Source organism: Mytilus galloprovincialis, chromosome 9 (genome assembly GCF_965363235.1).
Source record: "Mytilus galloprovincialis chromosome 9, xbMytGall1.hap1.1, whole genome shotgun sequence".
NCBI classification, from domain to species: Eukaryota; Metazoa; Mollusca; class Bivalvia; order Mytilida; family Mytilidae; genus Mytilus; species Mytilus galloprovincialis.
In genome coordinates, this window is record NC_134846.1 from 31,667,743 (window position 1) to 31,811,921 (window position 144,179).

At 32.1% G+C, this 144,179-nt stretch overlaps 2 protein-coding genes and 4 long non-coding RNA genes across 11 annotated transcripts; 1 reads left to right on the forward strand and 5 right to left on the reverse strand.

Annotated features, from left to right (window-relative positions):
• Positions 1-3,992: 3,992 nt before the first annotated feature.
• Positions 3,993-36,366, reverse strand: LOC143044811 (uncharacterized). Of its 6 annotated transcripts, none has more exons than XM_076216985.1 (7): positions 36,275-36,366; positions 33,464-33,569; positions 13,133-13,676; positions 11,655-11,726; positions 10,903-11,072; positions 7,235-7,452; positions 3,993-4,455 (listed from the first exon to the last, which is right to left on the reverse strand). In XM_076216985.1, exons 2-7 carry the CDS (start codon positions 33,554-33,556, stop codon positions 4,281-4,283), a joined length of 1,272 nt encoding a protein of 423 aa, XP_076073100.1. In that variant the 5' UTR covers positions 33,557-33,569; positions 36,275-36,366; the 3' UTR covers positions 3,993-4,280. The 6 variants fall into 6 exon arrangements, with proteins under 6 accessions (XP_076073100.1, XP_076073097.1, XP_076073099.1 ...); XM_076216982.1 differs by having other exon boundaries at positions 33,464-33,756; positions 36,275-36,360; XM_076216984.1 differs by lacking the exon at positions 36,275-36,366 and adding an exon at positions 35,011-35,131.
• Positions 36,367-52,936: 16,570 nt separating this feature from the next.
• LOC143044812 (N-alpha-acetyltransferase 60-like) lies at positions 52,937-64,325 on the reverse strand. Its single transcript, XM_076216988.1, has 6 exons — positions 64,179-64,325; positions 61,596-61,794; positions 59,116-59,245; positions 56,080-56,176; positions 55,339-55,573; positions 52,937-53,158 (listed from the first exon to the last, which is right to left on the reverse strand). Exons 2-6 carry the CDS (start codon positions 61,703-61,705, stop codon positions 53,026-53,028), a joined length of 705 nt encoding a protein of 234 aa, XP_076073103.1. The 5' UTR covers positions 61,706-61,794; positions 64,179-64,325; the 3' UTR covers positions 52,937-53,025.
• A 1,617-nt stretch (positions 64,326-65,942) lies between these two features.
• Positions 65,943-66,959, reverse strand: LOC143046749 (uncharacterized). Its single transcript, XR_012969258.1, has 2 exons — positions 66,791-66,959; positions 65,943-66,070 (listed from the first exon to the last, which is right to left on the reverse strand). It is a non-coding gene; the product is annotated as an uncharacterized LOC143046749 (long non-coding RNA).
• Positions 66,960-66,968: 9 nt separating this feature from the next.
• LOC143046750 (uncharacterized) lies at positions 66,969-68,770 on the reverse strand. The gene is made up of 3 exons (XR_012969259.1): positions 68,639-68,770; positions 67,804-67,859; positions 66,969-66,985 (listed from the first exon to the last, which is right to left on the reverse strand). It is a non-coding gene; the product is annotated as an uncharacterized LOC143046750 (long non-coding RNA).
• A 16,080-nt stretch (positions 68,771-84,850) lies between these two features.
• LOC143046751 (uncharacterized) lies at positions 84,851-87,347 on the reverse strand. The gene is made up of 4 exons (XR_012969260.1): positions 87,309-87,347; positions 86,565-86,620; positions 85,708-85,893; positions 84,851-84,974 (listed from the first exon to the last, which is right to left on the reverse strand). It is a non-coding gene; the product is annotated as an uncharacterized LOC143046751 (long non-coding RNA).
• Positions 87,348-112,561: 25,214 nt separating this feature from the next.
• Positions 112,562-116,756, forward strand: LOC143046752 (uncharacterized). The gene is made up of 4 exons (XR_012969261.1): positions 112,562-112,608; positions 113,368-113,424; positions 115,677-115,865; positions 116,621-116,756. It is a non-coding gene; the product is annotated as an uncharacterized LOC143046752 (long non-coding RNA).
• Positions 116,757-144,179: the final 27,423 nt, after the last annotated feature.

Sequence of the window (144,179 nt, forward strand, 5' to 3'; positions counted from 1 at the left end):
GTGCAATAGCAAAAAATTTTCAATTGGAGTTATCTTTCTTTGTCCAGAATAGTAGTTGAATCAACTTAAATCATTGTTTTATACAATATACAATGTATATTCACTTTTACTACCAACTGATAAATTAAAACAATCTTTACCATTCAGTGATAACAAGCACTTTATTTTACTATTTAATATTTTATGATGTATTTAAATGAGTAGTTATTGTTGCAAACTCCATAAGAAATTTGAATTGAGATCAGTTTTGGAAAAAGGGAAAGGGGGATGTGAAAAAAAATGGGGGCTGGGGGGTTAAATTTTTCTCATTTCAGATTTCATAAATAAAAAGAAAATTTCTTCAAACATTTTTTTGAGAGGATTAATATTCAACAGCATAGTGAATTGCTCAAAGGCAATAAAAATATTTTAAGTTCATTAGACCACATTCATTCTGTGTCAGAAACCTATGCTGTGTCAACTATTTAATCACAATCCAAATTTAGAGCTGAATCCAGCTTGAATGTTGTGTCAATACTTGCCCCAACCGTTCAGGGTTCAACCTCTGCGGTCGTATAAAGCTGCGCCCTGCGGAGCATCTGGTTTACAGTGCAATTAATCACTGGAACTATATAGTAATAAGTTTTCAGGCATAAATTGGTAATTTGAAATTTCCCCCCTCATGTTTTGAGACTGGTTCAAAAAGTTTTATATTGAAAATAAATAAGAAAAATGAAGATAAATTTCTTTCCATGTAAGAGGAATCCTTCTAGAAGGCAAACACCCTAACAAAATTATTCACAAATATTAATAATAAACAAGAATGTGTCCATAGTACACGGATGCCCCAATCGTACTATCATTTTTAGCTCACCTGGCCTAAAAGGCCAAGTGAGCTTTTCTCATCACTTGTCGCCCGTCGTCTGTCGTCGTTAACTTTTACAAAAATCTTCTCCTCTGAAACTACTGGGTCAAATCAAACCAAACTTGGCCACAATCATCATTGGGGTATTTAGTTTTAAAAATGTGTCCGGTGACCCGGTCAACCAACCAAGATGGCCTCCATGGCTAAAAATAGAACATAGGGGTAAAACGCAGTTTTTGGCTTATAACTCAAAAACCAAAGCATTTAGAGCAAATCTGACAGGGATAAAATTGTTTATCAGGTCAAGATCTATCTGCCCTGAAATTTTCAGATGAATCGGACAACTCGTTGTTGGGTTGCTGCCCCTAAATTGACAATTTTAAGGAAATTTTACTGTTTTTGGTTATTATCTTGAATATTATTATAGATAGAGATAAACTGTAAACAGCAATAATGTTCAGCAAAGTAAGATTTACAAAAAGGTCAACATGATCGAAATGGTCAGTTGACCCCTTTAGGAGTTATTGCCCTTTATAGTCAATTTTTAACCATTTTTCGTAAATCTTAGTTATCTTTTACAAAAATCTTCTTCTCTGAAACTACTGGGCCAAATTAATCCAAACTTGGTCAAAATCATCATTGGGGTATCTAGTTTAAAAAATGTGTGGCGTGACCCTGCCAACCAAAATGGCCGCCATGGCTAAAAATAGAACATAGGGGTAGAATATAGATTTTGGCTTATATCTCTGAAACCAAAGTATTTAGAGCAAATCTGACAGGGATAAATTGTTTATCAGGTCAAGATCTATCTGCCCTGAAATTTTCAGACAAAACAGACACCCTGTTGTTGGGTTGCTGCCCCAGAATTAGTAATTTTAAGGAAATTTTGCAGTTTTTGGTTATTATCTTGAATATTATAATAGATAGAGATAAACTGTAAACAGCAATAATGTTCAGCAAAGTAAGATCTACAAATAAGTCAGCATGACCAAAATTGTCAAGTTTCCCCTTAAGGAGTTATTGCCGTTTATAGTAATTTTTTAACAATTTTCATAAATTTTTGTAAATTTTTGTAAATTTGTAGAATATATTTTCCACTGTAATTACTGGGCCAAGTTCATTAATGATAGAGATAACCGTAGCAAGAAGAATGTCCAGTGAAGTAAGATAAACAAACACATCATGATCACCAAAACACAATTTTGTCATGAATTTATCTGTGTCCATTGTTACATATGCACATAGACCAAGGTGAGCGACACAGGCTCTTGAGAGCCTCTAGTTTATGTTTAGTGGACCGTAAAATTGGGGGTCAAAACTCTAATTTGGCATTCAAATAAGAAAGATCATATCATAGGGAACATGTGTTCTAAGTTTCAAGTTGATTGGACTTCAACCTCATCAAAAACTACCTCGACCAAAAACTTTAACCTGAAAATTGCACTATCATTTTCTATTTTCAGTGGACCGTGAAATTGGGGTCAAAACTGTAATTTGGCATTAAAATTAGAAAGTTCATATCAGAGGGAACATGTGTACTAAGTTTTAAGTTGATTTGACTTCAACTTCATCAAAAACTACCTTGATTAAAAACTTTAACCTGAACTGGGACGAACGGACGTACAGACCAGAAAACATAATGCCCCTCTACTGTCGTAGGTGGGGCATAAAAATATAGTATATGAACACCCTTTTTTACCTGATTTTGTTGCACTTCTGACACTTACCATATACAATAGTTGAAAGAAAGTATATGAAATATAGAAGAATAAGTTGAAGTTTCTATAAAATAAAGGATATTTTCTTCGATTTTAGTGTTGATTTTATGGGTCACCTGGTCCGAAGGGCCAAGTGAGCTTTTCTCATCACTTTGCATCCGTCGTCCGTCATCGTCGTCGTCATCTGTTAACTTTTACAAAAATCTTCTCCTCTAAAACTACTGGGTCAAATTTGACCAAACCTGGCCACAATCATCATTGGGGTATCTAGTTTAAAAAATGTGTGGCGTGACCTGGACAACCAACCTAGATGGCCGCCATGGCTAAAAATAGAACATAGGGGTAAAATGTAGATTTTGACTTGTATCTCTGAAACCAAAGCATTTAGAGCAAATCTGACAGGGGTAAAATTGTTTATCAGGTCAAGATCTATCTGCCCTGAAATTTTCAGATGAATCGGAGAACCTGTTATTGGATTGCTGCCACTAAATTGGTAATTTTAAGAAAATTTTGCAGTTTTTGGTTATTATCTTGAATATTATTATAGATAGAGATAAACTGTAAACATCATAATGTTCAGCAAAGTAAGATCTACAAAAAAGTCAACATGACCAAAATGGTCAGTTGACCCCTTAAGGAGTAATTGCCCTTAGTAGTCATTTTTTACCAATTTTTTCGTATTTTTTTTTAAATCTTTTACAAAAATCTTCTCGTATGAAACTACTTGGTCAAATTATACCAAACTTAACCATCATTATTAGGATATCTAGTTTAAAAAATGTGTCCGATGACCCGGCCAACCAACCAAGATGGCGCAATGGCTAAAAATAGAACATAGGGGTAAAATGTAGATGTTGGCTTATAACTCTGAATCCAAAGCATTTAGAGCAAATCTGACAAGGGATTAAAGTGTTTATCAAGTCAAGATCTATCTGCCCTGAAATTTTCAGATGAATTGGACAACTGGTTGTTGGGTTGCTAACCCCCAATTGGTAATTTTTAAAGAAATTTTGTGTTTTTTGGTTATTATCTTGAATACTATTATAAATAGAGATAAACTGTAAACAGCAATAATGTTCAGCAAAGTAAGATCCAATAATAAGTCATTGTGACCACAATGGTCAGTTGACCCCTAAAGGAGTTATTGCCCTTTATAGTAAATTTTTAACGTTTTTCATTAATTTGGTAAATTTTTGTAAATTTTTACATAACATTTTCCTCTGTATCTAAAGGGCCAAGTCTATATAGATAGACAAATTGTAAGAAGCAAGAATGTTCAGTAAAGTAAGATCTACAAACACATCACCATCGAAAAAGTATATATATACTTTGGAAAGGGGGAGTGTTGCCTTCATGCCTTTTATATTCAAATACTTTCTTTTATATTTTTTTAAAATTTATATTGTAAAACATGTATTGCTTGAGATCGCAAATTATAAATACACTGATATCAATGTTTTGTTTAGCTCTGTGTATATCTGTGAACACAAACATCTTATGTAAGGTTGTCTACTCTTCAACGTTGTTCTCTTTTCAATGTCGTTTCCGAACTCACAAGTTCGTTTGTGAACAAACCAAGAAGGATAATCATGAACTATCTTATTTCTTCCTTCATGTGTTGTTCATAGAAATTTCTGGATAAACTTCAGTCCCACATCATCATGAGTATCGTATAGGAGCACTTTATCTAACGTAGCATGTTTATAAAACATATTTCGTTATTTGAGCCCAAGTTTCTTTAAAACTCGAAGAACACGTGCCTCCATTTCCGGTCTAATGCTGTTCATTTTCGAATCTTTATATTTTGGAAAATTCAGACAGTCCTTCCAATATCCAACAGTAGGACACGTTCTATAATGGTGAACAACCATATCGTGACTTTTGAGATAGACTCTGAAATTACAAATATGAAAGCTCTTACATAACTGAAATATATTTTTTTTTTATATAAATAAGGCAGTTAGTCTTCTCGTAAATTGTTTTACATTGTCATTTCGGGGCTTTTTATAGCTGACTATGCGGAATGGGCTTTGCTCATTGTGGAAGGCCGTACGGTGACCTATAGTTGTTATTTTTTGTCATTTTGGTCTCTTGTGGAGAGTTGTCTCATTGGCAAACATATCACATCTTCTTATATATATATATCAAATTAACGAGAAGTTATTGTTTAGTCTTTTGTTTTCCAAGTTGTGTGTTTGTAATTCTGTACTTCATCTATTGGTCTTTTTTTTTCGCCATGGGGTTTTCATTTTTTTTTTCGAGTTTGAATGTCACTTCGGTATCATTCACTTTTGTTCGCTGTACATCTAAGAAACAATTCGGGTGAAAGACATATGTTGTCTCACTAATCATGTTTGCTATTTAAAAGACTTCTATCTATCTTGATAGTTATCAAGATTATAGGCAAAACTTTCAGAAATTCGTAAAAGTAGCAATTACTTCATAATCTTGAAAAATTAATGGTAAATACTTAGCTCGATCTCAACATTCTAAACATATCTTTCTGTCGAATTATCTCTATCTATAGTGGCTTTCAAGATAATAGACAAATATTGCATTTCCCCCTTATGTCTAATTTTATCCATATTGGTTGGCAGGTGGTATCTTCGGAGATACTTCTTTTTTTTTTGTAAAAGTAAACGAACGACGACGGACAGAAGTAGTGAGAATAGCTCACCGGGTCAGATTCGAAAAAATGCTATGGCGTTTGGTTAGAAAAGTAAATAGTTGCAGGGAAAGCATCAGACTTGTTGGATTCAACTACCTGATGTATATAAAAGTATTCCATTTTTACCTAAAAAAACATATCCCATCAATAAACCTACCATGCGTATCCCCATAATTAACCAACCTTGAGTATCCCTAGAATAAACCTACCATGTGTTTCCCCGAGAACAAACCTACTTTGTGCATCCCAAGAACAAACCTACCATATGTACCCCTAAAATAAAACTACAATGTGTATTCCCAGAATAAACTTTCCATGTGCATTCCCAGAACAAACCTACCATGCGTATCTAGAATACACCTACGTTGTATCCCTAGAATACACCTACGTTGTATCCCTAGAATCAAACTACCATGTGTATCCCGAGAACCAACATACTTTGTGTATCCCAAGAACAAGCCTACCATATGTACCCCAAAAATAAAACTACAAATTATGTGTATTCACAGAATGAACCTTCCATGTGCATCCCCAGAACTAACCTGTCATGTGTATCCCGAGAACAAACCTACTTTGTGTATCCCAAGAACAAACCTACTTTGTGTATCCTCATAAAAAAACCATCATGTGTATCCCAAGAATAAACATACAATTTGTATTTCCAGAATAAACCTACCACGTGTATCCCCAGAATGAACATTAATTCCTTGTGTATCCCCAGAACAAACTTACCATGTGTATCCCTAGAATAAACCTACCATGTGTAGAATGTTGAATTTGATGTATGCCTTTTTGTGCTACTTTGTTACATTTGTTGTTTATGTAGTGATATTAAGATGATAACACAATATTGACTGTTGTACCCCTATTTTTGACATTTTTACTCTTTGAGTATGTTTGTTTTGTTCATGCATCGTTGACAATGTAATGGAATTTGATGCGACTGTCATACAAGTGAGAGGTTTAGCTAGCTATAAAACCAGGTTCAATCCACCATTTTCTACATTAGAAAATGCCTGTACCAAGTCAGGAATATGACAGTTGTTATCCATTCGTTTGATGTGCTTGGACTTTTGATTTTGCCTTTTGATTTTTGATTTTCCTTTTTGAATTTTCCTCGGAGTTCAGTATTTTTGTGTTTTTACTTTTTATCCCATGAACAAGCATACTTTGTGTATCCAAAGAACAAACCTACCTGTATCCTTAAAAAAATTACTTAGTGTATCCCCTGAAGAACCTATAACTAGAATTTCCAGAATAAACTTTCCATGAAAATTCCCAGAACAAACCTACAATGTGTATCCCCATAATAAACCAACCATGTGTTTCCTTAGAACAAACCTACCAAATGTATCCCAAGAACAAACCTACTGTGTGTATCCCAAGAACAAACCTACTTTGTGTATCCTCATAAAAAACCATCATGTGTATCCCAAGAATAAACACAATGTGTATCCCCAGAATAAACATTCCTTGTGTATTCCCAGAATAAACTTCCCATGTGCATTCCCAGAACAATCCTACCATGTGTATCCCTAGAATAAAACTACAATGTGTTTCCCGAGAACAAACCTACTTTGTGTATCCCAAGAACAAACCTACCATGTGTATCCATAGAATAAAACTACCATGTGTATCTATAGAATAAAACTACCATGTGTATCCCGAGAACAAACCTACTTTGTGTATCCTCAGAAAAAAACATCATGTGTATCCCAAGAATAAACATACAATGTGTATTTCCAGAATAAACCTACCATGTGTATCCCCAGAATGAACATTAATTACTTGTATGTCCCCAGTGTTAACCTACCATGTGGTTTTGTCTATAATAAACCTACCATGTGTATCCCATGAACAAGCATACTTTGAGTATCCAAAGAACAAACCTAGTATCTTGTGATTCATAAAAAAAAACCTACTAAGTGTATCCCCTGAAGAAACCTATAAGAAACCGCACATAAACGTACATTTGTACCTTCCGTATCCCCAGAATAAACATACCTTCTATATCCCAGCTTTTCTTCCAGGTTATGAGTAGTTATATCATCTATTCTGCTGGGAATAACTATGTTTTTATAATTCAATAATCGAGGATCTAATCTCTTTACAAAGCGAGACATCTGTAGGAACCCATCTCCTGACACTCCCCAGTCTGTGATGAAGTAGGAGTGGTTCAAAGTAAATCCTGCAGCAGTCGGATATCTTGGCATTAAATTGTTCTGAAATATACATTTATTTCTTGCTACTTTTTTTTGTCTTAATTGGTTTCTTTGGCTATCTTAAACAGTTTACTATAGTCGCCGTCACGTAATTGGCGCAATGATTTTTGTCACTTATTTTTTTAAATATCAGCCGCGTTCACTCGAGATAATGTCTTTCAATTAGCGGAAGAAAAATCCTGTCCAAATATCCACTAATGTCATACCCTTTTATTGTATTTGCACTGTATAATCCTGACCTTTATTTACAGGTCCGCAACAAAAAGTAGGTATTCCAACGGGTAATTAATGTGCCCCCATACTGGTCATGGCCGGCGACTTGTATCGTTTTTGTTTTGTGGTTGCTTTTTTTAGTTCTGCTTATCTTTGAAAAATAGCTTTTTTTTCCTGCAATCAGCCAACTATTTAAAACTATAATGGATATATACACAGTGACACGGGAAAATAATTCAATTTTGAGAAGCAGTAAGGTGATTATTTCATTGTGCGTAACAGTTTATTTTTGGTCCTCTTAGCAGTGCGTGTTTAAAGTAAGTGGATTTCTTTAAAAAAAATCAGAGACAAATTTGGGGATTTTAACAACTTAACCTTTCTTTTGCCAGGTGTAAATTGCAGTTTTAAAACAGTATATTTTAATTGCTGGAAATATAAGATTGTATTTGTACTTGTTCGTCCTGTTTCCAAAGCTAGTACAAATAAATGTTTATATTTTCCGACAATACCCATTGTTTGTATATATGTTACAGTGAATTTGTATAATCAGGGATTATGTAGAATCCCTAAAATTTTCAGGGATTATGTATAATCACTGGTTAGTTAGTGATTATATATAATCACTACAATTTTCAGGGATTATGTATAAGCACTAGAAAAAACGTCAGGAATTATACAGAATAACTGAAATGATACTAAGATATATAACGGTGTCTTCCCATTTATCCAACTTTTAATTTTTTTAATTTTTGTTAATTATTGGGTTGTTTGTTTAGTAATAATAAGGTGTCATGTATGTTTTATATTATTTAAAATATATATATATTACATTAATGTAAACATTCATAAGATTGTCAATTCTATCCCGAATTTGTCAATTAAAACAGCAAAAGACGTAGAAATATCTGAATGTTTTGGTATTTGAGCAAGTGTAAAATCATTTGTTCCCCGGACTATTGCTATACCGACCAGAAACTTAACATTTTACGACACTAGAGAGACAAAAGTCAATAATTTTCTTCAGTTTTACCGTTAAGGAGAGTAAGACAATATTAAAACATGAGGGAGAATACAAAAACTATGACCTCTTTGTGTTTTAGAAATTGACATTAAACTTAACTTAAGCTAAGTTATTTAATATTATATAAATCAACTGTCGTTGCACGGGACTCGTACCGTTGCCCGGTCTGATTGCATTGATATCTGCATCGTTAGCGAGAGCCTTATCCCCACTGCTACCGGGGTTAACATTATCAATTGGCAAATCAAGCCATTTAAACTACTTTGAAAATGATTGAAATATATGAAATAAGTCATTAAAAATCTTGATAAAACTAAAGGGGGGTCTCAACACTTGCAGGCGTGTGTAGCTCACAGCTTAAGGATATGAGGAAAAGTAAATGTGTTTTATAAATCACAAGTCTACTACCAATAATTATGCACACTTTTTAGAATTTCGTAAAATTTTCGTTTGTGTACCTTTCCTCATGGACTGGCTCATATCAGACTAATACCCTTAATAATGTATAACGTTAGGCATAATATATTAATATGAAAGACACAAAAATATTTAAATGATAAACACAATATAATTAAATGATAAGCACAATATAATTAAATGATAAGAAAAATATATATTGAAAAATTGATGTTTTGTTTTTAATACTGACTTTATCAGCAATAATATCAAGCGAGCCCTTTTTGATATTTACTGTATCAGTATTAATAATATCAAGCGAGCCCACAAGGGCGGGTTGATGAAGTTAGTATTAAAATATTAACATGATTAAATGGCATAATGATTATTGTTTTTTTATCGTATTGTTTTAGCAATTGTTTTTAGGTTGAGATATGGATTAAACTGAAATTGTCATCAAAACTATTTTTACGTGTACAATCTTTTTGATAAATGTTAATTTTATGAACAATATTTTAAAAATAAACATTTTATTTACAAACTAGATGTGGATGGCATCGACTATTACACATTTGTCCTGTTTTTTTACATGTATATCTATTAAATTCATATTTGTTTTTACCACGATATCAACATTTAAAAAACCTTGTCATCCATATCCAATCATATTTTACGGCACGTCTCAGAGAAATAGAGTTTTCAGCACAAACATCTGAAGGTACCAATGAAGGGAAATCAGCAACCTCAAATTTACTGATTTCTTGTATTAAAGATCCGAGCAGGAGTCCATTGCTATATGGCAAGGATCTCCCTTTCCTGGAACCACTTGTGGAATTGGTTTGAGATATATGTTGTTTTTCCTCTGCAATTTGCATTAACTTTTGAGCATACGTTTTTCTCCAACCCAAGCAACACCTGTGCCTGTGCCGAGCTTATTTATTAGTAGCATAATGAGGTTCAACACTTGGACAAAATATAAAGGTTAAAACTCATCACTTAAGAATCAAATAGTAGATCAGGAAGGAAAACTGCATGTTTACTTAAACTTTCAAGGAATAAGAAAAAAATGATAATTTGTCTATGTTAATTTGTTTCATCATCTTTGGAGCTTAAATTTTAATAATTGATAATCACTGAAATCATATTAGGGAATTTGTAGAATACTAATTAAAATTATCAGTGATTATGTGAAATCACTGGTAATTTTCAGGGAATCTGTATAATCACTAATGATTTTAGTGATTCTACATAATCCCTGAAAAATCAGGGATTCTACATAATCACTGATTATACAAATTCACTATAACATATACAAGTTGTTAACACCGTCGCGACCACCGTATTTTTATAATCCCCATTTCTCGAATTTTGCGACTTTCGTCAAAGGCTGTATCCATAAACCGATTATAAATGTCGAGGAAGCCGAAGAATGATGTAAAGTGGACATTGATGCGACTGTCGTGTAAGCGAGAGGTTTAGCGCTATAAAACCAGGTTCAATCCACCATTTTCTACATTTGAAAATGCCTGTACCAAGTCAGGAATAATAATGACTGTTGTTATCCATTCGTTTGATGTGTTTTTGACATTTGATTTTGCCATGTGATTAGGGACTTTCCGATTGAATTTTCCTCGGAGTTAAGTATTTTTGTAATTTTACTTTTTTCTCGACCGACGGAATACCGGTATGTGATCTCCATGTTCCGCTTAATTTATTCTGCAACTTTTGTAGTGGCTAAGACAAATATGGAAAAGGTATGTTTAATGGAATAATCGATTTTTAAATTATGCAGCCATGCAGATGAAAATCTAAAATACAACCTTCAAGTAATCTTTGAACTGTTTAAACTGTGAATGCACAATGAATTCATCAAAATCCACGTTAGCCACGAAATCATAACCTTGTAATGTCTCTATGCAATGGTATAAAGCAACCTGCTGGTCGTGGAACCCTTGAGGTGACGGTCGCCGGAAAACTGTCCAAGGGATATCTAAAATAGCAATAAATTATAGTTTTGATACTTTTAAAGTAATAATAAACTCAAATTGGTTTACACATATTAAATTCACATACTTTCAGTTATAATTTGATATATTTTATTCTTCAAATGCAAATATGTTTCTTCTTATAAACTTTTTCGACATCATTTCTTTCAGTTAATAGACCAAGTAGTGTGTTAAAATTAATCAAATAGTGTACAATTATAATCATATTCATGTTTTCAGCTGTTTATTTTTCATGAATTTCTATTTCATAATAAAGGGTGTTTTTTTTTTAATTTTACACTATTTGGAAATCTCCAAGATGACGCAGATATTCCATATTGGTTAAATTAAGTCATGGTACCGCTGGGGCAGATCCATACATTTTCAAAAGGGGGTTCCTAGCCCAGGATAAAAAAGGGTCCAATTATATGTAACCATAGAAATGCATTGATCGTAAAAAAAGGGGGGTTCAAACCGCCGGAACTACACCCTTTTCTGGATCCGCCACTGGGTGGTTTCAATCAAACTGTATATTGGACCCACAAACACTGGTTTCTGAAATAAATTACTTAAAAGTTATAACCTACCTTTCATTTCGTCGTAGCTGTAATTTGTAAAACACTCCTTTCTGTCCTTTATCTTGCAATCCAAATTGTCAGCTGAAATATTTACCCCATTTATATCTCATATGTTAAAAGCAAGATATTTTTATTAATTATTTATACTAATATCTAGTATCCTTTCCTTTTCATTTCGAGAAGATGAAAGTAAATAGATTATATCTAAATAATATAAGAACAGAATATTTGCTGTCATTGTCAATTATACAATTATCCAACAGAGTCCAAATAACGTGAATTTGAGTATCTATATGTAACCTTCAACAATGAACAAAAATCACACGACAGCAACCAACGAAAGCCACGGATACAAGCGTCTGACTTTGGACATGCACATGTAGAAAGTGGCAGTGTTAAACATGTTTTGAGAACTCTACCCAACCTGTACATGTGACAGAGATAAAAAGAGATTACACAGTCTAACACAAGATCAAACTGAAACCATCAGTTAACTAGGACATCATATTGTCACGAAGCTAAGAAAAAGCAACGCAAACTAAAGACAAAAGACACGGAATACTGGTAGTTAGTACTATTGAAACCTAGAGATGACCAAAGCCAAAAAATCATGTTCTCCCAGATCCAACGTCTTCAAAATTTGAATGAAAGGAGAGTTTGTGTATAAATCCTTGAGATTATATTCATCTAACTTCAAAAGGGGGTATTTTTTTTCTAAAAAAAATATTCTGATCCACAATTTGAAGAAAAATATATTTTGGTCAAGCATATGACAAAAAATTATATGATGAAGTTATATTTTGACTTCGTAATACCCCCTTTTTCCCTTGAAGTTAAATGGTTGTTTCCTTATTTATTCAGAATATTTTTATAAGATTATCATTTTATATGAAGCGGAACATGATATAGAGTAGTCGGCCTTGACATTTCCTGTCAGTATACTAGATGAAGTACCGTTCCTCCTAACTCTTCCTTTATAAATTATCTCGCATGTATGCACTTTTGATAGTATCAAATGTTGTAATTTAATTGTCAAAATTTTTAAAATGCAAAACTTTCAAAGCCAAAAAGATGTATCATTGCTTATACAACTGCTCAATAGATATCTAACCATAAGTGGCTCACCTTAAACTGAACTTATCACAAACATGAATTTCTATACTATGCACACTATATGCAAAGTCAATAGTTCATGCCTAAGGGACGGATTAAATGGTCATTTCGACTTGGAAATGAGATACATGTATGTCAAGATTATGCAAATGATATACTAATTCATAAAAATACATGGACTTACCATTAGTGGCTCCCCTTAAAATAACTAAATCAGAAACTGTACAACTTCTGAAGTTTCGCTTCAGTCCGAGTCTAGTTTCCCCTCAGTCCTAGACTTGTTTAGCCTCCTCAATCCTAGACTTGGTTAGCCTCAGTCCTAGACTAAGTCGACCCAACGAAATAAATAACCAAAAGTAGGTTGTTATACTAACCTGTTGCTTCTCCTGGCAATGGAGCAGGAAATATACCCATTTCTAAAACACCTTTCTGCTGGTAATATTTCAACACTTTAAAAGCGTCCCTGTTTAGTGGTTGGACCAGTGTTATAAACTTGTCTACTCCCATCAAAAGATTGTATTCGAACCACTCAATAAGTTTGATAGGTTTTTCGGTGCCGTATGCCATCTTGGAACACACTGCTAGCTTATCTTGTTGTCTTGTTGGATACGTTACTTTGAGTACTTGTAAAGTCGAGTTATAAGGAGCACCATCTTTAACAATACTGATATGAGTAATATTTTTTTTTGTTATTTTACATATAAACTGACATGCATACATTTTTGGCCATCCGTTTGAGTACTGCCGCCAGCGCTTTGCTTTAACACGTGCATGTTGTTGGTCACTAGTAAACAATATGCAGTTGAAAATGTCATATCCTCTACACCATCCAGTAATTACTATCGAGTCATGTTTTGTCCAATTTCCATTTAGCTTTCCTATGGCTGAATAAGCATACATTCTTCCCGTGTGTATATACTGTGTGAAATAAATAATAATAGTATACAATATATATTTCCTATGTGATATATGTTATTGTATATACCGTCCATATATAATTATTATAAAAAAGAAGATGTGGTATGATTGCCAATGAGACAACTCTCCACAAGAGACCAAAATGACACAGAAATTAACAACTATAGGTCACCGTACGGCCTTCAACAATGAGCAAAGCCCATACCTCATAGTCAGCTATAAAAGGCCCCGAAATGACAATATAAAACAATTCAAACGAGAAAACTAACGGCCTTATTTATATGATAAAAAATTAACGAAAAACAAATATGTAACACATAAACAAACGACAACCACTGAATTACAGGCTCCTAGCTTGGGACAGGCATATTGCATACTTTCCGTGTTCGTTTAGAAGACAGTCATTTGGTTGTGAGTGGGGCTTGGAGATTTTGGAAATTACCCATTTAGGTGAAATTAATAATCTCGCATTATCACACATAAACATAAATATTCAGTATGTTCAAAACGTTTTTGACTCGCTTCACTTGCCACAATCAAAAATGTTTCCAATAGTTTCAGATAATTCAAAAGCGTTATGCCCGTGTCTGTAGTGTCTTTCGTATTTCAATGAGCGTATTAATCTATGAATTACTGGTAAGTTATTACAGCCAATTTCATTGAGTGTGTAGGTAAAGGTAATGACTGAACCGTGAAGTCATTTTTAGGTCAGGTATACTTCCCTCCTTTCGAAGTAGCCTAGTCCAACAGACAGATAGATTGAGTATCTGTCGGGCTAGTCTACTCTTAAAGTAGGATAGTTTACCTAACCTAAAAATGACTTCACGGTTCAGCTAACAAGCAAGCTAACAAAAGATATTACCTTTACCAACACACTGAATGCAATCGGCTGTAAGTCATGGATCTCGTTAACATAAATCGCTTCATTATTTCTTCTATAGATTAAAATGTTTGGTTTACGTTTGACTACCTTAAAATGTACAAATTCAAAACTGAAATTATATTTTTGTACGTCTTTTTACTAAATCTATTGGACGTTGGGTGTGTATTGATTGGATTGATATTTAAATCTTTGATACTATTATTATTCATGTACATGAGTTTTTATTAGTGGGAGATATTAGCAAGCAAAATCGAAGGAATTGTGCAAATGATGATACAAGCATGAAAATAAGCACGAAGCATCATTATTATATACTTTTTAAGAAAAAACTGCTGGCCATGAAAAAAAATCATTTTTTCAAGATGGCCACGGCCTTTTTAAAAAATGGCTGTTTTTTTAGTTCAAAAATACTTATTTTTCTACAAACATGTTCCTTGACCTTCTTTTAGTGTAAAATATTATATGGTTTGATAGCGACATTACTTGCATTTGACGTATTTAATAGAAATTAATATTTGACTCTTCATGGTCTGCGCATGCGCGAAAATGTAGCAAAAATCACACATAAACATTTGAACTATTTACTATTTACTTGGTGCTTTTGGATTTTTAATGATATTATGAATTGGTTTGAAAAAATTATTTAAGGTTATGAAACAAATGCATTTATCAATTTTGCGCATGCGCAAACGATTTATAGACATACAGAGTGATTTGCACCAACTACCACAGGGCACACTGATGTAAATCATTTCGTAAATATATCTTGGTCGTCATTTCATTCCTCTAAAAAATTATACTCTTAAAGTAACTGTAACTTCTATGATGCCACTGTTTGAAAACACGCCCACTCAGTTGAATTGAGCAATCATACGATGGGTAGGTGAAAAAGTGGTTAAACTTTCAAAATCCCGGCCAAACATCAATTATAGCTGCAGATCAACCACTTTTGGTATTGCGTAAGTAAGTTCAGTATGGATGGCCAGATTTGTACAGATAATATAAGTTTATCGTTTTGTTTTTGGAAAGTACTTTAAAATGGCTTTTTTGAAATTCATGGGGTTATATTGCCTGAAAGTGGATGGACTTGCTCTCACTGAAGCCGACATTGCAACACCTAGAACGTCATATTATTTTCAGATATATTCAAATGAACCTAGGTTTAGACATGCGAATCATAACTGAGTGTGTTTTGCTGAACAATTAATGTCTAAACGCAGAAAATATATCTCATGAATCTGTATCGTTCGATAATTTGATAGACTGGTGCAAGGAAAGAGAGTCATCTCGACCAACGTTTAATATCTGTTGTTCAATCATATATATTAAGAACTTTTGTTCTTTCGGCGGTACACCCATTTTATGAGTCAGATATCGTACAAACAGTCCAAATAAAGCATGATACCGTATTTTTTTGGTCCAGATCATGAAAATTATTTTCGACAGTTACGGATCCATCTCCAAGATATGACTTCCCTTCACGAGCATCACCAAGAAGGTGCCAATGGTTATTTTACTGTACGTAAGACTAACAAGTTTTTTTTCTAATATCACAATCGATCAGGCACAAACACAGAATAATGCAATTGAGAAGGGCGATGTCTGTGCCACCGAAGATTCCCTTGAAACAATGGATGGATGGATGTCAGTAGACTGGTAGATTAATTTGAACGAAATAGTGGTTTTAGTCATTCTTAAACAGATGGTCGAAGACGAAGACGATACGAAAACACAAAAGGAATTTTTCGAAAAGAGTCAAAGGCTTTCTAAAGTTATGACCGAGTTTGGAAATCCATCTTCTGATTTTACTTTTTTCTAGAACAGTCGTAAGATTTGTACACAATTGATGGTTGATTTTTTAAAGGAAATTATTGACTCCAAGGCAGGTGAGATATGTATGCGATCTCTTTTCTATACTTTTCATTTCCTGTAAATGTAGACAGTTTGACTTGGAAGATGTATTTATCCATGAAAACAAAATTGCTTCTCTGTTTTTGTCTACGGATGTTACTTTAAACAGTGTTATTAAATCGCAGCAAATGGGTATACTTGAAACATTGTGAAATTTGCCGCTAACTGATCCAAATTCTGACACGCGTTTGGGGGGGGGGGGGGGGCATCAATGGTCAATTCCAAGCCACCACGTGCTAAACTATTTGATGATTATGCAATCGATGTCATACTGCCTCACATAAAATCTTGCATCGAAAAGTATTGACGAGTAGACATTGTATTTGATGTTTACTAAATGAATAATTTAAAGGCTGGACCGAGAAAAAGGCAAGGTGCTGGTGCTAGACGGAAAGTTGTTGGTTCTGATAGAACGCCAAGAATTTGGAGTCGTTTTCTTTGTGAAGATCATGGCAACAAAACGGAATGATTCAAGTTTGTTTCCGACAGAATTGCTTCTTTGGAGACTTGTAAAAACGTTTATGTTACTCAAGGTGAAATATTCTTTGCAATTTCAATACGGATACTTCCCTGCTATACCTTTTAACCAAGAACAAGCAGATACACGTATGTGTGTCAATGATAAGCTTGCTGCTGAAAATGGCTGATAAAAGTAATTTTAAGTAGTACTGATACAGATGTAGTAGTATTAGGATTGCAGCTCTCGCAGTCTTAGGTATGGACAAAGTGTGGATAGGTTTTTGAGGGAATAAAGACTTTCAATGGCTTCATGTATATGACATATCAAATGTGCTTGGTCTACGTGCAGCTGCTTTTATTTCCTTTCATGCATTCTGTGAATGTGACACTGTGTAAGCATTTGGTGGGAAAGTGAATAGGTCAGCTTGGCAGACATTGGAATTATTTTCCGATGTAAAGGATGTTTTTGCTCGCTTTAGTTTTGTATGAAGACAGAGACATGGACATCATAGAAGCATTTGCTTGCATCATTTGTCAGGAAGCAGCGCCCTTACTATGCTATTCTCCCTACAAGAAATTCTCTTCCGGAGCACATCTAAAGAGAAGCATATCAAGGTGGGCTCAACCGGATTTGTGCATTCGACAGGTACACATACCAAGTCATGAACACTGGGTTTGGATGAAAGAAAAACAAACACTGACAGTTGGAAACCAAAATGCACTTCTTTGGCTGCATTTGCACCCTCGTAACAGAAACAATGGAAAAGCGGATGCAAAAAATCCAGCGTTGTTGATAACTGTAAACGATTCCGTTCTGGCCTACCTTGTACGTGTTTGTGTTGGCAACTATCAGATAATGATACGGAATGCAAACTGCCTTTTCTAACCAAACTAGGTATTTGAACTCAACAAATTAAGCGATATCTCTTTTAAATTAGAAGAAAATGAAAAAGATAATGAAATTTTAAACGTTTTTGTCGCCATTTTGGAACCGGAAGTTACTTTTTCGTCGTGTATGTATTGTGTCATCGTACTTTAGGAACAGTAATCTACGTTTTATCAAATTTGCATTGGATTATACCTACAACGCAGCTTTCAAGGGATTTCTAAATGGAGCCAATTTTAACGATTTTGCCACTATTTTGGAACCGGAAGTAACTTTTTCGTGTTTTATGTATTGTTTCATCGTACTTTAGGAACTGTTATTTTCGTTTTATCAAATCTTACTTTGGGTTATACCTAAAACACAGCTTTTAAAGGATTTATGAAATGTGGCAATTTTCAACGTAATTGCCGCCATTTTTGAACCGGAAGTCACTTTTTCGTCATTTATGTATTGTTTTATCGTACTTTAGGAACTTTTATTTACATTTTATCAAAATTGACTTTGGATTATACCTATAGCACATCTTTCAAAGGATGTACGAAATGTAGCGAATTGGATATGACGCCATTTTTAAAATGAGCGGTGGCCATCTTGAAAAAATGAAAATTTTTGATGGCCAGCAGCTGATTTTTTTTAATTATCGTTTAGTCAACCTCTATACCAAATTTCATGCTTGTATCACGATTTGCACAATTATCTCCATAATATCTCCCACTATATTAGTTGTTATTTGCTTTGAACAAGCTGTATATAATTGCAAGTATTCTTAGGTCTAATATACTAAGTGTATTTTTTGTTGTGGGGATGTGTAGTTTAATACTCTGCCACATCCGGTTTGTGTTTTTGTTACTGTTTTTCTGCTTTGTATCGATCTGATGAGCCTTTTTTAAGGGGCGGCTTGAGCGCCCGTAAACATGTTCAAACCCGCCACCACTAGTAACCCGAATTTAACTTGAACGGACAAAAACGTGTTAACGCTATTTAAATGAGATTGATCGTTATTTGATAAAGATTGACAAAAATTAAAAATTATATTTAATTCATATCAATTCATATCAATTCATTTTAACGCCAGTCAAATAGATTTCTCTGCGGTGAATCAATTGAAATCAAGTTGCTGGTTAGTTGCGTTAAACTAATAGGCCACGCCCCCGTTAAACTATTTCAAACATCCATTAATTCGTTTTGAACATGGATGAGACCCGAGCTTTTTACAGGTAAATCACCCAAGCAAAACGACCTCGATGTATCTATCGTTTTTTGTTTCAAACTTTAAATGCGTATAGTCTTATTAAAGTCACATGCTTCACAATTTAAAACGTTGAAACGAATGAATAATACACGTATCATGTTCATATGTAAGGAATTAAAATAAAAACATTAAAATATATATGCACACGCGGTTTAAAAATGCAAAACTTGTGAATCTGTTGAAAAAAAAATAGTTAAATATATAACATGATGGTTTTCTATATTGTACTCGTATTCAAATGTAGACACGGAAAACTATGTACACAAAAATTATTTATTGTGTACATAATTTAAATCGATGTATTTCATATTTTCGGCATTGACTGTAAAAAGTGCTTAAGTCCTTTATGAGTAAAATACAGAATTAAAAATAACTCTACCTTTTTTTTTAAATTTCTTTATTTTAGAAGTAAGCTTCTGGCCAAGTGTCACTGATTCTGTCGCAAATCATTTACTTCAATAACCAATCAATTGTATTCTGAAAGAAGTTGATTTGTTTTCTGTACGAATACATTAAAAATATTTCTCACTGAACGTTATGTTTGCAATCGATGTTCAAATACAAATCTACAGTATCTATATGAAAGAGACTTAATAATATATTTTTTTTATTATTATTCTACACATGCATATTTGAAGGATCGAAATAATCAGTTCTACAAATGGGTGTTATTTTTAAAGACTTGAAACTTTACAATTATCAAGTGAATCCATGAAATTTTTATCGACGCACAAAACTTTCATCGTGCATAGCTCATTTTCCGATTTAACGATCTTCTTACTTGTTCATTACATTCTAAAATTAAAATCCTTCACAAATTGCAAAAACTTGTATTCTCCGGCTAGACTGCGCAAAAGATAAATCTTGCTTTGTTTGTGTATACACAATGTTTTGAAGGCCGATATCCAGTTTGGCTAAAAAAGAATTAATTTGCACCACAAGTTAATTACGCGAATTCTTTTTTTGCATAACTTTATCATAAAAACTGCAACATTCATTAGCGCCAATAAAACAATCATTTAATTGCGCAAATATTATAGACTTCTTTTCAAATGTTTCTTCTTAGTGCACTGAGGAGGTCCTTTTAGGTATTTTCATGTAGGTACAAAAATCGCAAACTGAAAGGGCCTCCTTAGTGCACTTAGACTGACAAAAAAAGTGCACTATGGACCTGATGGAAAGATAGAATTGACACAAAAAAACATAGCATACGGAAGGAGAAGTACATAATTTTGAATTTTAGTAATTATAAAGTTATTCAACAGTTGAAGTAGGTATTCTAATGTTACATGTACGTGTAAATAGGTTAATAGTTTCGAGATAAATATGACACAATTAATAAAATTGAGAATGGAAATGGGGAATGTGTCAAGTTTCATTTATTGGCGCAATTCATATAATAAAAAAAAGAGATGAGCGCGATTCAAAACTTTACAATATGACAAGTTACACCTAACCGTTTTGACAAATCAGTAAATTCTTCGCCCGGGGATATACACCTGCCAGTAATCTACCTTCAGTAACTTTAAAATACCCAGCCGTGTCATTTCCGTATATTGTACATGTAGATAGCAAGTGTGATACATGTATATACACCAGAAATACCCATTCAAGTGATTTTTAATTTCAGAAGAACTCCATATCGGGTACATACACATAAAATTACAATAATATGAAAAAATGTATTAATAAGTTCAAATGTTGTTTTGGTAAATGCACCTAGGTATGTATTTGTAAACTTATGTTAATTCGTTATTTCATGTCTCTTTCTTTTTTTTTGCTTCAATTAATTTTTTGTATCTTATAGACTTATTCGTAAATCGAAAAAACTCACAAATCTGAATAGAATCATATGGCAATGAACATGTTGAATGATTTCTCTAACTCAAAACTAGTTATACATGTACATGTAGATGCCTCTGAAATTATATTTTTCTCGTTGGGTTGCTTGTTCATTAATTGACGTTTACGATATATTCTAATGTTCAGTATTTGTGAAAACCGCTCATTTATCAATTTTACAAGAAATATTATAATACTTGTAAGTCATGAACATTGAAGTTTAACTTTCTATCATTGTTTCGTATACGCACAAACATACAATAAAATGAAACACTTTAAATCGGTTTAAATTATGCAATGCATTTTGAAAATATAGTTTTGAAAAACCGGATATTTTTGATTCATACTTTTTCTATCCCTTTTCTTAAAAATTAGGACACGTGTCACTGGTTAATATAGAATACAATTAACGGTACCAATTTTCTTGCACTAGATGCGCATTTCGAAAATACATGTCTCTTCAGTGATGCTCGAGGCCAAAATATATGAAATCAAAAGCAAATTTAATATAAAAGACGAAGAGCTATAATCCAAAAGGTCCAAAAGTATAGCCAAATTCGTGAAAGGAATACTAGTGAACCATGAATAATCCCAAACAACAAATTTGTGATTATATTTGGTTTGTCACACTTGCTTATATTATCAATATTATGTATTGTTTTCGGCTGAGACGACTACATGTATAAAATTTATAGTAGCCTCAGTTTTCGGCAATATTGAAACAAATTGAATATCCTTTGAATTGCTTCTTAAGTTATTTTAATATATATACTGAGCCAAAAAAGTTTAGCAACAAAATTGTGAAATTTTGTTTTATTACAAAATCATAAAATTTAAACATATAATTTTAATAACACAAAAATGGAATTATGATATGTCAGAAGCAACATGAATGTTTATCACTCACATTAATTAGGATTTTCTTTGTATGGAGAGCGGGAGGGTCAAAATGCTTAAATGAGTATAGTGTTTCTCAAAATCAATTTCTCAGCCATGCCCTTAGTGCACCAATGAAGGATTGACAGGAACACCAGCAACTTCCCTTAGTCAATGCAGTACTTTTTTAGCCGAAAAAAACTTGTCACGTGTTGACGTAAAGCGAAGGAAGCGCTCCTCCCTTGACGATAGTTTTTTCTTGTCTACGAGATATCGACCTATCCTATGCAGTTGTAATTTGTCGATATCTGTTTGTTAGTCTCTGAACTGTTGCCTAGTGCACATTAAATCGAGCCATGATGTCAACAACCCTCATTCCGGCATCAACCGTTTCAAGACCTTTCTGACTGTCATTTTCGGGGTGGCCTGGTTGACGCCCCAAGCAAATTTTTCAACGGTGTTTGTGTTTTTCTTACCAATGGTGTGTTTCTGAACGTTAGTGAAAAAGAATTTTTTAATATCGTTTTAAAATTACAGGTACAGAAGGTAAAACATCATTGACACGTGCAAAGCTTAAATGGCGCGAAATCAATCAGCAGGAAAAAAGTACGACTGTTACAGGTAAAACTAAGGATTATATCAATGATGTTTAAATATTTTTTTCCAAAAACAACAAAATAAAAATTATAAAAAAAAGTGTTGCTAAACCTTTTTGGCTCAGTATATATACGGAAAAACAAGGTGGATATTTAATCATCGGCTCTTCGTGAAGTTTTCTTGTAGGTTAAAAGAAGGGGACAGTATACCTCTAAGTAATAAAACTTTAAGATTTGTATTCTTTAAATTGTATAACGTCTTAGTCTGGCTTTCTCTTCAATTTTTAGATTATATTCAGAATCACGTTTTTATGCCAGATCTTTTATCATTTGTTAAATCAAAGACATGTAGTAGATATATTTTTTTTTAGACCAAAAAAACTATCATACGGTATTCCACATGTACGGTGAATTAAATTATTGACAAGCATACCACATCTTCTTATATTCATTCGTTATTTGATGAAGATCTTCAACAAGCCTTAAAGGGATAATTCGCGATTTTTCACTTTAAATAAATGATTTTGAAAATGAACTTATTGATAACTATACACTTTTTAATTCTAAATAATTATGTTTATCCAGAGACATATAATTGTATTATATGTCTCTGGAACAAGCATGTGCATACAATAATGCATGTATGTATACGCATGAGGTTCTCGCTACATTAAAGACCCGTAATTTAGGCCTTCCTCTTTTGTCTGCTCTATAGTCGGGTTTTTGTCTCTTTTACACATTCCTCATTTTCATTCTCAATTTTTGTAATATACGACGGTATATTGTTCCTGTATCAAATACCATGTACATGTACATATATGAGGCTATGAAAGTAAGTTTACAGAAATAAAGATGATAGTGGAATAAGCACTTTAAATTACAGAATAAAGAGATGAAAATATAAAGAATAGATTAAATGTTTCATGATTGCTTAACGCCCAGTTACAAATATTACACTCTACCCCTCCATCTTTTTGTCCATCCTATTTAAAATGATTCTTATAGGAGGGTCTGAGTTGGGGGGGGGGGGGGGCTGTTTTTCTGTAAACATTTAATTTTCACCCCTTTTTTTTCTAATCTTCAAAAAATAAGTCTATTCTTTAAAAGTAATTTTTTACGCATTATTCTCTAATTTTTCCCCAGTTTTCTTTAATCTTTAAAAAAAAAAGTAAAAATCATTCTTTTAAATGAATGAGAACGGTGATTTCCAAACAACAGCAAGGCTTTCATTTGTTACTCAACAATGACGTGTTGGTGTGTATTGTTCTGCATGATTTAAGTGCTAGTTCTATGAAGTAACAAGTCCAAGTTTTCATCAGTTCTTTCCAGTGATTTTGACTACACATAAGAAGATGCCAATGAGACAACTCTTCGAAGAGACCAAATGACACAGAAATTAACAACTATAGGTCACTGTACGGCATGCAACAATGAGCTAAAGCCAACCGCATAGTCAGATATAAACAGGGGCGGATTCAGGCTTTTTGAAAGAGGGGCTGTAGTTTTGTAACGAGGGGAGCGAGGCGAAATTTTTTTTTTTGCCCCTTTTTAGGACTTAAAACATAAAATAAGTGAAATATGCACTTTTTAAACGGTTCCTGGCGTGGGGCATGCATATTTTGTAGTTGCTGGTAAGGTGTAAGGGTTGGACATTTTAGATGCTGCATCTCCCTATTAATTCACGAAGTCTAGTCTGATTAATCATTTAAAAAAAAGTCCAAGCAAAAGGGGAGGTGTACGCCCTCTACGCCCCCTCTGGATCCACCACTGAATTTAAAGCACGAGTAGAAGTATCGGAAACCAGTTCATATTGACTGAATCCTATAGTCTGTTACCACGAAACCAAAAAAGGTTTACCAAGTTTGTTTTCACTTTTATCATATTTTTACAATGATAACTTTGATAATTTTCTTTAAATTTTAAGAAGAGAAAATTCTGTTACCAGATAATGTTTAGCATTTTCTTTTATTAATCATTCAATAAAATTCAGGTATCTTTTAGCGTTTTCTTTTATTGATCATTCAATGTTCATTATATTTTTAGACCACACATTTCTCTAATCTTTATTTTTTATGCCCATTATTCTCTAATCTTCATTTTTCAAGGGCATTATTCTCTAATCATTGAACCCCATCCAAACCCTCTTTTTTTTATTATGTTGTACATGTACTGTTATACCACTGATCGAGACTAGGGTGAGGATAGGGAGCCCGCTAACAATTTTAACCTCGCCACATTATTTATGTATGCGCCTGTCCCAAGTCAGGAGCCTGCAATTCAGTAGTTGTCGTTTGTTTATGTTTTACATATTTATTTTTCATTCATTTTTTTTTTGTTATATAAATAAGGCGGTTCGTTTTCTTGTTTGAATTGTTTTACAATGTCATATCAGGGCCTTTTATAGCTGACCATGCGGTATGGGCATTACTCATTGTTGAAGGCCGTACGGTGATCTATATTTGTTAATGTCTCTGTCATTTTGGTCTCTTGTGGACTGTTGTCTAATTGGAAATCATACCACATCTTCTTTTTTATATTCCTGTCCTTTTAAAATGCCCATTATAGACATATAATAATACATTAGGCTTAACATTTCAATTTATAAATATCAAATAGCGAAAAATTTATATATTTATTCAATAACGACAATGTTGTTGCAATAGATGCCAAAAACATCAACAATATTTTATTGAAAAGAAACGGCATTTTATTTCACTTGTTCTTAAATAAAAAGATGTTTCATTTCATTTGTTATATACGGACACTGTAAATTTTGAATGTAAATGAGTAAAAATTTGTTTATATTTATATATTGTGTCTTATACGCGTCTCATTTATCTTTTTAAAGATTGATGCACACAATGCAAATGTTTAAATGTTTTGTTTAGTTCTGTGATTCTCATTTTATGTTTGTATGTGGTGAGACTTTAAAAAATAATAATAATGATAAAATATTGAATCTAAAAATATTCAGAAACTAGTAACTTTTCTTAAATTTATACTTGAGTCAGAAAATTAAAACCAGCAGTGTCAAACATGTTTAACACTCAGCGGGCATTCGATATCATTGACATACTATATAGCACTAATTGCAATATGTATACATGTACATATATTTTGGGCATCTTATCAGTAATCTCTCTATTGAAGATGTTGAAATATATGTATTATAATTATTCGCTTATTAGGCAAATTCATATTCTACAAAGATATTTTCAATCATTTTAGTTTTGATAAAGACCATTACAAATAACTTATTTTGTCTAGTTTCCTGTTTGAGGATATTTGATTGATAAAATTCAATAAACAATTTAAGGTTGTCGGGTAAATGTGGATTACGGATTAAGATGTTAGATGTCAAACTTGAATTAACAAACTAAGGTGAATTTAACCCGAATATGTAGTTTCTCTTCAACAGTGTTTTAATTCCAATTTCCTTATTTTCATTTAAACTAAATTAATTAGAATGAAAGAAAGATTCGAAACTAAAGATAGTCACAATTAAAAATATGTATTTTGAAAAAAAGACAAAAACCGCCAGATCATATCTGATTTAAATCCAGGGTCCGTATATGCATCTTCTGACTTCAGACTCAGACTTCTCTTGAACTGAATCTTAATGTGCGTATTGTTATGCGTTTACTTTTCTACTTGGCTAGAGGTATAGGGGGAGGTTGAGATCATAAACATGTTTGCGCCTGTTCCAAGTCAGGAGTCTCTGGCCTTTGTTAGTCTTGTATTATTTTAATTTTGGTTTCTTGTGTACAATTTGGAAATTAGTATGGCGTTCATTATCACTGGACTATATATATATATATATAGTATATATTTGTTAAGGGGCCAACTGAAGGACGCCTCCGGGTGCGGGAATTTCTCGCTACATTGAAGACCTGTTGGTGACCTTCTGCTCAGTGTAGGTTTTTTTCTTTGGTCGGGTTGTTGTCTCTTTGACACATTCCTCATTTTCCATTCTCAATTTTACAATGGTACGTAAATTAAGATTTTATTCGAAAAGACGGATTTTTCTACATGTTCTACATGTACCAAAAAAATGTACAACTATTGAATATTGTAAATGTTTAATGATGATACATGTCCAGATCTAGATCGAACTGCTTTGCTTCGTGGCGAAAGTACGAATATAGAAAAATCACAGATTTATATTACAACTAGAAAGTCCTCGAACAGTTGAAGAAATCATCAGAATTTGTTTATTGTAAGTTATTTTGTACATGTATAGCTATAATGCGAACCCGAAATTGTGAAATCGCAACTAAGCGTACTTTGGAAAAGCGACGGTTCTATGAAAACCTATTGTCAAGTTCAAGTTCTGTTTCGACATCATTGTAATATATGTCACTGAACGTTAAAATTCAATCCTTTATTTCGTCTTCGTCTTCGTCAAATAGTGCTGTTGGTTTCTTTTTATTATTATTACATACTAGTATACATGAATACACCACAAGTTATTCCTATGTAATCTCATTTAGATATTTAGTAGTTTAAACATATTTTATTGTTCTAAACAAATGGATTAGAAATTTAGTGCATGCAAAGTAAATTTTAAAGATGACAATGATTGCAGTATCTGTGTGAATCTACTTCTCAATCACGCTTCATAAAGATATTACAGAATATTCAAGATTTACAACTTTTCGTGAATATGATTGCCAATGGAATAAACCATGCAGCAGATTTCAAAATAACCATATTAATTTGTGTCTGAATTATAACAACTGAAACTGTAATTCTGCTGTAGTGCACCTTTAGAACTTGTATTTCAGATAATTTGACCACGTGACAAGAAATTATACAATAAACATTGGTCACGCACGATAGGTTCTGATGTAAGACACGTACCGTTACAATACCCAGTTTACACGCATCAGCGCACACAGGTTTCTCGAATGGGGCAGTTGATTGGAGGAAAGTTACCAAAAACCACGCCTACCTTTACCTATTATCCAATCAAACGCCTTTGACATAAACATAAATAATACATGAGTAATATTACAGAGATTTTGAAAAAAGTTGAGACTCTAAATTCTAACTTGAAATTATAAATTTATGCTCGTAATGCATTTTCGCAATTTACAATAAATGTTATACATACTTTCACCTATCTAGTGAGGAAAAAATAGAAATTAAAAAAAATTGCAATTTACAACTATTTCGAATTATAGTGCACAGCAAGGACGTATATTTGTTTTCCGTCCTTGTGCACAGTTTGTGATAAATGGGTGTCAAAATGTATTAAACAGAAACCCAAAGACCAGTTTCAAGAAGAATTCTTTGCTTTTATGCAGAATCGCATAAAACATAATGCTGTCATTTTCAAAAAGAATTATCAATTAGAAAACTCCTTTTTACATTTCTAAATTCATATATTACGCAGATATAGATGTGGTAGTTGCCGATTGAGTCCAGAAGGTTTCAGGATTTACACAGAGAAGACAGAATATGTCGTCTCTGTGACACAAACAACATTGATGATGAGTACCATTACATTATGAATTGTAGAACATATAAACTATAGAAAAAGAAGGAAATGTTTAAGGAACTACTGTTAGTCAAACCCTTATATCTTTAAAGTTGATCAACAGTTAAACTCATCAAATATTGTAATATTAGAAAAACTATGTAAAAGTTATAAATGTGAAAGTCAGTCCTCCAAGCTAATTTAATTGTATCGTTTACACATGCATGTACTAATTTTACCTTATAGTTATGTGTATGTATGTTCTTGACAACTAATAATTGAAGTTTTATGAGAAATAAAGTATTCGTATTCCTTTAAACATGTAAACCATAAATTGCAGTACACGAAGACAGCCTACGGGTAAAGTACAAGTGAATATATCACAAAAAGAGTATATCCTCATCCATACGCGTCCTTGTAAATGCCGAAAACTTTGGATTTTCTTTGAAAATTACCTGAGAGGTTATAAAAGATCTAGAAAAGACCAAAAATGAATTGAAATAAAAGATTTTTGTGTAGACGAGTTACAACATTGCATAAGCATGATTAGGAAATTTGAACAAAAAAAGTTCGTGCTCATCTTTGTAGTGGCGAAAAACACGCATATCGAGTTACGTAGACGAAAAAGAATAATTACATTCATAATAATTATGATGTAAATTCACGAAATTAAAAGGTTATAATTAGAAAACAATCAAAAACACGATTCGTCATTCCCCATGTATAATTATAGATTAAAACAAAATTATAATTTTAATTCTGAAATTCAAAAGGCATGTTTCTGATACGTGACAGTTCAGCGAACACTATTACATGAAATGCACGATGATATTGACCGAAAACAAAGGTGAAAAATTCAAATTGTAAAATCATTCGCTGAACGGTAGAATTTCTATCAATCATTCAACGATATAAAAAGACTTTTGAGTGTAAAAGTATGATAGAAATACTTTTAATTTATTGAAATGCCTGTTATATTGTTCCAGTCATTGGTTACTAGTGCATGATTGTCAGTCCATTTCGATATTTCATAGCACTTTTACAAATTCTGAAAAAAAAAAGAAAAGAAAAAACTAATATTCCCATGGGAAAAATATATCTTCCCATGAGAAGAAAATTGTCCCGCAAAGTGTTCAACTCCCACAAAAGGGAATCTAACCAACTAAGAAATGCATAATCATCTGTAGATTGATTTTTATATATGAAACGATGTGTATTGATTTTACTTGGTTCAATGTTCAGTGGCAAGTATTTTATACATGTATATGCGCAGATTCTTTCATCGTTGAAGACCCTCTAGCGACTATAAAGATGAACAGGAATACAAACGCTGACCATTGATAATTTGTATTTTTGTTAAGCTCTGACTTTGTGTTCGATTAGGTCCCGTGTATGTTTACCCCATATTCCTTTATTTTCTATAAAGGCGTCTGTTTTGACAGTAAGTTGACACGACTTAATCATGTTAATACTAGTTAAACCCTTAAATGTAAGACACCAGATGGAAATACTCAAAAAGGACAGCCAGTTTGGTTCTCTTTAATGTTAGAGTTCAAATCTTCATGAAGAAACGACTATATGTTTTCTGTATTCAGCATAGAATAATATCTTCTAAACTATATTTTTTCGCACAATGTCTGGATATTGGTGGACATGCATTATTGCGAAACCAGACATTTACAAATGAAAATTAACACTTAGACTATAGACATTTAGTAGGGAAGTAAATGAACAAAAGACAAGTAATTCAGAAACATAAAATTGAGAATGGAAATAGGGAATGCATGGATCACGCAAAATTAAGCAGGGCGACATCGGAGTAATGGGAATTTGCTTCTTGCAAGACATTCGCCGTGAAAACAATTTGATATGAAGACAAGCCTTTGTACTGTGACTTTGTTTTAAAATTTCAAACATGAGGCTGTTACGGCCCTGGTCAATGTTTTTAAGCAATACATAGTTTCCTTTCATTTTGTTGTTGGCTTTCTGAAATAAATGTTTACATATTATAGACTATCATGATCCTTTTTTTTCAATTTCAGTTAAACACTATGTCTGATTTGCTTTTTCAGAAACTTTAGCATGTTTAAATGTCTTTTTCTTTTTCTTCATCTTTTTGAAACCCTAGTTTTGTATTACCACTGACCAGTTCAGTAAAAAAACAGCTGCTTCATGTTTGTATAAATGTGTTTATAACCTTTCTAACATGCTATTATTTTCCGTTATTTTTTATTCCGTGTCTATAGATAGTCTTGATCGGAGAGTCAAGATTTATTTTGTCTGTTGGTTGCTTGGCTAGCGTAAGCTAATCGATTTACCTCACATTTTGAAGTTGGATGGAGATTGTTTTTAAATAAATGCCGTACCTTTGTACTTTGGTTTCCTGTCGGTTTTTTCTCAATTTTAAATTGGGAAGTTTTATCATTTGTTTTGCATGATTATTAATTTTGACTTGCAAATGAACAATTAATAAATCTAGTCCCATGTGTGCTAGCGAAATGTCTTTAGTGTAATCTCGGAGTGTAATTTTTATTTCAACTTTTACGTTTGCTTCAGCACAACCTAAAACACGAAAACTTTCATTTTCTTGTAAGAATGAGATTCGTTACTTCAAACAAAAATCGCTTTTATCTTTTTTTTTTTTTTTTTTTGCAGTAAAAGACCGGTTTCTTAAAAAAAACTTTCATACAATCGACTAAACGAAGTATAAGCTTCGGGAAGGTCAAGGATTATAACATATTTTTCGTAATTTTGCAAAAATCGAAAATTTACGGTAATTAATGGTCGAATTGAAGCTTAATACCTACCAAAAAATCTCAATGAGCGAAAAGACTTTCATTTTAGTCATCTCTGGTGTATTTATGATGGCTTGGTTTGAAGCGAGAACAGACGAACTATGCTTACTAGTGTTGCATAAAAAAACATGAGGATATGGTTTGTCCTTTATGAATCTATATTGCAAATTTGACTCATATAAGGATAATGTTTGTCTCATAGAAAAATCGGTAGTTTTAACCGATAATTTATTTTTCGATTTTTATCGGATATAGTAGTTATTTGGAAAAATACAAACCGTATAATTAATTATTAAAGTTTCGTATGCATCATAAATCAACCGGCTCCGGCAACTTTTGACTTGTTCTAATATCAATAGTAATGATTTTCAGCGGAGAAAAAGATAGATATTTTGGTCGTGGTTGAAAGAATCGTAAAAGTGTTATTTTTCTAAATTCTGTTTGTTTAATCGGACAAAGTAGAGTCTTAATTTGATTTTTTTTGCCGAACTGGACTCTATATTGTGTATTGAATTGAAAGTTTGCAAACGTTCCGACCAATGAAATTCATTTTAATATGTAACGCGAACTTCAACGAGAGCACCTAGATGAAATATTTTATCTATACTACAATCAGTTTTAACTTAGAAATTTCCGCTCAAATATATAGGAAATAAAATTATATGAAAACAACAATGCAGAATGTTTCTTTTCCATTTTTTTTTAACAATGTTTATGTTCATTTCAATTTGGTAAGTAGACTTATATTTAATGCCCAAAACGTAAATATATGTTTTCTTTTAAAACATTAAAAAACGTGAGAGTATGCCGATAAATAGCCAGTCTAGGTCGTTAAACTTAAATCAACTTACCCATCGTTATCGCAGACTAAAATTTATCTCATATATATATATTTTCATTTATTACAAGTACGTCAGGGTGCATGACAGCACAATAATCTTTTTACAGAATCGTAAGAACAATATTTTTGTTTAATATTTGCTTCTCTTCCACAATTAACGCCCGATTTGCCAGTGACCGGTATTACAATTTAACACAGTTTTAAAAGTTCAGTGGGCTGCTACTTCATTTATAATTTTGGGTATGACTTTCTGTTTATCATATTCAACATACGTCAACATTGTCTTCATCAATTTTATTATTCAATTCATCAAAACCTTGTTTTTCATTACAAGCTTTTCCGTATATCAATATACGGCAAGAGAATGAATATTTGTTGCTTACCGGAAATATAAGATACATCGATTTAAATTATGTACACAATAAATAATTGCTGTGTAGTTTCCATGTCTACATTTGATTTACGAGTACAATATAGTAAACATAAAAAGAGAAAAGAGAAACGGTAAATATACAGGAATACATAAAGTTTCGTAAATAGTTGCAAAGGACCACATGTTACTTACATGCCATGAGGTTTCATAGCATTCAGTAATTTTTGAAACGCACATATATATGTGCGATAAAGATCTAGTGCATTTGAGCAAATTAAATTTATGTTATCCATCTAACTATTTTATTTTCAACAGATTCCCTAGTTTGACATTTTTAAACCACGCGTGCATATATATTTTAATGTTTTTATTTAAATGCCTTATATATGAAAATGTCACGTGTATTATACGTTCGTTTAATTAAATTGTGGAGAATGTGACTTAATAAGACTACGCATTTAAAGTTTGAAACAAAAAACGATAGATACATCGAGGTCGTTTTGCTTGGGTGATTTACCTGTAAAAAGCTCGGGTCTCATCCATGTTTAAAACGAATTAATGGATGTTTGAAATAGTTTAACGGGGGCGTGGCCTATCAGTTTAACGCAACTAACCAGCAACTTGATTTCAATTGATTCACCGCAGAGAAATCTATTTGACTGGCGTTAAAATGAATTGATATGAATTGATATGAATTAAATATAATTTTTAATTTTTGTCAATCTTTATCAATAAACGATCAATCTCATTTAAATAGCGTTAACACGTTTTTGTCCGTTCAAGTTAAATTCAGGTTACTAGTGCACATTCTATAGGTGCCTGACCGGCAACCCAAGTCAGGAGCCTATTACAGTAGTTCATTGGTTGTTGTTGATTCATGTCGGTCATTGTTTTTTGTAAATTATATTGTTATCAATTAGCCCGTTAGTTTTCTCCATTGAATGGTTTCATATTTTTCAGTCCACTATACGATATAATTGCACTTACATCCACTTCACTTGAATGATGAAAATACTAATCTCATTGGCATGCCGCATTTCCTTATTTTTTGTATTTGTATTGTCACATGAATACCGACACGTAAAATGTATAAGATGATTTTATTGGATCTAAGTATTGTCAGTGGCTATTTTTGAGGGCATATTATATCTTCATTATTTTTGGTCTATGGTAGAGTCACATGATACTCTCTATTTATGCTCTCCTTGTGTATTTCGGTAAGTAACCAGATCAAACTAGTAGGTGCAGATTCAGACAGGTGCACACCCAACGCTCCTTTCCTAAAACAAGTGTAAATTTTAATGTATAGGTATAACATGACAGCCATTTTCGTTCAAAATATGACCCGTAAGTCGAGAGCCCCACTCCCCCGTGAATCACACCCTGAATCCGCACTCGGTTAGTAAGAACTAGGGATTAATTCTGAGGAGATATTTCTCTACTTCATTACACAGTCGTCAAATAGTTAATAGTTTTAACATTTCGTCATTCAAAGAATTCTTTTATGGCCAAATTTTATATTATGTAATACATGTATCTATCAGACTAAATACAGAAAATATTCATATTTAAAAGCGGATACAGCAATACTTACATAATCAAATATTATTGGTGAATAGTTACAAAATAATGGCAAGGTAACAAGTAGAGCCAATGTCAGTGTTATCGTCTTGATCCGATTTCTCATGTTCAAATCTCACCTGGAATAATATACAGTGAAACCTGACTAAACCGAACCCTTTCGGGACTTGAGATTTTGTTCGGTTTTGGCAGGTATTCGGTTTCATCAGGTTCACAATGCATAAAATGTGATATGATTGGTCTTCAGAACAAGTTTGGATTAGACAGGTTTCCGGTTTATTCAGGGTTCGGTTTAATCAGGTTTCACTGTAACATGAATAATGGAAGATGTAGTATGATTGCCAATGACACAACTCCCCATCAGAGACCAAATAACGAAGATGTAAACACCTATAATAGTTCATCGTAAGGCCTTCAACAATGAGCAAAACCCATACCGCATAAGTAGCTATAAAATGCTCTGAACGCACCAGGAGACCACCCCCTTGACCCGCCTCTCAGTGATGACTTGGAATATATAGTAAAGAGCTCTCGATTAATGAAATTTGTAGGATTCGATGTGCTCTAAAGGGGTGTAAGCTACGAGATGTAAAAAAAATCGCTTTTAGCAGCCAGTTTAATTCAATTTTGCCAAAATGATGCAAGGAACATCGCCGTTTCCAGCTATTACAAGGAAAACCATATCAAAAATCGTCAGCGGAAAGTGAAACACGGGTAACCATTTTTGATTGACTGAATCGATACACACAAACTCATTCTTAAATAGGTAAAAACGAGTATTCACTTATTTTTTTAACTTATAATACAAAATCAAACAGACCTAGAAAAATCCAATTGCACGTGTTTGCTATATTAATATCTATAATTATGTTTATATCAGGTTATATAACCGTCGGCAGTCATCGGAGGTCACCTCAAGGGTTTATTAATTGCGTCTAGACTATTAAAAACACACGAAATGCTACTACATATTACCGACTCCATGCATCGTATACTGTTTATTCAATTAGAATGTTTAGAACTTGAATAAACGTTTGAGTATATGTTATATATCAAACATGGGAATTTGAGTCAAAACGGTGAACACGAATTTGCAAGCGATTGTCCCTTTTATTGTGAAGAATGAATGTATATCATATTCTTATCAGTCAGTAAAATTCCAAGAGACCTTAGCTTCGTATAAAAGTGTTTATCATCTGTACCCACATGCACTTGTCTCAGATTTTTGAACGATTATTGGGAACCCTACGCCCCTGCATATATAATATATATGTCTGTTAACAGATGCATATTCCTGTACATATTTTGCATTTCTCTAATAGAGTATTTCATCATTCTAACAAAATGTATGTCAATGTATTCTAAATATATTGCTTATTGATTTTACAAACTATTCAATTATGTAAAAAGTGTCTTGAAAATATAATTACATGCAAAACTAGATTATACTTGAAACAAACTATACAAATAATGTTAAGCAAAAGCAGAGAAATTTATGATAAGCAAAAACAAAAAAAAAGCATTGATAGCAAAACATATAAAACCAAACGCAATGCTTACCCCACGATTTAGATGCCAAGGTAAACTTGAAACAATATAACCTCTTCATGGGACGAAATCATATATCACTCATCAAAACGAAATTCTACTTTTGATTATTATTTACTATAATTGAATGGCAATCCTATTACTCAGACAGCTGAATTATATTAATATTTAATAGTATTACATATTCGACCTTGTATAAATTTCAATACTTCATACTAAGTATTTAAATAACTAATGAAAATAGTGTCATAGTGACTTTAACTGACCATCAATGAAAAGAGTAAATACTAGAAATAATATCATAATCCTAATTAACATAAAAGAATAAACAAATTAAAACAGCATGCTTCCTTCTTTCATTTCTAAAATAAGATTCTATTCTGTAAATAAGTAAATAGATCCAAACTACATGTTTCAATGAATATTGTAGTATCAAAACAGATCAAAAGTACAATCCTGAAAGTTAAAAATATATATACATGTAAATAAAAACTATTGAAAATTCGCCCTTCCACACGATTACTTTTACACAAATTGTGGTTGGACACCACGGGCACTTGTCTCAGACCCCCTTATATACCTTAACATAACATTAAGGTACATAGGAAAACAATTCTGAGAAAAATTCCTGTGTTGGACACACTCAAAATTGAGTTCTTTTGTATGTAATCAGATTGTCTGTGACGTGTCTGTGTGTGATGTATATGTTCTACTCATGATGTTCTACTTTGGTTATTGAAATTCGTATACTTATTGTTTTGTGTTGTATGTCATCCTATGGCCGGGCTCTCCATCCAAATAACAATTTATAAAAGTAAACCATTATAGGTCAAGGTACGGTCTTCAACACGAAGCCTTGGCTAACACCGAACAACAAGCTATCAAGGGCCCCACTTGTGTAAAACCATTCAAACGGGTAAACCAACGGTCTAATCTATATAAAAAAAAAAGAAACGAGAAACTCGTACTAATTTCTCGTCGGGACACAGAAAAGAAAGGGGTCCAGTATCCTCTGGTCGTGTACCCTGATCGAATATTTTATTCAAAACAGTGCATGAGACATAAAAAGACTCCCGTTTAAATTCAAGTTCATCTTTAAAATATTTTTTTTATGTTAATAAAAGCAGTAGCAGAGGTCCAGTGGTCGATTTCCAATGTCTTCAAAAGCCATTGTATATTGAAAATCCCGACTGATTGAAATGAATCCTGATATTATGAAAGATATTTAAATTGTCAATTTCGCATTATTAACATTAAAGTGAAATTAATAATTTACCTTATAAGTGATATGCAAGTAAAGTCTTTGTTAACAAATCCACGTTGCATTCTTCATATTACAGATGGAGATCCGTTTCTATATGTCATACGTGAGTGAATATACTATAAATAACTCACTTGGGTAGAATACATTAATATAAAATCATCAATAAAATCATCCAAACGGAAACAAATAAATTACTGCATTCTTTTTTATTTTTTATTGATCTTTTTGGTGTTCAAACTACAGTGCATACATACAACATGTATGGCATTGTTATACTATTGACATTATGCAAATAAGACATAGTAAAAAATTACAAGCTAGTGGTGTAAATATTTAGTATATGATACGTCTTAAGAATACTTTGGAATACATTATACCATAACAATATTAAAAAATAAATTTAATTAAATAGCTTTCATAAATTCACCCCATCTGTTGGCAAATGACTCGTGTTTGTCTTTAGAAATATATAAATATTCTAATATCTGCAGACGTCTTTTAAAAAATTTAAGAAAAGATTGCACAGATATGAACAGGCTGTCTAATTGTGTGTTCTTTACATAATAAATGTAATATTTTGCCTGTAGAATGCAATAATTTAGAACTAAGTTATCAGAACTCAATACACCAAAAATGACACTGTCTTTATTCAAGAATAGTTTTTCTCCAAAAACTGAATACCACCAATTTGAAAAATCTCTCCAAAATTGTTTTATTTCTGTACATTCAAAAAATGTATGCTCTATAGTTTCTATTTCTTTACAACTGGCACATTAATTAGTTAAGGAAAGTTTATATTTTTCAAGAAGATAATTATGTGAGACTATTCTGTGTAGTAATTTATATTGAAAAGCTTGTAGTTTGCTTTCTATAGTACATTTGAAAGCTAATGAATAAATATTTTTCCATTGTTCGTCACTAATTTCTATATTAAAACTTTCTTCCCATCTTTGTTGTGAAATAGGAGAAACACTTCCCCGATCGACAAAAAGTGAATATACATCTTTAGCAAATAATTTACTGATAGGCATTTTTTTATTCTCATGCTCAAAAACGAATCCAAATGAGTTGCTGTTAGGTGACATGTGTTGTTGTAATAACAAATCTTTCCAGTCACGTGGTATAGCCAGCTTAATAGATAGAATGTCTACAAAAGTGACATTCAGGTTATATTTTTTGTTAATAGCGTCATGAGACAAAAAATTGCCTTTATCATCTACAATATCATTGATGAACCTTATGCCTTTCATATACCAAGATCTGTAAAAAATACTCTTTTGATCAATTTTGATAAACGGATTGAACCAAATAAATTCTTTTCTAACATGAAATGCATTTAACGATTTTACTGCATTCATTTAAGTTCATAAGATCTATAGAAAAAAACAGGAAAAGTGATGTTTCGGCTAAGGCCAATGTTGTTTCGTTAAGTCTCCCAATAGAAATCATCTAAGGGAACGACCATTTATTTATTTTTTTCAAAGGGGAGAGGGGGTATGTTTTTTTCCTTTGAAAAATCTAACCCCAATTCAATCCTCCCAAAAATATCGTGGTCATGCAAATGATAAAAAAAAAATATTTTAAATTCAGATTTTCCCAATACCTTAATCATAGTGTTAAATTATAAGGGAAAAAATTGATTCAGTGATAGCGTAAAAAAACAAATAAAATGCTTCCGATTTTTTTTATATCTAAGACAAGAAACAATACCCCCCCCCCCCTTTTTCCCTTTTTGAAGTGAATTGGTTACTCCTTCACATTCTTCTTAAGATGCTCAAATATCTTATTCTATATGTACAATTACATATAGAAATTTTAAAAATTTCAACCAAAACAATTTTTTATTAGATCTGCAATCTACACCTTTTCATGAAATTGAATTTGAAGAAAACCCCTCTGACTGTCTACAATTGTTTTATGATATGTTGAACAAGGCTTTAGATAAACATGCTCCTGTTGTTAAAAAGAGAGTTAAAAGGGACAGGCAGCCTGAATGGTATAACAGTGAAATCATTTACGCTAGGAATATGAGAGATAAATATAATGCACTTGGTTTATGGAGTGAGTATAAATTTTGGAGAAATAAAACTAAACAAATTGTAGATAACTCAAAAAAGAATTATTATAAAAATATGGTAAAAGACTCCAATGACCCTAAAACCTTATGGAAATGTCTTCACAGTCTGAACCCAAAAGTTAAAAATACACCATATGAGCTAGCCACAGAAGATAACAATACAACTAAAAGTAAAAAATGTATAGCTGATACTTTTAATAACTTTTTCACTTCCTGTGCTGAAAAACTAAGAGAACAAGGAAATTATACACCTGTTAACAAAGCAGATTTTAGTAATCTAAGTAAATTTGTTAAAAATAAATTACATAAACATGAAAAATTTTCTATACCACCAGTGAACATGAATGAGCTATTTAATGACTTAGCAAAACTTGATATAAATAAAGCATCTGGTATGGATAATATTGGACCAAAAATCCTAAGATTAAGTGCCCCTTTTATTGCATCACCTCTCACATATATATTTAACAGAATGATAGATACTGGTATATGTCCTTCTGAAGAATGCTAAGGTAACACCAGTTTTCAAGGATGGTGACAAGCTTCTAGCAACAAATTACAGACCTATATCTGTTCTTTCAACTTTATCAAAATTAATAGAAAAACATGTTTCTAATAAAATGTACAAATATTTATCAAAACTTAAACTTTTACACCCTACACAATCTGGTTTCAGGCCCCAACATTCTTGTCAAACTGCACTTATCAATATCATTGACAAATGGTTGCAAGAAATGAATGATGGTAATTTAAATCTAGCAATTTTATTAGATTTTAAAAAAGCTTTTGATTTGGTAGATCATGATATTCTTTGTTTAAAGCTTAAAATTTATGGATTTAGTGAGGCTTCTGTTAGTTTTTTCAAGTCATACCTCAATAAAAGAAAACAGCAGGTAAACATTTGTAATGTTTATTCTGAACAACAACATGTAAAATTTGGTGTCCCCCAAGGTTCTATACTTGGTCCCCTATTGTTTGTACTATTTATAAATGACCTTCCCTTATGCATTGAAAATTGTGAAACAGACCTATATGCTGATGACACCACTCTTCATAAATCTGGGAAAAACATAGAAAACATACATGATGATGTTCAAGAAGATTTATACAGGGTTGAAGAGTGGTGTAAAATGAACAACATGTTCATTAACGCAAATAAAACAAAATGTTTGGTTACTGGAACAAAACAGAAACTATCAATTCAGACCTGTCAACCAAACTTGATAATAAACTCAAAAGTATTACAAAATTCTTCATGTGAAAAATTATTAGGTGTTAAAATTGACAACACACTTAACTGGAAAAATCAAATTGACCAAGTGTGTGTTAATATATCATCCAGAATATACCTTCTTTCTAAAATAAAGAAATTTTTAGATATAAATGCAAGGAAAACATATTACAATGGGTATATTCTTCCCTTAATTGACTACTGCTGTATTATTTGGGGTGAATGTAAAAATGAAGGGATAACAAGAATTTTAAAACTCCAAAAAAGGGCAGCAAGATTAATTCTAGATGCAGATCCTTTATCCCCCTCAGCCCCCTTATTTAAAAAACTTGGGTGGATGACAGTTGACAATAGAATAAAATACCACAAATATTTACTTCTATATAAATGTATGCATATGGAAGCACCAATGTACCTAGTTCAAAAGTTTAAACTGAAATCAGATAATAATCCTTACTCCTTAAGAGGCGTCACTCAAGGTAATCTGATAGTTCCTAAGCCAAAAGCTGAACTATTTAAGAAATCCTTTGCTTATTCTGGATCAGTTTTATGGAATGGACTACCACACACAATGCGTAAAGCTCAAAACACTTTTACTTTTAAGCAAAGTATCAAGAAGTACCTAACACAACCCTGATAAGAAATGTTTGCTACAATGTATTTGTATATTTTTTATTTTTTATTTTCATTTGATTTTTTGACTACATGTATACATCTTAAACAGCATTATATCTTATGTTAATAACTATACATTGAACTACATGAGTGTAAATTAACTATGTGTAAATATCTGTTTTGATTGTATTGTAATTTGTATGTGAGGGCCTCAGGGAAGATTAGTTTATTGTAACTAACTGAGTTTACCCTCTTTAAATAAAGAATTTATTATTATTATTATTATTATTACATAACACAGGTATAGATCTATAGATGATACCTTTACATAACACAGGTATGGATAGATACATGCTACCTTTGCATAACACAGGTATACTGGGATACATGCTACCTTTACTGACATAACACAGGTATACTGGGATACATGCTACCTTTACTGACATAACACAGGTATACTGGGATACATGCTACCTTTACTGACATAACACAGGCATACTGGGATACATGCTACCTTTACTGACATAACACAGGTATACTGGGATACAGGCTACCTTTACTGACATAACGCAGGTATACTGGGATACATGCATGATACCTTAAAACAGATTACACAGGTAAAACAAATTCTCAGAAGTATCCCTTACTTGTAGATTTATTTTCTGACTACTGTTCTTAACACACCACTGACTTTGAGAAATAAAAAAAATATTGTATAAAAAACGTTATGAATGTAGAATACTGTAAATTCAGAAATTATTGCGTACATTTATTGTTGCGATTTTGTCCTTTTAGACATAAATGCGATTTTAATTTTTACGATTTTGAGAAAAATCCTGTTTAATCCATATAAAATATTTCAAAATGCGAGTTTAAATTATTGCGTTTACATCTCTGTCGATTTTTTTGCAAAAATAAAAACCTCGCATTTATTTCTGAATTTACAAAAATACTTCGGAAAAAGTGTGAACAAAACATTAAGTATATAAACATATAATTGAACGAATAAACAAATATAATTCTATAAATGTGTGATTAACTTTTAGCTTCTATATCAATATTTATAATATTTTGTTTATCTTTATTGTCATAATTATAAACACAATATTAAATTTGCGACAAAAAACCAACACAAACAAATATAATATGGCAAAGAAATAAATTCTATAAGAAATGAACACATGGAAAAAAATGTAAGACTCATGCCCTTAGTTCTAATAAGTGTTCTATGAAGGCGCCAATATTTTTAACTTGATCCATGAAAGATAGGTTTTATAGCATTTTTTTTAACTTTTTGTTCATGCATAATAGACATACAATTATGAGAAGGTAAACAATATACATATACAATATATTTCTTTGTTCTGTGCACTGCAACATTTGAAGTGTTTTTTCCGGGTGACCAACACACAGTTGAAAATGTGAACATTTTCGATTTTTTTTTTTCAGTATTTTTTTTTTTTTATTTCGATCAGCTCAGGTCTTAGCGCTGTATCCTGTTAAAAAGTTAAATAATGTAAATTAAGGCATCATGTATCTTTATAGGTTGGGGTTTTTCATTACACAATTGCTGTCGGATTTTATAGGTAAAATTTGATACTTTTTTACTTTGTTAACCTAACCACGCTGATAATAAAAACATGTAAACCATGATTGTAAATTATCGTCTCTTATAAAAAAAAAATTCATGTACACGTAAAACCTCTTATCACATATTTGTAATGAATACCTTCGGTTTTGCATATGCAATAACCTCAAAATTGCCCGGGGCAAAAAAGAGATATTGATATTGTGCCCTGATTCCAAATGACGTGACGTCATTGCGTCCTTAACGACAACGGCGAGCAATGACGGTGTTGTAATTGAACTTTTTTCTCCTCTCTGCAAAACTTAAATATGTGATAAATAGATTATAACATGTCTTTTCCATATTGGCCCTGGTATCATCCCGAGACTCCCAGCTTTAGCCGAGGGCCGATATGGGTCGAGGGATGATACCAGGGCCAATATGTAAAAGGGCATGTTATAATCTATACTTATTTCATTTGTATAGAAAATTGTAATAAAGGCTTGATAAACTGCAATTTAAACTAGAGGGCTGCTCTAAAGAGCCTGTGTCGCTCACCCTGGTCTATATGCATATTATACAAAGGACAAAGATGGATTCATGGCAAAATTGTGTTTTGGTGATGATGATGTGTTTGTAGATCTTACTTTACTAAACATTCTTGCTGCTAACAAATAGCTCTATCAATAATGAACTTGGTCCATTAGTTACAGTGGAAAATATTTTGTAAAAACTTACAAAATTAATGAAAATTGTTAAAGATTGACTATAAAGGGCAATAACTCTTTAAGGGGTCAATTGAACATTTTGGTCATGTTGACTTATTTGTAGGTCTTGCTTTGCTGTACATTATTGCTCTTTACAGTTTATCTCTATCTCTAATAATATTCAAGATAATAACCAAAAGCTGAAATTTTCTTAAAATTACCAATTTAGAGGTAGCAACCCAACAAAATTTCAGGGCAGAGAGATGTTGACCTAATCAACAATTTTATCATCGTCAGATTTGCTCTAAATGCTTTGGTTTAGAGATATGAGTCAAAAACTGCATTTTACCCCATGTACTATGTTTAGCCATGTCGGCCATCTTGGTTTGCGGGCAAGGTCATCGAACACATTTTTTTAGTCTACATACCCTCATAATGATTATGGCCAAGTTTGAGAAGTGAATAGACCATGACAAAAATCTCTATTTAGTTGATCTCGTATTTCTGATCTTTTAAGTCTTTTTAGTTTCTTTGACTTAGCTTGGTTAAATTTGTCTCAGTAGTTTCAGGACAAAAATCTACCAAAAAATGTCAAAAACTGACTATGAAGGACAATAACACCTAAAAGAGTCAATTGACCATTTTCGTCATTTGACTTTTTGTAGATCTTACTTTGTTGAACAATTGTGGTATTTACAGTTTATCTCTATCTATTATAATGTTCAAGATAATAATCAAAAACTAAAATTTCTATAAAATTACTCATTCTGAGACAGTTACCCATCAACAAGTTGACTGATGCTTCTAAAAATTTCAGGGAAGATAAATCTTGTTCTGATGAACATTTTTACCCCGGTCAGATTTGCTCTAAATGCTTTAGTTTCAGAGCTATAAGCCAAAAACTGCATTGGACCCCTATGTTCAGTCTATTTAACGCCATGTCGGCCATCATTTTGGTTAATGGACGGGGTCATCGGATACATTTTTTAAACTAGATACACTAAGGATGATTTAGGCCAAGTTTGGTTTCATTTGGTCCAGTAGTTACAGAAGAGAAGATTTTTCTAAAAGTTAACGGACTACGACGGACGACTAATGATGAGAAAAGCTCACTTGGTCCTTTGGGGCAGGTGAGTTAAAAACGACAAAATTTCCTTAAAATTACCAATTCAGGGGCAGCAACCCAACAACAGGTTGTCCGATTCATCTGAAAAATTTAGGGCAGATAGATCTTGACCTGATAATAAACCCGTGTCAGATTTGCTCTAAATGCTTTGGTTTCAGAGATATAAGCCAAAACCTTCATTTTACTCCTATGTTCTATTATTAGCCATGGTGCCCATCTTGGTCGGGTCATCGAACACATTTTTAAACTAGATACCCCAATGATGATTTTGGCCAGGTTTGGTTAAATTTGGCCAAGTAGTTTCAAAGGATAAGATTTTTGTAAAAGTTAACGACGACAAGTGATGAGAAAAGTGAATGTAAGTATGTATGTGTGCTATGCACGCTTTCTCTCTATCTTCTTTGATTCCTGAAAAATACTCAAATTGAATTAAATTCATTCAAGTGAAATAGCTTCAAATGATTTTATTGATATTTCAGCAATGCTGAATCATTTGCAAATCTTGTCATGCTGATAATTTTTGCTGTAATCGGTTTGTCTCAATTTTCTATAGTTCCAGCAAAAAATACGTAATTCGGTAAAATTTATCTTCCACAAGGGCAATAACTCCTATTTAAAAGACTGACGATTTCAGCAATAGTATCTTTTTGTAGATTTTGTCATCATAATCATAAGTTTACATGTATGTATTCAAATCAGCTTATTTTCTGTTGTTGTTATTGATAATATGTCACAAATATCATTTTACTAATATGAAAATAAAGAGTTATAACATAATTGTTCAGATGTAGGAATTTTTCACCCATTATGACCTGGAGCTGTTTTCTGCTGTATGTTCGAATTGCGGGTTTTGACACATTCGTAAATTCACCATTTCGATTTTATAACAAACTTCTTGATAACACAATTTATTCAGATAAATATGATCCAACATTTACATAACAAATCAAACAATTATTGTGTTAACAATTTATACAATACATTTATGTGTTCTTCGATACATTCTGTTAAACAGAACATACTTCCTTGGAATATATAAATAAAAACACATCACTGAGTCCTGTCAAATGAGATGAACAGGCAAAAACATGCGGGTACTCCGACGGGAGTCCACCCCCCCCCCCCCCCCCCCTATATGCTAGCTATAGTAGATAAGAACGTTTGGTTTTCCCATTTGAATGGTTTTCCACTAGTACTTTTTTAGGGTCCTTTATATAGCTTGCTGTTTGGTGTGAGCCAAGGCTCCATACCGAAGACCGTACTTTGACCTATAATGGTTTACTTTTACAAATTGTGACTTGGATGGAGATTGTTTCATTGACACTCATACCACGTATTCTAATATCCATATAGGTAAAATTACAGCAGTTCTTTGTCAAAACATGTTCCTCTTACTCCTTATTCTTCAGATAGCCCCTTCCCCCCTTTACTCCCCTTACTTCAAATTATGGATCCATACTGTAAATAAGATTTAATATCATCAGTGTACTTTCTCATAACTTTCCTGAACAAAATTCAACTTAAAATAATAAAATTTTCATACATGACATCTTCCTCGGAGCATAAGGGAGCTACCATTTGATTTTTATGGGGGGGGGGAGGGCTAGGATGAAATTTGAAAAAAATAGGCAGGACAGGAGTTTTGAGTAAAAAAAAAGGCAGGGTGGGACATTTTGCAAAAAAAAAAATGCAGGATGACCATTTAGGTAAAAAAAAAGTCAGGATAAACTAATAAAAAAAAAGGCAGGACCGAATAGAGTGAAAAATAAAAAGGCAGGACAGAGATTACAACTAAAAAAAAATGCAGGACAAAATTTTTTTCATCCTAGCCCCCCCCCCCCCCCCCATAAAAATCAAATGGTAGCTCCCTAAATTGTCAAACACTCTAGAATAATCAAAAAGAAAGAATTTGTTTTTGAATGTTGTATTTAGTTTTGCTTTGGTTGAGAAAAATAATTCTCTGGATATATATAGCAATGGTTTTTTTTAAAAAGTAGCGTGTTAAAAATAGACTGCTCACAAAATATGTTGGTGTGCCTTTTGCACTTTTTTCCTTGATGAAAGTATTGAGGCCAACAGAAAAGGAGAAGGCCCTGTTAGACCCTCTGTAGGCCCAAAAATATAGCATTTTTACAAACTTGTTCAAAATGATAGCTCTTAAAATAGCTATTTATTGGAAAGAAGAATACTTTGTTTCCATAAATATAAGCATTTTTTACAATATAATGCACATGCATTAGGTACTAGCATCATTAATTCACGCCAACATTTTTTGAAATCCTCACAAGTTGGCATCTGTTCTAAATTGGATGTTTTTTGTGTTTTTTATATTTAAAATTGAAAGTGGCCACACTTGTGTTCAGTCTTAATATTTAAATATATGTTGTATTTGATGATAATGCATAACAAATATAAATAGATTGAGACTGAACGCAATGCAGCTACTTACATTTAAGAAAAAAAACATCTGAAAAGTGACTTTTTATGGCATATTTGATAGGTTTATCATATTTAAGTTTGAATTTGAGCATCTTCTTATTGGCCATATCATTTCAAATCTTTAACATAAACTAAATAAATCGACTGGAAATGCCACACAATTTTTTTTATAAATGTGAAAAAGACGTACTTAAGATTTTAAGCAAAAATTAGCCCTTACTGGAAAGAAGAACTGAAATTAGATACAGTACCTGACAGACTCGTATCTTATGAACATGTTGTGACATCAGAAATATTATATTCGATGGATACATGTATATAATACTTTGGGATTTAAAGGGACAAATAATTTGCTTGGACACTATAATGCAAATTGAATGACAACACATGCACTTAACATGCAGATTAAGTTGAGTATTACATGAAAACATTTCTGACACATGGATTTGGAGGTAACATGATAAGATAAAATAAAGGAGATGTGGCATAATTGTTCTTCATCAAAAACATACATGTATGATGTCACACAGTGAATTGGCCATTAATGTCAGTTGTATTTTGAACAAGGTTTGAGATAAAAATATAGGTTTCTTGGAGAGTTGCTTCTAATAAAATTTAATAAAACCTTTTAAATAAAATATACTACATTAATTATGAATGTCTATTTTGTACATTTCAAATTGGGATTTTTTGCAAATATTTTTGCTTCATCAGATGAAAATGGCTGTTTTCTGCTTTTTAGTCAGGTTGTTGTCTCTTTGACACGTGCACATTCTCCATTTATTTTCTCAATTTTACTCTGAGAACCTGTCTATTAGTTTGCAGTGGTCACCAAAAATTATTCTTTCCTTTGAGAATGAAAATAACTCTTTCATGCTATGGTCTATGCTCATTTAAACATGGCTAATGCCCATTGTAAAGTTATTGCCTATTCATGTTAATATGAGCATAGATTAGAAATGAAATAACTATTTCTTTAAACAGAAAATTTAACATTGAATATAATAAATTATAATCATAATTCATGTTTACGTATATATGTTACAGTGAATTTGTATAATCAGGGATTATGTAGAATCCCTAAAATTTTCAGGGATTATGGTTAATCACTGGTTAGTTTAGGGATTATATATAATCACTACAATTTTCAGGGATTATGTATATTCACTAGAAAAAACATCAGGGATTATACAGAATAACTGAAATGATACTAAAATATATAACATATTGAAATATCTTAAAAAATCATAATAATAACCTTAATATTGTAAAACGTTAGGCATAATTTATCAATATGTGAGACACAAAAATATTAAAAGGTTATACACAAAATAATTAAATGATAAGCACAATATAATTAAATGATAAGCAAAATATATATAGAATAATTGATGTTTTGTTTTTAATACTGACTTTATCAGTAATGATATCAAGCGAGCCCTTTTTGATATTGACTGTGATATTCAGTATTAATAATATCAAGCGAGCCCACACGGGCGGGTTGATGAAGTCAGTTTGAAAATATTAAATGGCATAATGATTATTCTTCTTATCGTATTGTTTTAGCAATTGTTTTTAGGTTGAGAATATGAAATAAAATGAAATTGTCATTAAAACTATTTTTATGCGTACAGTTGTTTTGATAAATGTTAATGTTATGTATAATATTTTAATATCAAACATTTTATTTACAAACTAAATTTGGATGGCATTGACTATTATACATTTGCCCTGATTTTCTACAGGCATATCTATCAAACTCACATCTGTTTTTACCACAACATCAACATTTTATAAAAAACCCTTGTCCTCCACATCAAATCAGATTTTACGGCACGTCTTAGAGAAATAGAGTTTTCAGCACAAACATCTCAGAAGGTACAAATTGTACCAATGAAGGGAAATCAGCAACCTCAAACTGATTTCTTGTATTTAAGATCTAAGCAGGATTCCATGCTATATAGCAAGGCGATATCCTTCTCCAGCCTTTTCGTGAATATTGACCATTAGTTTTTTTGGATCTCCCTTTCCTGGAACCAAGGATTTATACAAATCCTTGCTGGAACAACTAGTGTAATTGGTTTGAGATATCATCTTTGAAGCTTTTAATTATTGATAATCCCTGAAATCATATTAGGGAATTTGTAGAATAATAATTAAAATTATCAGTGATTATATAAAATCACTGGTCATTTTCAGGGAATCTATATAATCACTGATGTTTTTAGTGATTCTACATAATCCCTGAAAAATCAGGGATTCTACATAATCCCTGATTATACAAATTCACTGTAACATATACACATACAGTATATATGCATTAAGGGAATAAACAAATTAACTCCTACTTGTGTTGACTTAATCACTATGGGAACCAGCTGGTAACTAAGGTGATAACAATATTTATGGAAGATTCTGAGAGAAAATCACCAGCAACCACTTTTTAAACAGTTAAACTCAAGAGTGAATAGAATGAGTGTGTGTGTATTGTAAAAACAATAATAAACATTCACAAGGATCTATATCTATGAGGCTTTGCATGGGTTTATGAAATTAAAAATAATGTGGAAAAAAAAATTTAAAAAAATACCAAAAATATGAAGAATACAGATTAAAAGTACCGGTATATAGAAAACAGATTAAAAGTATATAGAAAACTATGGAATATTACAGTATACTAAAGAATAAGGCAATTCAAAACTGATTACAGAAAAACAGAATAAAGAAATCACAAAATTACATACAAATTTAATAATTCAATAATTTGAATGAGAATTTTATTTTATAAGAGTTATTTTCAAAGATACTAAAAAATGCCATAAAAATTTAAAGAATTAAAGAATGCAGAAATCATATGTAATAAGAAATACTATTTGTAAAGGGTTGCACACAAATACACTTGCTTTCCATGATTGCAGTAAATTTAAGAAATTTAACGATAAATAAGTTAACCGAATTTAATCAACCATGATAGTACTTGCATTTACTTACAACTTTTCATACTATGACTAAACCAATCAAAACACTGTATTCCTAAATCTGTAACAATCATAACTATACACAAAAAACAAAAACAATGATAACAGATGGACAGTTACCATGGTAACACAGAATGATTACTAACATAAGTAAACATTACTTATACAGGGTCATAATAAATATATGGTATATATACGATAAGGTAAGAAGAATTTTATACTATACTGAGTGCCAATGAAAACGCAACACTTTTGTTTTTCCAAAAAATCTTATAATTTTTTATTTTATTTATACAAGAACTTTATATATAGTTGGTTGAAAATGACTTTTAAGACAATTGTCGACAACTTTACGGTTGAGTGATTTTTGGAACAAATGCGAAGTAAGGGTTATTTTGAACAGACATAAACCGAGTTCACCGCTTTTCAACATACGCACCATTTTCACGATTTTATCATTCAAAGCTTGGCTAATATCATGAATTTTCCCGCCCTTATTGTTAAGAAATTGTGATAAACATCTGAGTAAATACCAGGACTTTCTGACAACCAGCAACATACAGTTTTGGGCAGGATCCAATGACAGCATACAATTACGAGAAGACTGCAGTTGTAGCCTCTGCAATAACCCAAATCATCCACAAATTCAACCAAAATGGATCATTTAATGATAAGCCACATCCCGGGGTACAAAAAGCAATAAACGCCCAGCAAGACCGATACAATTTGTCTTTAACATATCCGATATCGACTCTGATGGCTGTCCAAATGTCACGAGAGTTCAATGGTGGTCACGGTAGAACCTTTGGAGCAATTTCAGTAAAGCACCACTTGCGCAGAAATTGTTAAAGAGCACCACAGTCTTTCCTTAGTGACATCTAAACGGCCTTCTGGCGTAAACATCGAATTCTGTAGACCAAAAATCATTCATTATGTACCAAAAACCGTTAGTGGTGGTTACATAGACATTTGGCACCCGCATTGGCCAAAAGTCATGCTTTTCGCCGGATTTTGGTCCGATCGAGCAAATTTTGCATCAGATTTGACATGAATTAGACGATGAAAACCATTACCAATATCATAAAGTCAGCTTGAGTTTGCTTTGCGGGACAAGTGGAATAACATTCCTCAGGATCCCTTTAAACGTCCGGGATGATCAATTCCACGGGGCTGTTGAAATTGCGCTGCACCACAGGGTTGTAACATTTTTTGCTAGAACTGTGAGTTCATGATTCGACATTGGATGTTTCGTTTACCTATTGCACCCGAAAGATGACAATGAAACATTTTTGTTTGATATCGATCTATTGTTAACATTGTTAATTTTCAAGAACAAATTATTTTGAAAGATTGTCATTTCTAATATAAATTTTATTTTTTAAAAACCAGGTGTTGCGTTTTCATTGGCACTCAGTATATTAAATATTCTTAAATTCTATAAAATAATTTTTTTCTTGAATTCTATACAATAATTTTTTTCTTGAACTCTATTCAATTATATTTTTTATCACTTACAATATAATTACTGTACAGCAAAATCAAACAGACTAGATATCTTCATATAAGTTTATTGTTTTCTACACAACTTTCCAAATCATAATTACTTCAGTAAAAATCTACTTGTTTAAAAAATAAATAAGGAATATGTGTCCATGGGACACAGATGATGCCCCTGCTTGCATATCGTGTAAAGGGATAAAAGGATATAATTAACTGAAGAACAGTAAAAGTGACGTCACCAAGGAACATATATATTAGATACGTCACCCAATTTTGTACTTGATCTGATTTTTGTTTTAATAAGTATTGAGTATATATGTTTCATAAAATTTTGTTGAGGCAAACTTAAGTACGCCAACAGAAAAGAAAAATTCATCAATTTTTCCATTTGTAAAGGGGCATAACTCTAGAACGGTTGAAGTGACACCACCATCTGTGTTTTGTGGTAATAAGCATTGTGTATAAATTTCACAACATTTGGTTGAGCAACTTTGGGACAAATGTACAGACGTACAGATGGACAAGGGTAAAACTGAATGCCCCCTCCGTAAAATATGGAAATCCATGTTTTATTTATTTTTTAAAGACAATTATGATATGATAATAGCTTTTATGTCATTTAATATTTTTATTACAAAAGGGTAAAAAAAAAAGTTATGAATGAATGATAAAATTATAGACAAATGTTCCAATATTTCCTATTGCATTATATAGTTATCATGGTCACATAATGTACTGTATGTATTATAATTTTATGTCATGATTATTGCACTAAGAAGTAGTTTCTGCAACCAAACTACTTTCATAAATCTAAATCCCAAGTTATGGAAATTACACCAGTAAATAAGGGAAGAAAAAAAGGTAAGAGCAGTTATGAAGCTATTTATATTTCCAAGGGTCATAACTCCTATCAAACTATAACAATCATTTTCTAACTCAACAATATAAACATGCAATATTCTTCAACAACTGTAAGGTTGGGAGCCATAAAATGGCCGGTTTTGAACATGATTAAAATATTGTTAATATAAAGTTCACATTCAAATAGTATCAAGATCTATCATGAAATTCAAGGGAAAATGGCTTACACAAGTAGGCAAATTTTATATTATTGATACTTCAATCCATAACTCATGTCAAAAATTTCCAATATTAAAATACCAGCCAAAGGGAGGTTACTGAATTACATAAGGGGAAGTAAGTTGTAAAACATACATTTTTTCATCACAGCAAAAGTCACAGACTTCAGTTATCATTAAAAATGCTTCAGGTCATCAGGCCTGATTTCAGCAAATTTAATATGGACCGTTTTGAACATTTTTAGAAGTCACAGGCCATTCTAAATAAGATGTTAGGTAACAAGAAAGCCCCCCCCCCCCAAAAAAAAAAAAAAAAAAAAAAAAAACAAACAAGATCCCATGTTGGAGACCAATATAGTGGCATTTTCTATGAAAGATTTGAAAGAATCATTGAAATTCAATCGTTGTTTTAGGACTGATGCACATACAACATTGCCAAACCCCTTGTTACGTTTTTAACAATTTAACAAATGGCATTATCTATTAAAGTCCATGTTCTGCTATGGAAACCCTATAAACTCAATGGGATGACAAAATTGATTGCACATTTACATTAAATAAGAAATATTATTTAAAAATTCCATAAAAATCCAGCTATGATGAAAGAACAGACAAACAAATACAAAATGAATGAATGAACAGAAAAAAAGTTATATTAACCACTATTTGATAACAGTAAAAATTAATTTCTTTGGAATTCAAAATGTAAAAAATCCATGAAATATTTACAAAAAATATTATGCATCAATGTAACATGAACTGTATTAGATAATATTATTCCAACACACAAAAATGTTTCATGGAAAGTAAAGTTTGTCTTGGGGAAAAACTCTTCCCACATTACCCTTCTTCATTGTCCGAGGTTACTCCAATGGGGCGGGGCCTCTTACATAGATTGATGCAAATGTCACTTATGTAAATTCTATTATATAGCTAGACACTTGATTTTTCTTCTGAATAATTTGTAGGTTCAACAGACTCCAGTAAGAATTGTGTTGGTCCACCAGATGTTGTTTCTGGAAGACAACCCCTCTGAATCACTGCACATATGCTCTATATCACTGCACATATGCACTCTGAATTACTGCACAAGTTGCTCTAATTCAATGCATAAATGCACTCTGAACCACTGCACATTTGCACTATGAATCAAAGTGCATAGGTACTCTGAATCACTGCAGATTTGCACTATGAATCAATACACATATGCAATATGAATCACTGCACATATGCACTCTGAATCACTGCACATATGCACTCTGAATCACTGCACATATGCAAAGAAAGACAATTTGTTTGGAAACATTGTGATCTATACGAACTGTTGATTGTATAATCCAGCTAAGGTGTATTTCTATTCCTAAAATAAAATCAATGACTCTTGTGTGAGTTATTTTTAGTAATCATGTATATTTCTATCCTGAGCAGATCATGTGACTAGATGCTAGCTACTGTAGTTTGACGTGGCTCCCGCTAACAATCGGCAGATCCAACCCCTCACTGTCCTTATGATCTGGCTAGGTAAAGCACATGGCTGCAACTTGGTTAAAACTTCACCACATTGCATCATATAATCAGTTCATAGGTTAAGGAAAATATTGAGTGATGCACATATCATTTATTAATGTGTTACTCTAATTACTCAAGATTTCATTTTTTTGGGGACATTTCTTTCCGTTTGATAGACACACCAAACTTTTTCAACAGATAAAACACAAGAGGATTTTTGTAGATACATTATGCATATCTTATTAAGTTCTTTTTAAAAGTACATTTGCTCCTAAGGCCAGTTTTTTTTAATTTGTTGGTTTACGGATCCGCCGACCCTATTTTTTCTGATTTGCAGAATAAAAATAAAATTGACATTTCATGCTTTTTTATACCCGCAGACCCTATCAAAATCACTATCCCTGAAAAATAAATAAAGTATTCTTTTTTATGAAATGAAACGCATTTAACACTAGCTAATAGAATTGATAACACTTTGTTTGTGAAAAAAAAAACTTCAAAAATAATCCATATGTTTATGTATCTAAAAATATATAAATCAATAACTGACCTTGAACTGTCGTTTACACAAATACAATAAAATCATTTCCCATGTTTGTCATCATTCCCTAAGATGCATAATATCATAGAAAAATGGAAAATGGACTTGTCCAAACGTGGAAGACTCTAAATATAAACAAATCATTCAGAATTTTCTTGTTTCATAGATAACGAAGCAAAAACCCATCCATTTGGATATAAAAAAATGGGAATGCATGACAACTGATGAACCCGATATCCTCATTTTTCCAGTGGACGAATCTATGTTTTTGACACAAATGATTTTTGATGATCATTATTTACCAAGTTTCCTGAAATTGATAAAGAGCTATGCGGATCTGTTTTTTTTTTCTTGTTTGTGAAATGACGATTTACTTACGTCTTTGTCCGTGGACACAACCCCCCTTTTTGGAAATTATTAGATGATGTCATGCGATGTTTATGACAGTTGACATCGAACTTAAATTTAAGAAATGATGACAAAAGAGCATACCAAGCATATTGTTATAAAGGTGAAATATATTTTTTTGGGGATATTTTTCTGTCCTGAAAGATATTTTCTTTCTTTTTTTTTCTTACTTTTACCGACCGACCGACCAGACTTTTTCATGGGGAAATCCGTAAACCAACAAATTAAAAAAACCTGGCCTAATATGTACAATAAATTTTGGAAATAATTTTTTAACAAAGTTTCAGGCTTTTAGGAATAAAGCGGAATTTGTGAGGTATTTTTATCAAATTTCAAAAATTTCAATATTGACTTTTTAATTAAAATTAGTACAGCATGTACAAATAATCTTCATATGTAATCCAAATTAATGCCACCTTTAAAAAGAGGCTCTATGTACTTGTTTTCAAGTTAAATAAGTTAAAATCATAATTCTTTTTATGTCGCAGTTTGACGTTGCAAAAATAACATTTTATGTAAGCAATGTCATTTCCTCCCCTGTTACTGAATCGTAGAACATACATGTAGAATTTTATATTCGTGTAATCATAGTATGGACAAAGAATCTATATTTTAATCAGTTTGACACAGTTCAAATAGCAATCTCAATGCAATATTAGTTTACTAGTGACATCATTAAAACTAACAGTGAAGTAAAATTTGAGACTTGAAATAAGGAATTGTAATAAGATTGCCAATGGTATTACTATCAAACATAGTCCAAACGAGGTGGATTTGACACATGAGAGGTTTAGATAGCTATAAAGCCAGGTTAAACCCCCAATTTCTACATATCAAAATGCCTGTAACAAGTCTAGAATATGACAGTTGTTTTCCATTCATTAGATGTGTTTCAGCTTTTGATTTTGCCATTATATAAAGAATTTTTAATTTCCCTTGCAGTTTGGTATTTTGTTATTTTACTCTAAATACAACTTTGTTACTATGTAAATGTACCCCTGTATAATAAGGCCAAATAAAAAAGTATGTGTGGTTCCAGTTACATCTGAAAAAAAGTTAGGGTAGGTAGGTAGGGATTTCTTTTTATTTTATGTTTTTTTTTTACATTGAGTCTATGGGAGCAACATTCTGACTTTAACAGTGCTTAATGAAAAAAGGCAATAAAATCTTTAGGGTAGGCTATTTTTGAGGCGAAAAAAGTAGGGAAGGTAGGGTTACTGGAACCACACATATATTTTTATTTGGCCTAAACAGTGCAGGTTTGACTGCATAATAAACAGCACATCTATAAAAGGATATATGAATGACCATGGTGCTTTACCACCATTTAGGTATATCACATAGAGGTATGCGTCTCGAGGTTTTCCCTGAATGGAGTAGTAATACGGTAGAAAACTGTGTGCTTTGAATCTGCGTCTCTCATAAAACCTGATAGCTATGTGGTTTGTGGCCAGTACATGTAGATACACAGCTTTACAGTTTGATCTCTCTTTGGTGGTCAGACTTTGTATCAAACTGTCCAGCAGCAGGGAAGCTGAAATATACAAATTATTTCTTGTTAATTTTTACAAAGGATTACCTGTCAGTCCTCTACTAATTACCATTCATATTTAATATACAAATGTAAATAAGAATAAATATTGTCTATATGTCTTTGAGAATCTCTCCAACAAAAAAAACTTAAATGTCTGGTAATGTCTACGCCTGTAAACAAGCCTCTTTACAATATTTCATTCTCTTAAAATAAGGATTAAGAGGTATAGAGGTCTACATAAATTCTGTAGTTCAGTAGACAAATGTCTACTGAATATGTCATTATTTTAAAACTTTTAAAACATCTATTGAGGTCGACATTCATTTTTTTTAGATTATAATATCTTGCACTGTTTAAATAGTTAATGTATTAAAGGTAAAAGAAATAGTAAAATCAAGTCTGAAGTTTTTATTCACATACTTCACATAAACGTATGCTAAAAGTATGCTATAACTCCCTAACCTCAATTTCTTCTGAATTTATAAACTTAAATAAATTATAAATACCTATCCCATGTTTCCTAAAGTCTACTACAACTCCTAAACTTAAAATGTATGCCACCTGAGAAGTTGATGGGAACTGCGGTGCTAGAATGTCTGCGTCCTGGTAAAATAAGAACATGTTATAAAATAAATTTATGTTTCAATTGTGTTAATAAAATGTCTGCATGAATGTAAAACAAGTTTAAGAACATATGTGTTTGTTTACTTCATATACTTTGTGTCTCTTCTCATTTTGCTGCTTGTTTATTGTGCCTGAGACCAATATGATAAGGCCACACCAATTTGATTCCTTGTTCGACGTACCCGCATGCACCTATTTTTTTCAAAACAGAATTTTTTTATTTTTTTTAAATTCCCGCTTCCCGCATCCGGAAATGTAATCATCTCCATTTCCCGCACCGTTTTTTTGTAAATATTATAAAAAGATATCAACATTTGTTTTTAAAATCACAGTCTAACCTGTATATAATGATTTTAAACATAAAAGCACCCCACCACACTTTGTAAATATCTGTGAGAATATTTGTTTCAGCATGAAACCTATTTATCTAAAGCGGGAGTGCTCCGATATAAATTTATATCAGCAGAAATACCTGTAAAGAACAAAAAAATGGTTACTTTCCCCCTTGCTTATATTCCCTATCAAAAAATATTCGTTGTTAGAATAAAGTACAAAGAACTTCTGAAGGATTTGCCTTCAACTGCAATTATATTGTATGCTGGCGAAACAAAACTATCCATAGCCGCTGCATGTTTATGCACCTGTCCTGATTGATTGAGGGGCCTGTCGTTCAGCAGTTATCGTTTGTTGATGTTGTTCATTGGTATTTTCCTGTTTGGATATACATGATATATATAAATTAGATCGTTGGTTTTCCTGTTCGAATTGTGTACGCTAATAATTTTGGGGTCCTTTATAGCCTGCTGTTTGGTCTGTATCAAAGCCCTGGGTATAAGGCCGTACTTTGACCTGTGTTTGTTATTATCAGGTTGAGAACAACCCTCCCTCAGACAAGGGGTCATTTTACTGATGAAGAAAAGAAAATAGAAATACCAAGGATTTGTATAGTTCTTCTATACAAAACCTTTGAAAACTTAGAATTTTGTACTCAAAAAGAGGAGAGTAACATCATATTTTAAACAACTTTTTCTAAAAGAGGGGTCCACTTATTTTGAATAATATTAAACTGTTAAAGTAAATGTGTCAATGGTTCAAGTCCAGGAATATTACAAAATTCTTGGACATGTTTTGACCATTTAATACCAGATAGATATATAGTTCTTTGAGAAAATATGAGCTCTTTTGTACAAACAAATATATTATAACTTATATTGATCCCTCATAAAACATGTAAAAGGGATATTTATATCATTAAGGGGTTGTCCCCAAACTGATTATGACTTGGATGGAGAATTGTCTCATTGTCAGTCACACATACATAGACCAGATTTAATTATTTCTTGGTGAACAGGGAAAAAATACTTCAGAAATTAAAGAAATGTCAAAGTACAAGTGAGAAATCAAGCTTTAATATTGTCAAAACCTACTATTTTATGTTTACAAAAAAAATTATAATCGCTCGCCTTTACTTTTCAAGCTTCGCCTCAAAAATTTGCAAATTAAATATTTTTTTATTAAAATTTTCAAATCGCTCGCTAGCCCCAAATTTTGGAGTCCAAAAATCCGTAGAACAAGAAATTAAATTGGTGTGGCCTAAGTCAAAACTTTTTCAAATTTTTTTTAGTTTTATTGTTGTACTGTTACATCACTGTTCCAACGTAATTCCAGGTGATGGGAATGACTGAAAGCTCTCAAATATGTTTAACCTTACACCACTCTTAATGTGCCGGTAATCTAGTAGTTGATGGCCATTTATAAAGTAGTTTACTTTAGGGTATACTTTTGCTCATTGTTGAAGACCTTCAAAAGAACAATAGTTGTTCACATCCAAATGACTTTATGCTTGTCTTTAGAAAGATATAATTATTCTAGAATTTCCAGACATCTTTTCAAAAATTTAAGGAAAGCTTGCACATAAAAAGTCATATATTAACGGTCTGTCTAATTGAATGATCTTTACATAATTAATGTAACACTTTACCTGTAGAGTACAATAATTTAAACAATAAAGTTATCAGATTCAAACACCAAAAAAAACACTGTCTTTTTTCAAGAATGTTCTTGCTACAAAAAGAAAATACCAACAATTAGAAAATTCTCTCCAAAATTGTTTTATTTCTGTACATTTAAAAAAGGTTATGCTCTATAGTTTCTATTTCTTTACAACTGGTACATTCATTAGCTTTGGAAAGTTTATATTTTTTCAAGAAGATATTTATGAGGGACTATTCTGTGTAAAATGTTATATTGGAAAGCTTGTAGTTTGCTTTTTAGTACATTTAATAAACAGCTGCGCCAATGAGCGCATGATACGCCCGTCGTCTTGTGTAGAAGTTTTAAGCAATAACCATATATTGTTTTTGAGATACGGCGGGTCATGTGAAATCCCTCCTGTTTTTTTTTTACAAAAAACTAAATATCACTAAAATAAAATTTTGAATCAAAACCAAAAAGTATACAGATCTTAAGCTTAATAAAATGAAGAAGTGTGTAAAGTTTTAAGCAATAATCAAAAATCGTTTTTGAGATAAGGTGCGACATGTGAAAAAAACAAACCCCTGTTTTAGTTACAAAGTGCCGTAACTCAAAAACTTTTAATCTTATTTTCACCAAAAAGTATACAAATCATTTCACCATCATAAGAAATAACTATATAAAGTTTCATGAAATTTGGATAAGTCGTTCTCAAGTTACGGTGCGACATGTTTACGACGGACACTGGACATTTGTATACCATAAATCTTCTGGTCAAAATTTTGACGCGCGTATAAAAACCAGTGAATAAATCTTTTTCATTGTTCATCACTAATTTCTGTATTAAAACTTTCTTCCTACCTATGCTGTAAAATCATGTAAATGGACCATTGAGACCTTAAAAAGAGAGTGTTTATTCTAATGAGTAACATACTCAGACTAACCTCTTTGTTTAGAGATGACAGAAGTTTAACCTCTGCTACAACAATACCCACAATCCTTGATTGGAATGTTGCCGCAAGTGAGTAAAACTTTGGATTGGAGGTTATTTCTTGATACCATGTATCTGGATATCTGGAAAATATCAATAATAAAATGGTTGAAACAGAGATATGTCTCGCCTGTAGGTAAATTAGATAATGTTGATGTTGAAATAGCAATTTTGTAACATGTATTTTAATAACATTTAAAAAATACTTTTTTATGAAAAAGTTAACTATTTTTTATCCTTTGATATTATGGAATAACACATAATTAACTTAATTGTTTATTTAACATACAAACCGTAATTTGAGAAAAGAGGGACGAAAGATACCAAAGGGACAGTCAAACTCATAAATCTAAAACAAACCAGGGTTGGCAAAGTATTACCCGCCCGGGAATTCCTGGGTGGGAAAACCCGGGTTTTCCCGGGCTGGGCAATACTCCCAGAAATGGGTAATACTGGGCATTACTGGGCAATATGGTTTTTTAAGCTTATTTTAACACAAAATAGTTAAGACTTGGTGTAGTTTCATAGTATTACAGCTAAATATATACTTTTTATACAGATAACCATTGAGTCCTTTCTAGAAGAATGAAAAATTCAATTTCATTTAGTCATGTTAGTTCTTCATTAATGTAAGCACAATGCAAGATTTGCACATTTAAGGATACCCTGTTAATTGCCAAGCATTGTTTTGATAATCAAATCTTTGATAGAAATGCATTTTTTTAAGTGAATTTTTATTTTAATTGTTATACATTCATATTGCTAAATAAACAACCTAAAGGGTCATGCCATTAAAATTTACAGAATTGAAAGGGCTGATTATTGTTACATAAACAAATCTGTGTTGTAATCCGAATAATTACTTATTAATTAGTGACAGTACATATACATAAATTTAAATGTATTTTTTTCTTACTTCTTAATAAGAGTTGTACTTATTTGAAAAAAAAATGATTTTTTTGCTTTATATTTACAGTCTGACCAATCTAGACAACTGAAACAAGTTATATATATTTTAAATGTATTACATTTGTGTTTGATCACTGAATCCTCTATGAAATTTAGACCAGTATTTTATATTACCCAGTATTGCCCAGTATTACCCACTAAAACCCAGTAAAACCCGGGTTTTCCCAGTATTTCCCACTGGGCTGGGCAATACTCATAAAACCCGGGTTTTTGCCAACCCTGAAACAAACTGACAACGCCATGGCTAAAAATGAAAAAGACAAACAGAAAAACAATAGATTTTGAGAAAGGTGTACGTGTATAAATAGTATCTTTTTAAAATAAAAGTTTAAAGAAATAAAGTCAAATTTACCGTTAGTCTTTCTTTATGTATATAAATGTATCAATTTATTTTTCCATGTTTCTGAGTATAGCAGGGAAAGTTGTCTAAAAGGATATTTTTTTTTAAGGTGGTACCTAACACTTTCACTAAAATTTATTTGTCTCGTTTAATTTTCATAAAATTTTGACAAAGTATTTACTTTGACCCTTTAACAAAACTATAAAAATTTCAAAAATTTTGAACCAACCGTTTTGTCAGAAAAATTACACTGGTTATATAGCAGTTTGACAAACACCAATTTTGATCATTGAGAAGCTTAATATTCCCTTTACAACACAACGTAATTAAAACGTTTAGCTAACTTTACAGAGTTATCTCCCTGTAGTGTTAGGTACCACCTGAATAACAGTATACTTTTCAGTGGTTTGCATGTACATGTAGCTGAACATGAACAAGTGGACCAGTCATTTGGATTCGGTAAATAAGTATTCTAAGTTAATGAGGTGAAAGCAAGTTTTTATTCTAGTCTCCACATCTAAATTAATGCATTCATTTAGTTAGTTGTTACTGAAGTGAAGTTAAATCAAATATACCTACTGTGCCACATGCTTAGTATCACATGAAATCAGAAAATAATGTCAATCATGAATGTTTGTGAAATTACAATTGTGTCCATCTTGGACTCACCGAAATTAGATTTCTTTTTACATGTTTTATAGCTCTTGTGATTTAATTTGATTTGATTTTTTGTGTTTTAACGCCACTTTTAAACACTCCTTTTGGGCTAGTATTTTATGGTGGCCAGTTTTTATTGTTTGAGGAAGCCCGAATGCTGAAAGAAAACCACAGACATTACATAGGAAAACTGACAATACTAGTCAATTAAGATTGGAGTCAATTGAACCCACATGATTGGGGTTCGAACTCACAACCTCAGTGGTGACTGGCTATAGCTAGTGATTACAGTAGAAGTTCTGAACTACCTAGACCACTTGGCCACCAAGGCCTCTCATCATAAAATAATGTCAATTATGAATGTTTGTCAATTTACAATTGTGTCCATCATAGACTCACTAAAATAGCCTATCTTTTTTATATAGCTCTTGTGTATCTTAGAAAGGGGGATAATTCATAAAACTTACTCAATAGGGAACCATTCTGTGCAAAGTTTCTTGACCTCATCAATATCTTCTGGACACAGGAATCGTAACTGGATCTCTCTCTGGACACTGAAGGACAAAGCTGTGCTCATATCTTTGTAGTCATTTCACAATGAAGAACCATTATATCTTTTTATATCACCATGGTTGTCATTGACCAATGAAATTCCCTCTTTAAATGCTGTAAAAGAACAATAAAGTGTTGACACAGATTTATATGTATTGTCTGTTAACAGAAAATTCAGATTGACTGCAGCAATTGCTAAATATTTTTTTTTAAAGTTACTGAACCATAACAAAGAGAGCAGTGCTTCAACAAAATTGTCAATATGAGATGTATTAGATGTTATCTGAACTACATGTACTTAGTATTTTGAGTGGGATTATCATGATTATTGTTAAAGAACAATGAAGAACAGTGCTTTGCAATAGTCGCTAAAACTGATAGTAATGCAACTTTATCATGTTTATTGAAAATATCATTGATCTATCACAAGCAGTATATTGTACCTTTCAACATGTTCAAATTGACTACAGCAGAAAACTTAGCGATAATTGACACCACAAAGACAAGCAGAAAATTTACCAATAATTGACACCACCAAAGACAACAAAGCCTCCTACAGAAAAGTAACACATCTCGATACAGCAACTTGCATCACAGGCAAGACAAAAAATGGTGTTTTTCTTTTGAACTAATTACTGTACATGCAAAAGGTATTTTACTGGTAATACACTCTTATAATATAATACATTGTAATAGCACTATTAGTGACAATACATTCGTAGTATAGAAGATTACATTTTGACAATAAAAGTTTCTTCAGTTATGCTCCTTGCCAATGTCATGAAAATAGTTGAAAATAGAAAATGAAAATTGCAATGAGAAATAATCCATACTGCAAAATCAGTATCTTTTTTTTTTTTTGGCAGTGGTCAGTTAATTTAACTTTTTCTGCAAGTTTTTTAAAGAAACTACATTTTTAATTAACTGTTGTCACCTGTTCATGACATTTGATAGACTTTTGGTTACCCTTTGAGTACTTGACAGAAAACAATGTAAAGAAATTCTTATTTGAAATCTTCATGAAAATTTCTGGAGGTTAATAGTCTTTATTAGTACATAACTTGACTCTCTCATCAGCTTGCCTTGTCATGCTTGTGTCAAACCTACATTTTGTACTAACTGTACCTGCTTGTCGAGTGTTTTCAAAGTCCAGAAAACTAAACTATAATTTTACCTTCTGGATTGTCCAAATAATTATGACATCTTGAAGGCTACCATATTTTTTTTCTTTGACTTTTCTTTGATGCCTTACATCGTCGCAGGAAGGCATCATAGCAAAAATTTTAAATAGTCTTCCAAGACGTCATAATAATTTGGACTACCTTCCGGTATGTATCAATATAAACATGATAAAGTTAAGCTCTTTCAACTTGTAGTTTTTTTCCCAGCTAATATTTTTAACTCTGCCACATTCTGTATGTGCCTGTCCCAAATCAGGAGCATGTTATTCAGTGGTTGTTGTATGTTGTTGTATATCATGTTAAAGTTTGTTTTTCATTCATTGTTTTGTTTATCATGTTTATAAATCCAGGGTTCTCAATAAGGATTTTTTAAGGCGAGTCCAGGGACTCATCACTTTTGTCCATGGTGAGTCACAACAGTTAGAAGATATCTAATTGCAATATGATTTATCATTTTAAGGCTCCATGACCTAAAAGAGCAATGAAATGACATTACATTCAGATATCTTTTTTTCTATTGTTATAAAATGATGATATGACTATGAGCAAGGATTTGTATAGTTAGATACAAATCCTTGCTATGAGTGTTCAGTTTATACAAATTTTGATGCATCTTTGGATTCACCAGTTTTGAAAATGATGAGTCCAGACAGATTTTCATGAGTCCTGGACTCATGGACTCGCCTTAGTGAGAACCCTGATAAATCAGGATGTACAACAGAGTGAAGGTGCCGTCGATTTATTGACATTTTGCGTCTATGTGGTTCAATTTTTTTTTATTGTTGACACTAAGACCCTGTTGAATGTTTACTGGTCATGCTGATAAGAATGTCAAAACACCGAGTAACAACATACAAGTAGATTATTAACGACGGGTGCTACATGTCATGCATGTGAAGAAGGTTCTGCTTACCCTTTTAGAGCACTTGAGATTGCTCAAAGTTTTTTGTGGAGTTTGAAATTTGTGTTGCTTAGTTTTTTAGTTTTCTATGTTGTGTCTTTAGTATTAAATATTTGACTGTCTGTTAGTGTTATTTAGCCATGGTGTTTATTTTCGATCTACGAGTTTAAATGTGTATCTTTTGTCCCTCTTTTTGATCATCATCTTCTTCATCTTCACCGACCTTGAGGTGGAAACCACAGGCACTTGTTTCTAACCTTCCAATGGATAGAAACAGCACTAGAAACAAGTGCCTGTGGTGGAAATATATCAATTTTATTGGATTTCTCTTGGCTTTTATGCAGGTGCGTGATTAATATCTATGAAAGTTTAAAGTTTATAAATTAAATCATTCAAAAAAAATCATGATCAATTACCCTGTGGTCTTCCATTTTAACTTAAAGGAATTTTTATGAGTTGAGGATAAACATTTCAATACAAGGGCGTCGAAGATGAAAGTAAACATTCCAAAACAGGAAGTAAAATTTTGGATATATTAAATTGTGTCTAGCACTTCCGTAATCCCCGTTTAACAAATATATACTTTCCGTACTTTTCTGTATCTTCATAAAGAAGTTATGTGAAAAATAATTATATCGGAAAAAACGTTTGCTATTAAAGGTATACATTTTAACAAAAAAATAAAATGAGCAAGATCGAAAATGTAATGACATATTTTAACCCAAACAAGTCTGAATCTTCTCAGCGATTTATTATTTAAGGTCATTTCGTCCCACACAATCTTTGAACAACTCTAACTGTTAAGTGTTTTATTAAGAGAAAGAAATCTATATATGACAATTTGAAATTTAACATGTAAATTCTTGACACAGTTAAAAGAATATTAATTCATTATTTTATTGAAAGCTTCAGATTTTTTCAATTCAGTTAATGATCATGACTGACATGCATGACATATTTGCCACTGGACGTTATGCAAAAAACAATCAATCAATAAAACAAAGGGACAACATTAGGTATCCTGAAAACTTTGCTCTATATATATGATAGATTTCGTATCCCCCTGAAACTTTTTTAAAATGATATCATACGGTCTGTCAGAGTGCGAAGATATCAGGTATATTCTAGTATGATGATAATATGTGACCACTTGATATGATTGATAGTATATGCCTTTGATCCTTTTATGGGTGTAATTTGTGCCGCTTATAAATTATATTCTATGTCTTGATAGTTTTAGTAGTTGTCCGTATTTGATTGTCATATATTCTATTGAAATCCAAGTTGTGATAAATCATGATAAACAATTCTCAGCAAACCGGCCAATCAGACAATAAGAACTTGTTTACAAGTGAGCTACCCTCGGAATTTTTATGGTGGGGGTCACGGTGGTGGTAAACAAGACAGGATTTCAATTTATGTAATGAAAGTCAAAACTATAAATAAAAAAAATGGAGGAACGAATATAATGAAAAATAAACAGGCAGGACAGAGCCTGATTACAACTTAAAAAACCAGGACAATTTTTTTTCATCCTAGTTCCGCATAAAATTCAAACGATAGTTCTCTTAAAACCAGTGACGCATGCTAGTATAATGCAAATCGTTAATAAGATGTAAGATGTGTAAGTAGTATTTTCAAAAGCAGTGTAGATTCACACCAAGGTCCTTTTCTCGGCAAGAGCAATTGCAGGCTCTCACGTTTCAATTTCACATGATTGTTTTTTCATCATATTTCAAACAATTATAGAAATTGTTACTGACAGTTCAAAGATGTAGATCAGGTACTATCTGCATTAGTAAACCATTTTATCATTTTGGTTTTATGTAAAATATGGCATTTAGGAAACGAATTTGTTAATTGTTAATTTCTGTTATGTTGACAATGAACATTGTTTTAAACCTTTTTTACAATTATCACTTGTCTTGACAGAAAACCACTCCACTACTTAACACTTTCTCGTATTTTGTCAATAGAACAAGTAGCTGTGAAAGAGACACCAAAGGAGTATTCAAACTCAAAAGTTGAAAACAAAATTACAACACCAGACAAATAAAACAACAGTACACAAAAGACAACATAGAAAACTAAAAACCGAGCAACACGAACCTCACCAAAACTTGGAGGTGATCTCAGTTCTTCGTAAAAAAAAAAGATGCGAAATATATCAAAAAGATATGTTACTGAATATAACTATTTTAATCATTCAAAAGAAGGTGTCGAATATAACGAGATTTTAGTATAGTACGTTAACAGTAAACTGTGAATTTGAAAGAGTCTCAGCTGGCTACTTTTTATCCTCTTCAACCTAAAAAAAAAAGAAGACAAAAATGCAAATATATACGCATGATATCAAATTGAAGCTCCCAAACGTTAATATAAATAGAAATATTCGAACTTTTGTTCAATAGCAAACTTATGTTATTTATTCAAGAAACATGTGGTTTATTTTCTTAATGAGATCAAGTCTCAAATTTTATGATTGAACGGCGACAAAGAGATGTATTGTATTATTAGATACTAAGGAACACCATATACCATTTATACAACACGCTGTTACGCATGTTACAGTTTCGGAAATGTTGTGCATCTCGCAAACAAAACAACAACAAAAAACGGACGAATACCGGTATGTTGGCATTACTGTATGCAAGAAAATCTTTAAAAAATTGTGAACGGATACTATTTGTGGGATGAAAATAATGAAAAAAGATGAAAAATGAATGTTCCTTGTTGTTTGATTGCTGCCTCGGAGCATATCACACATTTGGTTGCATGGTTCCCCCCGTAAATTTTTTAGTATGTCTGCGGAATATACAAATGTCAAGGTTATCAGATAAGGGTAGGATACCAGTCGAACCACACAATAAATGTCATTTATGTTTATTAATTGATAAAGGAAAATGCTTATTTTAACTTTTGTCTTGAAAATTGCATAAGAAAATAATCATGATAGACAACATACTAAATCAAAAGCGTTTAAATAAACAAACCACGCTTCTAAATATCTAAATAATGTTTAACTTACATCCTTTACATTTACAATGTTTGCCTTTGCAATCACCACGTGCACAACCAGATCGTCTGCAACAGTCATTACAATTCTTGTCCGCTTGCACTACCTTGTTGTAATTTTTGGACATGCAACCTTTTACAACTAGTTTGCATTGATCATCGGTCATGAAAACTGACTGTCCATTTACCATGTTTACGGATACCATTCCTAAAATATACAATGTGCGTAGGGATTAATTAACTTAGAAATGTTATACTCCCCAGTATGTTCTATTTGGTGGTGTTACATCTATCAAAGTCTTCTCGAATTATTTTTTAAAGAATTCCGCTCAAACTGGTCCAGGGGTCAGTCTTAAACTTGCAAAATTTGTCAGTTGTGAAGGCTTCATTGATACTTTCAAATAAAGAACAACATAAAAAGTGTTATTCCTTTGCTTTTTTTTCGATTTTTGTTGCTGTGCATGTACTGATTTTTGTTGTACCCTTGGTCAAAGAAAACAAAATCATGCAGAGTATCTAATCAAGCAGTCTGAACTTTTATTTAGAACTATAAACCCAAATATAAAACCGAAATCAAGCCAGGCGCGGATCCAGAAGGGGGGGGGGTTCCGGGGGTTGGAACCCCCCCCCCCCTTTGTCCTGGGTTAGGAACCCCCCTTTTTAAAATGGCTGGATCCGCCCCTGCAAGCCAAACACAATAATAGGTATTTACCTGGAGTGCTAATTTTAAAATGTTTGGTCAAACCTAAACATTGACACTGGCATCTTTTATAAAATATATATAAACAATTGAACGCACCATAGACAAACATATGTATTTCAAACATATTGTTACACAATCATTCATCTAGTACAATGGAACTAGCAAAGATATAATGACAAGGATCAGCAAAGAACTGCTTTCTGACGACTTCGACCTATGTAGAATGCAACATCACTCGCTAGGACCACAAAAATCAAACTTTACAACGGCAATGTAAAATTAGATTTACTTTTTGAAGCCAAGTATAAAATAAGTAAACTTACCAACAAGACACACGAACAATAGGATTATAGCAAGTCCACTCTTCATTTTTCTTATTCTATAATATATAATGTTTTGTAGTTATAGTCCATATTATGCAGGTGGTTTTTATATCATTAGTTTGGGTTTTTTTCTGTCTTTTCAGGCTATAATCAATTAAATTAATAAATCAATATAAATAATCGATAAAATCTGGACATAGGGTATATGAATATGAAATTAGCTGTGTGAAAAAAGCAACCATTCTAATCTAAATTTGAAAAAAATTGTCTTTATTTTGCAATTGAATACCTAAAAAATACTCTCTTGCCTTCCAAAAAAAGAAATCCATGGTAGATCCCAATAAAAAAAAATCACCATCACTGTATAGACCTGAAATTTTTTGTTTGTTTCATAACAAAACAAAACGAAAACGTGGAAGCATTTAAATAAATTTGATAGAAAAAACAACCTTAATAAAAACATATTTTGATTATATAGTCAAGTTTAAAATTGGTTCAAAAAATTATGACTTTATAAGAGGCATCACAGAAAAAAATCAAAGTAGTCTCTGAGCATGTTTAAAACGTCATATACTTAGTAAATACCTATGTTGTATTATCATATACTTAGTACATACGTGTACTTATATATATATTTTATACTATCATATACTTAGTACATACATGTACCTATGGTGTACTATCATATACTTAGTACATATCTATGTTATACTATTTTATACCTAGTACATACCTCTGTTATACTATCCTATAGTTAGTACATATCTATGTTATACTATCCTATAGTTAGCACATACATGTACCTATGTTATACTATTTTATATTTAGTACTTACCTCTGTTAGTCTCCTATAAACTGTTTAATATACCTGTTCGTTAATCCTCTGTCTTTATATACATGTTCTAGTTCCATTGTCAACATGTTACATTTAATATGAGCACAGATGTCTGCATTCCTTGGGCATTAAATACGATTATTAGCCAGTTTGATAATCCATCATGTATGAAACTGTCCCTTCATTAAGAAAAACAAAATTTTGTCCATTGCAGACTAACAGGGCAGTAATACAAGGTCATTATCAATAAACAGATGCTATGATGAATAGCGCTGTTATGAAAAAAAAATCATAATACCATTATGAAAAAAAACAGTGCCGTTATGAAGAAAAAACACTGTGCCAATATGAAAATAACCGGCGCCATTATGAAATTTAGGGCTATAATGATTTTTTTGTTGTTATCACTTCAAATACATTTCGGGGAAAGAGACATTAAGAAATTGAGAATTCTGAAAAATCATGATCTTATTTGACCTGCTTGTCAAAATTATAATTGCATCATTTCATGATGTGCATCAATTAATTTAATTTTAATTTTTAAAAATCTAGAAAGAAATCTTGTAATTTGTAAACCAAACATTGCTTTAAATAGGACAACAATTACGCTATACAGTATTTACATTTACATGTTATTCCATAACAGCACTTTTAAAGTTCTTTTTTATATTGCATTTGTTATAATTATATTTCTATTATTCTTCGTCAATTTATCCCTTTCTGCACCCATTGTATAAAAAAAAAAATTAATCAACGTGTGCTTCGTTTGATCTCAGAACATCATTGATTAAAATCCGATTATGACATCGAATTTTCTTGCTTTCCTCTGAAATTCCTATTGTGACGGCATGAAAAAAGGCGACCATGTCTGATGACGTCGTAGAGAAAGAGCACATCTTTTTGCAGATCATTCGAAAAGAAGGAATAAGTTTGCCTGCATAATGTTAGAAAATCATTAGAGAAACAGATTCCACCACCAAATCTCGTGTAATTCGATATTTATCCGACAGTTTTATTTAACTGTCTCGAGTGGATGAATATCGTATTACACTCGATGCAGTGGTAGAATCTAATATATATATACAATTTTTCCACAAAAATAATGATTTGGCTTTGTTAGATATTACACATTGACAGTTAGGTTAGTAAGAGTATTAAGACATGGGTATTTTTAAATTGACTTTTATTTGTCCTCGGTCAGTTATACTGACCGCAGGTGCATTTATGTCCGTCGGCGTTGTCTCATGCTTTGCAGGAATACTTTACCAGTATAACAGACCATGGACATATAAAAAGATAATTATGATAATTACTACTTAGCAGTAAGACAAGATTATTTGTCCATCATTCAAATATTAGAAATAACCTGTGTTTTAAAATTCAAATAAGTCATATTCCTCTTAGCCGTATCTCTTTAAATAAAGGCAACAGTAGTATACCGCTATTCAAAACTCGTAAATCGATGGGAAAAAACAAAATCGGGGTAACAAACTAAAACTGAGGGAAACGCATTAAATATAAGAGAAGAACAACGACACAACATTAAAATGTAACACACACAGAAACGGACTAAGCATTAGACAAAATCCGATGAGAATAACAAATATAAGATCAAAACCAAAAACATGAATTTGGGATAGTAAAGTACCGTAACACGTATTAAAGTAATGTGAATTCACACTTAAATATAAGAGAAAACAAACGACACAACGGAATCACAACGTTAAAATGTAACACACACAGAAACGAACTATAATATAACAATGGCCATATTCCTGACTTGGTTCAGGACATTTTTTAAAAGAAAAAAATGGTGGGTTGAACCTGGTTTTGTGGCATGCCAAACCTCCCGCTCTAATGGCAACGATAAATTTAACATTAAAATGACAACATAACATTACAGGACTAAAATACAAATAAATAAGAGAACATATTAGACAAAGAAACACACGAATAATAGCTAACAAAAGGCACTAGGTTTAAAATTCAATACGCCAGAAGCGCGCCTCGTCCACAAAGGACCTACCAGTTACCTCCAGATACAAAACTTCGAAAGTCAAAACAAGCACAACGTTGTACAGCACTGAGGATCAAAAGTTCAAAATGGTTGTGCCAAATATGGCTAGGGTTTTCTGCTTGGGATAAGAACATCCTTATTATTTAGAACAATTTATGCTTTTGCAAACAGTAAATTTTATAAAATGACTATGTAAAAGATATACATGATAGAACTGAAGAATTAACTAATTACAGAAAACAAAACCCGGATACATTACATAAACCCACACAAAAAATAGACACACCCGACATAGTCAAGGCCTCAACGCAAAAAGTGAGAAAAAAAGTGACGTCACATACGAAGTGGTAAAAAGGCACAAAAAATGATGTCACATTTGAAATTCTTAAACAGCACTCAAAAAATGACGTCACATTTGAATGACTAAAACTATTTCTCAAAAAATAAGATAGAATTGGGATTGATTTAAGCTTATAATTGAACTAAATACTGATATTACATTTAATAACAATGAAAATTGCAATACTTATTAATAGCAAACTGAGGTAGCAATTAACCATATTATATAGCTATGTCCAATTTGTTTTGAATCTAACTGCAAACGTAAAACATCGTACAATTCATACAAGATTATTTGTCCATCATTCAAATATTAGAAATAACCTGGGTTTTAAAATTCAAATTAGTCATATTCCTCTTAGCCGTATCTCTTTAAATTTGTCCTAATTTTCACAATTTACCAGCCAGACAGAAAGAAAAGCACACTTTATTCTGAAATTTACTCAAAGGATTCACAATTTTTTCACAAAGGAAACATGGATGGACAGCTGCATAAATTCTGCAGTTTTCTTTATTTTCATGACATGGGCCACGCATGATGGAGTAGCTGTGACGTTATAACATTTAAAACAGTTGCGTTATTTATGTATATTTTTTATCCTATGCACTTTAAAAAAAAATGGGCAATTTGATATAGTTTTTGAAAGCTTTATTATTTTGGGACCAAATATTCAGATAATGCTTATTCTATTATGAAGAAGTAAATGTTGAATCTATGTACAAATTTGAAACATTAGGAATTTTGTTTAATATAAATGCAATTCAAACGTTTGCTGAATAAGTAATCTTAAAACTTGTATTTTACTTGGCACCGTTTCCTTATTCTACCTATGACAGTCATAATTTTATAAGTTCAGCGTCCGTGAGATGGTTAATATGATAACACTGACACGTATTTTTCAGTTTGCCGACATGGATAATATGGTGCATATTGCTAGTGAAAATTCAGATCTCAATGTAAAATTACTCACACTATCCATTTTGTAAAAAAACCAGGAAATACGAAAAACAGAATAAAAAATTGTTTAGGTTGCTAGGCGAAAATGTGCTTAACACAGAACTCCATCGCCGGTTATATTAAGCATTAAGAGGGAACTGCATGCTTTAATTATTATATATGTTCCAGACCATATGAGTATTTGGACCATACGCGTATAGTCATGACCATATGCGTATACTCATATGGTCTGACCATACGCGTATGGTCAGACTATATGAGTATAATACTCGTTTGGTCATTAACGGGTCGGACCATATGAGTATTTGGACCATATATATGTATTTCTTTTAAATTACATTTTAAAAGTTTCAATAATAAAAAAAAAACAATGATGGTTTAATACATGACAATGTATTATTTTTATAATATTCAAATACGTAAAAAATAAATATTGATGCCATAGTTGGTTTTCATCGCTAATTACATTCTTGCATGTAGGCTTGGGGTGACATTTACTTCTAGCGGTATATTTGCAAGTCTCTGTTGTGCACGATCCATTCATTTAATACACATTTTGTATGCAAGTGAAAGGCTAGTCTTTTTGTAACTGCATACAGTGATACTGAGGTCTAGGGCCATTCCGATATGTCTACGGTGTTTTTAAGAATCTCTAGATTTCAAATATCGTAACATGACTGCAATACACCATATTCACAAGACAACTTTAATAAACTAGTATGTTACTTTCCAGTGACTTCTGTTGGAAAAATGTCCCAATTAAAACATGATCACACTGAACTAAATAAAGAAGTAAAAAATATGAAAAAATTCAAACTGATGCTAATAATAACCTACAGGGAATTAGCGACTTCGTGGACGATTTCAAGGTAAATCACGAAAACAACGTTAAAGATGTAAGATCGGTTAAATCATCCATTAGTAAAGTATCAAATGACCTTGCAGATAACACTTTGGAGCTGAGAAATGAAATTAAAACAGTCGGCAATAACGCAAAACAAGAAAATGAAAATCTACAGAGCACCGTTATTGACCTTCAATGCAGATCAATGAAGAATAACTTGGTGTTTACTGGTTTGACGGAAACCGAAGGAGAAAACACCGAAGAAGTTATCAGAGATTTCATACAGCAATTCCTACATTTAACACACAGGATAGAATTCGGCAATGTCCACAGATTTAGATATGGTGCCAAACTAGGTAGACGCGGACGCCCTAGACCGCTTGTGGCCAGATTTTTATATTACATTATATAATTCTTGACACAGTTAAAAGAATATTAATTCATTATTTAATTGAAAGCTTCAGATTTTTTCAATTCAGTTAATGATCATGAACATGCATGACATATTTGCCACTGGACGTTAAGCAACAAACAATCAATTAATTAAACAAAGGGACAACATTATGTATCCTGAAAACTTTGCTCTATATATATGATAGATTTCGTATTCGAAACTTTTTTTTAAATGATGTCGTACGGTCTCTCAGAGTGCGAAGATATCCTGAGGTATATTCTAGTATGATGATAATATGTGACCACTTGATATGATTGATAGTATGCCTTTGGTCCTTTTGTGGGTGTAATTTGTGCCGCTTATAAATTATATTCTATGTCTTGATAGTTAGAATAGTTGTCCGTATTTGATTGTCATGTATTCTATTGAAATCCAACGGTTGTGATAATATAAACAATTCTCAGCAAACCGGCCAATCAGACAATAAGAACTTGTTTACAAGTGAGCGACCATCGGAATTTTTATGGTGGTGGTGGTGGTGGTAAAAACGACAGGATTTTAATTTATGAAATAAAAGTCAAAACTAAATAAAAATGCAGGAACAAATATAATGAAAAATAAACAGGCAGGACAGAGCCTGATTACAACTTAAAAAACCAGGACAATTTTTTTCATCCTAGCCTCCCATAAAATTCAAACGATAGTTCTCTTGAAACCAGTGACGCATGCTAGTATAATGCAAATCGTTAATAAGATGTTAGTAGTATTTTCAAAAGCAGTGTAGATTCACACCAAGGTCCTTTTCTCGTCAAGAGCTATTTCAGGCTCTCACGTTTCAATTTCATACGATTGTTTTTCATCATATTTTAAACAATTATAGAAATTGTTACTGACAGTTCAAAGATGTAGATCAGGTACTATCTGCATTAGTAAACCCTTTTATCATTTTGGTTCTATGTAAAACATGGCATTTAGGAAACGAATTTGTTAATTTCTGTTATGTTGACAATGAACATTGTTTTAAACCTTTTTTACAATTATCACTTGTCATGACAGAAAACCACTCCACTACTTAACACTTTCTCGTATCTAGTCAATAGAACAAGTAGCTGTGAAAGAGACACCAAAGGAGCATTCAAACTCAAAAGTTGAAAACAAAATTACAACACCAGACAAACAACAGTACACAAAAGACAACATAGAAAACTAAAAACCGAGCAACACGAACCTCACCAAAACTTGGAGGTGATCTCAGTTCTTCGTAAAAAAAAAGATGCGAAATATATCAAAAAGATGTTACTGAATATAACTATTTTAATCATTCAAAAGAAGGTGTCGAATATAACGAGATTTTAGTATAGTACGTTAACAGTAAACTGTGAATTTGAAAGAGTCTCAACTGGCTACTTTTTATCCTCTTCAACCTAAAAAAAAAAGAAGACGAAAATGCAAATATATACGCATGATATCAAATTGAAGCTCCCAAACGTTAATATAAATAGAAATATCCGAACTTTTGTTCAATAGCAAACTTATGTAATTTATTCAAGAAACATGTGGTTTATTTTCTTAATTATAAAATCATAAGAGATCAAGTCTCAAATTTTATGATTGAACGGCGACAAAGAGATGTATTGTATTATTAGATACTAAGGAACACCATATACCATTTATACAACACGCTGTTACGCATGTTACAGTTTCGAAAATGTTGTGCATCTCGCAAACAAAACAACAACAAAAAACGGACGAATACCGGTATGTTGGCATTACTGTATGCAAGAAAATCTTTAAAAAATTGTGAACGGATACTATTTGTGGGATGAAAATAATGAAAAAAGATGAAAGTCTGTTAATGAATGTTCCTTGTTGTTTGATTGTTTTTTAGTATGTCTGCGGAATATACAAATGTCAAGGTTATCAGATAAAGGTCGGATACCAGTCGAACCACACAATAAATGTCATTTATGTTTATTAATTGATAAAGGAGAATGCTTATTTTAACTTTTGTCTTGAAAATTGCATAAGAAGATAATCATGATAGACAAGATACTAAATCAAAAGCGTTTAAATAAACAAACCACGCTTCTAAATATCTAAATAATGTTTAACTTACATCCTTTACATTTAGTATACAATGTTTGCCTTTGCAATCACCACGTGCACAACCAGATCGTCTGCAACAGTCATTACAATTCCTGTCCGCTTGTACAGCATTTTTGTAATTGTTTGAAATGCAACCTTTTACAACTAGTTTGCATTGATCATCGGTCATGTAAAGTGACTGTCCATTTACTGATACTATTCCTAAATTATACAATATGCGTAGGAACTATTAATTTTGGTTTAGAAATCTTATACTTTTCAGTATGTTCTATTTGACCGGGTCCGATCAATTTGGTTGTGTTAAATATATCAAAGTCTTCTCGAAATCCGTCCAAACTGGTCCTAGTGTCAGTCTTAAACTTGCAAAATTTGTCAGTTTTGAAGGCCTCATTGATACTTTCAAATAAAGAACAACATAAAAATTGTCGTTCCTTTGTTGTTGATGTTTTATTTTTGTTGCTGCGCATGTACTAATTTTTGTTTTACCCTTGGTCAAATAAAACAAAATCATGCAGAGAATCTAATCAAGCAGTCTGAACTTGTATTTAGAACTAGAAAGCCAAAATATAAACGGTTAAACCGAAATCAAGCCAAACACTATTATTGGTATTTAACTGGAGTGCTGATTTTAAAATGTTTGGTTAAACATATTAAACATAAACATTGACATTGTCACCTTTTATTAAATATATATAAACAATTGAACGCATCACAGACAAGCTTATGTATTTCAAACATATTGGTACACAATCATCCATTCAGTACAATGGAACTAGCAGAGCTATAATACAATCTCGGCAAAGCCAGAACTGCTTTCTGTCGACTTCAAGCAAGCTGTGTGAAAAAAGCAACGATGTCCTAACCAAAATTCGAAAAAAATGTCTTTATTTCGATAACCTCAAAAATCATCTACATCTCTTGCCTTCCAAAAAAAGAAATCCATGGTAGATCCCAATAAAAAAAATCACCATCACTGTATAGACCTGAAATTTTTTGTTTGTTTCATAACAAAACAAAACGAAAACGTGGAAGTATTTAAATAAATTTGATAACAAAATACCTTAATAAAATCATCTTTTGATTATATAGTCAAGTTAAGTATTGGTACAAATAATTATGACTTCATGAGAGGCATCACAGAAAAAAAATTCAAAGTAGTATCTGAGCATGTTTAAAATGTCGTATAGTTAGTAAATACTGATGTTGTATTATCATATACTTAGTACATACATGTATTTATGTTATACTATCATATACTTAGTACATATCTCTGTTATACTATCATATACGTCTGGCGTACCAAATTATAATCCTGATACCTTTGATAACTATATACTTAGTACATACATGTACTTATGTTATACTATCATATACTTAGTACATATCTATGTTATACTATTCTATACCTAGTACATATCTTTGTTATACTATCATATACTTAGTACTTACCTGTAATACTATCATATCATTATTACAAATCTATGTTATACTATTTTATACCTAGTACATATCTTTGTTTTACTATGATATACTTAGTACATACCTGTAATACTATCATATCATTATTACAAATCTATGTTATACTATTTTATACCTAGTACATATCTTTGTTATACTATCATATACTTAGTACTTACCTGTAATACTATCATATCATTATTACAAATCTAAGTTATACTATTTCATACCTAGTACATATCTTTGTTATACTATCATATACCTAGTACATACCTGTTATACTATCATATACTTAGTACATATCTATGTTATACTATCATATACGTCTGGCGTACTAAATTATAATCCTGATACCTTTGATAACTATTTACTTAGTACATACATGTACTTATGTTATACTATCATATACTTAGTACATACATGTACTTATGTTATACTATCATATACTTAGTACATATCTATGTTATACTATTATATTCCTAGTACATATCTTTGTTATACTATCATATACTTAGTACTTACCTGTAATACTATCATATCATTATTACAAATCTATGTTATACTATTTAATACCTAGTACATATCTTTGTTTTACTATGATATACTTAGTACATACCTGTTATACTATCATATACTTATTACAAATCTATGTTATACTATTTTATACCTAGTACATACCTCTGTTATACTATCCTATGCTAAGTACATACCTCTGTTATACTATCATATACTTAGTTCATACCTCTGTTAGTCTCCTATAAACCGGTTAGACATGCATGTTCGTAATTCCTCTGCTTTTATTTACATGTTCGTGTCCTATTGTCAACATGTGACATTTAATACAACCACATATGTCTGTATTCCTTGATGTATATCGTGCAATTTATTCATATCAAGTTTTAAAAATTCAATCCAGAAAGATATCTTGTATTTTGTATGCCATACATCGCTTTATATCGGACAATGCTTATATTAACGTTTACATGTTATTCCATAACACCAATTTTAAAGTTTCATTTTAATACTGCATTTGCTCTAATTATATATATATATATATATATATTAAGTTCGAATGAGTTCGCATGAGTTCGAATCCCGGCGAGGGAAGAACAAAAAATTTGCGAAAGCAAATTTACAGGTCTAATATTGTTGGGCTGATGTTTAGACGAGGTATACATATACAATTTATTCACCAACATAATGATTTGGATTTGTTAGATATTTAACATTGACGGTTTTATTAGTGTAAATATTAGACATGGGTGTTTTCAAATTGACCCTGCTATTTGTCTGCCCTCAGTTATTACGGCCTCGGGGTCTTTGAAGTAATATTCTTCGACGTTGCCTCTTGGAATTATGGGCACCCTCCACCATAATAACAGGCCATGGAAATATAACAGGGAATTATGAAAAAAACACCCATTAATTAATACAATACTACTGGACAGTTAACGACAAAACTATTTTCTGCATCCATCAAATTCTAAAAATGATTGCATTAGCTCTAAAATAAACTATTTTTTAAATTTTCTCAAAGGATTCCCACAATGTTTTTACGAAGGGAATATGAGTGCTCAACTGCATAAATCCTGCAGTATTCTTCGTTTTCCTGGTTTTCAGGAAACAGACACATATGATGACGTAACTGTGACGTCATAATATTTAATAGAGGTGTCAAAAATTATTGATGTTTATTACCCTACATCCCAAATTTTTGTGCATTTTGATATACACGTCCGATCCCGAAAGTTTTTTTTTGGGGGGGGGGGGGACAACAAGTGCATTCAAGTAATGCCACGCTTCTTTTTTGTTAAATTTTTTGTTGAATCGGTGTACAAAACATTAAGGTTTTGTTTGAAGAATTTGCCATTCAATCGTAAAACAGTCATGAAAAGTCAGTTGATTCAGTAAAATGTCTAGTTTGACCCCCCCCCCCCCCCCCCCCCGAAAATATGGATATTTACTCAGTGTTAGCGGACAAACTAATTTTAAAACTTAAAAGTTTTATGTTATAATAGCACCGCCTCCTTATTCCACATCTAACTGTCAAAATATAATTGTTAAAGCGTCCTAGTCAGTAAAAGCACACTGCCACGGATTTTGATAGTAGTCTATATACTGCACATTGCTTGTGAACATAAGATCTTGTTGCCAACGTTATCCATTTTGTAAAAATAAACAGGAAACACGAAAAATAAAAAAAGATACAATCATTGATTCAAAACATTTATGTCCACCGTGGTTCCTTTCGCGTGTAAAGCCAGTAAAAAAATATTGGGGTTGGGAGAAGCAAATTTGCTCAACACAGAACTACATCCCCTGTTATATTAAGCATTATAGGGAACTGTATATTTCAATAATATGTATTTTTAATTAGAATTGTTCATTTATGACATATTTGAATTATGTATGGTCAATATGCCGCTAGCATAAACGCTGGTAATTTGTATGACATTTTCCAAATAAGCAAGATGCAACAGCTTCAAAACCAATGATTTTCCAAATTGTAAATTTACTAGCTAGCGATTGTCTATTTAAACAGAAATAAGTTTATTATCACTTTGAAGTCATTTGTTTGGGTCTAAAAAAATTGTAAGCCAACCATGTTGTTTTAATCACAGTGTTCTTTTCTTGGCATTTGGAAGTGTTCTTTGTTGTGCACTTGGAGTTATTCTGTAACTTGACGGTTGAAACTATGTATCTGTTGACGACCAACTTGGCTGATGGAACAGTGATTTGTATTGATGTTTTTCTTGACATTTAGATCATAATATTTTTTGATTTTTCTAATCTTTGTAAAAGAGGGACGAAAGATACCAAAGGGACAGTTTTTAAATGGAACGACGCCTTTATTCATGTTATCAATTAATAATCCTTGTAGAAATTATTTTTAATTTGTTGACCTATTTGTGATTGATACCAGATTAGATATGTTAACGCTATAATACATGAGAATGGAATACAAGAAAGAACAGTGATGACAATGTCCCGCTCGATGGTAAAAAATGTAAGGGAACGACCATTTCACCCCAAGGGAGAGTTGTGTTTTTTCTCATTTAACAATATTCTGACCCTTAATTTTATGAAAAAACAATATTTTGGTCTAGCAGATGAAAATAAACATATTCTGAATCAAGATTAGTGTTAAATTATGAAAAAAGGTAATTGGATTGATAACATCGTAAAACTAATAAAGAAATGATCTGACTCTGACAAAAAAAAACAATCCCTTTTATAGTTAAATAGTTGTCCCCTAAGTCTTCCTAATTTGTAAAAGTAAAGATTTATTATTACTAAACACTGACGGTAAAACAATTTTTTGTTTGACAGTTTGTCCAATTCTGTATTTCCACAATATTTTGAGTTACCTTCGTTTACATTGACATTCCCAGTAAGTATGATAAGATTGTTATTTTTTCATTTGATATTATCAGATTATTACATGGCATGTTTCATATCGCATGTATTATCAGCCTTAGGTTTAATATCAGCCCAAGAGCCGCATGTTATGATCTTTTTATCATATGCTTCAACAATAGAGAAAAATGAAAGATTAATTTATTGATCTTTTTGCGAAGTTCTCAAATAGAAGTTCAAAAAGTTAACGCAAGTCGGACCCCAAATGTAGTAAATTCGATATGAAACCTTTCTATCATATGCCTAAACAGAAAAGAAAAACAGCAGTATGATATATTTTAATATGGACGATACAAAACATAATTGAACAATAAACATACTGAACACTGTTCGAAAAAGTCAACATTTTTAAAATGACTTTATAATATATAAATAGATTATGTTTGAACTTTTAAAAAAGCATTTATTTTATCATTTGTTTGTTGTTTCTTTTTTTTTTTCATTTTACACAATATACTTTCCAGTATCCGAATAATTGTTGTATATCTTACTTGGTAATGTTTTTCACTGAAAATGTACCATTGAGGTGATTATTAAATAGAAAACTATCAAACAGACCTGGCAGCACATGATCGAGGCACACATGCCAGTCAAATTTACACATGATTATAAAATAATCCAAATGTTTTTTTTTACATAAACATGGTTGCATACATACGCTATAAATTTATTTCTTTAGGATACCTTACGCCATATCTAGTTGATAGTGAACCAAAAGGTAAAACATGCTACGCAGGGGAATAAGTTATCAGTATGCCGGAGTTTCTTATTATAAACATACTTGTTGAACTTGGAGGTAGACTTTTCAACAAATTGTCGGCTTTCCTATGTGGACATAATGGGCGCCTCTTGTACTCTTTTCCTTATTTTTATATAAATCGGAGTTCTTCCAGACACTTTTCAAAAACAAGAAGATAAAAGAAACAGGTCATTTAATTTCATATTCAGATATATTGATGATGTTATTTCCATTAATAATCCAAACTTTTCTGATTTGCTTACATTAATATATCCACAAGAACTAACAAGAAATTAAGGAAACAAAATACACAGCTTTCTTTGTCAATGAACCAGGTTTACGTCAAATAACGTCTCATCCTTATTCTAAGGTCATCGGAAGGTGCCAAACCTGTTGATAAATATTCCGTAAAAACTGCACAAATAATACACGATGGTCTTGAAATATAAATTATGGATATTGAGGTTGTTTATTAATAAAAAAAAACGTGATAAAATATTCTTTTGTTTGTCTTTATGAACATAACTCTTACTGTTTAGTCTCTTTTAGTTATATCCATTTGACGTGACACTGTACTAATACACCTCGTCATTGTGTCATTCCTCTGTGATAATCTGTGTATTTATTTTTTGATAGTGTGCTTTGTCTATATGCCTCTTCATTTTTCATTTATACACATGGCGTGGCTCTGTACTTATAAATTTCGTCATTGTCATTATTGCGTTATTGCAATATGGTACAATTTTTGTATTCTTGTCTCTTAGTTTTGCTTATGTGCTTTGTTTTATTATTGTTTGTTTTTATATTGATTAAGATTATGCAATGCTGACTGCTGTACTTCTATTTTTGACATTTTTACCTATTATGTCTGTTGGTTTTATTTACACATCGTTGTCAATATAATGGAATTTAAAGCGACTGTTATACAATTGAGAGGTTTAGCTATCTATAAAACCAGGATCAATCCAAAATTTTCTACATAATAACATGCCTATACCAAGTCAGGAATGTTATAGTTGTTCTCCATTCGTTCAATATGTATTTGCTTTTGATTTAGTTATTTGATTAAGGACATTCCGTTTTAAATTTACCTCGGAGTATTTTTGTTATTTAACTTTTTATGTTTCTCTTGAATTTGATGAGCACACACTTAACGTTAAGCCTCGTTGAATATTACAAATCAAAAACAAAATTTGTCTTATATGCATCACGGACAATTAGAATTGAATGTTTTAACAAATTCAAAGAGTAAAATTAAAAGCGTAATTTAGCAGACGATATATTCGGGTCTTTACAGGTATACCCAACTGCTATTATATATTTTACTGCCTGTATACAATGAACAGGGCCACATGTATTCGGTTGGTTGAAATATATCTTAAAAATCATTGATCTAAATTTATTTTGTTTATTTCGTATTTGCTTTTTTTCCCCTACAAAATAGTTAACAATGGAACCAAAATGTTTAAAAGCAAAAGGGAGAGAAAGATACCAGAAGGAATGTCAAACTAAGAGATCGAAATTAAACTGACAACGCCATGGCTAATAAATGTAAAGACAAACAGACAAATAACAGTACACAAGGCACAACATAGAACACTTAAGTCTAAGCGAAACGAACCTCACCAAAAACCGGGGATGCTCTTAGATGCTCTAGTAGAGTAAGCAGATCCAGCTCCACATGTGGCTCCCGTCGTTGTGCTCATATTATTACAAACCCTGTAAATAGTCTTATTGTGTAGGCAACATTCGTGGAATGGAAACAGAATTGTGGTAACGACATCAGGAACATATCCGTTATCATCTGTGAAACGGTAATTCCGTAACGGTCAACCAACTCTTGATGGCGTCCGTAAGATTTACCAAGGGATGATTACAACTTCATCATATTGAACTCTTGGTTAAATAGCTCCCCTGTGAGCAGCAACCCTCTATCAAGGAAATCATGATAGGAAATACAAGCACGAGGATAACGTATCAATTGGGAAATATATACGCCGTATGCAGGAGCTGCTGGAATGTTGCAACATAGGAATAGAAAGTTTACAATTTGGAAGCTGAAATCATCTCTTTTGTCGTATTCTTTTTTTCAACTGGCCCAATCTGCAGTATATCTTGTGCTGTCAATGAGGTAATGATCAAATCGGCATGATCGGGAGGTATGTGGTCCTTTTATAGGTCAGCATATAGTCTAGACTATGTCCTCTCGAACAATAAACAGTTCACCAAATAAGTAGCTATCCCTCACATGATTTTTAAAAGCTATTTTTTCAATTCACCTTTTATACTTGAATTGGAACGATTTCATCAAAAGGAGAAATTTTTTCAAAAGATGAATATAGTCCTAACCTGATTAACTGAAAAGTAACAAGGAGTTAAAATCTTTAAAACATTGTTAGTTTCAAAATAATTCCGAATCAGTCGTTATATTTCACTGATCTACGATAGCGAATACGTAAAGAGACAAAAGTATTCGGATTATAACTTTCCATAACAAAATGCCAAAATTTCGTTATGGTAACTTGTTCAATTTAAAATTTTATTCCCTAATATATTGTACCTAATTATAGTTTGGATTAATTTAAGAACATGTAAGCTGCCTTTTTTGATACTTCTTCTTTAAGGAAATTTTCATATACAATTCATTTTAGTGCCAATAAGGCATACGGTACAGTTTTGATCCAACCGGTAATTATTTTACAAACATGTGTACACAAACATTATAAATTAAAAATAAACTAATCATCGATAACAGGATCGAAATTTTGCATTTGCACCAGATGCACGTTTGGTCTTCAAAAGACTAATCAGTGACACTCGAATGCTATAAAGTCATGTGATATTTATTTTAGAAGATTAAATTGCAATTTTACTGTAGGTATGTCATTGGGTGAAGATTTACTAATCGAGTACTCGCTCGGTAAAACATTCACAAAATTGAAATACAAAATTATACCCATTTTATCTATTGTAGGTCGTTGCCTTGTGGATGTAAACCTTCAACATTAGTACATATGACAATGCATTTCAGACAATAAATAAAGCTCATTCACTACAAGAAGTGAAAATGTGTAGTAATTCCAAACAATCAAAGCTGGTAAATAGACAAGATCCGTGTTAACATTAACAAAAAAGCATTACAAATAGTATCAACATGTCAAATTAACAAGAAAGTACGATTTGAGAGTACTCGCAGTTACTAACAACTAGTCAAAAGCCAAAACAATTAATAATAAAACATTTTTTAAAAGACTCATGCATTAGAGACTAATATCAACTACAACACCTAAATTTTAGACATTTACATTAAATTTCGGTTTCTTCGACATTATGACAGTTTTATACTTTGAAAAAATATAAATTCATCATTTAATTTAATTTATAACTTCAGATTTTTTTCTGTGTTCATTATCGCCTTGAACATGCATGAAATATTTCCTACTGAACGTTAAGCAACAACAATCAATCAATCTTTAAACAAAAACGACTACATTATGTTTTAATTTCACCATTGATTATCAATGTTCTTCAATTTATCTTATACAATTATAAAAATTTCTACTGACAGTTCAGAGATGTAGATCAGGCATCTACATTAGTAAACTGTTTTATCATTTTGATTCTATGCATGAAAGAAATTAATTTGTGATTTCTGATATGTTGACAATGAACATTGTTTTAAACCTTTTTACAATTATCACTTGTCACGACAAAAAAACACTCCACCAATCCACTTAACACTTTCCCGTATCTAGTCAATAGAACAAGTAGCATTCAAACTCATAAGTTGAAAACAAAATAACAAAACCAGACAAACAACAGTACACAAAAGACAACATAGAAAACTAAAAACAGAGCAACACGAAACTCACCAAAACTTGGAGGTGATCTCAGTTCTTCGTTAAAAATAAAGATGCGAAATATATCAAAAAGACGCAACTAATTATAATTATTTTAATCATTCAAATGAAGGTCTCGAATATAACGAGATTTTAGTAAAGTGCGTTAACAGTAAACTGTGAATTTGAGAGAGTCTCAGATGGCTACTTTTTATCCTCTTCAACCTAAAAAAAAAGACAAAAATGCAAATGAATACGCATGATTTCAAATAGAAATGGTTAGTTTAAAGCTCCCAAACGTTAATATAAATAGAAATATCCGATCTTTTGTTCAATAGCGAACTGATGTAATTTATTCCAGAAATAAGAGTTTCGTTCTCATAAGAGATCAATTCTCAAATTTTATGATTGAACCGCAACAAAGAGATGTATTGTATTATAAGATACTAAGGAACACAATATACCATTTATACAACATGCTGTTACGCATGTTACAGTGTCGGAAATGTTGTGAACTCGCAAACAAAACAACAACAAATAACAGAGGAATATGTTAGCATTACTGTATGCAAGACAGTCTTGAAAAATTTATGAACGAACACTATTTGTGGGATGAAAATAATGAAAAAAGATAAATGTCTGTTAATGAATGTTCCTTGTTGTTTGATTGCTGGCTCGGAGCATATCACACATTTGGCTGCATGGTTCCCCGCTTAAATGTTTCAGCATGACTGCGGAATATACAAATGTCAAGTTTATTAGATAACGATTGGATACCAGTCGAACCACACACTAAAGTCATTCATGTTTATTAATTGATTAAGGAAAATGTTTGTTTAAACATTTCTTCAACATGGCATAAGAAGATAACCATGATAGACAACGTTCTAAATCAAAAGCGTTAAAATGAACAAACCACACTTTGCAAGAAAAGATATCTTAATAATGTTTAACTTACATCCTTTACATTTACAATGTTTGCCTTTACAATCACCACGTGCACAACCAGATCGTCTGCAACAATCATTACAATTCTTGTCCGCCTGCACCACCTTTTTGTAATTGCGGGACTTACAACCTTTTACAACTAATTTGCATTGATCATCGGTCATGAAAGCTGACTGTCCATTTACGGATACTATTCCTAAAATATACAATATGCGTAGGAGCTATTGATGTTGGTTTTGAAATCTTAAACTTTTCAGTATGTTCTATTTGAGCGGGTCCGATCAATTTGGTTGCGTTAAATCTAATAAATTCTTCTCGAAATCCGCTCAAACTGGTCCTAGGCTCAGTGTTAAACTTGTCAGTTTTGAAGGTCTCATTTATACTTTCCTTGTTGTTGTTTTTTCTTATTTGTGCTGCTGCGCATGTACTCTTTTTTGTCTTACCCTTGGTTAAAGAAAACAAAGTCATGCAGAGAATCTAATCAAGCAGTCTGGCTACACTTTCATTGAGAACAAGAAAGCCAAAATAGAAACGGTTAAACCGAAATCAAGCAAAACACTATGATAGGTATTTACCTGGAGTGTTGATTTGAAAAAAATGTTTGGTTAAACCTAAACATTGACACTGGCATCTTTTATTAAATATATATAAACAATTGAACGCATCACAGACAAGCATATGTATTTCAAACATGTTGGTACACGATCATCCATCCAGTACAATGGAACTAGAAAAGCTATAATATACGGATCGGCAAAGCCAGAACTGCTTTCTGTCGATTTCAACCAATACAGAACGCAACATCAATCGCTAGGTCAACACAAAATTAGATTTACTGTTTGAAGTCTAGGAAATAATTAAACTTACCAACAAGGCATACGAACAACAGGACTATAGCAAGTGTACTCTTCATTTTTCTAATTCTATAATATATAATATTATGTAGTTATAGTCAATATTATGCAGGTGGTTTTTATATCATTAGTTTGTTTTTTCGTTGTCTTTCCAGGCTTTTATCAATTAAATTATTAATAAATCAATATAAATAATCGAAATAATCTGAACATAAGGTACATGAATATGAAGCAAGCTGTGTGAAAAAAGCAACGATGTCCTAACCTAAATCTTTATTTTGATTACCTCAGAAATCATCTACATCTCTTGCCTCCAAAAAAAAAGAATTCGATGGTAGATCCCAATGAAATAAATCACCATCACTGTATAGACCTGAAGTATTTTGTTTTGTTTCATAACATAACAAAACGAAAACGTGGATGTATTTAGATAAATTTGATCACAAAAACACCTTAATAAGAAAACTTTTGATTATATAGTCAAGTTAAGTATTCGTTCAAATAATTATGACTTCATGAAAGGCGTCAAAGAAAACCTTCAGAGTAGTCTCTCAGCATGTTTAAGATGTCATATGCTTAGTAAATACCTATGTTGTATTATCATATACTTAGTACAAATCTATGTTATACTATTCTTTACATAGGACATATCATTGTTATACTATCATATGTGTAATACTTACCTGTTATACTATCATATACTTAGTACATACATGTACCTATGTTATACTATTTTATATTTATATTTATTACTTACCTCTATTAGCCTACTATAAACCGTTTAATATACCTGTTCGTTAATCCTCTGTTTTTATATACATGTTCTAGTTCCATTGTCAACATGTCACATTTAATATGAGCACAGATGTCTGTATTCCTTGGGCATTGCATACGATTATTAGCCAGTTAGATAGACCATTATGTATGAAACTGTCCCTTTATTAATAAAAAAACAAAATGTTGTTCATTGCAGACTGACAGGGCAGTAATACAACGTCATTGTCAATAAACAGAACTGCTATGATGAATAGGGCTGTTCTGAAAAAAAAATCACAATGCCATTATGAAAAAAAACAGTGCCGTTATGAAGAAAAAACAGTGCCAATATGAAAAATAACCGGCGCCATTAAGAAAATAAAGGCTTTTATGATTTTTCTGTTGTTATCACTTTAGATACATTTCGGGGGAAAAGAAACATCAAGAAATTGGGAATTCTTAAGAATCATGATCTTATTTGACCTGGTTGTCTAAATCATAATTACATTACATTGCTCATTTCATGATGTGTATCAATTTATTTAATTTAAGTTTTAAAAATCCAGAAAGAAATTTTGTATTTTGTAAACCAAACATTGCTTTAAATAGGCCAACAATTAAGCTATACAGTATTTACATTTGCAGATACTTATTAGGTTCCGTGGAAAGACCTATTGATTTTGTTCTGATTATTATTAGGTCTTTCCGCCTTTCCGTGGAAAGACCTATTGATTTCGTTCTGATTATTTTTATTTTTCTTCCGCCTAAATTTTTTCTTGCGTAGTATTGTTGTTTCACAAGATGTCGCTTAGATATTTGGAATATGATATTGTAAAGTTTATATGCTTTAAAAACTGACAACCGCGAAACAAAATACTTAACGTTGTAAGAGTTACCTCCCCAAACACTGTTTTTTTTTTGGCCACTACTCCTCCGTAATCGTAAAAGATTACGACAAATTTGTTTTACCAAATTGCTCGTTACATCTTAAGGATAAGGATTTTAATTTAACCGAAGCTATCCGGAGACTCCATATGAGAGTTATTCCCCCTTATGTATTTGATATAAGTGAAATGCGTTTCTAACTGGTAAACCATAAGTGATAGAGACCTAAGGTCTTTTGATTTGATATCCTTGGTCCAAAAAAGGTTAAAGGACAAGGTCATATTCTAAATTTTGATTTTGGCTTAATTTGGCTTATTTACAAACACTTTATAACAATTCGACAAATTATTTTCACTAAATTGTTAGTTGCGACATGTCCTTACTTATATATTTTGATTGAACAGGTACTTAGACAATTAATGGGAATTTTCACCCATCCTTTATTTAGAATTACGCGTAGAGTGATATAACTCATTAACCATACATATTACAGACCTAGGGTCTTTTGATTTTAGGTCTTTTGTTTGTGACCTTGAAATTAAGGTCAAGGTCATAGGCTAATTGGACGTTGTAGATTTTGACCTTTGCTTCAAATTCATATTAATACATCATAAAGCCATAGGAACTAACATTTTAAACTGATTTTTCATATTTTAATATCAAAATATTTAATGGTGGAAAGACCTTCAATTGTTCTCTGAACAATTGGTTTTTAATTATTATTTTTCTTCCGCCTAAATTTTTTTCTTGCGTAGTTTTGTTGTTTCAAAAGGTGTCGCTTAGATATTTGGAATATGATATCGTATAGTTTATACGCTTTAAATATTGACAACTGCGTACCAAAATACTTTACCTTGTAAGAGTTATCTCCCCAAACACTGTTTTTCTTGTGGCCACTACTCCTTCGCAACCGTTAAAGATTATGACAAATTTATTTTACCAAATTGCTCGTTACATCTTCAGGATAAGGATATTTATTTGGACCGAAGCTTTACAGAGACTCCATATGAGAGTTATTCCCCCTTTTCCATTGAATTAAGTTATATTCATTTCTAAATGGTAAACCATAAGTCTTTAGTCTATGGTCTTTAGATTTGAGGTCCTTGGTCCAAAAAATCATAAGTAGGTCAAGGTCAAAGGTCAAGGTCATATTTTTTATTTGTTGATTTTGTCTTATTTTCAAAAACTGTATAAGATATCGACAAATTATTTTCACTAAATTGTTAGTCACGAGATGTCTTAACACTTGAATTTTGATTGCGAGGATACCTTGGCAGTAAATGATTGTTTTCCCCCTTTTATATTTAGAATAATGAGTAAAGTGATATAACTCATTATCCATACATATTACAGACCGAGGGTCTTTTGATTTGAGGTCCTTGGTATATGACCTTGAAATTGAGGTCAAGGTCAAAAGCAAATTCGACGTTCTAGATTTTGACCTTTGCTCTAATTTCATATTTATACATCATAAAGCCATAGGAATTGACATTTAAACTGAATTTCAATGTTTTCATATCAAAATATATTGTTAGTGGTGTAAAGACCATCAATGGTTCTCTGAACAATTGGTTTTTAGAAAAGTGGAAAGACCTATTGTTTTTCTTCTGCTTATTTTTTTTTTCTTCCGCCAAATTTTGTTCTTGCGATAAACATTTGTTTCGCAATATGTCGCTTAGATATTTGGTATATGATATCGAACAGTTTATGCGCTTCTGAAATTTACCCTGCGTAACCGAATACTTTTCTTTGTAGGAGTTATCTCCCCAAACACTGTTTTCCTTGTGCCCACAACTCCTTCGCAACCGTAAAAGATTACGACAAATTTATTTTATAAAATTGCTCGTTATATCCTTCGCATGATTTGTCCAATTTCGACCGAATCAATATGAACGCTCCATATGAGAGTTTTCCCTTTTTGTATTTGAAATTTTAAAATGTATTTTAAACTGGAACACCATAAGTGAAAGAGACCTAGGATCTTTTGATTTGAGGTCCTTGGTCCAAAAAAATGAAAATTAGGTCAAGGTCAAAGGTCAAGGTCATATTCTAATTTTTGAATTTGTCTTATTTTCACTCATTTTCATTAACCTTATAAGATATCGACAAATTATTTTGTATAAATTGTTAGTTGCGACATGTTGTAACTAAATAATTTTAGTTGAAAGGGTGAGTAAACAATGAATGGGAGTTTTAGCCCCTATCATATCTTAAATTATGTTTAAAGTGATATAACTTATTAACCATACATATTAGATACTAGGGTCTTTTGATTTGAAATCCTCAGTTTGTGACCTTGAAATTGAGGTCAAGGTCATAGGTTAATTTGACGTTCTAGATTTTGACCTTTGCTTTAAGTTCATATCTATACATCATAAAGCCATATGAACTGACATTTTAGACTGATTTTTTATATTTTAATATCAAAATAGATATTAACTGGTGGAAAGACCTTCAATTGTTCTCTGAACAATTGGTTTTTAATTATTATTCTTCTTCTTCCGCCTAACTTTTCTTTTTGCGTAGTTTTGTTGTTTCGCAAGATTTCGCTTAGATATTAGGAATATGATATCGTATAGTTTATACGCTTTTAAAACTGACAACTGCGTTACCAAAAACTTGACGCTGTAAGAGTTATTTCCCCAAACACTGTTTTTCTTGTGACCACAACTCCTTCTCAACCGTAAAATATTACGACAAATTTATTTTACCAAATTGCTCGTTATATCTTCAGGATTAGGAGTTTAGTTTTGACCGAAGCTATCCGGAGACTCCATATGAGAGTTATTCCCCCTTATGTATTTGATATAAGTAAAATGCGTTTCTAACTGGTAAACCATAAGTGATAGAGACCTAAGGTGTTTTGATTTGAGATCCTTGGTCTAAAAATAAATGAAAAGTAGGTCAAGGTCAAAGTTCAAGGTCATATTCTAAATTATGATTTTGGAATATTTTCAATTATTTTCAAGCACTGTATAACATATCGACAAATTATTTTTACTAAATTGTTAGTTACGACATGTCATTACTTTTATATTTTGGTTGAACGAGTATGTAGACAATTAATGGGAGTTTTCGCCCATCCTTTATTTAGAATTAGACATAAAGTGATATAACTCATTAACCATACATATTTAAGACCTAGGGTTTTTTGTTTAAGGTCCCTTGTTTGTGACCTTGAAAGTTACCTCAAGGTCATAGGCTAATTGGACGTTCTAGATTTTGACCTTTGCTTCAAATTCATATTAATACATCAAAAAGCCATAGGAACTAACATTTTAAACTGATTTTTTTATATTTTAATATCAAAAAAGATCTTTACTGGTGGAAAGACCTTCAATTGTTCTCTAAACAGTTGGTTTTTAATTAATATTGCATTTGTTATAATTATATATATACAATTTTTACACAAAAATAATGATTTGGCTTTGTTAAATATTACACATTGACAGTTTGGTTAGTAAAAGTATTAGGACATGTTTTTTTTCAAATTTACTTTTATTTATCCTCGGTAAGTTATAATTACCGCGGATGCATTAATGTCCGTCGGCGTTGTCTCATGCATTGCAGGTATAATTGATTAGTATAACAGACCATGGACATATAAAAAGATAATTATGATAATTACTACTTAGAAGTAAGACAAGATTATTTTTCCATCATTCAAATATTAGAAATAACCTGTGTTTTGAAATTCAAATTAGTCATATTCCTCTTAGCCGTATCTCTTTAAATTTTTCAAGCCTAATTTTCATTACACCACTGGGTTGATGCCACTGCTGGTGGACGTTTCGTCCCCGAGGGTATCACCAGCCCAGTAGTTAATACTTCGGAGTTGACATGAATGTCAATAATGTGGTCATTTTTATAAATTTCCTGTTTACAAGACTTTGATTATACATTTTTATACATTTTCTGTTTACAAAACTTTTAATTTTTCGAAAAACTAAGGATTTTCTTATCCCAGGTATAGATAACCTTAGCCGTATTTGGCACACCTTTGTGGAAATTTTGGATCCTCAATGCTCTTCAACTTTGTACTAGTTTGTTTTTATACATATTTTGATATAAACGTCACTGATGAGTGCTATGTAGACGAAACGCGCGTCTACCGTACTAAATTATAATCCTGGTACCTTTGATAACAATTTCACAATTTACCAGCCAGACAGAAAGAAAAGCTCACTTTATTCTGAAATTTCCCCAAAGGATTCACAATTTTGTCACAAAGGAAATATTGCTAGACAGCTGCATAAATTCTGCAGTTTTCCTTATTTGCGTGACATAGCCCACACATGATGGAGCAACTGTGACGTTATAACATTTAAAAGAGTTTTGTGTATATTTCTTATCCTATGCACTTTCAAAAAATGGGCAATTTGATATAGTTTTCGAAAGCTTTATTATTTGGGGACCAATTAAACGGACCTTCAGATAATACTTCTTCTATTATGAAGAGGTAAATGTTGAATCTATGTACAAATTTAAAACATTAGGATTTTTTTTTAATATAAATGCAATTCGATCGTTTGCTGATAAAGTAATCTTAAAACTTGTATTTTACTTGGCACCGTTTCCTAATTCTACCTCTGACAGTCATAATGTTATAAATTCAGCGTCCGTGAGATGGTTAGTATGATAACACTGACACATATTTTTCAGTTTGCCGACATGGATTGGATGGTGCATATTGCTAGTGAAAATTCAGATCTCAATGTCAACGTACTTACTTTATCAATTTTGTAAAAAAAAGAAAACAGGAAATAAAAAAAAAAAAAAATTAATAACATTGATTCAAACATTTTTCTCCGTGGTAACTGTCACGCATAAAGCCAGGAAAAAAATGTTTAGGTTGCTAGGCGAAAATGTGCTTAACACAAAACTACATTGCCGGTTATTTTCAGCATTAAGTGGGAACTGCACGCTTTAATTATTAGATATATTTTTAATTTGAATCGTCCATATATGACATACTATTTGAATTATGCATGGAAATATGCCATTTGCATAAACGCTAAATATTTCCATATCATTTTCCAAACACCCAATAATAATTAGTAATCTGTCATTCAGGTGACCGTTGGCTACCTTTAATATTCAATAATTAAAATTAGAAAGAGGTGACAGCTTGAAACAAAATAATTGTAAAATTGCTATTTAGCAATTACCGATTTAAACAGAAAGGCGTGTATTATCACTTTCATGTTATTTGTAATGGACTTAAAATTTTGTAGACCAACAATGTTGTTATTATCCAAGTGTTCTTTTCTTGGCATTTGGAAGTGTTTTTGTTTTTGTTTTTTTGACTTTTAAAAATTGTGTATTTAGTGATGTTCCTTAACTTGACAGTTAAAACAAAATATTTCTTGACGTTCAACTTGGCTGATGGAACAGTGATTTGTATTGCTGATCGTTTAGACATTTGGAACACAATATTATTTATTAATATAGAATGACGACAATGAGTTGAAAAAGTCTACCTCAAAATTCAACAAATATGTATTACATTTTATTACATCAAATGAAAAATAACACTATAAGTATACTTACTGAAAATGTCGATGTTAACGGAGTAACTTTTAAGCAATTACAGAATGGCTAAACTGCCAAAAAAAGTTGGTTTAAAGTTCAATGTTTAGTTATGATCATTCTTGTTGACAATATTTTGAAGAATATTTGAGAATGTGTGTAAGTGTTCATTTATATCATTCAAATGAACAGAAAAGAATTGGAATTTTAACATTTAAATTTAGATTCAGAATATTGTTTTATGAAGAATAAAAAGCGTTAGAACTTTAACTTTTACTTTTACAACTTGAGATTCCTCAGGGATCAACTATCTAAAAATAAAGAAGATTTTTTTCATGAAATTTAGGATCAGAAAAGTGTTTTATGAAGAAAGATCGTAACTCCCGCTTGAAGTTAAATGGTCGTTCCGTAACAATTCTTGTAGTCTACACTCTCATAATTATTTAGCGTTAATATATCAAATCTGGTATCATCACAGAGTGGAAAACAAATTAAACATAATTTTTCAAAAAAATAATTCATAACATAAAAAAATGCACTGTTCCGTTTGCCAAGAAAATCAAATAATATTGTGTTCCGAATGCAAAGAAGCACATCAATACAAATCATTGTTACAACAGCGAAGTTGAACGTCGACAAATATATATTGTTTTAACTATCAAGTTACAGAATATCACAAGATGTCTTATTTTAAGTGCCAAACCAAAGAACACTTCCAAATGTCAAGAACAGAACACTTGGATTAAAACGACATTTTTGGTTTACAAGTTTTTCAGACCCCGACAAATAACTTCAAAGTGATATTAAACGTATTTTCTTTTAAAACGACACTGGCTAATTAGTAATAATACAATTATTTTGTTTTTAAGCTGTCACCTCTTTCTTATTTTAATTATTGAATATTAAAGGTAGCCAACGGTCACCTGAATGACAGAATACTTATTGTAATTGAGTGTTTGGGAAATAACATGGAAATATTTAGCGTTTATGCTTATGGCACATTTCCATACATGATTTAAATATGTCATATATTTACGATTCAAATTAAAAATATATCTAATAATTCAAGCATGCAGTTCTCTCTTAATGCTTAATATAACCGCCGGTGTAGTTCTGTGTTAAGCACATGTTCTCCTTACAACCATACTACTGTTTTTACTGGATATATATAGTAACCAAAGGCCGTATACTTAGATACGCCAGACGAGTGTCTACATAAGACTCATCGGTGACGCTCAGATCAAGATAGTTATAAAGCCAAACAAGTATAAAGTGAATGAACTACAAATTGAGGACCAAATTTTAAAAGCGTTGTGCGTAATGTGGCTAGATAATCTTTGTCTGTGATAAGAAAATCCTAAGTATTTCGAACAATTCTGATTCCCGCGGGAACGAAACGTCCACCAGCAATGACTTCGACCCAGTGGTGGAAAAGGTTATCAAAAGTACCAGGCTTATAATTTGAAACACTATACGCGCAGTTCGTCTACATTACAACGGCGTCACAGATCATGGTCTATCATCGACGTATGCCGGACTTTGTCAAAACCCATGTACGCTGCTTATACGCTAGTAATTTTGGACGCGGTCAATTTGCCAAACATATATATACCATGTGTCCAACGAGCTGTAAACGTGTTCACGGCGTACGAGAAGCCTACATATGCGTTTATCGGAAGTGGAAGTAACGAGTGTTTGCGTATGTCTGGCATTTGTCTAACGCAGATGAAATACACGCTACGTAGAAAAAAACGTCCCTTGAATGTATTTGAGACACGTTCCGATCGTACCTGTATCCGTGATTTCGGAGTGTCTGGGACGTGTATAGAGTGTTTGCACTACTTCTGAATATACATGGTCTTGTAAATTCACGGACATATGCCGTTTTAAATGTCAGAGCAAGTTACGTTGAATTTCAAAATACGTTTATGATACGCCAAGGATGCGTTTTATACGTTCACAGAGCGCTGAAATTACGCCATAACACGTATGTTTAAAACACGCCCGCATACGCCCAAGTAAAGGTCCATGTGAAAGTTGACTGATCATGAGGCAGATACTACGTGTACTAAACGTGTCTCAAACGTATCTGTAATGCGTTGCAACGAGTTTGTAACGTATGTTGAATAAAAAATTCATGGAGTTATAGCGTTCATCAAACGCATATCTCTACATTTCGACCTAACGCGAGTGTTTCTCTTCGTATTTCCTGTCTTTATTTTTTTAAAGGATAACGTCGACAACAAGATATGAATGTTTACTAGCAAAGTGCAAACTACTATCCATGTCGGTAAACACGTTGATTGTGTGATTAAACTGTCTATCATTTAATTTAAAAATTAGCACGAGGTGAAAAAAAATATATTTCACGTTTAGCCGGATTTTAAATTATCGCCGCCATTTTGCTAACATTGGTAACAGAAAGTAAATTCGTCAACGGCGTATTCAAACAGAGACAAAGTCAAAAGGCACTACCGAAAATCGTCTCGACCAATCATATAAATTTATTCCCTTATCATGCTTATATGCAATTCATATTAGATGTGATATATTATAATAGTCAAAGGGGGAATAAGGGAACGGTGACATGATAAGAAACGTCGCACGATACTGGTGTCACCTAACGTTACACACTCAAAGACGTAAGCCAAAATAAAAACGTTGGAATGCATGTTGTTCAGATGGCTTTTTACAATAAATTTTAAAGGATAGATTTTTTTTCCTAAGAAAGGATTAATTGTTTTTCTTTTAGATAAAAGATGTTAAGCTTTAGTTTTATTAACAAATTAAAAATAAAAAAGTAAATTGAATTGAAACCATTTGTTTTATATACATTTTAATTATAAAGGCAATCGATTACTTTTTTAACTATGCACTGCAAATGCACTCATCTTTGCACTCCAGAATGTCAAGGCGAAAGGACTACGGCATATCTAGCATGTCAGTTATGCACAAATATATGCAAGGGAATTAGCGGGAACAATTATCATTGTTGTTTTTTTTCTTTTTATTTGTATTATAGCGGATCCGACTATTATAGTCCGGAAAACACTTCAGTTCCGCGAGAAAATCTCTCCCAACCCCTTCTCTATGAATCGGTAGAGCTTCAACATAAAACATTAATTTTAAAGTTTTCTTATTAAGCAACAAAATAAAATAGCCGTATTCCAAATCGTATGTGAAAACCGCAGACAATTAGACGGAACGTTAGAAGTATATATTTTTTTTAATAACGTCAAAATCGTATGTGGGGACATTGTATCGGACATTTTAGTTTTATCTGATATCTCGTATATTAGATTTAATTTATGGGAATTTAATACCAAAATAGAGATAATTTTTTGTACTTTTATCCATTATAAGATTTTTTTATGTAGCGAATGGCAATATATTGAATAAACATCATGAAAAAACAGAAAACGTAACCCTACGTTTAATTTGGTTTGAAGGGGACAAAATGTCGGACATTGCTATTCAACTCGAAAAATAAGAATTTATTTTTAAAATTCCTGATTATTGCATGAGGCGAAAGTGTGATCTTTGTACAAAATACTAGTATAAGAATTATTTACTTTCGACATGGGGATTGCTCTGGAATTCCCTTTTTTTGGACAATTTAACAAAAATTACGACAACCTTTCGTGCATGGGACACATCATTTGTATCATCTTGATCCCCTTTTTTTATATTTCCGTCTTTTCGAAAGAAAAAAATCGACATTACGTCAACGCCCAATTATGAATTGCTTGTTCTAGACAAACTTTTATATCGTTTGGTAATAAAATTTATATGTTTTTTACGGTATTCAGAATTTCACAAAACTAAAAGTGTAACGCGGGACAAGGAAATTATATTGCAAAATAAAGGTTTTATTGAGTTTTGATTAATGAAAATGGTCTGTTACATATACAAAATTGCCATAATCTGAAAGAAGAGTTTAAAAGCTTTAAAATGATATACAACACTTTATAGTATCAACTTTTATGTTTAAAAATTAAGAAGATGAATGTGTCTTGTCCGTGATTTTACCAAAGTAACACCAGTAGCGTGCGACGTTTCTATAATAAAAGTTACAAATTTCAAAATTATTTTATCCGCAAACTAGACATTTTCATTTTCATGACTGTTTTACGAATGAAGGCAAATATTTTAAGCATAAACTTCAATGTTCCAAATTTGTTATAGTATATTTTGACATTAGTTATCATTGATATGTTCATAATTATAAATTTACTGTTAAATAAAGTTAAAGTTCAGACTGCCTGATTAGGTACTCTGATTTTGTTTTCTTTGACCAAGGGTATAAAGAAAAAAACAGTACATGCGCAGCAAAAAGAAACCAAACAATAAGCAAAGAATCAAAAAAACTTTTTTGTTGTTCTTCATCTAAATGTATCATTGAGGCTTTCACAACGGACAAATGTTGCAAGTTACAGACTGACCCTAGTACCTGTTTGAGTGGAATTCTATGAAAAATAATTCAGGAAGACTTTGTTAGATGTAACAACACCCAATTGCACTCGGTCAAATAGAACATACTGGAGAGTATAACATTTCTAAATTAAATAATTCCTACGCACATTGTATATTTTAGGAATAGTATCAGTAAATGGACAGTCACTTTACATGACCGATGATCAATGCAAACTAGTTGTAAAAGGTTGCATGTCCAACAATTACAAAAAGGCTGTGCAGACGGACAAGACTTGTAATGACTGTTGCAAACGATCTGGTTGTTCCCGTGGTGATTGCAAAGGCAGACATTGTAAATGTAAAAGATATAAGTTAAACATCATTTAGATATGTTTTCTTGAGAAGCGTGGTTTGTTCATTTAATCGCTATTGATTTAGTATGTTGTCTATCATGGTTTTCTACTTATGCCATGTTCAAAAAGAACGTTAAAGTAAGCATTTTTCTTGATCAATTAATAAACATGAATGACTTTATTATGTGGTTAGACTGGTATCCGACCCTTATCTGATAACTTTGACATTTGTATTTTTCGCAGACATACTGAATATTTTACAGGGGGAACCATGAAACCAAATGTGTAATATGCTCCGAGCCAGCAATAAAAAAACTAGGAACATTCATTAACTAACATATTTATCTTTTCTAATTATTTTCATCCCACAAGTAGTGTTCGTTCACAAATTTTTCAAGAAAGTCTTGCATACAGTAATGCCAACATATTCGTCTATTTTTGTTATTATTTTATTTGCGAGATGCAGAACATTTCAGAAACTGTAACATGCGTAACAGCGTGTTGTATAAAACAGTAAATTGTTTTCCTTAGTATCTTTTAATACAATACATCTCTATGTCGTGGGTCAATCATACAATTTAGACTTGATTTCTTATGATTTTATACTTAAAGAAAACGAAACTCTTGTTTCTGGAATAAATTACATAAATTCGCTATTGAACAATATCGCTATTTCTTATTACATTAACGTTTGGGAGCTATGATGAAGCAACCAAAGACTTTATGGTAAACTTTAACGAATAGACTTGCTTCCCTAACTAGGTTAAGCACAATTGACATACCAGTTTAAACTGACCATTTCAATTTAATATCATGTGTAATTATTTACATTTTTGTCTTTTTCAGGTTGAAGAGGATAAAAAGCAGCCATCTGAGAATGTTTTATCATAGCTCCCAAACGTTAATGTTATAAGAAATAGCGATATTGTTCAATAACGAATTTATGTAATTTATAAATGTCAAATAAACAGAAATTTTATGGAAATGTCTAAAATTAAAGGATGTCAACGAGTACTTTTAAAGTACTCGATTATCGCTCGGAAGTTCCGATTATCGATTACCAAAATGATACTTGACTAATCGGTTCCTATAAGAATGTTTTTGCTTTCTGAAGTTTAAAAACTAATTTTTTTTTTGAGAGCACCTCACGGAAAATTATATATTTTTTTTACTTAATAAAAAACTGTCATTTAAAATTCCTACAAATAGGTATACATGTAGGGTATATGAACAAGAACATTTTTCCAAAACTGACCTTAGAAAACTTATTAAAAATGGTATTTCATTATCTAAGTTTTACGGGTATAATATACTGAAAGCGCGGAAATCAATATATGGTCCGTGTAAACTCATCAAACCTTTAAACAAACTTATTAGTAAGGGTTATCTTACCAATGATCTAGATCTTTGAATATAATTTACGTTGGCACTAATATCGATTTTGTCATCAGCAAATTAAAATATAACTAAATTTGTATTTTCTTTACAAACGGGATTTAATTTAAATTGATGTGACAATAATTCGGCCACAGCCAAAATTGTGTAGAAATAAATCGCAGACATACAACGTTCACAAATGACTGAATATTAAAAAGAAACACAAAAAAATATAAGAAATACGCTAACAAAAGAGTTTGTAGCAGATAGTACGTTTGACATTGACGCCAACAATGATATTTTTTGTAGTTGATTGTATATTGCCAAAGACGCCGATAGAAAAGGTTTTGTAGTTGATAAATGCATGTCATATGTAGTATACGCTTTCTTAATAAAGTACAAATTAAGTAAACTGTACATACAAGGGTAAAATAAATTAACACAACACTTCAAAAACCTCTTGTGTCCGTTTTTCACCCCAAGACCAATCTGCAACAGGAACACCAAAGTAATAAACACGACAGCGGGGTGCATTAATCATGTTAATGCCTTGTCATGTCAACATAATAGCGACCAAAAGAAACACATTGGCACGAAGACAGAAACAGAGAAAATCCGAAGATGTATAAGTACCGAAACCGTTGAAGAGCTGTCAAAAATACCATAAATAAATAGCCAAATTCATCTAAAGCCAACTTTGCCAAACAAACAGACATAATAGGTATAAATGTAAACTTAGGCGTACAACAGTCATCATTGTGTTATAATCTTCATCAATGTAAAAACAAACACATATGTCAACAAAGAAAAAGAAAAAGACGTACTATATTATAGACAAACCCCATTAGCAAAAACGAAAGACAATAAAAGTGTGGGTCAAAACGGGTGCTCTTCTTGCACTATCATTTTCTTTGTTCAAAGGACCGCTAAATATAGGTTGAAACTCTAATTTGGCATCAAAATAAGAAAAAATCATATCATAGCGAACATGTGTTCTGATTTTCAACTTGATTGGACTCTACCTTCATAGGTAACAACCTTGACCAAAACTGGATTGAACTGATTTGATGGCTAGCCATTCCTCTCGCTTTATGACAACGTTAAACCTATCGCTAAAATTACAACACTACGTGACAGAAATACAGCACAAACCCTCATGGATGAAGAACATTCATAACAGAAAAACGCACAAACAAATAGTATAGTAGTCGACCCATTCTGCAATAACGAACAAATTTCATCAACGATACACACTACAGTGTATTATAAAGAACCCAGCGACACTCTTACGTAACAACATGCAATCTCGAATTCTACACAACTATTTTTCACCAAATTGGTCCAAAACCAAACAATTTTCATGGTAAGGATGGTATGGAAAGACAATCATAAAATTATTTGGACTATAATCGATAAGACATAACAGATTAACCAACCGAAACCATAACAAAAAATGACAAAACAAATAGATGAACTTGGATTTACAAAACACGAAATCACGCCGCTCAGCAATACAAATTCACACTTAGTATAAAAGTCATAATCAGGAATATTATAATGTTGGTATTGAAGGGCAATTCTATAATTAAATGGACAATAAACGATACGACGTAACACATTATTCAACAAAAGCATTGATAATAAATACATCCATTTTGCATAGACAAAGTACCAAGACGCGTGTTTGTGCAATGTAAATTCACTCTCAATAAACCAGTCATATTCTGGAATAGGTCAAATTAAACCACAATAGATGTTTTTATTCCACTGCATTTTGATTTTAATGGTGAAATCAACATTTGATTGGTTGAAGCTATCACACGTGACGTCGAACAAAACTTCATATTCCCCTCTGAGAATCTTATTCCCCTCTGATCATCGGGACCTCGTAGTAGAGAATTTTACGTTTCAAACGAAACTTACGTACGTGAACGCAAACAAACTTAGGCTAACAATTTTACGGACTTATATGACATAATATAAATTGGGGTTGTCTCCCTTCGCCGGTTCTGTATTTCAGATTTCAGTCGGATAGGTATAATATTGTTTTAATTCTAAAATAACATTTATGTAACATGCATGGACCATTCGATTTTTTTATGGGTTGGGGATGGGGAAATGGGGGGTAGGTGCTTGGAATTTAAAATGAAGATATTTTTCCCATTAGATAATTTTCAAAACCAAATTTCCACGTCAGACAGAGTCTCTTCCCCCCTCCCCCATAAAAAAAGATCTAAATGATCTATGAATTAATTACAAATAAAACACATTATACTGCAATCAGCTATTTTACTATACAGATAAAGCTATACGTATAAACGTTAGCTTTATACGTCAATGACCTCAACTCATCTATAAGCCCTGCCTACCTACAACGTCACGTCACAACCATGACAACGTGTAGTAACAATGGTCAAACGTTTATGAATTTAAACTTGTTATGTCTTCAAATTGGTAATTTATATACCATGTTTATCAAATGTTATTAATTAAATTCATTTTCCCTTTCTAATTCCTTAAATTGTCGTCGTCTTACCGCCTAGACTACGCTCATAGGGAAATACCCCAAAATGGTACCCCAAGGGGGGAATTCCAAACACTTTTTTTTAATAATATTTGTTTCATATTTTTATTATTTTTTTTATTTTTTTTATCGATTTCAGTATTAAAACAATATACGTATAGTGTCTTGAAATATGACATTTATTTGTATTCGGCACGAAACAGGGAAAATGCTCGGTATAACCTCGCATTTCCCCCCGCTTCTAAGCCTCATACAAATAAATTTCATATTTCAAGACACTATACGTATATTGTCTAAGAATAACCATACATTGTCTCGAAAAATCAATGTTATTTCTACAAGGCTTAGAATGAAGTAGAAAGCGAGGCTGTTTCTAAGCATTGATATTTCGAGACAATGTATGGATTTCCTATATTTATGCGCTAAACATAAGGTTCTTTTTTATACAATCTTATCTATTTGGGAGAGGGCTAGATCAAATTTGAAAATAGGCAGGACCCTCAAACTTATGATGAAACCAAGTTTGGAAGAGTATTTATAAAATCGAAAGGCAGGACCAAAAAATAGCCGCAAAACAAGATGACTGGAATATAGAAAAAAATCATAAGCTTAAAAAAATAAGCTCAATCAAAATTTCGCCGCCTAATAAGTTTATCCATGCGTCCCTCCCCTAAAAATGAATAGGTTGCATCCTTATCAAAAACAATGGACGAAAGTAAAATGTGTACCAGAAATAAAAAATGACACATTTACAGAAAAATAATTTACCACAAACGTTTTTGGTATTTGAATGTCAATATTTTTCATTCCTTTTTATCTGTCTTCCGTCCTTTTGGACTGAGGGAATTATCGACCTCATTATACCAGAATACAAATAAGTCTGCATGGTTGGCATTCTATCGAACTGACAGAAAGGAGTTCAACTTATAATCTGACTATACCTCATAGGGTCGGGTCAATTAAGATAAACGGTACTGTAGTTCCATCGGTTTAACTTAAGAAGTAAATCGGTTTAGTCCTGTTTGTACAGAAGTTGACAGAGTAACAGGTCGACATGTTTACACTAGAAAGGTCAACAAGGTTGACAAGTGTTAAGGTTGACATGTTGACAGGTCGACATCTTGAAAAGTTGATAAATGCATGACAGGTTGACCGGTTGACAAGTGTTAAGGTTGAAATGATGAAAGGTCGACATGTTGAAAAGTCGATAATTGCATAGGTCGACAGGTTGACAAGTGTAAAGGTTGACAGGTCGAAATGCATAAGTCGACAGGTTGACAAGTTTAAAGGCTCAAGGTTAACAGATTGACAGGTCGACATATTGAAAAGTCGATAAATGCATAGGTCGACAGGTTGGCAAGTGTAACGGTTAACTCTCATGTATTGTTGAATGATGTGTTGGACTTGCAAAGAGAAGGGCTGAATTTATAAATGATCTCGATGAAGAACAAGATGTTCCTACGGTTGCAGGATGAGGCCATGCAAGATTTGTGTTTATTTCGTTCTTACAAGACAAAATTGTCAATATTTAAAAACCTTTTCAGTCAATTTTTCAAATTACAGTCCTTGCGGTAAATTAAGAAAGTACGATTCCTTTTCATTTCTTTATACCAACTCGTGAGATTTAAATTTAACAGACTCAACTGATATACATTACAGCACGGACTGTGATCTGAAAATTGGACTAAAAACTGAAAAATCTAAACATTTTTTTGTTTCTCAGTCATTAAACATGTTTAAGACCTTTCAGTTCGATTTGGGCGTTTCTGTCTGATTATTGGTATCTAGTGGCAAGTTTTACGTCGTCACTACGAAAACATTTTTGTGCATCAAGTTTAATTTAAAATAAACATGTTGAATGACTTAAACGTTTATCTCATGATTGTATCACTTGAAACACAATAACTGTTAGACACATCGAGGAAAAGAGTTATACTGAACAATAATGATATATTATTCATAATTATTTTTTTTTAATTATATCACTCAGAAAAGAAAATCAACCTAAAAACCAACTAAAAAAGGCAAAGGTCAGAGTCATCAATTATGGAATTCTGCGCATCAATTTCAGTTGATCACAAGAAAGTCAAATATCGTTGGTATACTCGGTAGTTTCCTTGCAGACCATGCAAGCTTACCATGTACTACAGATAAAAAGTTACAAATAATTTACTCAGTGGCTGTACAAGGAGTGGGGGTCTGTTATTGGATCCTACTTTTGTTTTTCGAAAATTGGAAAAACATATGTGAATATTACGGTGAAGGAGACAGCATTGTTTTCTTCTTTTATTCTTGAACCCTTCTTTTTGAAATGTCTGGATCTACCCCTGTTACTAATCTACCACTTTAGAACCATGGTTTTGCGATATATCCATGTTTGTTGTAGTCTGGATTATCTACAATACTCTCTCCTTTTCACGAATGTGAACTACCAATTAAACTATTTACCGGATTTGTAATAACATAAACAACACGAAGGCTGCCACATGTGGAGAAGGATCTCTTACCCTTCCAGAGTACCTGAGATAACCACATTTTTTGGTGGGGTTTGTGTTGCTAAATCTTTAGTTTTCTATGTTGTGTCTTCTGTACTATTATTTGTCTGTTTGTCTATTTGTTTTAAGCCATGGCGTTGTCAGTTTATTTTCAATCTATGAGGTTGATGTCCCTCTGGTATCTTTCGTCCTCTTTTATCATTAAGCAGATAGTATGATAGCTACCCAAATTGAAACGACAGAAATTTTAAACGAATCAAATATGCTGATTCATTCAGCTTTGGTTGTCGCTTATGCCTTTAATTGGGATCCAATATTTAACGCAATGCAACAGGAAAACAATATAAAGATTACTATTTCCGAAAACCCTACTCGGCATGGTTCACCTATTATGGTTATGTATTGTTTTGATTGACAGCTAAGCCAGTACAACATTGCCTGCGACAGTCAATTTTTAAGTTGATACGCTGATTGTCGTTAAAGGGTCCAATAATCTTAGCACCAAGTCACGCTTCGTTGACATAAATGGTTGAGATATTATAACCCATTCTGTACCATTTGATACCGTATATCGCTTTTGGATTTTTTTTTGTCGAAACGCCGACCTTTTCTTTTCCCGCAACAGCTTTCTTTTTTCTAGAGTAATTACCTTTCACCAGGGATGCTGCGAAGGGTAATAGTAACACAATGCTACCTTCAGTCGCGCTGTCGGTCCGTAGGTCCGTCCGTTCGTAACAAACCTGTTGACAATTTTGAATCTGCATCCTTCAAGGGATTCTAAACATGGCAAATTTATCACAACGCAATATGTTTTTTTTCACTTGCTATAATGAATTTTCCAGGTAAAAGTTTTCTTGATAGATTGTGGCACACACGACACAGATCATTCATTGAAAAAAAGATAAAAGCTAAGTTATTAATAAGACAAAAAAATATGTTTAGTATTCTTACAAATATTAACAAAAGCCCTTACTCATGTTAATGGCATTAAAGTAAAATAACACCCACAACGTCTGTGGTGATCTGATGATAAAATAATCCGGGTATTTTGATATGCCTAAATATTAGAAAACACACTTCAACCTATATGTATATATTTACCTACATTACTGAACTTGTACAATGTCCTTAATCTTTGATCAACTTTATCCTTTTTAGAATGAATATGTTCAAAAAAAATTCCCTTATACACTCTGAACGCGGCACGCCATATTCACAAATTAGTTGAAAAGAAACTCTTTTTGTACGAAAATAGGAAACATTGTTAACTGCATATCATTCAAAATATAGCTGTGTCGCCTGCGAACAAAGTTTGCTTTTTCGTATGTTCAAGTGTAAAATCTCGATCGTTGAATACGCTATTTTAAAAAGATGCAAAAAGGACAACAAACACAATTTTACAACGGCCAAGTTAAGGCGTATTACGTACGTTAAAATATATGATTTTTGTTTAAATGGTCAACGGGAGATAACAAAGAACAAAGAAATGTTCAGGTATGTTACGTATTACGTACGTCAAAAACCTGAAATACTCTAGTATGACGTTACGCGCGGTTAATGTGCATACCGTTTTGAAGGTAATTTTATCAAAAATAGCGTTAGATAAGTCATTACTGTGTTTAAATTTATTTAAGCGTTAAAATAAAAAGACTATTAATTTACTTTTGATCCGTACTGTTTATCAATGTTTATGCCGTGTTTAGCTATTTAAACACGCAGATAAGAAAACAAACGTATACACATTAATATATTATATTCAGTTTAGTAAACGAAGCATAGGCAATGGAATAAAACATTAATTTCCCTTAAGTTAGCTTCGGAAATATGAAGATTTGTTCACCCTCGAAAAATCACATTTCCCTCGGGCAAAGCCCTCGTGAAATATGAATTTTCTTGGGTGAACAAATCCTTATATCTGCCTCAGGGACGGGAAATAAATGTATAAACTTCTATTTAAGACGTGGTAAAAATATCATCAGTTAGGTTAGACATAATCTAGGATAAATAGTAAAAGTAATACTTTACATAGACAAATAACATGAATTAAAGAACAATATAACACGTTGTTAAGATAACAAACAAAGTCATTTTCTAAAACCTATACTTTAATGTTTAATTGTGTAGTTTTTGTGAAGTTGATACAGAATATCAACAATATCTTGGTATATGCTAATATTTTTTTTAGAAAAAGGTTGAGACATTATATGATATAACCCTGGTTTCTAATCTTTCTGTTCCGACACTGGTGATGTTTTACAAAGCTTTAGTTGCAGCTGATAGCTCTTGAATACCGAATAAGTTGGGACATGTATATCCCATATGGAAGATAGTTTGCTTTATTGCTACTAATGTTTTGGGAATTGAAAATATCAAAATTAAAATCGTCTCGTTTGATAGACTCTAGTACTGATATGACCTCTAATATAAAATTTGAGATATAAGTCTAAGAATGAGGCAGAGGAAATCTTGTCTGTTGTTTCTTTAATTTCGAGTTCTGGAGGTTATATCAATAAAATAAATGAGAAAAGTTAGGATTTATAATAAAAAGAACACCATCATCATATCTGAATGTAAAATTGAACAATCTGGCTTCTTCGATCTTCTTGATTTTGACAAGTGTCTGCAGAATATCCGACTAATATTGATTAAAGGATATATTGGCATGGAAAGGCGTACAGTTCAGTTTGTTACAATCTGAATGCCGATAATTTGTTAAATACCTTTACCTCCACATTCAACAAATATAGTGTCAACAAAAAATTTCGGCATACTGATCACTTGTTCTTTTGTGTAGCATGTTTTCATCAGTGTCTGAGCAGAAAGTTGTTTAACTAGGGGTATGTCTAAGAAGGTCTCGTTCTTCGTCCAAAAAAGTTCATCGGAAGGTTCCAAGACCATGTTGATAAATATTCCGTATCAACTTTGCAAATGATACATGATGGTCTTGATGTATATAGGTTATGCGTACTGACGTAGTTAATCATCTTAACAACGTCTAATATTGTTCTTTCATTTGTCTTTGTTCTATCATTAATATTAATTTTACTGTTGGATTGTTTTCTGTGATATCCATGTAACGTGGCTCGGTAATTATACATCCCGTCAATGTGTTTGTATTATATTTCATTTTTGCTAGTGTGTTTTGTATATGCTACTTTTTGTGTTTCTGTGAATCTTATAACGTGACTCTGTACTTTAAAAGATCCTGTCAATATATCATTGTTCTATAATATGTTATTATGTTATATTTCTTCTATAAATTAGAGAATACGTTGAACCATATACGTCAAAATTATTCAATCGCGTAGTGGAATGAACCATTTGTGGATTCTTATAAATTCTATAGAACTTTTTGACTATTTTAGATCTCGGTCTATTTCTGAAATTAATTCTTACATACTTTCGATTTTTTTTAACCCTGTATGCTCACATTGCCCATGTAATATATGTGACGTATAAATTTTCTGACGTCAGACACGCGGAGCAATAAATGTGTTTTTAATTTGATAGATGCTTTTGTGTTCTGTTAAAATGTTTCTTTAAAAATTGTAACACGATGATGACTGCTGTACCTATATTTTGACTATTTTATTTATTATATCTGTTTAGTTCACGTATCATTGTAAATATGACCAAGTCAGGAACATGACAGTTGTTGTCCATTCGTTTTTTAAGTGTTTTGTCAATTGATTTTGCAATGTGATTATGGACTTTCCGATTTGATTTTCCTCTGAGTTCAGTATTTCTGTGATTTTACTTTTAACATTTTGTTCACCATTATTAAAATATGCCGTATGGCATCCAAAAGCTAAAACGATTAAGGCGAGGAAAAGTTATAATTTCATAACTGTAATCGTTTCGTTTGTCACATAGAGTCTTGTACTGAAATTACCGATTATGTCAAACTCCAGGTAAATATCTAGACATGAGATCTATTTTAGGAGGATATATTAATTGGACTCAATAAGACAAGCTCAGATTATGATGTTGAGCTGTCGAAGAGAATGGATAACTATCGTATATCGCGAGATTTAGTGGTGGAATCTGTTTCGAAATATCTAATGATTTTCAGGCGATAGACAGACAATCGTTATCCATACTTCTTTTCGAACCACCTGTAATACGATGTGCTCTTCCTATCTGATGGCATTAGCCATGACAGCCCTTTATTCATAACGTCACAATAGTCATTTCAGAGGAAAGCAAGAAAATTTTACGACATAATGGAATTTTGACAAATGAAGAACTGAGATTAAACGAGGTGAGGAACAGGATAAATTGAGTAAGAATTAGAGACAGCAATTTTTTCTTTAAGCCACCGTATTCAACATGTTCAACTATAAGTTGATTTTGTTTTTGTTCTGAAGCGGTCTGTCACGTAAACTTAGTTTATGTTGATTTTATCAAGGTCAAGCCATGTCGGAATCAAGCAAGTACATTTTTTCGCCTGTCCTAAGTCAGGAGCCTCTGGCCTTTGTTATTCTTGTACTATTTTAATTTTAGTTTCTTGTCTACAATTTGGAAATTAGAATGGCGTTCACTATCACTGAACTAGTATATATTTGTTTAGGGGCCAGCTGAAGGACGCCTCCGGGTGCAGGAATTTCTTGCTACATTGAAGACCTGTTGGTGACCTTCTGCTGTTGTTTTTTTTTTCTATGGTCGGGTTGTTGTCTCTTTGACACATTCCCCATTTCCATTCTCAATTTTAAGTCATGATTTAAACGAAAGTGTATATCTATGTATTGTTTTAATTGTTTGTATGGTATTCGTACAAGTACAAGTACCGTTTCGTTTGTGTATTTGTTAATTTCTACATGATAGAACTAAGATGTTTATATCACGATAAGGAAACTTTGTATTATTTATTTTGTAGGTCTATGTTTAGTGAAAAATAACAGTGCATTCTAATGAGACATTCATCGTGACTCCTTCAGCCTGTATTTACTCTTATTGAATGTGAAAGTTGGTACCAAAAATTGTATACCAGGTAGCATTGAAAACACCTTTTTCAGTCTGTGATATTAGCGCATGTGGATTTGCTTATTGCAACTTGTTTTAATGAAACACTGAACAAACTAGCCTAAATTTGAAACTTTTGAATAAGAAAAACCCAAACTTGAATTTGTCAGAAATGTCACGTCACTCCATGGCACATCCCCCGATTAACAGATTTCGCAATTAATAGGAATATACTCTGACCATGAGAACAAGTAACTCACATGATGTAATCTAGCTTATGAACCATACAAATCATAGTATCTGCAAACACGTTTTCGATTCGAACGACACTTCTCTAATATTTGTATCATCTTCTTTCTGTTTGTTATTCTATATCCATGATCCAATTTGAAATTCGGATTACTTGGCTAGTGAATGGAAAACAGATATCTTCCCTTAATAGATTTCATCGAAATCAGAATAAAAGTGTGTACACCAGACGCGAGTTTCGTCTGCAAAAGACTCTTAGTTGATTCTTGAATCAAAGACGTTTAGACGCCCAAAATGAACTACAAATTTGATGATCATGGAAGATCGATATTTCAAAACCAATTCCCAAATAAATCGAAAGTAATCTATTTTTTTTAGTAGACACTCATTAATATTTTGCACCCAAGACGTGCGTTATCTTTACGCTCGAATCAAAAGTAAAAACACAAAAATACTGAACTCCGAGGAAAATTCAAAAAGGAAACCATTTTTAAATGCCAAATTGAGTAAGCAGTAAAGACCATTGTGTCCCCAAAATTTCGAAAGGTTTTGCACAATAGAACTAGGTTAGCAATGTGATTTTCTCTTTAAAAGTGTACTACAGTGTATGAGCATTTGTTTGAAACATTGTATGTTTTGATGTTCTTTAACTTGGCTCTTTTTTCTCTTTTGTTTCTTCATTTTGACACTAGGAACAGTGCATATGTCAATGTTCAATGTCTTGTCACTTCAAACTACGTATTACTGTATTATGTTTTATCTTAACATTCGGAATAGCGTATTCATTTATGATTTATTTTGTCAGTTGGAATTATGCATGCAGTGAATTTTTCAAAAGCAGTGTAGGTTCGGACTGGAACGTTTCAATTTCACCATTGTTTCCTCTCTATCTTTAATCCAATTTTAAACTAATTCAGTACATTTCACTTTAAATTTCAAAAATGTAGATCAGCTTTATATATATATAGGTAATATGTTGAATCATTGTTGGGTCTATCTAAACAGATTGCATACATGAACTTTTAATACTTTCAATTTTGACAATGCACATTGTTTTCAACTTTTTTACCATCACCATCACTGATGAGTCTTTTTTGAAACGATGCGCGCGTCTTGTGTGCACATTTTTATCCTGGCATCTTATTGTCATCTGAATTGATAAAACAATCAGTCAAATCAACACAATGAACTTACTCCTTTCGAAACACAGGAACAAATAGCCCAGACTTATATAAACAAAACAAATGATGAACAAGTAATGTAAATTAAAATGCAATGCGGTTTTTTTTATTCACTCACCAAATACCCTTTGGTCCTTTCTTCAAATATGAAAATTTTAAGTAATTGTTAAATAACATTATTCATTTTTAGAAAGTTGATGATTAATTAGACCTTCAATATGGGTTTAAAAGAACATCAAGATTATTTTTTATCCATTGTTTGAACTATTTCCTGTTTTACTGTCCGTATTTTCGTAGTATTAAAATAAAAAGATGTATAAATTCGAATGAAATTCTACTATCAACAAAACACCAAATGATGCAGGTCATGTGGTATAAATTCTAATGAATTACTACTATCAACAAAACACCAAATGATGCAGGTCAATGACAAGTCACCATACGGCCAAATGATTACAAAATTTGAAATTACTGATCGTGCAAGACTGTCGTGGGTTTTCTTGGTCGTTGTATTTTATTTTTTTTTTCAAATTATTTTGATTTTAGAAAAAAATAACGGGATGTTTTGCTGTATATTTATTTAGTTAAAAAAAATATTTGGGATTTCTCATGTACAATAATGGTGCAAATAATTTTCATACATAGTAGAATATAATGACAAAATGCATTTTTATAAAAGAATGGTCTAGGTAGATACAGGAAGATGTGGTGTGAGTGCCAATGAGACAACTCTCAATCCAAATAACAATTTATAAAAGTAAACCATTATAGGCCATTGTACGGCCTTCAACACGGAGCATTGGTACTTGTTTTAAGCTCATGTTTAAACTCAAAATACATCTTTCGCCAATATATCACAGTTTGATGTCCAGAAAATTAAAACTGTGCTATCAACATTAATATCCCCTGTAACTATATCGTTTTATTAATATGTCCTCCCTTACCCAAACGAAATTAAGAAATAAATGGTCGGTGCCTTATTGGTATGGTACATCTTTTCTTGTATATTTCGTCCTTTCTTGATCAAAAATTTCAAAAAAAAGATTCACGGAAAATAAATGAAAACAGACATGACTTTAAAAAGAGAGAGAAAATTAATTTGAATTGTTATAAAATATTACATACGCCATTTTTACTTTTTGATGGACGCTCAACATAGTCTTGTCGTATACCTGTCCAGTAAACCTGTGTAATGCCCAAGGATTACAGGCATCTATGGTCATGTTTTTCATGTGGTCAAATGTAACATCTTGACAATGTGACTAGAACAAGTATATAAAGACAGAGGAATGACAAACAAGTATATCAAACGGTTTATAGGAGACTGTCAAACGTAAGTACTAAGTATATGATAGTATAACATAGGCATGTACTAAGTTTATGATAGTATAAAATGATAGAACTGTCAAACTTTTCATATACGTAATACAACACTTTACTAAGGTATTCAAAAGCTGTTTTATTAGGTTTTGTCTTAGTTAAATATCATTAATGCATCGGAATTCATGCTTTTATTTTGTCTTTTTTTATTATAAGTCAAACAGACAATATTACAGGCCAAGATGGCTAATTAATTTTAGAGGTTACTAGTTTAAGAAGATCTTTTTTGGGAGGGGATATAACATAGACGATTTATATTTTGTTGTCTCCAGTAAAAAATTTTCACATAGCTTTGTTCAGATGAATGTACACTACGTCCTGATTATGATAATTACATTGTCATATCTAGTTAGGGAGCTACCATTTGATTTTTAGGGGGGAGGGGCTAGGATGAAATTTGAAAAAAATAGTCAGGACAGGAGTCTTAAGTAAAAAACAAAGGCAAGATGAACAACTTGGTAAAAAAAGGCAGGATGACAATTTGTGCAAAAAAAGTCAGGACCGAATAGAGTAAAAGATAAAAAGGCAGGACAGAGATTACATTAAAAAAAAGCAGGACAAATTTTTCATCCTAGCCTCCCCCCCCCCCTAATAAAAATCAAATGGTAGCTCCCTTAGTTTATACCAAACTATAAAAATACAGAACAAAAATCAAACAAAAATCAAGTGCATAATTTTGACTATACCTACAAAATTAAATTATGTTTTACAGAAAAAAGAAAAATGAAGAGTGGACTTGCTATAATTCTATTGTTCGTTTGTATTTTTGGTAAGTTTATTAGCCATATATATTTATATACTATGTGTATTGTTGGTTAGTATATCTGCCATATCTATTTAGTTCAGAAAATATTCAATATAGATCATTTGACTGGATTAAGCTTAAGGATAGTCTTAGGATTTTAGCGAGCCACGTCTTAGGTCGAAAAACAAAACATACTTGAGAACATGCTTAAGCTTGAGTAATTTTATCTATATATAAGTATACGATCAATACTTTACTTCTGTATTGTGATTTGTCGTGCATTTTTAATACCAACGAAAAGGTCACAAATACCTTTCCAAAAGCAAACTGATTTTTACCAGCTTTAAATGAAAAGTAAAATCGCAAAAATAACTCCGAGGAAAATTCAAAATGGAATGTTTGAAAAATAAAAGTATGCTTAGGCGTTATAGCACATTGTAAGGCGTTGTTTCCGTGGAAGTTAGATAAGAAATATAGGTTTCAGTCCCTGGTACGTGTTGGGGAAGAATTAGAATTTTTTTATGCACAATAAAATGAAAGAGTCATATCGACGTCCTGTGTCTAATCGACGTCTTCCCCTCTAAATAAACTCATCATAGATACCAGGACTAAATTTAGTGTATACGCCAGACGCGCGTTTCGTCTACAAAAGACTCATCAGGAGCATTGAGGACCAAAATTCCTAAAAGTTTTGCCAAATACAGCTAAGGTAATCTAAACGACGTCCAAATCTTACGTCAAAATGAAATAAAACAAATTTGACTTCATAATAGAATAACATTTTAAATTGATGGTCAACATCCCCCTTTAATCGCTGTCTATTGAATTGCTTTCAAATCGACGTCAAGTATTTTGCCTCTCTTATAGTCAACACTTTGAATTTTTCGAAAAACTTAGGATTTTCTTATCCCAGTCATGGATTACCGTAGCCGTATTTGGCACAACTTTTTGGAATTTTGGATCCTCAATGCTCTTCAACTTTTTACTTGTTTGGCTTAATAAATATTTTGATATGAGCGTCACTGATGAGTCTTATGTAGACGAAACGCGCGTCTGGCGTACTAAATTATAATCCTAGTACCTTTGATAACTATTATCACATTCATTTTTTCGGACTTGCAGCAATAAAATGAAAACTTTTATGATAGGTGAGTAAAACTTAAAATGGAAAATATTGTGTGAAAAAGGACGATTAAAAAAAAAATCAACAATTGGCTGGACTTTTGTCTGTCTTTTGCTTGAGGCTGTATATTTTTCAATCCATATCCACACTTACATTAGTACAAAAAGTGTTGTATTCCCATATTCACGAAATTGAGCAAGGACAATCTGAATCCAGTCAAAGTCATGCGATGTACTTTTAATGAGAGCATGCATGTGCTGTCCTTAATTTTGCGTTTTATTACGGGAAAACATCATTTCAATGCATCAGAATTAGAATTTGTTTATGCACAATAAAATGAAAGAGTCACATCGACGTCCTTTGTCTCATAGACGTCTTCCCCTCTAAACGACGTCCAAATCTTACGTCAAAATGAAATAAAACAAATTTGACGTTATAATAGAATAACATTTTAAATTGATGGCCAAGTCCATGCCCCTTTAATCGCTGTCTATTGAATTGCTTTCAAATCGACGTCAAGTCTTTTGCCTCTCTTATCACATTCCTTTTTCGGACTTGCAGCAATAAAATAACAACTTTAATGATAGGTGAGTAAAACTTAAAATGGAAAATATTGTGGAAAAAGTAAGGTTAAAAAAAAATCAACAATTGGCTTGACTTTTTCTATTGATTGAGGCTGTATATTTCTTTCAATCCATATCCACACTTAAATTAGTACAAAAAGTGTTGCATTTCCATATTCACGAAATTGAGCAAGGACAATCTGAATCCAGTCAAAGTCATGCGATGTATTTTTAATGAGCTCATGCATGTGCTGTCCTTGATTTTGGCGTTTTATTACGGAAAAACATCATTTCAATGCATCAGACACATGTGTATTGTTTATAAATTGAATAGTCGATACCGTTTACACAAGATGCTATTATATGAACATCATTCATCCAATTTTTTTTTACATCCTCCATTTGGATTCAAGACCTGTCTTTAACATCACTTTGGAAAGTTAGTCCTTACGACATTACGATACATTCCCTCTTTTTACTTAATGGTGGCAAATTTAATCGCCTTTTCGGAAAGAGAGATAAAATATAGAGGAGATCGATACACTAATCTCAAACAAACATGTGTAATGTACTATAATATCATACTTTAGGAATGATATCCGTAAATGGGGAGCCAGGTTTTATGATGACCAGAAATCAATGTAGACGAGTTGTTAAAGGCTGTATGTCGAGGAATTACAACAAGGATGTGAGGGCAGACAGGAATTGTAATGACTGTTGCAGACGATCGGGTTGTGCACGTGGTGATTGTAAACGCAGACATTGTAAATGTAAAAGATGTAAGCTAAACTTGATTAAGATATTTTTCTTGCAAATGTTTTTTTTTTTTCAATTTGTTTCTGATGCTTTTAATTTGATATGCTGTCTATCGTGATTTCTTTACACAAATGTTGTAATAACATATATCGTATATACATACAATATAAAAGTAAGGAGATGTGGTATGGTTACCATTAGGACAACTATCCACCACAAATCCAAACACAATAGATATAAGCAATTATAAATCACTGTACGGCTTTCAACTACTATGTATTGATAAATTACAACTACTGATAGGTTGTTCAACAATATTTTATATTGAGATATTATCCATTAGCTTACATCCTGATCTGTCTTGTATACAAAACTAGCATTTGTTTTGCTTGCGAGATGCACAACATCCCCGAAACCGTAACCATGGTAACAGCGTGTTGCATACATTGTATATAGTGTTCATAAGTTTCTAAAATTACAATATGTCTCTCTTTGGCAAATGAATCATACAATTTGAGAGTGCAGTTAAAATAGTTTTATAATAATGCAAAATGCTCTACGTGTTTCTGGAATAACTATGAATAATAAAACATTATTGAACAAGTTTTGATAATCCGAAATATAAAGGAAAAATTGAAAGCATATCACAGTTATAATAAACATTGACCAAGAGACCTGTTACCCTGAATTGTTTAAGCACAGTAACATAGTTTAAACTATAAACATTCATTGTTAGTGTATCAAATGTCTTTATTTGCATTTTGGTTTTTTTTTTCAGGTTAGAGAGAATACATAATTGTCACATGTTCCTGTTTACAATTTGCTGTTTATGTATTACACAAATCTATGCTGAATTCTAATTATATTTGACATATTCTTTGGCGAGATTCAATAAAAAAATTAGTGCATTTCAATTTGCATCACTTGTTTATCGTGTGTTTTGTATATATTAGTCTGGTTTACTTGTTCTTGTGTTTCGAAACGAGCAAGTCCATTGTGTTGATTTGATTTGTTGTTTTATCAGGTCAGCTGACAATAAGATACCATGATAAAAATGTGTACACAAGACTCGCGTATCATTTTGAACACGACTCATCAGTGATGGTAAATGTAAACAAGTTCGAAACAATGTGCATCGTCAAAATAGTAGAAGTTCATGTTTGCAATCAACAATGATTCAATGATTTACTTATATAAATGTACCTAATCTACATTTTTGAAATTTAAATTGCAAGTATAATGTTCTAAATTGGTTTAATTTTCGATAAAGACCGAGGGGAAACAATGGTAAAATTGAAACGTTCGAGACCGAATATACACTGCTCATGAAAATGTCATAGCATGCAAAATTCCAACTGACAAAATGAAATCATGATAATAAATGAATACGATATTCCAACTGTTAAAAATAGTGAATAAATGCGCTGTTTGAAGTGACAAGACATTGAACATTAATATACTCACTGTTCCAAGTCCAAAAAAAAACCAAAAAAAAACATGATTAAATAATTGATCCGCCAAAAAAAGAAAATCAATACATTCAATGTTTCAAATACCAAGAATGAAAACAAAATGCTCATAGACCATGTTGACTAGTACACTGTTAAAGAGAAAATAACATTGCTTGCCTCGTTCAGTTTTGCAAAACCTTTTGAAATTTTGGGGGCATAATGGTCATGTTTTCTAACTTCATTTTGCATTTTAAAATGTTTTTATTAAGGCGTACACAAAAAGCACGTATTGACTGCAAAATACTAATGATTGTCTACCATAAGAAAAGATTACTTTCGATTTATTTGGTAAAACCCTTTTTGGAATTTCTGTCTTCAATGCTCATCAAACTTAATCAAATTAAGACTTGTTCAGCATTTCGTGAGTGTTTCATTAAAACAAGTTGCGAAACGCAAAACCATGTGCGCTGATATTATATACAATAAAAAGGTGTTTCCACATGCTTAGCACCTGGTATATAATTTCTGGTCCAACTCTCTCAGTCAATATGAATAAATGCATTCTCAAGGAGTCACGGTGAATTTCTCTTTAGAATGCAGTCATTTTCCACAAGACTTACAAAATAATTAATACCAACTATTACTCGATTTATTTCACTTGACTGGGCGCAGTATAACCGATTCGCTCACAATAAACCAGTCCATCTAGAGATAGGTGTTTTAGGATAAACTCATCAATGAAGTGTTCAGTCATTGTTTTGTAAATTCCTTTGATGACACTGATAGGTGATTAGAAATCAGTAATACTTATAACGGCAATCATCCTTTCACACACATTTTCAAATAGACTGTCCTTATGCAAATAAAAACGTCAGCTCCGCCCAATCAGTTGAAATAACATTGGCAATATCATATTCGTGGCATTAACATCTTAGTTCTATCAAGCATGGTTTGAACTTGACAAAATATACAGTAATCATGTAATAGAAATCATCATAAACTAGGCTTAGGTGACAGACCTCCTAAAACAAAAACAAAATCAACTTAAAGTTGAACATGTTGAATAGTGTGGCTAAAAGAAAGGATAAATTCCTTTCTCTGACTTTTACTCGATTTATCCTTTTCCTGACCTGTTTATTTTTATCTAATCAATGTGTGGTTCGTTTGATCTCAGTTCTTCACAATCGATATCGATGACAAACAAGACGATTGTGATTTTGAAATCAATTTCTCTCACCTTCATAGCAATATTTCACCCTCATCTGCATATGGGGTATACATTTTCCAACTCATATTCGGTATTATAGAGCTAGCAGCTGTACGCAGACTTTGGAAACCATCACCAGTGTCTTAGCAGAAAGTTAAGAAACCAGGGTTATATCAAAGAATGTCGCATTCATTTTCTAAAACAAAAAATGTTCATCTGAAGATACCGAGACATGCTTGATAAATATTCTCTATAAACTCTACAAATAATATACGATGGTCTTGCAGTCAAGGTTTTAGGAACTGATGTTGTTTATCATCTAAATTACGGGTTATAGTGTTCTTTTATTTGTGTATGTAAGGTATTTCGTTTACTGTTTAGCTTATTTTTGTGTCTAAACTTACTAATGACATTTTTATCGCATCTTACAGATTGTGGTTTAACACCTATTTTGTCTGTATGTCGAACGGAAGCTATTCTCGAATTATGACTGTTTAATTAAGAGTGAATTTGCATTTCCATACGACGTGTCTAGGTTTTTGTACATCTAAAATTCATGTATCTATTTTTGATGGTTTCGGTTGAATAATGTGTTATGTCGTATCGTGTATTGTCCAAATGATAATAAAATTGCCTTTCAATATCGCCATTGTCAGATTATGTAGGACTGTTATTCTCAGTGTAAAATTCAGTCTGTGATTGCTGATCGGCCTGACACGGTGTTTTGTCAATCAAACATTCGTGTATTAATGTTTGATTTTTTTTGTTATGGTGTCAGTTGGGTAATCTGTTATATCTTATCGTTTGTAGTCCAAATTAGTATATAATTGCCTTTCCATATCATCATTGTCATGAAAATAGTTTGGACGAACTTTGTGAAAATAATTTTATAAAATTCGAGATAGCAGGTTAATTACGTAAGCTTAATTGTCACTGTTTCTGATATCTTGTGGTGTTTTTCGTTGATGGAATATGTTTGTTGTTGATCTGCAGTTTGCATGTTGTTTCGACTATTATATAATTTGTTTATGCGTTTCTCTGTTATGAATGTTTTTTATCTATGATTGTGTGTGCTGTACTTTTGTCACATAGTGTTGTCATTTTACAAATATTTTTTTCAAAATTGTCATAAAGTGGGAGGATTGGTAAGCCACTTAACCAGGATACAAACCATCAATTGTTTTTAAAATGTTATGTACCAAGTCAGGAATGTGACAGTCGTTATCAAATAGTTCGTTTCGATGTGTGTTGGTGTTTGTTTTTGTTGTACTTCAATGTTCATGTTGCTCTTTTGTTTCCCTCTGATAGTTTATTTTTTTTGTACATTTAACCCAGATTTGTTTTCTCTCATCAATTGATTTTTTAGTTTTGAACACCGGTATACTAATGCTGCCTTTATTTGGTCTTATCCATTTGGCGTGGTTCGATTCTTATGCACCCCGTCTTTGTAATATTGTGCAAAAGTAAATTTTTGCTTTTTGCTTTTCGTTTTTACTGATGTTCTTTGTCCATATGCCTTTTTGATTTTCTTTGTTGACATATGTGTTTGGTTTTTATAGTGATTAAGACTACTACACAACGTTGACTGCTGTACCCCTAATTTTTAAATTTATACCTATGATGTTTGATTCTGTTTGTTTACACATTGTTGTCAATACTTGAATTATAAAATTTTGATTCGTCTGTCATACAAGTGAAAGGTTTAGTTAGCTGTAATACGTTTAATCCTTTATTTTCTACACAGAAAATGCCCGTACCAAGTCAGGATTACAACAGTTGTAATCCATTCGTTTGATGTGTTTGAGCTTTTGGTTTTCCTATTTAATCAGGGAATTTCATCGGAGTTTGGTATTTGTAATATAATTTGTAGTATACATTATTCAACTCATTCTAAATATGAAGTTAAAGAGCTTGTATCTGCTACCAAGACTGTAAAACGTCAGTAGTGTCTGAATAAAAAATTAATGAGTTATTGTTTTATTAAAGAACGTTTTGTCTTTTTTCTCAAAGAATTCTTCTAAAAGTATCTACAATTAGTTACATATAAATATTTATTGTCACTTTCCCAAATAAAACAAGATGATTTTGAGTTATAGATTATATGTGCTGAAGTTGTGTTTCTTTTGTATTTGCTTAACAGTTTTCTCTGTTTTGGTCCACATGCTATTTTGTTTCTATTGGTCGTTTAAATTTTGACGTGACAATGCATTATTGCATCCCTCAGTCGTGTTTTTTACTTTGGTGTTCCTGTTGCAGATTGTTCTGTAGGTGAAAAATGGACGCAAGAGAGTTTTGAAGTGTCGTATTCATTTTGTTTACTCTTGTATGTATAGCAACTCAGTGGCGGATCCAGCCATTTTAAAAAGGGGGGTTCTCAACCCAGAGTAAAGGGGGGGGTTCAACTATATGCTCCCATTCAAATGCATTGATCGGCCAAAAAAAAGGGGTGTTTCAACCCCCAGAAACCCCCCCCCCCCCCTCCCCCTGGATCCGCCACTGTAGTTTTCTTAAATTTAACTTAATCAAGAAAGCGTATAATACATATAATACGCATTATCAACTATACAATAAACTTGCTATCAGCATCTTTGTCAATATACAATCAACTACAAAAAAAAATATTGTTGAAAGAATTATGACAGCTGTTATCCATTCGTTTGATCTGTTTGAAATTTTGATTTTGCCATTTGATTAGGGACTTTCCTTTTTGAATTTTCCTCGGGGTTTAGTATTTTTGTGATTTTACTTTTTACTGTCAACTACAATTTATTTTGTTGGCGTCTTTCTTATATTTTTGTGTTTTTCATAATTTTTAGTCAGTTGTGTACGTTGTACGTCTGTCATGTATTTTTATACAATTTTGGCTGTGGCCCAATTATAGTCACATTAATTTTAAATGGTAATCTGGGTTGCTCATCCAGTTGTGTCAATATAACGGAGCGATAAACATATAAGGGGCAGTTTAGTAAATTATCTAGAAAAAGGTTAATCTTCGAAAAATGCCATTATCAAGCCAGGAATATGGCATCTGTATTCCACTCCAAACGTCCCGTTGGTGGATTCTGTCAGTTCCCAGTTTCCCTTTTTGAATTCTCCTCGAATTTCTCCTTTTTGTTATGATTATGAACTTTATGATTTTGATTTTTAATATGCGTTTAAGAATCAGAGACTGGCTTTCGAATTCAAACATGAATTATCCCCTTTCTGTATCCAAGAAGTTCGTTTTGACGAATTGCAATTCGAATGACGTGACTGGTATGATGAAAAATGCACCATTTGTATGGCATTGCATCCTATATATATTGGGGCCAAGTTCAAATAAAAAGTTCGTATAAGAGGGCGGAAATATTTTATTTCTAATATATTGACAGTGTCCACGTACAATGTTTTTACTTTCTTGCAAATATGAATCTCATTTCTGAAAGGTACTATAAACTTAACATTGGATATTCTAAAATTAATAAATCATTCTTCTCAACGACATAGTAATTTTGAATAGAACAAGAATTCATCATAACAGTAACCATTGAAACTATTAAAGTTTATCCTCTGGGACCTGAAAAAGAAAGAAAAAATATTATATGTTCATTGTCAAATTTTATCTAAAATTATGTAAATTCGAATACAACTATGTCATAAGTAAATCAGTTTACCGTTGACCCTTTCCAAGGTCAATTTTGCTTTCAGAGTTATTCTCAAACTTTTAAGTTTTTGACCTTCAAACCTTCTGGTCATGGGCGTACCTTATGGTTTATTTTCAGTAATACGTGTACACATTTTTCATATTTTTTTGTGGTTTATAAAACGCCAGTTTATTGTGCCGACAGTAAAATATATGTACAGTGCGAAAAACATTGGGGGGGGGGGGGGGGGGGAGAGAGATAGCAATCATTATGTATACGGCATCGGATTAATAGCAGTTGTTCTACAAAAATCATAGAAGTTGTATTTAAAAGCGTTGCATATTGCATGTATTGTATAAATGTGTGCACGAACAAAGCTTTCACGACTCTACAATTCTGCAAAAAATAAGAATCATGGGGGGCTCTTTCAAAATGTGTCATTCACTGGAAAAGTTCGTCAACGTCATTTCCCAAATACAGTGGATCGTCTTTACCCCTGCACTACTACAATAAATCAAGCCTTCGTGATGAATGATAAACTAGAAAAAATGTTGCCTCGTAGGTACTTAAAATCACAATTCTCTAATGCCAGCAGTGTTCATTATCAATTAAAAGAATTTAAATTGCTGAATGATTCGTGCAAAATAGCATCATATTTTTTTAACTGCTCGCTAAACCTGAACAGGAAGTGACGATGCTCCTAAACGCACGCATATATAGTTCATTGACAAAGTTTTTGACAGAAATGCAACGAACTTGAAAGTGGTCTAATAATATCATTTAAAGACTGTTTTTTATAAAAAAAAAAAAAAATTAAAAAATCCATAGCAATTTATTTATTTATGAAATCACATTTATACCCTTAGGGTTATGCTTCAAACGAAATTTATGATACACAACAGTACCAAAGACGTTAAAAAAATGATAAGAGGGCGCTGTGAGAACAATAATCTAAATACAGTGAAACCTATCTCAATCGAATTTTTATGTATTCAAGACTTTGGCAGATGTTTGGTTTTATCAGGTTCACAACGCAAAATTCTTCAAATGATAGGACTGTAGAACATATTTTTTCAGACCGGATTTCGGTTTAAGCAAGATTCGGTTTACACAGGTTTCACTGTATGTTGTTTTATATATGACTGACTTACAGCTTTTACAATTACAATATCTTCCTTTACAGTCGCCACGGTTACAGCCTGCTCGTCTGCAACAGTCATTACAATTCTCGTCTGCTTGCACGACAGCCCAGTAATCGTTTGACATGCATCCTTTTACAACCAGTTTACATTGATCGTTGGTCATATACAACTCACCACCAGCATTTACGGATATTATTCCTGAAGTATAGTAAATAAATTATAAAATAATGATAATCTTTATTGTCGTAAAGCAGAAGGAAAACAACTTGTGACAAAACAAAATACAAATTACAACATACATGTATACAGCAAATCTTATAACTATCAGTTACTAGAAATCGAGAGTCCTTGTTCTCAGTAAATATATTTTAAAGCTGACGGAATTTAAACGGTAATGCCACCCTTAAAAAAATGTTTTGTGTTGCTTACAGATGCCATGTGATGCTGTTTATATAGTGGGACTTTTTTTGTTTTGGGCCAACAACATGAGTTCCATGTTTAGACAAGAAAATTCCGTTAGAGCATAAAAATTCTTTAGAAAACGCCCGGTTGGCCTTACGATAGAAAAAATCCTATTCCAAATGAGTCGACCTTTACTAGTGTGCAGTTTCTGTTTAGCATCTAACTAAGGAAGAGGAGTCGTGACAACACATCGTTATTCGGTAAGGAGTTAAAAGGGGATATGCATGTATAAGGTATCAGAATTAAATTAAAGACAAGAAATGGAATGAACACCATGTCATTACTCTTTTTTTTTTTTTTTTTGTTGTCAAAGTACGGATGCATCATTAATCCTTTACTGTGTGAATGAGTGGTTGTACTTCCCGAAATAGTCAGTATATTTCCTTTTGTTTCTGTGTTGTTGGATTATTTCCTCATTGGCGTATACCCGAAATATTATTTCATTTATATTAAACTTTTAAGTGATTGTTAATCAGGGCTATTTTGATATGATAATTTCACATCTCTTGATTTTGAGAAAAAAGAATAAATTCGAACTTGTATGTAAATAATCCAACCCGTGGTAAAAAATCACATCCCTGTTACGTCATTAATTCTTGAGTCCCTCATAATTTTTGAATAAATTTTAAGCGTTAATACAGAGATAAATATGTTCTGCTTTCGTGGTATCTCTAGACCAATTTCTTCATCGAAAGGAATCAAATTAGCAAACTAAGAAATAATTCACATGATACAAACACGGGTTCTGAGAAAGAAAAAAAATACAGCCAATTTTGAGCTTTTTTTTATAAATAATTCATGATTCTCTGTTTTTTTTTTCCCTTCAAATTATTAACGTCAGGAAAACAGGAGTGTTACAATTGAACTAAGCACTAAGTCTTACGAAAAACCCAACTATAACAAAATAACTTACCAACAAGACTCACGAACAACAGGACTATAGCAAGTGAACTGTTCATTTTTCTATTTCTGTAAAATACGAAATAATTGACTTGTATATGAAATAAATTATCTTATATTCTGGTAACGTTCATGAGTCATTTCAAATAAATTTTAACATTTTGATTTATAACCCCACACCATTATAATCTCCGATATTCCATCGCAGTCCTCTAAAATCTCGCATTTCAGTCCCATTCAAAAATGTTCCTTGTCAATCGGCTCATCAACCTTATATATATATGTCCTTTTCAAAATAATATTTGCCAGCAAAAAACATGTATTTCAATTCCTTAAATATAAAGTTCCAGCAATTGCCCGCTATAATTTTCTTCTAAAGTTTTTCTATTTCAGTCAGTAAACTCTTTTCTTTCAGTCGCCACAAATAATCTTACATTTTCAATAATTTTGAAATAGTCCTTTTTGAATCCTTCATTTCAATCCAGCACCTACTCTCCCCAAAAAATAAATAAATAATAGTTCATCTCAATCGCAATAAAAAGCTCACATCTTAGTACTCTAAAATCTTAAATATTATAGTCCCTCTAAAATTATCTGACATAAATCCCTTTTAAGTCTGTTACAGTAATTCTTTGTTGTTAAAGAAACATTTGTAAGTTAAAACTTTTAAGATCAGCTCTATACTTAATAATGAACTTATCAAGATAATAATGAATAAAACTTTTTACATCGTAGTTTACTCCCTAGTTTTACTACCATTACTTACCTTTACGTTACTGTAGATCAGTCAAGTACGCATTGTTTCCGTCATTGGTCTGTCTTTTATACACATGATAGTCCTATTTCCCACATGTTGTATCTGATAAAACAACATATGTCACCGTTCCTTAGGCAACATAAACGGCAACTAGTCAGTTAATAAGTGCATATCATTTAATGGTCTGAATGAAAATGTTTATACTGCAACTAGTTGTGTTTATTTCCTAAATATAGTAACACAGCTATATTTTGTGCAATGAACATTTCATCATGGACCACTTTTTCCACAGTCAGTGGTTCATTAAGGGATGAAAATAAGTTTGAAATTTGTGTTACAATTTAAAAAGCTATAAATTTATTTATTTAAGTTGCAGTATAAAAACAGTATCAGGTCAGAAAAATATCAACTTTTTTGTACTCGGCGCAAAAATAGGGAAGGGCTCGACAGAACCTCGCCCTTCCCCAGTTTCTCAGCCTCATACAAAAAAGTTGATATTTTTCTGACATTGACCTAATATTGTATATATATCCATATATTACATGTACAATTTCTACTCTTTTTTTTCGATTCGAAAATAAATGATCAATGCATGACAGTGTCGTGTCTCAAACTGGCTACCCGCCTTTTATAATGAGCACATCGGACATTGGACTTTTTTTCTCTCTTTGAATGAAATTGTAACACTATCATGCAGGCTAATACAATAACCCATGCGATTATATCACACCCTTTTCAGTCCTAACTTTATCGGAAAAAACCGATGTTTGTTATAACAAATAAAGAGCATCCAACATGGAAAGCTTTTTTGAAAGCATAAACTTATGTGTTGAAGATCAACCCATATTTAGCTTCGACTCTTTATGAACTATCTCTTGTTTTCTTGATTATGGTTAGACCCACTTTTCTATGACATTTGCTCAACGGTCTTTAAATTATTTAATTTTTTCTGGATTTTCCCCATTTGTTTTGTTGCGTTTTAATTTTATCTTTTTGGTACATACGGTTTTGTTTGCTACCTGTGTGCTTATTTTTGTTTTGTTTAACGTGTTAATTTGTGTGTGTTGGTTATTTATTATTTTTTTTTTTTTTTTATCAATGTCTTTTTTTTTTTGCCCGCGCGGCCCTTTTGTATACATTCAAATCTACTGTCAAAATTGTCTAGCTCTTTAAAGTTACGATTAAATTATCAAAAATGTTCCATTTCTATTACAAGTAAATCCAGCAAGCAAAAAGTCTTCTCAATAATTACAAATTTGATACGTCCATGATACATGTATTACAAGTTTGATTACGTTTAATAATTGGCCATGGGGTTTCAGTTTAAATAGTTGATTAATTGGTTGATAACAAACCGTTCCAAATGAATGTCCAATAACATAAACGGTACTTATTTTATTGTATCAGATGCGCATTTCGACAATTAATATCACTCCAGTGATTATACTGGAGGCCAATATACTTGTACATTTGAAAAATAAAAATATACGTACAAACTTGGAACAGCATATTAAGATTTTAATGGACTTTAATTTTTTACTACGTTGTTTGATTGAGTAAAGCCATTCCAATTGATACAGACAAACTGCCAAATATTTAAATTTATTTTTCTGTAAAAGAAAGGAACTTCTTTATCAGTAACAAACACATTGAGTATTAAACATTTGAACATTAATTTAGGTCCAACGGGCTGGTGTAAATATTTAACTATTGTTTTCTTATTACATGTATGTAATATTGGTGTCTTCTCGTTTATCCAACTTTTTAAAATAAGGCATTCTCATTTAGCCAACTTTTATTTTTGTTAATTATTGAGTTGTTTGTTTAGTAATAGAGGTCGGTCATTTACAAACGTATCAACCGTATCGTATACGTTGACGTATCCGCATCTGCAGATATATCAAAAACTATTATGTGATCCCGAGCTTATTAATCAGACCATACTTCATTTAAAAAAAAACTAATTGGAATCTTCGAAATATTCAAACATACACTTTCAATATTTGTGATAGTAGTGTTTTGTAAAAAAATAAATAAGGGGTTCTATCAACTACTTTTACATGCCCTTAAAAAAGAGCCAATGTAGGGCAGGTACACGAATATCGTACAAAATCCTTTAATAATCTAGTTAAAAAATATTTCAAGATTTTATATGAATAAACACCAAAAAAAATCAAATGTACTACTTATATACACGCAACGAACTTTGAATATTGTTCATTTGAGATTTTATCATAAAAGGTAATAGAAAGTACTGAGTATCACTCTATATTTGTCAATTAACAATTTGGTTCTTCGTGAGCACAAGTTCATAAACAAACAAACGATTTTACCGTGTTCACTCCTATCATGCCTGTAAACTGTTCCAACTATCCGGAATATCTTTAAAAGTAGGGTTACATATTCCACAAAAACTCGATATTTCCTTATTGTTTTGTAAATTTCTGCATTAGAAATTAATCAGTCGCTCATTTGCATTATTGAAAGTACATAAAATTAAAGCTCGGGATCATATACCTTTTTTTTGGTATATCTGCAGATGCGGATACGTCAACGTATATGATACGGTTGATACGTCTTTAAATGACCGACCTCTAATTATAAGGTGTTTTTCTAAAATTTGACAGTAAATTTGTTCCTGTATGTTTTTATATTATTTTAAAAATATATACATAAAAGAGGCTATAGTAAACTTGTTACATTTTATTTTAGAATAAAATTTAGTATATTTTGAATAAAATTTAGTATATTTCATATAAAATTCAGTATACTTTGAATAATAAATAAATGTTTCATCTTTTATACAGAAGAAACCCACAAATCAATAATAATTTTATATTAACATTTTATTGAGTAAATATGATGTGTTTATTACTTTTTTAGACCTGTTAACTTTTATTTGTGGTGCTGATTCAAAGTGATTACCAAATTAATCATTGTTCGTGTTCAGCATATTTGCTCATCAATGCAAAAATCTAAACATTTTTCACAACCTAATCCCATATCTCCAAGTATTAAAAATTAAAACTATGTAACAGTACTCAGCAATCTTTCCAAAACATGTGAATGAATGAATGAATGAATGAACTCTATTCTTATAAAGAATATTTCTTAGTTAAGCTCATGGTTAGTATATATATAGCCATTTAATCCGAAATTTTATTATTGCACAAATGGCAAACGCACAAGTAAGAGTACAACTAATTCCTCATGCCAGAGGTCACTACCTAGCAGTTGCAGGCTACAGATATTGTGTTAAGACCAGAAAACAGGGAAGAGATGGAGAACTTGTATACTGGAAATGTACAGAAATGGACTGCCCTGGCACTGTCAACACCACAGATAATCTAGTTACCAGATTTCCAAGAGACCACAACCATCCACCATCACATGCTGATATCAAAGCCAAGCTATTCCTGTCACACTTATCAGAGAAAGCACGCTCCTGCCTAGACCCTTTACCAACAATCTATGACAGTGAAATAATACAGTTCCGGTGCAGGGAATGGGACGAAGACACCAGGCAGATTGTAGAAAAGATACCAACCTTTACAGCCTGTAAATCCTCATTATATCGTCAACGCAATACTGAACTACCTAGGCAGCCCGCCACCAGACAAGACATTGACTTACAAGGAGAATGGAGAGAAACTTCAACAGGTAATGATCAAATATTAATATACAAATAAGGTGTTGTATGATTGCCAATGAGATACATTGTTTTTGTTACTCAACATCCAGACATAACATATAAGATATAGCTTTATTTAAAGTCGGTATAAGCAACATTAATTTCAAACATAAGCTCTGAAAAGCTTTTAAAACCAAGACTTTTCGTTCGTTTTATGTTTTTCCTATGAATAAAATAGACTTTTTTTATGATAAAATATGCAACAAAAGTACAACATAAATATGAAAATAAATAGATAAATATTGATAATGATTATTTATAGATATTGATCTTCATGATTTTGTTGCTTTAATTATTTGTAATAATTATTTTCTTTTCTATATTTTCAGGACAAAACTTTGTACTTTCAGAGGATGGTGACATCAACAAAATACTAGTTTTTGGTACTTCAGACAACCTTCGACACCTCAGCCAAGCCAATACTTTATTTGCCGATGGAACTTTTTACGCTAGTCCAGTACTACAGCAAGGACAGATCAACGTAAATCACTACACTGATGCAGTATCCCACCTACTAAAACTAGGATAAAGATCAAATGAACATTCCTTTAGTGTGCTATGAATATTTCTGTGCTACGTTTGTTAACCTGAAAAAAAATGTATGATGTGTATATCTATAGTGGACATTTCTTTAATGCCATTGTATGTTTTGTGAATCTACTGAACATTCATTTAGTCACGGTGTGCGGTTGATATTACTGTGCCAGTATTTTATATTCTTTGTTCTAGAATTGCTTTTGCTTTTTTTTTTTATATATATATGCATGCATATATGTTTTGTGAACTTTGTTCTGTTCAGTCTTTGTGTAGTAAAACGTATTCAACTTATATGTTGTCCTATTTGGATCATTTGGACAGAAGAACAGAAAAAAAAAATGAACGAAGAGGATCTAATACACAAAAAAAGCTCCATCTCATTGACAAATTCCTTCATGAATAAAAGTGCAACTGATATTTTTCTATCCAATTCACATTTTAGTTAACGGTTAAATAACTTTAAAATACTTTCAAATGATTTACATTACATTAACTAAATGTCAGTTGCACATTTTAACATGCTATGCTAAATAATAGTACAGAATATTTAATCCTGGTATAATTTTCAGTCTTATTTTTCACCTGTCATTCAACCAAACTCTAATTGGAAAACCCTTTGTTCTTGATTACCTTTGATCTCATCTATCCAACTTTTTTTTTTACCTGTACTACCTATATTTTAAAAAAGTTGGATAAATGAGAATGAACCGTAATATTATCTATACTACACATGTCACTATAACAAATGATATACTTACTTACTTACTTATTTTATAGTGTGTATTTCTATATTGTGATGTTATACTAATGTTTCAGAAAAGGGAGAAGGTTTGGTACAAATAAAACGTTTAATCCCGCTGTAATTCACGGTTTGCTCCTGTCCTTAGTCAGGAATCTGATGTTCAGTGATTGTCGTCCGTTTATGTGGTTCATAAGTGTTTCTCGTTTCTCGTTTTTTTTATATAGATTAGACCGTTGGTTTTCCCGTTTGAATGGTTTAACACTAGTATTTTAGGGACCTTTATAGCTTGCTGTTCGGTGTGAGCCCAAGCCAAGGTTCCGTGTTGAAGGCCGTACATGTACCTTGACCTATAATGGTTTACTTTTATAAATTGGGACTTGGATTGAGAGTTGTCTCCTTGGCACTCATACCACATCTTCCTTTATCTACTTAAGTATAGTCAAATACCATAGACATGATTTGTAAGATTGATTGCCACGCGTGTCTCGTGTAGGTGCTTCAGAGTCTGCTAGTATCGGATTAAATCTACTCATTAAATTGTCGATGAAAACGGATATACATGTTGATGTATTATCACTCCCATGCGCGTAGCTACGTTTACGTCAAAACGCCCGGGCGTACACTTGAATTTTGAAAATAAAACAAATAAGCGACATAGAATAAGAAAACTGGTCAAAAACACATCATCCTTGTGCTTCTTTTTTCAATGGATTGTAATTTTGAATAAAAAGGGACTAAATTTACTCAAATAGATCATTTAATATATTTGTTCGAATCTTTTGTAAAAGTCTGAATCTACTATGAATTCTACGTACTTTTCTTATATTTAAAGCAATTCACATTCTGCTCAGATACGATACACTGTTTGTATTTTTGTCGAGCCTGTGATTTATGTCCCAAAAGCGAGACAAAGCGTCGTCAATATTTAGGTTCCGAATGTGGATAAAGTCTTTTGAATGAATCTCCGTAAAATTTTACGAAAGTTGGACAGAAACTGTTTATGATCAAAAGAGTATTCAGAGCAATATATTAATGCAATTATATCTTTAATTTTCCCGCATTTTAAGGACAAAATGTATTTCTTTCTGCAATTAATAAGTTGTCGCAGTTTGGGCTTACATTTTGTTATTTCTCAATTACATTAACTACTTGTCGAACCTTCATCGAATTTTATGAAAATGCCGAAGAAGCTTTTTCTATGACTAATGTCTAAAGCTAAAAATTTGAAAGCATTTGTTTTCGTTCATTTTTCTGTTCTTTTCTGATAGACAGATAGCCGGGCTCTTCTTTACGCAATTAATTGGTTTACATGCTCAATTTATAAACCTTCATAGATTGTCGTGAAATATTCAAGATCAAGAAAAAAATATCAAAAGAAAATTTTAGATTTTTTTTTAAATCCCTTTAAAGGAATGATAAATTGATTCATTTTTTGTGGGAAGAAATCCTAGGTGTTCCAGATTTTTTTTTATATTGCACCTCTTCGAAATATTTTTTTTTTCGTGTTCATTAAAAGGTGCTTTTGTCGATTGAATGCTCACTCACGGCACCCTTTAAACTTATTTAAAAGTAATATTGGTTTGGACGTTTTATCTAAAACCAATGACCATTAGGCTAGCTTCCAGTTTAACACGATGAATAAGTTAACATATTACAAAATTTAACCAAAACAAACAAACCATTTAGATTCAAAAGTATGTTGCTATCAATGATTTTTTACTGACAGGAATCATTACGGTATCTCATTCTCGATAGCTTTCGGGGGCTTCGTCCCTTTCGAACCCAACTACCAGTAGGTGCTTTAACATTGAGCGGTTGGCACCCCTCATATCCCTCGCCAAGGTTCGGGCGTACACGTAAAAACGACCCAGCTACGCCACTGACTCCAAAGTTAATTATGGCATACGTCTGAAGTCTCTGAGCCAAGTTTTTCTAACTATTTGAAATTCGTTTGTGTTTCTCTAGTTCTTCAGCTAAATCTTCTGAAATATTGTTCTACGATATAAGACCAAATACAAATACAACTTTTGACTTTTCCTGCAAACGAAAAAGTGCTTATTATACACCCCAACTTTGATAACGACACCTTTGTTGAAAATTCCATTGAATCTTTATGTAAGTAAGTAAGTAAAAAGTAGATCATGTATTAAAGTGACATGTGAAAACATAAATATGAATAACATTACATATTAATAATACAATGATTATTTCAAATTACACTCGGCCCGTTGGACCTTATAATTCAGTTTAAACTTATTGTTCACATTTTCAATAAGCAGAATTAATGTGAAATTGTAACTTGTACAGAAGTTCCTTCTTTTTACAGAAAAATATCTGGCTCTTTGTCTTTGATGAAATGTCATCAAATTAGCAAATATACTATAATTTGCGGAATGTAACAACAAACAAAAGAACTATGTTAATTGGACCTGCTTTGATACTATAATTGCCCATGAATTTTTACTAGATGACATTGTTGTTCGCTTTGGAAATTCGTATATCGTCAAGTTATCGCAATTCCAATGGGGACTAACTGTGCAGCACTTATTGCGGACCTGTTTCTGTATTGTTATGAGTTACAATTTATAACTTAAATCATGAAAGACCCATCGAAATAACATCTGATACAAAAAAATAATACTACTTTTATATATTTGGATAAAATATTGGCTCTCAATAATGTCGACTTCAGTATGTACATTAATTAAGTCTTACAGATTTAGCATGTTGAATTAGGTTAACTAAAGCTAATACTAACAATGAATTCACTGCCCTTTCCTTGATCTTGGTATCTATATATATATATATATAGCCAACTGACAGTAAGACTGACCTAAGGCCCAAGCACCCCTCCCCCTGGATCCGCAGAAGTAAAAAGAAAATAACGCGAAAAATATTCAGGTACATTTTTGTACTTTGAATTTTCTGGTAACCTGTATAAAAACAACGTGACTTTGTTCCTACATGCGTTCCATAGGTATTATTTCGTGGTTATCGACCTTTGATACCTGTGCAGTTAAAAGTTACGAAAATAACTTTTCTTGAGTTGATACTGTGAAGATATCGTGAGTAGATAATGCTGTATAATTTATTAACTAAAATTGATGTTAATTTTTACAAATAAACATGCAAAACAAGAATATTCAATAAGATTGCAGATGGTCACATTTATATCGTCTATGGAACGCAAGCTAAATACTATTTGTATAAAATACCTATATTTACATATAATACATGTTTTATTGATTTTGCTATTTTCTAATTTTTTTTTCAGAAGAATTCGGTCTAAATACATATGTAACCTCAATTTTGTTTTCTTTGATTTTTAAGCCATTTTATATTTTGCCCATATTCTCTATTCTTTTATATTTTTAACAATTAATTATTATCTATTCTTTATAATTAACACCTCATTCTTCCTTATTCTGTATTAATCTTTTTGTTGCCATTTTTTTCCACAGGCGCTTGGGTATATGATACAGATAGATGAAAAAAAATTGTTGATTCAAATATTCAATTTTCCATTTATAATACACATCTATAACTTCTGTGCATATCTCATGCACCTAGTTTCGAGTGATTTAAACGACTCAGAGAAAATACACAATTTTACTTTCCATACTAAGAAACTATTTTTTGTAATTCTTTACAAAAACTCTATCCGAAACTACTAGGCCAAATTCACCAAAACTTGGTCTCAATCATCCTTAAGTAATTTAGTTAGGGGGGAAAATGTATCCGATGACCCAAAAAAACAAGATGGCCGCCATGGCTAAAATAGAACATTAGGGTAGAATGCAGTTTTTGGTTTATATCTCTGAAACTTAACAATTTAGATCAAATATAATCTATCTGCCCTAAAACTTTCAGACCCACCAGGCAACCTGTTATCTTGAATATTATATTATAATAGATAGAGATAAACTGTATACAGCAATGATGTTCAGCAAAGAAGGTTAACAAATAAGTGTAACGTACACAACACAAGGTTATTTGGAACAACAGTTTATTAAAGCCGGTCTGGACCAGTGTCTTTAACGGACGGTCTCTCTGTAACAGTGCAAGCAATAGTTTATATGCTATTTCATTTGAATATAACAGATTATCAAAGTTTATATTACTTTGACACTAATAGATTTTATTCTAAAGATACACAAATGCATATATATATCAAGCTGACTGTAATTGACATGTTTTTACCAATCTGGACAATTTATAGTTGTAAAATACGCGTATGTCCAGTTCTTTAATTATTATAACATGTCGGCATATGGCCTAAATGTGCACATGTACTTGTATTTTTTACATGTAATTTTAACCTTGAATTAAGCTATCAGTCTTGATAGATATAGCCGGTGTTATTTTATTCAATGAATTTTATTAAACATGTTATACAGAATATATAAATATATCTACATGTACATATATTTTGAAGCCCATCATATTGTCACATAAGTAAATTTGTCAATTGACCCCTTAAGGAGTTATATTGCCCTTTATAAACAATTTTCACACCCTTTCGTAAATTTTGTAATCTTTTACAAAGATGAGTAGACTGATTTTTATACGACCGCAAAATTTGAAAATTTTTTCGTCGTATATTGCTATCACGTTGGCGTCGTCGTCTGCGTCGTCGTCGTCGTCGGCGTCGTCGTCGTCGTTGTCCGAATACTTTTAGTTTTCGCACTCTAACTTTAGTAAAAGTGAATAGAAATCTATGAAATTTTAACACAAGGTTTATGACCACAAAAGGAAGGTTGGGATTGATTTTGGGAGTTTTAGTCCCAACATTTTAGGAATTAGGGGCCAAAAAGGGCCCAAATAAGCATTTTCTTGGTTTTCGCACTATAACTTTAGTTTAAGTAAATAGAAATCTATGAAATTTTGACATAAGGTTTATGACCACAAAAGAAAGGTTGGGATTGATTTTGGGAGTTTTGGTTCCAACAGTTTAGGAATTAGGGGCCAAAAAAGGGCCCAAATAAGCATTATTCTTGGTTTTCGCACAATAACTTTAGTTTAAGTAAATAGAAATCAATGAAATTTAAACACAATGTTTATGACCACAAAAGGAAGGTTGGTATTGATTTTGGGAGTTTAGGTCCCAACAGTTTAGGAATTAGGGGCCAAAAAGGGACCCAAATAAGCATTTTTTTAGGTTTTCGCACCATAACTTTAGTATAAGTAAATAGAAATCTATGAAATTTAAACACAAGGTTTATGACCATAAAAGGAAGGTTGGTATTGATTTTGGGAGTTATGGTCCCAACAGTTTAGGAATAAAGGGCCCAAAGGGTCCAGATTTAAACTTTGTTTGATTTTATCAAAAATTGAATAATTGGGGTTCTTTGATATGCCGAATCTAACTGTGTATGTAGATTCTTAATTTTTGGTCCCGTTTTCAAATTGGTCTACATTAAGGTCCAAAGGGTCCAAAATTAAACTTAGTTTGATTTTAACAAAAATTGAATCCTTGGGGTTCTTTGATATGCTGAATCTAAAAATGTACTTAGATTTTTTATTATTGGTCCAAATCGGGGTCCAAAATTAAACTTTGTTTTCATCAAAAATTGAATAATTGGGGTTCTTTGATATGCGAAATCTAACTGTGTATGTAGATTCTTAATTTTTGGTCCCGTTTTAAAATTGGTTTACATTAACGTCCAAAGGGTCCAAAATTAAACTAAGTTTGATTTTAACAAAAATTGAATTATTGGGCCTCTGTGATATGCTGAATCTAAACATGTACTTAGATTTTTGATTATGGGCCCAGTTTTCAAGTTGGTCCAAATCAGGATCCAAAATTATTATATTAAGTATTGTGCAATAGCAAGAAATTTTCAATTGCACAGTATTCAGCAATAGCAAGAAATCTTCAATTGCACAGTATTGTGCAATAGCAAGAAATCTTCAATTGCACAGTATTGTGCAATAGCAAATATTTTCAATTGCACAGTATTCCACAATAGCAAGAAATATCTAATTGCACAATATTGTGCAATAGCAAGAAATTCCAATTGGATTTCAATTGGAGTTATCTTTCTTTGTCCAGAATAGTAGTTGAATCAACTTAAATCATTGTTTTATACAATATACAATGTATATTCACTTTTACTACCAACTGATAGATTAAAACAATCTTTACCATTCAGTGATAACAAGCACTTTTTTTACATTTTAATATTTTATGATGTATTTAAATGAGTAGTTATTGTTGCAAACTCCATTAGAAATTTGAATTGAGATCAGTTTTGAAATAAGGGAAAGGGGGATGTGAAAAAAAAATTGGAGGGTCAATTTTTTTCATTTCAGATTTCATAAATAAAAAGAAAATTTCTTCAAACATTTTTTTGAGAGGATTAATATTCAACAGCATAGTGAATTGCTCAAAGGCAAACATTTTTTTTAAGTTCATTAGACCACATTCATTCTGTGTCAGAAACCTATGCTGTGTCAACTATTTAATCACAATCCAAATTTAGAGCTGAATCCAGCTTGAATGTTGTGTCCATACTTGCCCCAACCGTTCAGGGTTCAACCTCTGCGGTCGTATTAAGCTGCGCCCTGCGGAGCATCTGGTTTAAAGGAGTAACTAACAATCTAATTAAAATATAGATCTCTGGTTACGTTGTACTACATATATCAGAGATCTATATTTTAATTAAATTGTAGGAGTAATTGCCATTAAATGAGGATTTTGTATATCCTCTTTTGTGTCATTTGTTGAATAATTATGCACAAAGACCAAGGTGAGCGACATAGACTCTTTAGAGCCTCTCTAATAATGAAGGAATTAACTCCTATTTCGTGACAGACCCTCATATATGGTAGCTGCTTCATCGTCATTTTGAATAAATAACTAAGGGGGAAATGGGAACTGTTCAATTTTTGTTGTAGCCGGTATCGTTACAATGAAACCTTATGTAAGCAACTTCTCTGTCAGAGTCCGTTTTACAGAAACCTTTATACTTAATTGAATTGATTGTTATCGTGTGCAGTTAACCATGTATATATTTACCGCCATTTTATGAACACGTTTACGACATTTATGAGGTTATGAACATTTGTTTAGTATTGTGATAAGAACACTCTGTTATAGTCCTTGTTATAATAATATTGGCCTGCAAACAGTATACCTAACAATATGTATTATGTATAACTGATTCAGAGTATGAGATATATAATACATTGTATTATATATGTCTCTCAATCTGTTAAAGCTAACTATACTACGTTGGGCCAATGTTGTGCAGCCAACACCAACGGTCGACCAACGAGCCGACAATTTGCCAACGTTGGCCCACTGTTAGTCTGTTGACTGGGTATCTTCTATTACAATGATTTTTCTTTCATGATTTTAGATAACTATATCTGTCATCAATGACTACGAGATGTCAAATAATGAAAACCAAAGTGATACAGGCTACAAATCACGGAATACCAGCCGGCCTGACGGAAGAACGAATGAGAAACCTTATGAATGCCATGTATGTGGCAACAGGTTTTGTCAAAAGTGGACACTGAGGAGACACATGGGAAAGGCACATACTGATGATAAACCGTTTAAATGTGACGAATGCGAACAACAATTTATTCATAGCTTTATCTTAAAGAATCACAAGAAAACACATACTCTAAGTGTTAATCCTGTTAAATGTGAAGTATGTAATAAAAAGTTTAGTTCAAGTCAGGCTTTAGAAGCGCACTTTAGAATACATACTGGTGACGAACCTTACACATGTGCTGAATGTGATAAAGGATTTAATGATTGCAGTTCCTATAATAGACACACGAGAACTCATACCGGAGAAAAGCCTTACATATGTCATGTATGTGGTAAAGGGTTTAGTGACAACAGTCACTTTCATAGACACATATAGAATTCATACTGGTGAGAAGCATTACAAATGTGATGTGTGTGGTAAAGAGTTTGGCCGCAACAGTTCTTGTCTTAGACACATGAGAACTCATACTGGTGACGAACCCTACAAATGTGATATATGTGGTAAAGGGTTTAGTGACAAAAGCAATTTTCATAAACACAGAAGTCATGTTTGTAATTAACATGTGTAAACGTCTTCTGTGTAAATGTACATACATTCACATGGAAACGCATACTGCTGAAAAAACATTGTAAATCATGTAAATGTTATGTATATTTATATTAAATCTGGAAAATAGTATATAACTTAGTATTGTAGTCCCTATGGTAACTAACCCTAATTTCTTTAGGACACCCTATATCAAACATACATAGTCACCACGTGTAGTCCTTTAACCAATCATATCTCTATAAATCTATTGGAGGTAAGATAAAACTTAGTATTATAGTCCAAGAGACCATTTACAGACTGAAGCAAATGAGGACACACATGTATATTAACGATATAACTTGACCATTGAGAACACACAATGTAATTTTGACGATAAAACATGACCAATGACTCCGAGTAGCATACTAATCTATTGTAATAAAAATTCATAATTTCTAATAAAATTTGTAGATTTAGCTAACAAAGTCCTTATATTTGTATAAAGTAACATTCGTTTATAGTGGAAAATTGTTTTAACGTTAAATAAGATTCAATTAAAAATTGATTGCTAGTCCCTCTCTGTGATTTATATTAGATAAATCTGGTTAATTTTCCAAATCAATGAAGGTTTTTTTTTTTTTTTTATCTTTATTCAATGAAGGGTAGATATATAGATAAACAAGATAAATAATTCTATTTACATTTATAGTCGTTTTCAAAAATGATGAACGGTTCTTAATATTGGTATGTAATCATTTTAAACGTTTCAAATTTATGAAATTATATTCGTACGTCAATGTTTTTGATACACCAATAACAAAAACTGAAATATATTGAATTGATACATTTTGTGATTATTCAAAATTATACCAGAAACCTAAACTTAATTATAAAATAATGAACCTGTTAAAGGGAGACAATACTCGCATAACTTTTTTCGAATCGGCACATAATACAAAGGAATGTCACTCTTGCATACAAATGGCACATCAATATAATTAATTAACTATGCATTCGTGCCCAACCTTCAATGATGATTCTAATATAACCAAAAGTTGTTAATCTTATAGGATAGTGAAACTAATGAAAGCTAACCCACAGTAATAATATTTCTTTGCAATTTTTTAAAACTTCCTCAGAAAAATTATTGAGCCACTTGACTTTCATAGCTCATAATTAACGTTTTTACATAATATTTTAATAAAGTAGTTAAAGTTTATTCGCTTCTTAAAGTGTAAGAGACAATAAAAATCGTATCCTTGCATCATCTTATCCAAATACAGACTTAATTAAGTCCTGAACATTTCGACATTTCTTCGTTTCTTTTCATAAAAACCGGTTTTAAACAAATTACAAGTACATGTTAAGATCCGACTAAATACCTATATCCCGATATCATCAGGTAAATTTGCTACAATGAGAACACATATGTACATGTATATTGACGATAAATCGTGACCAAGTAGAACACATGTATATTGACGATAAAACGTGACCAATGAAATCACACATACTTGTATATTGACGATAAAACTTGACCAAGGAGAACACACATGTATATTGACGATAAAATGTAACCAATGAGAACACACATGTATATTGAGAACGTTTTGCGGCAATGGATATTTTCCTCCGGATAAAAAAATAACAACTTATGTAACATTTTTTCCGACAGATAATATTTCTTCCGGATAGAATTTTGCTTTGCATGTCCACCATACACTTGCACTGCACTTTTATTTAAATAGTAGAATAGAATGATATACAAATGGAGGAAAATTATATATACATGTAACTGTTATATTAATATAATATATAACAACAAACCAGAGAATACTGATTTGTATCACCAAAATATAATAGTTATTACGATGAGCTTGAATTTTCTGTCATTTATTCATCCTCCACACAAGAACTTGTCTCAGAAAAAATATATCACATTTACTTGACATAATCCAAAAAATAATGGTCAAATTCAGATAAACCAAGCCAGAAATACATGTATATCTTAGGCAGCAACCATTTGATTTTCTGGGGGGGGGGGGCTATGGTTTTTTTTTCTGGACAAACTTTTTTTTTCGCCTTCGGCGAAAGACCATCTATTTTTTTGGCGACAAGTCGAAAACAATTTTTTTCTTTCAATTTTAGCATTACATATAGTGGCAGATGAGGGTGAAACAAACAATTTTTTTTCTCAGGGTCAAAAACAAATTATTTTTTTCTCCAAAAACTGGAAACAAACTTTTTTTTCCAAAAAAAACCATAGCCCCCCCCAGAAAATCAAATGGTTGCTGCCTTAAACCTCGGTCACACCTTACCGGATAGCTCAAACAGACGCCTAACGGATAACTTTTTTTCAATCCGATCATATCCGTTCTTATCGGTCGTCCAACTGTCTATATCAATCTGCTCAGCTCTTAATAAAACTCCATATCACGGCTTTGTGACGTCAAATACGTTGACCTGGCCTTAATAACTTTGACCCGGACATATCAGTGACGTCATAATGTGTGAACCGACGTTGATAAGTTTGACCCGAACTTATCAAGCCAACTTCCGGTTGCTGGTGAAACTAAGACAATAATTCCAAAAGACGCAAATACAGCCCGATAAATCGATTATCAGGTTATCGGCATGTATTAATATTGTAAAATATCAGCTGCTCGACATAATATGAAGGCTTTTTGATCTCGTTCGCTGCGCTTACTCGACAAAAAGCTTCATATTATGTCTCGCAGCTGATATTTTACGATATCAACATGCAGACAACCTGATAATCGGTACTTATCCGTTAGACGTTCGTTCATATCCGTTGCATGTCCGTTTAGCGTACGTGTTATCCGTCGACGTCCGTTCTGTCCGGTGGAAAATTTTGAGCATGTTCAAAACTTTGAACGGACGTCCAACGGATAAAATGTCCGTTGAACGTCCGTTAGGCGTCCGTTTTGTACGGTACTCGTCCGTTTCGTGTCCGTTATAGACAAATTCACCAACGGACGTCTACCGGACGTTTAACGAATAAAACGGATGCCGAACGAATCTGAAACGGACTTCTACCGGACGTATAACGGATAAAACGGATAATGAACGGATCTGAAACGGATAGATGCCAATTGAAAATTTCGCGTCAGAAATGGCAATTACTACTGTCAGATTTTTTGAGTGTCATGAATTCTTATTTTTCATTATCGATCTTAAAGTAAGGGCACGTCTTCACTTTCAAGCATCTCTTATTCAGACCAGACACTACCCTTTGGTGGCATTTTGAAAAACAAACCAAAACCAGTTACAGAGAAACTTTTTGAATATTTATGCAATTTACATGTATTATTATTGTCGCCTTTAGATTTCTGAATATCTTGTTCATCCGATTTATCTGGTAGGCTTCCGTTAGGTGTCCGTTTTATGCGGTACTCGTCCGTTGGATGTACGTTCGACATCCGTTCTGTCCGGTACGTTTCCGTTTCTCGTACGTTGCATATCCGGTGTGTGTCCGTTAAGCATTCGTTAAGCGTCCATTTTATCCGGTCAGCACATCAACGGACTCCCAACGGATAACAATTTTGTCAACGGACAACTTTTATGTTCATCCGTTAGTCGTCCGTTCGTGCTATCCGGTAAGGTGTGACCGAGGCTTTACGATCATTCCATGCATTGAATGTAAATGACCTATTACTTGTAGTATACACAAAACAGACTATTCCCCCAAAAAGTTATATTGAACAATGAACCTTGAATATGAGGTCAGATGGACCCTGCCAGACAGACATCTATACTTAAAAATCATTCTATAGATCGTATATCGTTGACGTATCAAATATAGTATTTAAGAAACAAAATTAACCAGGGAAAAATACATTGACCAAGGAACCATGAAAATGATGTCAAGGTACGATGATACCTGCCAGACAGACATATTAACCCTTACGTTCAGAACAAATATAGATGACCGATGACTTTAAAAAATACAGACCAAATACACAACATTTGCCATTGAGCAATGAACCGTAAACATGAGATCAAAGGCAAATGAAAACTGACAGACTGACATGATCATCGTAAAATATTTCCATTCATCAAATATATCTGACCTATAGCATAAAGTATTAGAAAAACATACAAAAAACAAAAACTTAACTTAAACAACTGAACCATGTAAATGAGGTCAATGTGAGATGATACCTGCTAGCTGAACATGTGCACCTTACAATAATTCCATACACCAAATATAGTAAAGCACTCTTCTTATATCTTTTGACCACAAAAACTTAAAATTGTTCACTGATCATAAAATGAGATCGCTGTCAAGTGAAAAATGTCTGACAGGTATGAGGACCGTGCAAAATACGCACATGCCAAATATAGTTATCCTATTACTCATAATAGGAGAAAAAATAGCATTACTAAAAATCGTATCTTTTTCTCAGTAGTCACTGAACCATGAAAATGAGGTCAAGGTCAAGGACAAAGTATATATAAACTCATCAGGATTAAATTTTGTATTTAGGCCAGACGTTTTTGACCGAAACTTCATGACATAAGGCATCTTTAAACAAAGTGAAGCATTTAAATGTTATTAAGAAGTTATATTACACCGCCGCCGTATTACTATCTCTAACATGTACATCTTTCTGCAACATAATTCGCGACTCGACAATAACGAGCTCCAATGTAAATAACTTGACAAGTTAAATATTATACTATATCAACAAACATAACTAATGTAAATGAGTGTCTTTGTCCTCATTTGGTACGGGCATTTTGGAGTTGAACCTGGTTTTACAGCTTGTTTGACCTCATACGTATATGGACATTTATTATCTAGATTAAAAAAAAATACAATAGTTCCGTTATATTGACAAAATTAGTTGAAACAATAGAACAGTCATCGTTAGTTAATGTGACTGTATATGGGAGATAGCAACCAAAACTGTGATCAAATTAGCATTATATTAAGAGTCCAATATCAATAAAATATTAAACCAAGCACTTTCCGAGTTAAGAGAGTGTGGATTGGGGTTACCAGAATAGAAAATGATTGGCAAAAATATAAAGAATACAGAAGAATTGACATATATGTTTTTTAGATAATGAATAATAAAATGCTCAAATATAAAGAATAGAGAAAATGGACAAAAGTGTAAGACGAATTAGAATGAGAATAAATATATTTATTTCCAATTAAAGGGTCCTTTTAAGAGATTTGATCACATTACCGGCACATTACATACAATTACTACTACATAAGAATTGACACAAGTTAACAGACGTAAAGAATAGAGAAAAATAGCCTAAAATATTACAGAATACAGAAATAACAGAACCCCCTCCCAGACCCTCAGTTTGAGACTTCTTTCAAAGTTAAAATTTAAATCCCAACAATTGAAACAAAAATAAAGCAAATCGATCCTTTGAAAGTTGATCTTTAAACTTGATCAGGTATAATTAGTCATTTTTAAAAATGTTTACCGGTAACCTAGATCAGGTATAAACATGTCTCGATTAACTTCCTGGTACGTACTACGCAGCCATTTTGAAATTGTGTGGTAAAATGATTGTTTTACCATAAATATAACAGCTAAGGTGATTAGTTGAACTTAGGTAATATATATATATATATTCATAGCTTTTACACTACAATTTTAGTTTGATCATGTAATAGTAACGCATCGTGCATTACATTAGTGCACGCTGGACTCAGAAGTGGTAAAGGGGAACACATTCGAGAAAGACTTGCTTTCTGCTTTGTAGAAACAAATCGGTTATTTTTTTTCTCATTTTTTCGTGTGCTT

What these genes read in the sequence shown, in the direction of transcription:
- LOC143044811 (XM_076216985.1), bottom strand. Translation starts at nt 33,556, where the DNA reads ATGAGAAATCGGATCAAGACGATAACACTGACATTGGCTCTACTTGTT. An exon ending in CACCAATAATATTTGATTAT is followed by an intron (nt 13,677 to 33,463) that starts GTAAGTATTGCT and finishes TATTTCACACAG; the next exon opens with TATATACACACGGGAAGAAT. An exon ending in CAGCTACGACGAAATGAAAG is followed by an intron (nt 11,073 to 11,654) that starts GTAGGTTATAAC and finishes TTGCTATTTTAG; the next exon opens with ATATCCCTTGGACAGTTTTC.
- LOC143044812 (XM_076216988.1), bottom strand. Translation starts at nt 61,705, where the DNA reads ATGAGCACAGCTTTGTCCTTCAGTGTCCAGAGAGAGATCCAGTTACGA. An exon ending in TGTCATCTCTAAACAAAGAG is followed by an intron (nt 56,177 to 59,115) that starts GTTAGTCTGAGT and finishes TTATTTTACCAG; the next exon opens with GACGCAGACATTCTAGCACC. An exon ending in CTTTAGGAAACATGGGATAG is followed by an intron (nt 55,574 to 56,079) that starts GTATTTATAATT and finishes TGTATATTTCAG; the next exon opens with CTTCCCTGCTGCTGGACAGT.